This window comes from Cibotium barometz, chromosome 56 (genome assembly GCF_041138505.1).
Source record: "Cibotium barometz isolate CiBa-2024 chromosome 56, ASM4113850v1, whole genome shotgun sequence".
Taxonomy (NCBI): domain Eukaryota; kingdom Viridiplantae; phylum Streptophyta; class Polypodiopsida; order Cyatheales; family Cibotiaceae; genus Cibotium; species Cibotium barometz.
The window spans coordinates 35087808-35231986 of NC_141101.1; positions in this window are offsets into that span (position 1 = coordinate 35087808).

Here is a 144179-nt window from a genome sequence, read left to right on the forward strand (position 1 = left end):
TGATGAGATGGAAAATGATGTGATTGGATGAGAATGAGTACACATATGAATGGAATGTGGAATAAGTAATGTGGACTGATGAGGGATAATGTGGAAAGATGAGAGTTCAATATAGAAACTGTATTTGTGACCTGTTTGTAAATGACTGTTTTATGTCAAGAATGCTGGGGAAGCATTTTGACCGTCTTGTGATTAAGGTCGTGGAGACCTAACTGATAAAGTTACAACTGCTCGGACGGAGAGTCAATGGAGGAGGTCTCGCGTAGCAAGGTCGGCCGAGGTCTTGACCAGCCTCGGTTCGATTTAAATGGTGAGCTTCCAGTATGGTGGATGAGGGACCAAGGAAGTAGCCTATGAGTGAAGTGCTAGGTGACCTACGAAAGATCCTAGAGGGTGCTGACCATACGGTGCTCGGGCTCTAGGTCGCCCAAGATACCCACACGTGCATCATGGAAGATATTGGAACAAAGAGTAAGAGTTGTTTTCTAAAACCGAGTATGGATCTGGTTGATTGACCTTGTTGGTCCTCAACTGATGAGTCCATAGCTCTCTTATATGGATCTGTTGGTTGATCTTGCTGATCTTCAACGAGGATTCCATCTTGATTTTTATAAGTGATTATCTGTCGGGTACTATGAGCTAGGAACTATAGAAAAGGCCCCTGAGTGAACAGGTGGTGAGCGTTCTGGTTGCAAATGATGCCATAGATACTCCGATGAAGGAATGATTGGAAATTAAGATTCAACCAGATACTTGGAAGTTTATGATCAGTAACACTATGATTTCATTAAATGATTGAATTAAATACATTTGAATCTAGGAAAAAGGCAATTTCATATTGGGTGTGTAAGTGGTGTGACTGGAGTTAAATTTGCTTGAAAATCCGGCTAGGGGGCCTGGGAACTCTTTTCCCTAGTACCCGAGACAAAACCTAACCAAATTCCTAATTGGATCCCATCACTACAGTGGTTGGGCGGTTGGCTAACCCATGGGACTAGATGGGGTTAGGCTGGACTGATGGATTCGTAAATCGAGACTCAATTTCGGACAAAAATTGTTCTATGGAAAAGAATCAACGGCTGTGCCTCTCAATGAGGAAAAAAGCGTTGGTCTCTATGATCCAAGTACAATCTTTTTCCCTAATCTGACTATGGGACTTACGGGTTCGGTCAGATGAGCTTAGTTAGTTAAGGCTTTTGACTACATTAGGGAAAAGTTATCCTGGTGGAATTGCCCGTGCTTTCCGAGCAAAGGAAGTTTTTCCAGGTTCGGTTTTGGAAAAATCGATGGATTAGTCTCTTGTCCGGATATCCATGGGCGAGGTCCCGAGTGTGGGACCCTGGCCCGCGCAAGAAGTGCTACTTCGGCTGCTAGCACCCCTGAAATTGTTGCACAGTGGGGACAAGGATCTTACAATATACAATCACAGAGGTAGATAGATACAAAGAGAGACAGAGAGAGGAAATAGAAGTTGAGACACAATAAAAAAGTGCGAGAGAACAAAATAAGAGAGAAGTATTAAATTTGAGAAAATGGAAATTTCATACATGTAGGCAAAAGAGAGAGCCAATTCTGCAAGTCGCAATACAATTTGTTCCTTGAGAAAGAACATCATTACTCTCACCAAAAACCTAGGCAGCTACCGGGGCTTCTAACATACGACTCGTCTTTTTCATAATAGCATTGAGTCGATTATAGATATTTTAAGACTCAATACCTCCAAGCCTAAAGTACGTACTTGATCTTTTAGAGAATCCACTTGTTCTTTGCATTGTCCATTACATCCGCCTTGAGGTTCCCCAATTTCAACATGCATATTCTCCATGAAAGAAATCATGTCTAGTTGGTTAGCCTCCACCATTACTGTCAAGGATGCGGTGAAGATGATGAGACAACTCGCCTCTTAGCATATCTCCCCTTTGGCTGCCACTTCCACGGATCTCATCCCAAAGGGCTTCTAAGTACTCTTTGCAAGCAACCTGATTTTTCTCAGACCGCTCGTATATGTCCATAATATTTTGTAGACATTTAGAGTTTGGTTGTCCAGATGGAGACCTTGACCTAGCAAGGTGTTTTGCAGCTCAAACATTCATCAACTCCGGTGGAGTAGACAAAGCTACTTCTTCATTAGAAGAATCCTTCACAGCCAGTACATCTCTTGAGTGGTTGTTATCATTATGAATCTCCATTTACTGAAATTCAAAATCAATATCTTAAGGCTCAACAAATCTCTCTTCATATCTTTGCCAATATATAACCAACCCTAGAAACCTACCTATACAAATGTAGATTCCTCCTAGTAAACTATCATAAAGATACATATAAGTGTCTCTCTATATTCTATGTATAGGCAACATCATAAAATTTTTAAATTTTTTTAATAACGTTCTGAAGTTAAAACAACTATTCGCTAGAACTCTCTCTACAATCTCAAAGGCAATAGTCTAATAAATGGAATGTTTATAGCTTATGTAACTAAGCACAACAATATTGTAAATTATTTAAACGTGGTAACACACTCAATGAGATTAAAAGAGAAATTTTAGAGAATGTTTTAATGTGCTCTCTCTCTCTCTCTCTCTCTCTATATATATATATATATATTGGTAAAGATAATGTAATAAGCTTTTAGATTAGTGATGGATGTCTCTTTCTCACTCTCTATCTCTCTCCCTCTCTATTTGTTTGTCTTTCTCTCTCTTTGTCCCATACAATCATGTAATACACAAATAGTTATTGTTACATTTTATTGTGTATTTGGATTAGAAAAATAGAGACATCATAAGTTTATTATTTTTTTGGTTTTTACATATGATTGTTTAGAAGGAAGCATAAGGACGATAGCATCAAAGCTGGTGATTCGAATCCAATTCTCTGTTCAACTTGAGGTTGGTTTCTTTGTTGTGGCATTTTATCTTTATCTATTTGTGTGTCTATTGTATGGTTGGCTAGATAGAGAGCGAGAGCTATCTATCTATCTATCTATCTATCTATATATCCTAATGGAATGCCTTTCAAAATTTCACTAAAAATGAAATGTTTTTCCTCGGAGCTCCTACATCTACTACCCACAATGTAAAAGCCATCTAGTAATCCCAATGCCTCTTTGATTAAGAGGAGCTTGAGATTGTCATCTAGCCTATAAGGGTCCAAGACTATATAAATATACCGAGGATTAACATTATGCCACCCCCATCAAATCCAAGGACTTCCAATTTTGGGCTAGACTGGGTTCCAAAAAAGCCCAATTGTGGCATCTTCTCAAAGAAGACAGTATCTGACAATTTATTATTGTAATTTGTCATAAGTCAACTTTAAGATATTTAATGACTTGTCTCTACATAAAACATATTCAAACTATACATTAATAACAATCATGAACTTTTTTATATTGTAAATTATTGTTTCTCACAATTAGTGTACTCAACTTCATTATAAATGCATTAGAAATGATCCTAAGTGGCTAGGGGGAATTGCTAGAACAGTGCAAATTTTTAGCCTACATCATCGTTGCAAAGGCCAAATTTACACTGTTTTGGTACAGCTTCCTCAGTCCTCCCAGGAGCATTTCTGATGCCTTGGGTGACAAACTGGCACATGATAGACACTCCATGTTAAATAAACATGATGACACCGAGACATTGTAAGAGAAACTTAAAATTTAAATTATCAGAAGGTTACAAATGAAAGCCAGATAGGCTTGTTATACAAAGGGGGGTTTGAAACAAAAGAGTTGCTTCAAAAAGCAGGTTAACATCTAAGATCTCTAGATCGTGTCTTGCTCGCCTCGAATACGCCGAGCTAGTTGCATGTCCTTGGCAGAAATGGTAATTCGCTTTGCATGTATTGCAAGGAGGTTGGTGTCTTCAAAAAGCCCAACAAGGTAAGCCTCGACGGCTTCTTGTAATGCTTCAAGGGAAATCCCTTGCACATGGAACTTTGTTCTATATCATTGGAGAATCTCCTTCACTGTGCGAGCAAAAGGGGCTCTTCTTATCAGCAACTCAGTATTTCTCTGATAAAACTTGATTTCTTGTAGAACTCTATACCCTTGGCGCATCCTTCTCCTTGGAGCTCTATGTGTTGTGTTGGTGCATTGGCGAGGTTGGGACTTCCTTGGCTTGAAGAGCTTGACCTTTCTACGCTTGAGCGCACACTTGCAAGAACCTCCCCTTGGTCTTTCTCATAGTCTGAATCCTCCTCCTCCTGCTGCTATGGTACCTGTGTAGTATCAAGTTCCTCTTAGGTAGGTAGGGGACCCTATCGTCCTGGTAGTAGGGTCTTACCACCTGTGGTGCTGCGCAATGTAGGAATGTTTTCACCAACCCAATCGAACTACTCATCATCGGCCTCTCTGTCTTGATCTCTGGAGAGAGGCTGCATTGTGGGGTCTTCTTCACACACTTTCTCCCACTAGAAGGGCATGCATGTGTGTGCGTTGGTGTTGTTGTGGGAGGGGGGTTGGACTTTGGTGATCCCATTGGGCGTGTCCTAGAATCCAAGGGGTCACTCTCTTCTGTGGTGTCGCCAGTATGTGGTCATTGGGTGCCTTCTTGCACTATGTTTTGTGAAGGCATGGTAACACGTGCGGTGTTCTTGGTGCGTGCCATATCCATATACAACTATGCCTATTGTGCTAATGTGGTGATGTGCTGGTGTCCTTACATGGGTGCCTACGTAGATCTTGAGCTCAAGCTCTCTAAAAAAGTGAAATGAAAATGAAGTGAGAGAAAGAACTATTAATATTTTTTTAAGGGCAAAAAAAACCTAACTAAACTTATTTTCTTAGCCTTATTACATCTAGATTTGTGCTGGTGCATGCACAACCCAACACCTCCCTTGTCTCCTCATTTGTGCATGCCAAGCACCATGCCTATGGTCTCTGCAACCATTCAAGTCGAGCATTGGTCTACAACCATTCAAGCCGAGCATTGGTCTGCAACCATTCAAGCCGAGCATGACTTTGGGGGAGCATTGGTCTGCAACCATTCAAGCTGAGCATGACCTTTTGCAGCCTTGCGTGCCTCTTGTGCAAGCTTTGATTGTTGGACCCTTCCAAAGGTTGTGCGATAAAACCAATTGAACATCTCTTGTAGATAGTTTGTACGTGTTCCTCGTGTAGAAGCTCCACCTCCATGTCTTGTATTTTTTAAATAAACCCCTCTTGCTTTATAATGTGATTTCTCCATCCCTTGGGTACTCCATATGTCAATCGATCCATACTTGTGAAATATGCACCATGTGCATAAACTATGTGATGTACACATGATAAGAGAATTTAATTAGAAAAAGTCTAAGTTAAAACACTAGTTTATTTTTTTATTGTACAACTTACCATATAGTGTGTTACTTTACTCTCTCCCCCAGCACCTAGCGGTGAACTCTACGATATGTTATTGGAATGATGCTCGTTCTTGGGCAGTTGTGCTACTTTGATTCATAATGCGCACCATGTTATTGAAATTTATCCAAAGCTATTTGCGCATATTTACAAGAGCTGGCATTGGACAATCTACATTTGTGGTGATTGCACACAGGTCTCTCCAAAGTCCCCAAGTCTTCTTTGAATTCTCTATGTTTGCTGGCTTCTCCAAAAATCTCCTTGCCTTTGCTTCAGTCATGGAGACCTTTTGAGCAACCTCGTATGACATACTAGAGACTTGCTTATTCACTTCCATTCTCACATTTCTGCCATGGCAACCCAGAGAATTCAAAAGATGCTCTAATTTGCCAAGGACTACAACTTTCCTCTCTTGTGTAGGCATTGTGAATGCATAATCGATATGGCACTTAAGTAATCGATCCAAGATTCTCATGAATGCATGAAGTGTGCAAAAGTGAATATTCTTTAGTGAAAATTTAATGATGGGACTACAATTTGAATTCCTGTTTGGTTCTCCTATCATATCAGGAGACATGACACCTTCCACCCATCTTGCATTTGGTTGTTCCTCATCTTCATCATCAGTTGACTCGGTTGGATCTACTGCATCTTCATGTTGCTTCTTCCCTTTCTTGAGACCTTTCAAGGCATCCTTCCCAACAGAACCAACCTTCTGCATACCTTTTCCATTTGTCTTTTTCTGCCTAGAAATATCAATCTGAGCATTGCAGTATGGACAAGGCCATCTTGATGTCGTGCCTTGAGCACAACCCATGCATTTAATTGTCTTCAAATCTCCCCCAAGATGCCAACCCACCTTGAACTTTCCTATGTTTTCAACATTTAAAAGTTGACCATCAATTTGCTTTTTGATTACATCTATTATCCAGGGAGTCCTTTCAAACACCCATGTCAATACCTCATGTGTCTCCTTCCGTACCTCGAATGCACCAAGCCACTAAACCTCTTTCTCAGATTGCACACTAAAACTTGGTTTGGTAGTCTTTTCCCATGCACATATCATGGCCTCATTCATGAGCGTAATGCTCATACGTTCCAGCTTCCGACCTTTCACAATTTGGCACTTATCTAGCTTGAGCACAAATGAAAGTGTAAATAAACGGTAATTTATAATATTCAAAACAAAATAATCATCTTTATTTTCTATTGAAAAACATGAATAGTAGCAATTGCAAGTTCTCACCTTCTGGTGAAAGACCATAGAACTTCACTAATAGCTTGTTGTAGTCTATCAATATATGAACAAAGATGTTATTGTAAACATCATAGTGAAATTCTGTACTTGTTGTCTTGATTTTCTTTCTGCTCAACCCTGTGTCTAATGTTAGTGTGTCCTCAACGTGATAAAACTCTCCTTGTAAGATCCCTCTGCCCCCTCGGCGCACCGTACTCCCGGTAGTTGACAGCGAAAGCAGCCCCCTCATGCGCGGGGTAGGGTTTCTCACTCGGGGCCTCGCCCTCGAATATCCGAGCACGAGACTAGGCTGGTGGTCACTCCGAAAACCGAAAACCGAGAAAAATTCCCATGCCCGAAAAGCGGGGACGATTTCATCTTTTTTTTTTGAATTTTTCTTAACGAGTTTTCTAACGAGATCAAAATCTAAACTAACCCTCATCTGATAAAACCAGATAGAAGGGAAACTATCACTGATATAATTTGATCATTTTAGTAAAATCAACGCTTTTTTCTTGATTAAGATCAGGCACAGCCGTTGATCCACTTATTTGAAAAATTTATCAAGGAATTGTCTAACTACTCGAATCTTAGCGTAATCCTAAGATTTTTCAGTTTGATTATTAAAACTCCACTGATTCCAGCCTAACCCCATCCGGCCCATGGGTTAGCTACCACTAGAATCGGTGGAACCAAACAAGTACTCACCCACCCATAATTGAATTGCCTTTCTTAACTTTAGCTTTAGAAAACAAATACGCACACACTCCTCTTTATTAAAACTTTAATAAAAACAATCCTTGATAAACAATTTACGGTTTATACATGTCATACTTCAAAATTTCCATTGAGTCTTTGTTTCTCAACAAAACAGTATCACTCTGGACTCTCTGTTGAGACCAGCGAGTCAACAACGAGATCCAGTGATAGATTACAAAAACATAGGTCCATCATATAATATCTTCCTCGACATACGCATGGATGTCCTCGGCACCGTGAGCCCGTGCATCGCCTGGTCTCAGAACCCTCCAGGATCCTCCTTAGGTGTCCTGGCACTTCACTCAGGGACCGCTTCGTCGGCCCTCGTCCATCATACCGGAAGCGCACCATTTTAACCATACCGAGGCTGGTCAAGACCTCGGCAGGCTTTGCCGCGTGAGCTATCCCTCGAACACTCCCCGCCAGCAGCTGTTGCAACCGAACTACCCTTAGATAAACATATATACCAAATGCTCCCTCCCGCATTCTGGCGTAAGACAGTCTTTTAAGAAGGCTGGGTTTCTATGCAAGTTTACAATTTTGATTTTGTTTGAATACCATGAGTATATCTTAAATCCGTATCTCATTACTTCTAGATCCAGTTTTCAATTCCAAACAGAATTCCTCGAATTCTGTTAACTTGATCCTCAGATAGAAATCACAAGTCTTAACTTAGTTTCAGATTCGGTGGGTGATTTGAGTACATTTTCCCTGAACTGGGCACATCGTCATTGATTGAAACTGACGAAGGAATTAGGTCTTGGTCAATAGTCTGAGTCAGAGTTTAGGTCTGGAAAGGTTCTTCCTAAAATTATCTTTCTCGAAAGGTACTATTTCAATTTCTCTTTTTCTAAAATTTCTTTCGCCGAATATTTGTTTACAGATTTCAAAAACATGGATTTCTTGAGGATTATTCATTTACCTCAATCTCTGATAAAAAAAATTATCTTTTATGCATATTTCTATGCATTAAAATCAAATATGACAAAAGTAACACTTTTATAATAAAAATTTATCTTTTATGCATACTTCTATGCATAAAATCAAATATGATAAAAGTAACACTTTTATAATAAAAAATTATCTTTTATGCATACTTCTATGCATTAAAATCAAATATGATAAAAGTAACACTTTTATTATAAAAATTTATCTTTAATGCATACTTCTATGCATTAAAATCAAATATGATAAAAGTAACACTTTTATAATAAAAATCTATCTTTTATGCATACTTCTATGCATTAAAATCAAATATAATAAAAGTAACACTTTTATAAATAAAAATTATCTTTTATGCATACTTCTATGCATTAAAATCAAATATGATAAAAGTAACACTTTTATATTAAAAATTTATCTTTTATGCATACTTCTTTGCATTAAAATCAAATATAATAAAAGTAACACTTTTATAATAAAAATTTATCTTTTATGCATACTTCTATGCATTAAAATCAATTATGATAAAAGTAACACTTTTATAATAAAAATTTATCTTTTATGCATAATTCTATGCATTAAAATCAAATATGATAAAAGTAACACTTTTATAATAAAAATTTATCTTTTATGCATACTTCTATGCATTAAAATCAATTATAAAAGTAACACTTTTATAATAAAAATTTATCTTTAAAATCAAATATGATAAACGTAACACTTTTATAATAAAAAATTATCTTTTATGCATACTTCTATGCATTAAAATCAAATATGATAAAAGTAACACTTTTATAATAAAAATTTATCTTTTATGCATACTTCTATGTATTAAAATTAAATATAATAAAAGTAACACTTTTATAAATAAAAATTATCTTTTATGCATTAAAATGAAATATGATAAAAGTAACACTTTTATAATAAAAATTTATCTTTTATGCATGCTTCTATGCATTAACATCAAATATGATAAAAGTAACACTTTTATAATAAAAATTTATCTTTTATGCATATAATCAAAATGCATCTTCTATGCATGAGAATGATACTTTAGAATATAGAAACCATAAGGATTACTCTTTTAGAATAATAAAAGATGAATTTTATTTCACTAATTTCTAAAAATTTCGCCATAACCTCCTTTGTATGGCTGACCATTTTTTAAATTTTTAAGTCTTTAAAAACTAATTAAAATGCACCAAAACACATAAGGAAAATATTTTTCCACTTAATTGAGACAAAACATTATAAAAACTTGACATTATTCAATTAACCATTCACCTAGGATAGAGAAAGGTTGGTTTTGCTAGAGACGAGAGGGGAATGCCTTTTTGTAATGAGGCATAACATTTTTAGAGAAGACATAAAGCATAAAAACCATTTTAAAACCATAAAATAAGTGAAAAAAAGAAGAATCACCAGCTTACTAATGACTTTGATAGCTTTCCTTTGGCTTGATGGTTTGAGGGTTCAACTCTTGTTTGAACAAGAGTGGCCACCAATCTTTGGAAGAGGGAAATGTCAAAAACTAGTGAATTATTAATGAATTCACAGTTCTTGGCTTGGGTGGAGTAGAGTAACAGTGCATAAAACACTATTGAGTTTCAACAAAGGGGAAGGCTTCTATTTATAGGAAAAAGTGAGCTCCTAACCAAACAAACTGATTCTAGAATTTTCCAATTCAGTTTGGTCAAATTTTGACCATTTTTAGGTCAGTTGAGCTAACTTTTTGGAACTAGACTTGAATTAGGAGAGAGGAGAGATAAAATATCTCAAATTTTGAAGATTTAAAACTCAATTGCACATGTGAAGTAGGTGCCTCATTCATGAGGGGGAAATCCCCATGCAGAGGTGTCAAAAATGCATCATTACTTCTAAATATCTCCCTTTTTTAACTATTAGCCTTGTCCTTATTCAACTCTTCTTCTTATGTGAGTATTTACTTCTAAATATCTCCCCTTTTTAACTATTAGCCTTGTCCTTATTCAACTCTTCATCTTATGTGAGTATTTACTTCTAAATATCTCCCCTTTTTAACTATTAGCCTTGTCCTTATTCAACTCTTCATCTTATGTGAGCATTTACTCATTTTTGGGTAATTTCTTTTACAAATTGGATTTATCTCCTCCCCACATATGGATTGATCCTATTGGCCCATAGGAACCTTAATTGGACCATAATCTATTTTTTTTTTAAATCTAGACCCTTAGGCTAAGGTCCTTTATACCCAATTCCAATTAATTCCAATTGCACATTGGAAAGTTCTTTTTGAATTTCTGTTTTAGGGGAATTAATTTTAATAATATGAGAAATTTTTCTATCTAAAAATATTCAAAATCTGAATTTTCTCTCTCTAGAATATTTTCTCTCTCTAGGCTAAAACAGTTAGAAACAAGATCTTTTATATTTTTGAAGAGGGATTTGATTACACGGGAAGATGCTGGACATCTTGAGAGGCTGAGGAGGAATCTTACATTCTCTCCCACTTGAAAAACGCGAGATGTCCTCATCTGGCAAACTGGGGATAATCCCGCAAAACAGATCGGCTTCATTCTCCCAGGTGGCATCTTCAAAAGGATAGAACTTCCATTTTACTAATAATTCTCTGAGAATTTTGTTCTTGAGAATCTTTTCTCGAACATTGAGAATTTCTTCAGGTTGGAGTTCCATCTGTCCTTGGGTTGAAGAGGTTAGGATTTCATCATCAAGCATATGATTTGGGCTTGGCACATATTTCTTTAGAAGGCTTACATGAAATACATTATGAACCTTGAGATAAGGAGGCAGAAGAAGCTCATAGGCTAAGGCACCTACTTTCTTTGTAATCAGATATGGCCCACAATATCTGGGTGATAACTTCTTGTACTTCCCAAGAGATAAGGAACTTCTTTTGGGCCATACTCGAATGAAGACCATATCTGCCTCTTTGAATTCTCTATCTGTCCTCTTCTTATCTGCATATTGCTTCTGTCTATCCTGGGTAGATTTTATATCTTTACGAATTGACTGCATCTGCTGCTCCATGTCGTCAAGCATTTGTCTAGACATCTCGACCCTAATCAATGGGTCAGACCAAGTTAATGGAGTTAAGCAATCTTGTCTATATAGAGCTTTAAAAGGGCTCATCCCGAAACTTCGATGATAAGAAGCATTGTAGGCGAACTCGACTAGGTGTAGATAGCTTAGCCACTTCTTGGGTTCCCTACCACACAGCATGACCGAAGTATATCTTCAATTACTTGGTTTACTCTTTTAGCTTGACCATCGGTCTCAGGGTGATAAGCTGTGCTGAGATCCAAGAAAGTTTCCACTGCTTCGAAAAATGCAGTCCAAAACCTTGAAGTAAATTTGGGATCTCGGTCACTTACTATTCTCCTGGGTAGGCCATGCAATCTGAAGATTTCTTTGAGGAACACTCTGGCCACATCCACTGCAGTGTAGGTTTCTTTTACTAGAATCAGATGGGTAACTTTGGTTAGTCTGTCAACTACCACGAAGATGGAGTTGTAACCTAATTGCACTGAAGGTAATCCAGTAATGAAGTCCATACTGATACATTCCCACTGGGGGATGTCCAAAGAATATAACTTCCCAGGCATTTTTACTCTCTCAGCTTTGACTTTCTGGCATGTCAAACATTGACGTACATGATTTAGCACATCCTTTTTCAAACCAGGCCAAAAGAAGCTTTCCTTTACAGACATGTAGGTTTTGATGAAACCTGGATGTCCTGCTATAATGCTGTCATGGGCTTCATTCAGAATTTGGTCCTTGGTTCCCTCATCATTGGGAATGCATTGCCTGCGATTATAATACATAATGCCATCATCCAAGCTGTACCCTTGAACTCTGTTCAACTCCTGCAGAGTTTTGCTTTCCTGCATAAGTAAGGTAGCAATAGGGCCAAAGAATCTATCCTGCATGATCTTCTCTCTTGCTTCAATAATCAAGGGATTTGATATTACAGTAATTGCAAGCAAGGAGGCTTTCCTGTTGAGGGCATTTGCTACCACATTTTCTTTGCCTGGGTGGTACTTGATTTCAAAATCAAATTCTTGCAGTGTCTGCATCCACCTTCTTTGGCGCATGTTGAGGTCCTTCTGAGTAAAGATCCACTTTAAGCTCTGATGATCTGTCATCAAGGTGAATCTTTTTCCCAATAGGTAATGTCTCCACAACTTTAAGGCATAGACTATTGAAAGCAATTCCAGGTCGTGGACAACATAATTCCTCTCATGCGTTTTGAGCTTTCGGGATTCATAGGCCACTGCATGACCTTCCTGCATGAGTGCACCTCCCAGGGCAAAACCACTTGCATCAGTTACTACCTCAAAGGGTAGAGAGAAATCTGGCAGCTTCAGAACGGGACTGGTTACCAAGCCGGTCTTCAACTTATCAAAAGCACTTTGGCACTTGGCAAACCATTGAAATGGGGTATTCTTTTTGAGAAGGTTAGTCAGGGGGGAAGCTATGAGAGCATACTTTGGTATAAAAATTCTATACCAACCAGTCAATCCCAAGAATCCTCTGACTTCTTTCACTGTCTTTGGTTCGGGCCAATCTATGACAGCTTGAATTTTGCGGAATCTGGAGAAATTCCATCTTTGGATACCAGAAAGCCCAAGTATTCAACGTGGTTGGCAGAGAAAGTGCATTTGCTCTTTTTGGCAAAGAGTTGATGCTTCCTTAGAATCTCAAGAACTTTTTGGACATGAGTCTCATGGTCAACTGCATTCCTTGAGTAAATCAGAATGTCATTAAAGAAAACTAGAACAAAGTCATCTAAGTATTCTCTGAGGATGTCCTGCATTAGGCGATTGAATGTAGCTGGGGCATTAGTTAATCCGAACGGCATGACAGTAAATTCATAATGCCCATAGCGAGTATTGATGGCTGTTTTTGGTATATCTGGATCATTGATCCTGATCTGGTAATACTCGGATTTGAGATCTATTTTTGTGAAGATCTGGGCTCCATTTAGCCTGTCCAAAAGCTCATCAATTCTTGGGATAGGATACTTATTCTTAACTGTCAGCTGATTTAGACCTCTGTAGTCCACACAGAGTCTAAGCGTTCCATCTTTCTTTTTCTGAAAGAGAACTGGCGCACCCCAAGGTGAAACACTGGGTCTTACAAACCCTTGTTCTAACAGTTGCCTAAGCTGTTCCTTGAGTTCGATGGCTTCAGGAACTAGCATTTTGTACAAGCGTAGGGCTACCTCCGGGGGTCAATTCAATCACATGATCTACTTCCCGAATTGGAGGCATTTCAGTTAGCTCTGCTGGGAATAGATCATCAAATTCACTTAACCATTTTGGTTCTTTAGCTTTAAGCTTTGAGTCTACTGGGTTCATTTTGACAACATAAATTTGTTGCTTCTTCCTAAGTCCCTTCAATAACCTGGAAGCTTTTACTAACTGAAGGTCTGGGGATCCGAAAACTCCAGTTCCATGGACTTTGTCCCCGTGAAGGTCATGGAAGGAAATGGTTCCATTGTGACAGTGTATGTCAGTTTGATTTTTATGGAGCCAATCCATTCCAAGGATCCCGTCAAAAACCCCTAGAGGTAAGACTTTGAACTGACAGTCGGTTACATTACCATCTAGATTGAACTGGATAAGATCTGTCTCATGGTGAGTGAAAAGAGTCTTCCCACTAGCCAATTCAACTTGCATAGGTTTCCTTGATTTCTGTTCTAAGACTAGCTTATGCAAGCATCCAGGGGAAATGAATGAATGAGAACTGCCTGAATCAATCAAAAGCTTAAAAGGCTTACCCTGATACTCTACTGGAGTATGGATGACGGAGAACTGCTGGTAAGGCCCTTGATTTTCAATTGCATCATAGATCTGCCCTTTTTCCTCTTCTACTACATCTGAAATTGTGACTGCTCTGGCTGCTGCAGTCTGAGGTAGAACTCTTTCTCTTTTGTTGCCCCAGTTCTGGGAAGGAGTTCTGAGATTACTCTGGATAGAGGCAGATGGCTGAGCTGGAGTTCTTTTGGGGTTTCCTTGGCTTGGGCGAGACAGACCTTGATTAGACTGGAATGAAGGGGTTGGTTTCTGAATTCGAGGTCCTTGACTTCCCTGTCCCCTTGACATGGCAGGAGTCGGGCACTCTTTTAACTGGTGACCAAAACCCTGGCATCCAAAACATTGGTTTTCAGTTTTGAGCTCATCCTTCTGATTTCTTGAAAGAGGTGGGGTTCTTGAGAAAGTACTCTGGGGGAAGGGTCTTCCTTCACTTCTGAATCTCCCTGCATCCTGATTCTAATTCGGGCCTTGCTGCCTCTTTGGGGGTGGAAAGTTTGAAGTACTTCCCTGGGCTTGGAATCTTTTAAAGTTAGAGGGTGCAGGTTTTGGTGGGACCTTTACTACAAAGGCTTCGGCAAATCTTTTGCCATTCTTACTGCTTCAGCCATGGACACTGGCTTGGCATTTTTGACCAGTGTGTCTAAGGGTTCGTTCATTCCCCGAATGAACCTGGCCATGAGTTGCTCTTCATCAAGAGGTGGTGAATATTTGAGTAGAAGAGCAAAGGCCTGGTGATATTCCTCGATGGTTTTGCTCTCCTGCTTTAGTTCTAAGAATTCGTTCATTTTGGTTTCCAAAAATCCAGGAGGACAAAATCTCTTTCTTAGATAGGTTTTTAGATCATTCCAGGATTGAGTATTTTTGTCCAGACGGTTGGTGTCACAATGGTTCCTCCATGCTACCCTGGCTGTTTCCACTATTTTCAACCGGGCAAGAGCCATTTTGCTCCGCACATTGTAGCCTGTGACGTCAAAATACTCTTCCATGGCTTCCACCCATTTCTCCATAGCCTCGCCTAGGTTCTCCCCTTCTTCATAGGACTCAGCCAGGACCCTTCTCCTTTGAAGGGTCTTGGCTGAGTCCTATGAAGAGCCTTGCGAACATCAAGGTCAAGCTCGTCATCTTCAGAGACAGGGTCTGGCTGACGACCACAGTTTCCTCGTCTCATGATTCTGCCAAAATTTATATATTATTAAATATTTATTTTGATATTATTCACGAGATCCTAAGACTTAAGAGTTCGAAAAACAATTTCTTAAACAAGACAAAGATCTTATTGGAAATCTATGACATATGTCTGATAACAGATTTTCTTTATCAGATCATCCGCCGTAAACAATCATTTATACAACAGAAAATTTTTCTCCGAAAAACATTTTTTTATTCATATAAAAGTTACAGTATGTACATAGAGCAGCTCAGCTCCAGAATTCAAAATCTCCTTGGGAAACGCATATGACGATGGTATTGGGCCATAGCCATGCCCTGATACAAACATCCACTTACTGACAAGGGAGCTATTATCTTCCATTTAGGAATAAAACAACTAAGGAGTCTATACACTTGGCATGCAAGCCTGAAATTTTGAGGCGTCGAATGATATAAAATGACGCCACGTACCATTTTCAGCTTTAACAGGATCATACTCAATGAGAGGTTCTCCCACAGCATTGCACAGTGGTTGCGCAAGAGGCGTGGACATATTGCCCTGCAAACCACTTATGCTGAAATCTCTCCGCTGGGTTAGGAAAATATAAATCCTCGAAATGGCGTGCGAGTCTTGCTCGGCTTGTTCGAGTTGAAGCGGAAGAGATGAGATGCTCGAAGGCAAACGCAATCATATCTTGAGACTGGGTGAGGTCGGAAATACCAAATAAATAGGGAACTTCCATCTATAAAAACAATTTCTTTGATTAAAATTTCTTCATTAAAGAAGCTTACGGAATGAAAATACATTATGAAAATGCTTTTTCTAAGTTCTTATATTATCAATTTTAGATAAGAATTTATTTAACCTTATTAGCTTTCAACTTTGCTCTGATACCAACTGTGAGATCCCTGTGTCCCCTCTGCGCACCGAACTCCCGGTAGTTGACAACGGAAGCAGCCCCCTCATGCGCGGGGTAGGATTTCTCACTCGGGGCCTCGCCCTCAAATATCCGGGCACGAGACTAGGCTGGTGGTCACTCCGAAAACCAAAAACCGAGAAAAATTCCCATGCCCGGAAAGCGGGGACAATTCCACCTTTTTTTTTTGAATTTTTCTTAACGAGTTTTCTAACGAGATCAAAATCTAAACTAACCTTCATCTGATAAAACCAGGATAGAAGGGAAACTATCACTGATATAATTTGATCATTTTAGTAAAATCAATGCTTTTTTCTTGATTAAGATAACGCAAAGCCGTTAATCCACTTATTTGAAAAATTTATCACGGAATTGTCTAACTACTCGAATCTTAGCATAATCCTAAGATTTTTCAGTTTGATTATTAAAACTCCACTGATTCTAGCCTAACCCCATCCGGCCCATGGGTTAGCCACCACCCTACCACTGGAATCGGTGGAACCAAACAAGTACTCACCCACCCATAATTGAATTACCTTTCTTATCTTTAGCTTTAGAAAACAGATACGCACACACTCCTCTTTATTAAAACTTTAATAAAAACAATCCTTGATAAACAATTTACGGTTTATACATGTCATACTTCAAAATTTTCATTGAGTCTTTGTTTCTCAACAAAACAGTATCACTCTGGACTCTCCGTTGTGAGACCAGCGAGTCAACAACGAGATCCAGTGATAGATTACAAAAACATAGGTCCATCATATAATATCTTCCTCGACATACGCCTGGATGTCCTCGGCACCGCGAGCCCGTGCATCGCCTGGTCAGAACCCTCCAGGATCCTCCTTAGGTGTCCTGGCACTTCACTCAGGGACCGCTTCGTCGGCCCTCGTCCATCATACCGGAAGCGCACCATTTTAACCATACCGAGGCTGGTCAAAACCTCGGCAGGCTTTGCCGCGTGAGCTGTCCCTCGAACACTCCCCGCCAGCTGTTGCAACCGAACTACCCTTAGATAAACATATATGCCAAATGCTCCCTCCAGCATTCTGGCGTAAGACAGTCTTTTAAGAAGGCAGGGTTTCTATGCAAGTTTACAGTTTTGATTTTATTTGAATACCATGAGTATATCTTAAATCCGTATCTCATTACTTCTAGATCCAGTTTTCAATTCCAAACAGAATTCCTCGAATTCTGTTAACTTGATCCTCAGATCAAAATCACAAGTCTTAACTTAGTTTCAGATTCGGTGGGTGATTTCAGTACATTTTCCCTGAACTGGGCACATCGTCATTGATTGAAACTGACAAACGAATTAGGTCTTGGTCAATAGTCTGAGTCAGAGTTTAGGTCTGGAAAGGTTCTTCCTAAAATTATCTTTCTCGAAAGGTACTATTTCAATTTCTCTTTTTCTAAAATTTCTTTCGACGAATATTTGTTTACAGATTTCAAAAACATGGATTTCTTGAGGAATATTCATTTACCTCAATCTCTGATAAAAAAATTATCTTTTATGCATATTTCTATGCATTAAAATCAAATATGATAAAAGTAACACTTTTATAATAAAAATTTATCTTTTATGCATACTTCTATGCATTAAAATCAAATATGATAAAAGTAACACTTTTATAATAAAAATTTATCTTTTATGCATACTTCTATGCATTAAAATCAAATATGATAAAAGTAACACTTTTATAATAAAAATTTATCTTTTATGCATACTTCTATGCATTAAAAACAAATATGATAAAAGTAACACTTTTATAATAAAAATTTATCTTTTATGCATACTTCTATGCATTAAAATCAAATATGATAAAAGTAACATTTTTATAATGAAAATTTATCTTTTATGCATACTTCTATGCATCAAAATCAAATATAATAAAAGTAACACTTTTATGCATAAAAATTATCTTTTATGCATACTTCTATGCATTAAAATCAAATATGATAAAAGTAACACTTTTATAATAAAAATTTATCTTTTATGCATACTTCTATGCATTAAAATCAAATATAATAAAAGTAACACTTTTATAATAAAAATTTATCTTTTATGCATACTTCTATGCATTAAAATCAATTATGATAAAAGTAACACTTTAAATTTATCTTTTATGCATACTTCTATGCATTAAAATCAAATATGATAAAAGTAACACTTTTATAATAAAAATTTATCTTTTATGGATATTTCTATGCATTAAAATCAATTATGATAAAAGTAACAATTTTATAATAAAAATTTATCTTTTATGCATACTTCTATGCATTAAAATCAAATATGATAAAAGTAACACTTTTATAATAAAAAATTATCTTTTATGCATACTTCTATGCATTAAAATCAAATATGATAAAAGTAACACTTTTATAATAAAAATTTATCGTTTATGCATACTTCTATGCATTAAAATCAAATATAATAAAAGTAACACTTTTATAAATAAAAATTATCTTTTATGCATACTTCTATGCATTAAAATCAAATATGATAAAAGTAACACTTTTATAATAAAAATTTATCTTTTATGCATGCTTCTATGCATTAACATCAAATATGATAAAAGTAACACTTTTATAATAAAAATTTATCTTTTATGCATATAATCAAAATGCATCTTCTATGCATGAGAATGATACTTTAGAATATAGAAACCATAAGGATTACTCTTTTGGAATAATAAAAGATGAATTTTATTTTACTAATTTCTAAAATTTTTGCCATAACCTCCTTTGTATGGTTGACAATTTTTCAAATTTTTAAGTCTTTAAAAACTAATTAAAGTGCACCAAAACACATAATCAAAATGCATCTTCTATGCATGAAAATGATACTTTAGAATATAGAAACCATAAGGATTACTCTTTTAGAATAAATAAAGGATGAATTTTATTTCACTAATTTCTAAAAATTTTGCCATAACCTCCTTTGTATAGCTGACCATTTTTCAAATTTTTACGTCTTTAAAACTAATTGAAAGTGCACCAAAAGTATTGAAATTATCCTAAGGAAAATATTTTTCCACTTAATTGAGACAAAACATTATAAAAACTTGACATTAATCAATTAACCATTCACCTAGGATAGAGAAAGGTTGGTTTTGCTAGAGACGAGAGGGGAATGCCTTTTTGTAATGAGGCATAACATTTTTAGAGAAGACATAAAGCATAAAAACCATTTTAAAACCATAAAACAAGTGAAAAAAAGAAGAATCACCAGCTTACTAATGACTTTGATAGCTTTCCTTTGGCTTGATGGTTTGAGGGTTCAACTCTTGTTTGAACAAGAGTGGCCACCAATCTTTGGAAGAGGGAAATGTCAAAAACTAGTGAATTATTAATGAATTCACAGTTCTTGGCTTGGGTGGAGTAGAGTAACAGTGCATAAAACACTATTGAGTTTCAACAAAGGGGAAGGCTTCTATTTATAGGAAAAAGTGAGCTCCTAACCAAACAAACTGATTCTAGAATTTTCCAATTCAGTTTGGTCAATTTTTGACCATTTTTAGGTCAGTTGAGCTAACTTTTTGGAACTAGACTTGAATTAGGAGAGAGGAGAGATAAAATATCTCAAATTTTGAAGATTTAAAACTCAATTGCACATGTGAAGTAGGTGCCTCATTCATGAGGGGGAAATCCCCATGCAGAGGTGTCAAAAATGCATCATTACTTCTAAATATCTCCCTTTTTTAACTATTAGCCTTGTCCTTATTCAACTCTTCTTCTTATGTGAGTATTTACTTCTAAATATCTCCCCTTTTTAACTATTAGCCTTGTCCTTATTCAACTCTTCATCTTATGTGAGTATTTACTTCTAAATATCTCCCCTTTTTAACTATTAGCCTTGTCCTTATTCAACTCTTCATCTTATGTGAGCATTTACTCATTTTTGGGTAATTTCTTTTACAAATTGGATTTATCTCCTCCCCACACATGGATTGATCCTATTGGCCCATAGGAACCTTAATTGGACCATAATCCAAAAATTTCTGAAAATCTAGACCCTTAGGCTAAGGTCCTTTATACCCATTCCAATTAATTCCAATTGCACATTGGAAAGTTCTTTTTGAATTTCTGTTTTAGGGAAATTAATTTTAATAATTTGAGAAATTTTTCCATCTAAAAATATTCAAAATCTGAATATTCTCTCTCTAGAATATTTTCTCTCTCTAGGCTAAAACAGAGTTAGAAACAAGATCTTTTATATTTCTGAAGAGGGATTTGATTACACGGAAAGATGCTGGACATCTTGAGAGGCTGAGGAGGAATCTTACAGTTCTATAGCTTGCTGCACATCATCATTATTTATTGATATGCTTGACATTGTGAATCACCTTTATTGTAAGAAATAAAGTACCAGTGATTCCTAGTCTTAGAAATGCATCTTTTACAACCTGACGAATTGCTTGGTACCCTTTCATGCTGATTCCAGCCACATCACAAGCATGTTGAATTAATGAAGAATCGATGGAGGTGATAATCTCGCTCACCATATTGCTGACAACAGCTTGGCGTATTTTAGGACGATGTGGGCCAGTAATAATTGAGAGAATATCCTTGATCTTCAGAATAGCTTTGACCAAATCCTTCCATCCCTCTTTGTTAGAACCACACACCTCTTGTTGCAGAAAATTCCTGGCAGAACACAAATCATGACTATTTTGTTTAAATCACTGAGTGCATAATGAAAGTTTATGTTACTTACTTTGTTGTACGAATCCTTTTCTTTCGTGCTCCACCTTTAAACGCAAGAGATTCTATACCAACCAATGTCTTTTTGTGTTCATGAGCACCATTTGGCGTTGCTTTGAGTCGTTTGATAAGTTCCTCTAGCCATTGAATCTTTGCATCCTTCTCCACATTCTCTGTGAGAGATCTCTTTCATTTTATGTGATGATGTTTTAAGTCCTTCTTGACATTGTAAAAGGGTGAATTGTGATGCTTGCAATTGAGATTGGAGAATATGGGTTTGCCAAGCTCCACTTGTAGTCAATCTTTTGCAGTATCCTAACAAGCCAAGCTCTCCTTCACCAACAAATTGCATAAAAGATCATAAATCCCGAAAAGGAGGGTTTGCTCTTAATGGAGGGTCAATTGGATAGAGACTCCCATCAACCCAAAGATCTACATTTTTCTCCTTAGCTATCCTATGAGCTTGGACAGATTGTGCATCAGTAGGATGTGTTTTTTTAAAGCTGCCATACTCTTCAGGAATACGAATGTGTAAATCGACCTTCTGTTTTCTAGCTTCACAACAAGGAGCTGCACACACAACTTGCAAAGACTCCATAGCTAAGCAGAGGAAGAAGCTAAAGTAGAGAGATCCTAAGAGAGAGAGAGAGAGAGAGAGAGAGAGAGAGAGAGAGAGAGAGAGAGAGTGTGTGTGTTAAAACTTTGCTGTTGGAGGTTTGTTGTTGGAGGTGTAACACAAATCCGTTTTTCTAAGTAAAAAAATGATATTTTTTATATACAAATATACTAACATGGAGTTTCAATAAATTACATTTATGAGAAAAATTAAAAAATAATAATTTTTAGGGTCCCACAATTTCAGGATCTCATGGATGTAGTGGTGGTTCCTAACAGTTAGTTATGTTTATGGGGTTGTGGGGACCTCACAGTTAGTTATGGATGTACTATGGTGGGAGTTAATGAGGAAGGAGATTTCAAACTAACAAGAAAGATTCAATTTGTAGAGAGTGAAGATAAAAATTCAAAAAGTAAGAGAGAAAGTATGAGAAAAGTCAAAAAGTAAGAGAGAGAGAGTATGAGAATATTCCCTTTAAAAAGTGAAACTAGGGGGGTATGGCCGATGTGGCAAGGTAAAAAATAGGGGTCATCATAGCCTTTGTCTCCCTTAAGCCTAGCTTTTTAAGCTCTAATACCTTAAAATTAGGAATCCTTATTAGGAGGCCCTTTTGGGTCCAAAAAATTCCTAATGCAAAGTTCTATGTGCCATTCTGGCCAAGACGGTTGAGGCCAGCTACAACGATTGAAAACAAAAGTTACCGGTAGCACTCTAGGCCTATGGAACATCCTACGAGAGGCGGCTACCAATGCGACACCCTTCAGTTTGACCTATGGTACTAAAGCGGTTATGCCAATGGAGTTCTTGGTCTTGAGTTTATGAATTGTTGTGTACAAGAAAAACTCACGGGGAATGTCCTAGGTTGTCGCATGTTCAAGCTTGAAAAGCTTAACGAAACATGCCTCCTAGCTATATAGAGCATGATTGTAGAAAAATTGAGGCGTAAATAATGGTTCGATGACCAGTTGAAGGACAAGAAAATGAATGAGGGCGACATGGTCCTCCTCTTTAGCACAAAAACCCCATAAAAAGAAACTCAAGTGCAAAGGCTTAGGACCTTTCCTAGTCACTGAGATAAATAACCCCGCAAGGTGGAGTGCACATAGAGACACTCGACGACATCAAGATGGCGAGAATTTCAATGGTAGCAAATTAAAACGCTACTATGGCCCACTAACCAAAACCATCCTTAGGGCCATTCACAACAAAATACAAAGAAAAAGTGACCGAGAAGAAATAAAACAAGTACACCAACAAGAGGCTAAAGAGAGGCAAACCAAATAGTCCTAATGACGGACGAAGAACCTGTTGTGCTGCTTGCTGCTCCCTCATGCCAAGATGATACTCCTCCCCTCACCACCATCATTCCACCCTCCAATCCACACAGATCCATACCGCTCAAAAAGAGGCCACTTCCTACTCTAGACACACCACTGCCTCGCGTATCCTCTCAACTCCCCTACTTGGCCAGCTGCTGTAAGGTCCCTCCCAAACCATGTATGTATGTGTCTCTTTTAATATCAGATACCCAATGGTAAATTTGAATGTATGTGCTCTCTTTAGAGATCTATATCAGATACCCAATGGTAAATTTGAACCATCAATTGCACCAAAATATAGTGATTAAAGCTAATTAATCATTGATTAGTGAAATAATCCCCTGTTTTGTGTGTAAAAATAGAGTGTACGGGGGGAGGCCAGATCTAGTGCCTTAGAGTTCAAATGAGCTCAGATCCTTTCAAGGGCATCAATAGCAAGTTCTATTTATAGGAGAGGGAGGCTCTAACCAAGACCAACTAATTTCTAGAATTTTCCAGATTCAGTTTGGTTGAATTTGGACTAGATTTGGACCTAGTTTGGTTCCTTTTTTATTCGGTTTCGATTCGGTTTGATCCAAGAGAGAGGAGAGATAAAAATATCACATTATTTTTGAGTTTAAAACTCATTTAAGCATGTGAAGTAGGCGCCTCCTTGAAGGGACTCCCCTTCCTTACACATGTGTCAAAATGGAATCATTATACCCAAAATATCTCATTTTTTTAGTAATACTCATAGTTTTTTACTAATAAACCTTGTACATAGTCAACTCTTCATCTTATGTGAGCATTTACTCATTTTTGGGTATTTTTATTTTATAAATTGGATTTAACTCCTCCCCACACATGGATTGTCAATATCTTATTGGCCCATAGGAACCTTGATTTAAAATTTTAAAAAAATCTTGACCCTCAAGATATGGCCTCTTGAAAAGATTATACTTGATTTCTAATGCACCTTCTAGAAATCTTTTTGAACTTCTATTTCAGGGAAACTTATTTTAATAAGATGAGAATTTTTTCTATCCAAAAATATTCAAAATCTGAATAACCTCTCTCTAGAATATTTTCTCTCTCTAGGCCAAAACAGGCAAAAACAAGATCTTTTATATTTTTGAAGAGGGATTTGACTATAGGGGAAGATACTGGACATCCTGAGAGGCTGGGGAGGAATCTTACAGATCCCATACCAACTCCTTGAGTTCCATTATCAAACCGTCTGCCTTAATCTACTCAAACAATATATATTCCTCAATGAACCCCTCTCCCGCACCACCTACTCATATATCCTCACCAAGCTACCACTACATAGCATCACCCTCTTGGCATCCTTCTTCTTTTAGGGCTAGATTTCATTCACCCACCCCACCATCTTCTTTGACTTCCCTACCCATCCCCTGCCTGCAAAAGCTAACCTCCTATACTGGTCCCATCTCCTCCGCTTTGGGCAGCCCACTGACCAAAATGACACCATCGACCTCTCCGTCTTGGATGGGCTATGCGCTTACCCCTACCCACCCCAGTGAACAGCCGACGCCCTCTACTACCTCCACCGCATAGGCTGGGAGATTATACATGTTGCCTACAGATCCCTTCGACATGATGAGCTCTTGTTGTACTCCACAACAGGCCTCCTCATATTTTACCGATGATGCAAACTCCAGATAGAGGTCATACATGCCATAGGCATCATGCAATTTGATGACTCACATGTGGCATTCCCCATGGAGTTCACCCATGAAGAACTGTGGAGGCCAAAGCATTCTTCTACTCCCACGGCCCTAACTACTCAGATGAGGAAGACCACGACGACGACAACGATAATGACAACAACAATGACAACAACAACACCAACGACAATGGCGGAGGAGGTGCACCAGGTTCCCAACCCCCCCAACAACCACCACCCTCATCTCCCCCACATCAACCTCTTCCTCTCGCAGCTCCTCTCACCCCAACACTAGCACCCAACCACCCCCACCCAGCACCACAACACTAACTCTCTTCCCCTCACAATCCTCTACACCCACCCATCTCCACACTCCACCTCCCTCACCAACTCCTCCCTCACCTCCCACCTTAACCCTCAACTTACGCCTACCCAACGCCCTCACCAAGTTACCCTCAACATCGGCTAAGCCTCTCCCATTATTTACAGCAAACCTTGCCACCATCGCCTCAACATCAACCACTCCTCCACCCTCATCACCACCGCCACCCAAAATGCCCTCCCCCCACCCTTGGAAGAAGGAGAAATCCCACCGCCCCACCACCATGAGAGCAGGAGGAGATCGACCCTCTGCTAAACCCCCTCAACTGGCACAATCCACTCAATCCCATAAAGTTCAAGCAAGCCACCCAAATTCTGCTCGGTCAACAAATCCAGGTGGTGCCCATCACCAAAGTCACGAATCGCATGGACCTCCACGTCCTGGCAACCCTACCTCAATGCCAAGTATCACGGGCTAGAAACGTAAGCACCCACCTCGACAATGCGGCGGTGGCTACCATAGGCCACCCGCCACTACTCGTCCCATCTCGTTTGATCTCATGGGTGACCCTTCCATGGTTTCTTTCTCTTCTTCTTTCCCTCTCTTATGCAAGGTAGTATGTTTAGGTTAACAGTCATTCTATAGCACATTGTGCTTATAAGAATGGCCCTGACGTCATTCTACTATTCAAAATATTGATGTTATGCATGCACATGTAGAGATTTGCCCTAAGACCATTCTAAAATTCACCAACGGTTGACAGAAGAGACTAGAGAATGGCCCTAGGGCCATTCTTGGAAGCACAATGTGCTTTAGAATGGCCCTAAGGCCACTCTGCCATGCACAATGTGCTTGAAAGAATAGACCTAGGGCCATTCTATGGCCTTAGGGCCAATCTTTTAAGCACATTGTGTATGGTAGAATGGCCCTAGAACCATTCTAAAGTACATTGTTCTTGCAAGAATGGCCCTACGATCATTCTAAAATTCACCAATTGGTTGGCACAAGAGGGTAGAGAATGGCCCTAGGGCCATTCTAAAACACATTGTGCTTGTTGCAAGAATGGACTTAGGGCCAATATCCACTCTCTCATACCAAATGTTGGTGTATAATAGAATGGTTTAGGGCCATTCTCTACATGTGCATGTATAAAATATCAAGATTGAATGGAAATAGAGCCATTCTTGCAAGTATAATGTGGTAAGAATGGCCCTAGCGTCATTCTTTCAAGCACATTGTGCAGGTAGAATGGCCCTAGGGTCATTCTTTAGCACATTGTGCTTATAGAAATGATTCTAACGCCATTCCACCATTCACAATGTTGATGTTTTATTAACGCACATGTAGAGATTGGCCCTAAGACTATTCTAAAATTCACTAACAGTTGACATAAGAGACTAGAGAATTCACTAACAGTTGACATAAGAGACTAAAGAATTCCCAAGAGCCATTCTAGGGAGCACAACGTGCTTGAAAGAATGGACATTGTGCATGGTAGAGTGGCCTTAGGGCCATTCTAAAGAACATCATGGATGGTAGAATGGCCCTAGGTCCATTTTAAAGCACATTGTGTATGGTAGAAAAGCATATTGTGTATGGTAGAATGGCCCTAGGTCCATTTTAAAGCACATTGTTCTAATAAGAATGATCGTAGACCCATTCTCAAATTCACCAGTTGTTAGCACAAGAGGGTAGAGAATGGCCCTAGATCCATTCTACAATCCTATTATGTGTATGTGTGTATATATATGTGTGTGTATGGGTGTGTATATATATATGTGTGTGTATGGGTGTGTGTGTGTGTATAATATATGTATGTGTGTGTGTGTGTGTGTGTGTGTGTGTGTGTGTGTGTGTGTGTGTATATATATGTGTATGTGTGTGTATGTATGTATGTAAATAGATAGATGTGTGTGTGTCCCAAGGGATTTTTACTTCCTTAAAAAATTGATGATTGTGTGTTTTATATTAAAAGTGTGAATCATAAATAATTTTATGCATAAATTAGATGCATAAAAGAAATTCTTTTATATTAAAAGAGTGATTTTCATCATAAATGATTTGTATGCATAAAAGATAATTTTTTATATTAAAAGTGTGATTTTCATCATAAATGATTTTATGCATAAATTAGATGCATAAAAGAAATTCTTTTATATTAAAAGAGTGAATTTCATCATAAATGATTTGTATGCATAAACATATGCATAAAAGATAATTTTTTATATTAAAAGTGTGATTTTCATCACAAATAATTTTATGCATAAAAGAAATTCTTTTATATTAAAAGAGTGATTTTCATCATAAATGATTTGTATGCATAAACATATGCATAAAAGATATTTTTTAATATTAAAAGTGTGATTTTCATCATAAATTAGTTTTATGCATAAATGAATGCATAAAAGAAATTCTTTTATATTAAAAGAGTGATTTTCATCATAAATGATTTGTATGCATAAACATATGCATAAAAGATATTTTTTTATATTAAAAGTGTGATTTTCATCCTAAATGATTTTTATGCATAAAAGAAATTCTTTTATATTAAAAGAGTGATTTTCATCATAAATGATTTGTATGCATAAACATATGCATAAAGGATTTTTTTTATATTAAAAGTGTGATTTTCATCATAAATGGATTTTATGCATAAATTAGATGCATAAGAGAAATTCTTTTATTCTAAAAGTGTAGTTCTTCCTATTAAATTGGATTTATGCATGGATTGATACATAAAGAAAACTATTTTTATTTCAAAAGAGTTATTTTCATCGATTTTGTTTTTATGCATAGGAAGATGCATAAAAGATTGATTTTTAATTCAAAAGTGTCGTTCTCATTTAAAATGAATTTATGCATAGGAAGATGCATAAAAGATTGATTTTTAATTCGAAAGTGTTATTCTCCTTAAAATGGAATTTATGCATAAATAGATGCATAAAGAAATCTTATATCAAAAATAAGAATTCTCTTGTATTCTATAAATAGATAGGAGGATGTGAAATGAATCAGATAGATGAAAATGAACGAAGAATAGATGGAGATGTATGTATATGAAAGAATGGATGTAGATATATGTATGTGAAAGAATGGATGTAGATGTATGTATGTGATAGGATGTGATAAGAGGTGTATGAGATGTGATAGGATGTGATAAGATGCGTATGAGATGTGATAGAATGTGATAAGATGTGTATGAGATGTGATAGGATGTGATAAGATGTGTACGAGATGTGATAGGATGTGATAAGAGGTGTATGAGATGTGATAGGATGTGATAAGATGCATATGAGATGTGTATGAGATGTGATAGGATGTGATAAGATGCATATGAGATGTGATAGGATGTGATAAGATGTGTATGAGATGTGATAGGATGTGATAAGATGTGTATGAGATGTGATAAGATGTGTATGAGGTGTGATAGGTTGTGATAAGAGGTGTATGAGATGTGATAAGATGCGATAAGATGCGTATGAGATGTGCTAGGATGTGATAAGATGTGTATGAGAAGTGATAGTATGTGATAAGATGCATATGGGAAGTGATAGGATGTGATAAGATGTGTATGAGAAGTGATAGCATGTGATAAGATGCATATGAAAAGTGATAAGATGTGATAAGATGTGTACGAGATGTGATAGGATGTGATAAGATGTGTATGAGATGTGATAAGATGTGATAAGAGGTGTACGAGATGTGATAGGATGTGATAAGATGCGTATGGGATGAGCTAGGATGTGATAAGATGAGTTAGGATGTGATAAGAGGTGTATGGGATGAGGTAAGAAGTGTATCTGATGGGATAAGGTGTATATGGGTTGTGATAGGGTGAGAATGGATGTGATGTAAAAGAATAGATGTGAAGGCATATGTAAATATATGAATGGGAATGAAGAAATGGATGTATGGATATGGATGTGGATATAGATGTATGAATGTAAATGTGGATCTGGATGTGCGAATGAGGATGTGGATGTGGATGTATGAATATGAATGTGGATATGGATGTGTATGTATGGAAGTGGATGTATGAATGCAGATGTGGATGTGTATGTATGGATGTGGATGTGGATGTGGATGTGGAAGTGGATGTATGAATGTAGATGCGGATGTGTATGTATGGATGTGGATGTGGATGTGGAAGTATGGATGTAGATGTGAATGTGGATGTGGATGTGAAGATGGATGTATGAATGTGGATGTGGATGTGGATGTATGGATGTAGATGTGAATGTGGATGTATGGATGTAGATATGAATGTGGATGTGGATGTATGAAGGTGGATGTGGATGTATGGACGTAGATGTGAATGTGGATGTATGGATGTAGATATGGATGTGGATGTGGATGTATGGATGTATGAATGTGGATGTGGATGTACGAATGTGGATATGAAAATGGAAGTATGGATGTAGATATGGATGTGGATGTATGGATGTGGATGTGGATATGGATGTATGAATGCGAATATGTATGTGAATGAATGTGAAGTCGATATGAGCGAATGGATGAGATGAGATGTCATGTGAATCAGAATGTGAATGAATAATATAAGATGTGAACGAATGAGATGTAATGAGAAATGGATGTGATGAGACGTAATGTAAATTAAGAAAGATAGGAATGGATGTTATGTGAAGTGAATGAATCTGATGTGATGGGATGGAAAATGATGTATCTGGTCAAGAATGGATATACATATGATTTGGATTTGGGTTAAGTAATGTGGATTGATGTGGAACAATCTGGAAAGATATGAGTTCATTATAGAAACTGTATTTGTGAACTGTTTGTAAATGACTGTTTTATGTCAAGAATGCTGGGGAAGCATTTTGACTGTCTTGAGAATGTGGTCGTGGAGTCCTACCTGATAAAGTTGCAACAGCTGACGGAGAGTCAACAGAGGACGTCTCACGTAGCAAGGTCGGTCGAGGTCTTGACCAGTCTCGGTTTTTAAATGGTGAGCTTCCGGTACGGTGGATGAGGGACCAAGGAAGCGGCCTATGAGTGAAGCGCTAGGTGACCTGCGAAGGATCCTAGAGGGTGCTGACCATACGGTGCTCGGGCTTTGGGTCGCCGAAGATACCCACACGTGCGTCGTGGAAGATATTGGAACAAGGAGTAAGAGTTGTTTTCTGAAATCGGGCATGGATCTGGTTGATTGACCTTGTTGGTCCTCAAACGGATGAGTCCATGGCTCTTTTATATGGATCTGTTGGTTGATCTTGCTGATCTTCAACGGAGATTCCATCTTGATTTTTATAAGTGATTATATTGCCAGGTACTATGGGCTAGGAACTATTGAAAAGGGCCCTGAGTGGACAGGTGGTGAGCGTTTTGGTTGCCAATGATGCCATAGATACTCCAATGAAGGAATGATTGGAAATAAGGATTCAACCAGAGATTTTGAGGATTGTGATCAGTGACACAATGGTTTCATTAAACGATTGTTTTAAAGATAGCTGATGCTGAGAAAAAGGCAATTTCATATTGGGTGAGTAAGTGGTGTGACTAGTTTTATGTTTGCATGAACATCTGGCTAGGGGGCCTGGGAACTCTTTTCCCTGGTACCCGGGACAACACCTAACCAAATTCCTAATTGGATCCCATCACTAAGTGGTTGGGTGGTTGGCTAACCCATGGGACCGGATGCGGTTAGGCTGGACTGATGGATCCGTAAATCGATACTCAATTTCTGTTTAGTTCGATAGATGAAGTAAATCCCGGATAAAAATTGTTCTATGGAAAAAGAATCAACGGATGTGCCTCTCGATGAGGAAAAAAGGGTTGGTCTCTATGATCCAAGTGCAATTTGTCCCTTGATCTGACTATGGAACTTACGAGTTTGGTCAAATCAGTTGAGTTAGTTAAGGCTTTTGACTACGTTAGGGAAAAGTTATCCTGGTGGAATCGCCCGTGTTTTTCGGGCGAAGGAAGTTTTTTCGAGTTCAGTTTTGGAATAACCGATGGATTAGTCTCTTTTCCGGATATCTGTGGGCGAGGCCCCGAGTGTGGGACTCTGCCCCGTGCAAGAAGTGCTACTTCTGCTGCTAGCACCCCAGAATGCGTTGCGCAGTGGGGTCAGGGATCTTACAGGATCTAGGGAGGTATGGCGAGGAGAGGGAGCTCTGTGGGCGGTGTCCATCAGTGCATTGTCAACCTTTTTCTCAATCGTGATGGAGACAGGGCTAGATGGTGTGGGTGGTGGTTGGGCGGCGGCTCGTGCTTCGACAACTTCCAACTACATTGCTTTGCAATGAAGAGCCTCCTCTGCAACCTTGTGGTAGCGTTGGAAGTCAAGGGTGGTTTGGTTGAGGGCCTCTTCAATTGTTGCCACTCTTTGTCCGCATTTTGCATCTCTTGTGCCTTTGCGAGCAACATCTGTTGTTTTGCAGCTATAGCTATCTTCTGTTGCTGCCTAAAGATCATCATCTGAGTGATGAGCTCACGGGCCATGTGTGAGAACCCTTGGGCGAAGTCTATCACTTCCCCATGTGATGCGCGTACTCTCTCAAAGTAGGCTTCCCGTTATCTCTGAAACTTTTAATGCGTGCCCAATGAAGGGTTTCCCAGTATTTCTGTGTGAAGAGGCAGGAGATGAGGGGCCAGCTTCTGAGTGATGAGGAGGGTATGGAGAGGATCCCGCAAGTGGTGGGGTTTCATAGAGGTTTTGATCATAAAATGTTTGGCATTGTGTCTCCTCTCAGCGCGGCCTTGCATTGGGCTTCTATAGCTTCTAGCTCCTCTGTGGTTGGGCGCTGGCTAGATTTGGGTGGAAGTTGCTCTTGCTGGTTGGGTTCTAGGTGATGGCACTTGCGCGATGGAGAGGTGGGAGAGGATTGGGGGGGAGGGAGAGATATAGGCACTACATCGGCCCATGTTAGCTCCTCCCATCCAGCCGTGTGGTAGAGTACCTTAGAGAGGAGGGATGCTAATGTAAGCTTTCCTTGGGGATTGGCAAATACTGAGTGCAACTCCTTATGTGGGTACTCAGCCCAGTTGATGGGCATGCCCTGGTGGCCCTGGCCAATGTTGAGAGGTTGCACCTGTTAAAGCAATCTGTCCACCTAGTTGTGAGTAAAAATGAGAGGGCCTTGTGGCCGACATCACAAGCTCCTCTTGGATCATGTCGGCCCACTCTACTCATCCTTGGTGGTGCTACCCTGCAAGGTGTTGTGAGTTAGATGTCGAGTGTTGGTGAGGTGCACATAAGGTTGGTCCATTCTGGTGAGCTGGAGGGCTTCCCAAACCATGCCGACACTCAGATGGACGGTGTGGACCTAGTCATCTAATTATCCAACACTTGACTTGTGGCATTATTAGCATCATATGTTTCTGTAAAGTAGAGGCAGTTGTAGAGGTCTAGGCCCCAAGGTTCTAAGGTTGGTAGCCCACCAAGCCCAAGCTACTCCAGGCGATGGGCTGCAATGGCTGGATCCGCAGTGATACCTTGGTAGCAAGGTCCGATGTAATATAAGAGCTTATGCTCCACCTTATGATTATTCTTAATATTAGGTAGTTGACCGTGTGGTCGTAGACCTGCTTCATGAGGGGCTCTCCAAGATGTGACAACTAGGTGGGATGGCAGCCATACTCCTCAAAAGTGTCCCCCCTGCTGGGCGCTTCTTTCTCAAGGTGGGGTGCCTGTGAACCTCCAGGGAGAAGTCGGAAGTCTCGGCCCTGGATGAGGGACATGAAGTGAAAGCTCAAAAATTTTTTTTTGTAGGAGTTTGGGTAGACTAAAAGTAGAAAGTGAGGAAATGGGAGTGGTGAGCCCATATTTATAGCTTTCAAAAGGACACGGCCGTGGTGGCAATTGTTAGTATGGGTGTCACGTTTCCAGGGTACAAGCGTACGCTTCTGGTTGGTACGGGCATATAAGTTAAATGGTACGGGCGTGTCATTAGTGGTAGAGGTTGGAATGGTCGTTACTTCCTTTAGTACGAGCATGTCCTTTATTTGGTATGGTCGTGGCATTTGGAGTTGAGGTTGGTAGAGCCGTGGCATTTGGAGTTGAGGTTGGTACGGTCGTGGCATTTAGAGTTGACATTGGTACAATTGTGGCATTTGGAGTTGAGGTTGGTATAGCCATGGAATTTGAAGTTGAGGCTGGTACGGTCGTGGAAATTCCAGGGTATGGGCGTACGCTTTAATTGGTACAATCCTGGCAACATTGGAGGAGAATGGTATGATTGTGGATTCTTTTGGTATGGCCAGATTTGTTTTTTTTGTGGGCATCCTGCAACCAGGTTTTGTACCCCTAGGCTATGTATCCAGCAACCAGATTTTTTTTTTGTGGGCATCCTGCAACCAAGTTTTGTACCCCTAGGCTATGTATCCAGCACCCCATTGTGGGTTTTGTACTAACTCCATGCCCAGTTTGTCAGTTTGAGGAGACAGTTCTAATTGGGTGATGGCAAAGTTGGTATCTCCTTGGGGAGTTTAGAGACTTGTAGATGAGGGAGTGGATGAGAAAGGAGATGTTAAGGGCTGAGTGGGAGTACTCCCAGCAGGTAGCTTGATAATGACGGGTGGGGGAGTGGCCGATGTCGAGGGTATATCATTGTTATGGACTGTGGGCTTCTGTTGGGGGGCAAGGGGTCGCGTGAAGTTTTTGCTTCCCTTTCTCCTGTGCAGTATTAGTGGCTGAGGTTGCTTTGGACTTCCATTAGAGGGTTGGTAACTACGGAGTGACAAGAGTAGGGAGTTTGTACCTTGGAGATTTGGGGACCCAAATTTGGCCATTTCCCTCATAGTAAAGTTGAGCCTGAAGCAGAGGTTTTGGGATCCACCGGGAATTTGTTGTTGGGTAAGGCTTAATGTGTGAGCGAGGATAGTTTGTCTTAGGTGAGCATTGGGCCAGCAATCGTACTATAGCCTTTGGGCTTGGGGTTGTCGAATTGGTCAGTTGCAAGAGGGACAAGGAGCTTGTGTTGTCGGTATATGAGTATGGGAAGTGGATCATTGGGGGATCCATAGAGTGGAAGTACCTTCATAATACCCTTGCACTCTGAGAAGCCATAGAGTGGAGGTACCTTCATAATACCCTTGCACTGTGAGAAGCCTTTTAGGTACCCATTGTCGAGAGTGCTTGCCCTATGTGTGGAGGTTAGAGTTGTTAGGAGGGTTAGTGTTATTAGTTTTGTGGGGGGGGGGATTAGTAGCGGTGGTGACTTTTGAGAGTTCAGTTTGGGCTACGCGAGGCAGTGGTGTGTCTAGAGTAGGGAGCGGCCTCTTTTTGAGCGGTATGGATCTATGTGGATTGGAGGGTGGAATGATGGTAGTGAGGGGAGGAGTTTCATCTTGGCATGAGGGAGCAGCAAGCACAACAGGTTCTTCGTCCGTCTTTAGGACTATTTGGTTTGCCTCTCTTTAGCCTCTTGTTGGCCTACTTGTTTTATTTCTTCTCGGTCATTTTTTCTTTGTATTTTGTTGTGAATGGCCCTAAGGGTGGTTTTGTTGTGAGTGGGCCTAAGGGTGGTTTTGGTTAGTGGGCCATAGTACCCTTTTTATTTGCTACCATTGAAATTCCCACCATCTCAATGTCGTCGAGTGTCTCTATGTGCACTGTGCCTTGTGGGGTTATCTCAGTGACTAGGAAAGGTCCTAAGCCTCTGCACTTGAGTTTCTTTTTATGGGTTTTTGTGCTAAAGAGGAGGACCATGTCGCCCTCATTCATTTTCTTGTCCTTCAACTAGTCATCGAACCATTATTTACACCTTAGTTTTTCTACAATCATGCTCTATATAGCTAGGAGGCGTGTTTCAAGCTTGAACAGGCAACAACCTAGGACATTCCCCATGAGTTTTTCTTGTACACAACAATTCATAAACTCGGGACCAAGAACTCCATTGGCATAACCGCTTTAGTACCATAGGTCAAACTGAAGGGTGTCGCATTGGTAGCTGCCTCGTAGGATGTTCCACAGGCCCAGAGTGCTACTGGTAACTTTTGTTTCCAATCGTTGCAACTGGCCTCAACCGTCTTGGCCAGAATGGCACATAGAACTTTGCATTAGGAAATTTTTGGACCCAAAAGGGCCTCCTAATAAGGATTCCTAATTTTAAGAGATTAGAGCTTAAAAAGCTGGGCTTAAGGGAGACAAAGGCTATGATGACCCCTATTTTTTACCTTGCCACATCAACCATACCCCCCTAGTTTCACTTTTTAAAGGGAATATTCTCATCCTCTCTCGCTTAGTTTTTTTTTACTTTTCTTATACTTTTTGAATTTTTATCTTCACTCTCTACAAATTGAATCTTTCTTGTCAGTTTGAAATCTCCTTCCTCATTAACTCCCACCATATCTCCCTTCCACATCAGCAAAACATAGGTGGGTCCCAAAAAGTGAAAATTTTTAATTTTTAATTTTTTTACATTTTGAGGTGGAAAAAACACCACCCAACCAATATATATGATGAAAATACTTTTTTCCCTCAAAAAAGCTTGTAATTCAAGGGTCACGTCAGAAGCCTGTCAAGAGCCAGTACATCCATAACTAACTGTCAGGTCCCCACAACCCCATAAACATAACTAACTGTCAGGTCCCCACAACCCCATAAACATAACTAACTGTTAGGAACCACTACATAACTAAGTGTCAGGTTGCCACAACCCCATAAACATAACTAACTGTTAGGAACCACTATATCCATGAGATCCCGAAATTGTGGGACCCCCAAAATTATTATTTTTTAGTTTTTCTCATAAATGTAATTTATTGATGAAAAACTCCATGTTATTATATTTGTATATCAAAAATATCATTTTCTACTTAGAAAAACGGATTTGTGTTATACCTCCAACAGCAAAGTTTTAACAGTCTCTCTCTCTCTCTCTCTCTCTCTCTCTCTGAGGATCTCTCTACTTTAGCTTCTTCCTTTGCTTAGCTATGGAGCCTTTGCAAGCTGTGTGTCTAGCCCCTTGTGAAGCTAGAAAACAGAAGGTTGATTTACACATTTGTATTCCTGAAGAGTATGGCAGCTCTAAAAAAACCCATCCTACTGATGCACAATCTATCCATGCTCATAGGATAGCTAAGGAGAAAAATGTAGATCTTTGGGTTGATGGACGTCTCTATCCAATTGACCCTCCATTAAGAGCAAAACCTCCTTTTCGGGATTTATTATCTTTTATACAATTTGTTGGTGAAGGAGAGCTTGGCTTGTTAGGATACTACAGAAGATTGACTACAAGTGGAGCTTGGCAAACCCATATTCTCCAATCTCAATTGCAAGCATCACAATTCACCCTTTTACAATGTCAAGAAGGACTTAAAACATCATTAGATAAAATGAAAGAGATCCTCGCAGAGAATGTGGAGAAGGATGCAAAGATTCAATGGCTAGAGGAACGTATCAAACGACTCAAAGCAACGCCAAACGGTGCTCGTGAACACAAGAAGACATTGGCTGGTATAGAATCTCTTGCGTTTAAAGATGGAGCACGGAAGAAAAGGATTCGTACAACAAAGTAAGTAACATAAACTTTCATTATGCACTCAATGATTTAAACAAAATAGTCATGATTTGTGTTGTGCCAGGAATTTTTTGCAAGAGGTGTGTGGTTCTAACAAAGAGGTGTGTGGTTCTGCAAGAGGTGTGTGGTTCTGACGAAGAAGGATGGAAGGATTTGGTCAAAGACATTTTGAATACCAAGGATATTCTCTCAATTATTACTGACCCTCATCGTCCTAAAATACGCCAAGTTGTTGTCAGCAATGTGGTGCGCGAGATTACCACCTCCATCGATTCTTCATTAATTCAACATGCTTGTGATGCGGCTGGAATCAGCATGAAAGGGTACTAAGCAATCCGTCAGGTTGTAAAAGATGCATTTCTAAGACTAGGAATCATTGGCACTTTATTTCCTACAAAGGTGATTCACAATGTCAAGCATATCAATAAAATAATGATGTGCAGCGAGCTATAGGACAGTTTTATCATGTTGAGGACACACTAACATTAGAAACAGGGTTGAGCTGAAAGAAAATCAAGATAAAAAGTATAGAATTTCACTATGATGTTTACAATAACATCTTTGTTTATATATTGAGAGACTACAACAAGCTATAGTGAAGTTCTATGGTCTTTCACCAGAAGGTGAGAACTTGCAATTGCTACTATTCATGTTTTTCAGTAGAAAATGAAGATGATTATTTTGTTTTGAATATTATAAATTACCGTTTATTTACAATTTTGGGGAGCACACTTTCATTTGTGCTCAAGCTAGATGAGTGCCATATTGTGAAAGGTCAAAAGCTGGAACGTATGAGCATTACGCTCATGAATGAGGCCATGATATGTGCAAGGGAAAAGACTACCAAACCAAGTTTTAGTGTGCAATCTGAGAAAGAGGTCTAGTGGCTTGGTGCATTTGAGGTACCGAAGGAGACACATGAGGTATTAACATGGATGTTTGAAAGGACTCCCTGGATAACAGATGTAATCAAAAAGCAAATTGATGGTCAACTTTTAGATGTAGAAAACATAGGAAAGTTCAAGGTGGGTTGGCATCTTGGGGGAGATTTAAAGACAATTAAATGCACGATGGGTTGTGCTCAAGGCGCGACATCAAGATGGCTTTGTCCATACCGCAATGCTCAGATTGATATTTCTAGGCAGAAAAAGACAAATGGAAAAGGTATGCAGAAGGTTGGTTCTGTTGGGAAGGATGCCTCGAAAGGTCTCACGAAAGGGAAGATGCAACATGAAGATGCAGTAGATCCAACCGAGTCAACTGATGATGATGAAGATGAGGAACAACCAAATGCAAGATGGGTGGAAGGTGTCATGTCTCCTGATATGACAGGAGAACCAAACAGGAATTCAAATTGGAGCCCCATCATTAATGTTTTACTAAAGAATATTCACTTTTGCACACTTCATGCATTCATGAGAATCTTCGATCAATTACTTAAGTGGCATATCGATTATGCATTCACAATGCCTACACAAGAGAGGAAAGTTGCAGTCCTTGGTAAATTAGAGCATCTTTTGAATTCTCTGGGCTGCCATGGTAGACTATATGGTAAGTTGTACAATAAAAAAATAAACTAGTGTTTTAACTTGGAACTTTTCTAATTAAATTCTATTGTCATGTGTACAGCACATAGTTTATGTGCATGGTGCATATTTCATGAAAAAGTATGGATCGCTTGACATGTGGAGTACCCAAGGGATGGAGAAATCACATTATAAAGCAAGAGGGGTTTATTTCAAAAATACAAGACATGGAGGTGGAGCTTCTGCACGAGGAACACGTACAGACTATCTACAAGAGATGTTCAATTGGTTTTATCACACAACCTTTGGAAGGGTCCAACAATCAAAGCTTGCGCAAGAGGCATGCAAGGCTGCAAAAAGTCATGCTTGGCTTGAATGGTTGTAGACCAATGCTCCCCATAGGCATGGTGCTTGGCATGCAGCACGAATGAGGAGACAAGGGAGGTGTTGGGTTGTGCATGCACCAGCACAAATCTAGATGTAATAAGGCTAAGAAAATAAGTTTAGTTAGGTTTTTCTTTTGCCCTTTAAAAAAACTATTAATAGTTCCTTCTCTCACTTCATTGTCATTTCACTTTTGTAGAGAGCTTGAGCTCAAGATTTACGTAGGCACCCACGTAAGGAAACCAACGCATCACCACGTTAGCACAATAGGCATAGTAATACATGGATATGGCATGCACCAAGAACACCGCAAGTGTTACCATGTCTTCACAAAACACAGTGCAAGAAGGCACCCAATGACCACATATTGGAGACACCACAGAAGAGAGTGACCCTTGGATTCTAGGACACGCCCAATGGGTTCACCAGGTCCAACCCTCCTCCCACAAATAGAAACACCAACGCACACACATGCATGCCCTTCTAGTGGGAGGAAGTGCGTGAAGAAGACCCCACAATGCAGCCTCTCCAGAGATCAAGACAGAGAGGCCGATGATGAGTAGTTCGATTGGGTTGGTGAAAACATTCCTACATTGCACAGCACCACAGGTGGTAAGACCCTACTACCAGGACAGGGTCCCCTACCTACCCGAGAGGAACTTGATACACAGGTACCACATCAGGAGGAGGAGGAGGATTCAGACTATGAGAAAGACCAAGGGGAGGTTCTTGCAAGTGTGTGCTCAAGCATTGAAAGGTCAAGCTCTTCAAGCCAAGGAAGTCCCAACCTCGCCAATGCACCAACACAACACATAGAGCTCCAAGGAGAAGGATGCACCAAGAGTATAGGGTTCTACAAGAAATCAAGTTTTATCAGAGTTGCTGATAAGAAGAGCCCCTTTCGCTTGCACAGTGAAGGAGATTCTCCAACGATATAGAACAGAGTTCCATGTGTAAGGGATTGCCCTTGAAGCATTGCAAGAAGCCGTCGAGGCTTACCTTGTTAGGCTTTTTGAAGACACCAACCTCCTTGTAATACATGCAAAGAGGATTACCATTTCTGCCAAGGACATGCAACTAGCTTGGCGTATTCAAGGCGAGCAAGACACGATCAGATGTTAACCTGGTTTTTGAAGCAACTCTTTTGTTTCAAACCCCCCTTCGTAACAAGCCTATCTGGCTTTCATTTGTAACCTTCTGATAATTTAAATTTTAAGTTTCTCTTATAATGTCTCGGTATCATCATGTTTGTTTAACATGGAGTGTCTATCATGTGCCAGTTTGTCATCCAAGGCATCAGAAATGCTCCTCAGAGGACTCAGGAAGCTGTACCAAAACAGTGCAAATTTGGCCTCTGCAAAACGGCGATGTAGGCTAAAAATTTGCAATGTTCTAGCAATTCTCCCCTAGCCACTTAGGATCATTTCTGATGCATTTATAATGAAGTTGAGTACACTAATTGTGAGAAACAGTAGTTTACAATATAAAAAAGTTCATGATTGTTTTTAATGTATAGTTTGATTATGTTTTATGCAGAGACATGTCATTAAATATCTTAAAGTTGACTTATGACAATAATAAATTGTCAGATACTGTCTTCTTTGAGGAGATGCCACAATTGGGCTTTTTTGGATCCCAGTCTAGCCCAAAATTAGAAGTCCTTGGATTTGATGGGTGGGATAATGTTGATCCTCGGTATATTTATATAGTCTTGGACCCTTATAGGCTAGATGATAATCTCAAGCTCCTCTTAATCAAAGAGGCATTGGGTTTACTAGATGGCTTTTACATTGTGGGTAGTAGATGTAGGAGCTCTGAGAAAAAGCATTTCATTTTTAGTGAAATTCTGAAGTGCATTCCATTAAGGAAGTTGTTGGTAAAGATAATGTAATAAGCTTTTAGATTATTGATGGATGTCTCTTTCTCACTCTCTATCTCTCTCCCTCTCTATTTGTTTGTCTTTCTCTCTCTTTTTCCCATACAATCATGTAATACACAAATAGTTATTGTTACATTTTATTGTGTATTTGGATTAGAAAAATAGAGACATCATAAGTTTATTACTTTTTGGTTTTTCCGTATGATTGTGTAGAAAGAAGCATAAGGATGATAGCATCAAAGCTGGTGATTGGAATCCAATTCTCTGTTCAACTTGAGGTTGGTTTCTTTGTTGGCATTTTGTCTTTATCTATTTGTGTGTCTATTGTATGGTTGGCTAGATAGAGAGTGAGAGCTATATATATATATATATATATATAAAGAGAGAGAGAGAGAGAGCACATTAAAACATTCTCTAAAATTTCTCTTTTAATCTCATTGAATGTGTTACCACGTTTAAATAATTTACAATATTGGTGTGTTTAGTTACATAAGATATAAACATTCCATTTATTAGACTATTGGCTTTGAGATTGTAGAGAGAGTTCTAGCGAATAGTTGTTTTAACTTCAGAATGTTATTAAAAAATTTTAAAATTTTTATGATGTTGCCTATATAAAGAATATAGAGAGACACTTATATGTATCTCTATGATAGTTTACTAGGTGGAATCTACATTTGTATAGGTAGGTTTCTAGGGTTGGTTATATATTGGCAAAGATATGAAGAGAGGTTTGTTAAGCCTTAAGATATTAATTTTGAATTTCAGTAAATGGAGATTTGTTAAGCCTTAAGATATTAATTTTGAATTTCAGTAAATGGAGATTCAAAATGATAACAACCACTCAAGAGATGTACTGGCTGTGAAGGATTCTTCCAATGAAGAAGTAACTTTGTCTACTCCACCGGAGTTGATGAATGTTTGAGCTACAAAACACCTTGCTAGGTCAAGGTCTCCATACGGATAACCAAACTCTAAATGTCTATAAAATATTATGGACATATACGAGCGGTCTGAGAAAAATCAGGTTGCTTGCAAAGAGTACTTAGAAGCCCTTTGGGATGAGATCCGTGGAAGTGGTAGCCAAAGGGGAGATATGCTAAGAGGCGAGTTGTCTCATCATCTTCACCACATCCTTGACAGTAATGGTCAGATGGAGGCTAACCAACTAGACTTGATTTCTTTCATGGAGAATATGCATGTTGAAATTGGGGAACGTCAAGGCGGATGTAATGGACAGTGTAAAGAACAAGTGGATTCTCTAAAAGATCAAGTACGTACTTTAGTCTTAGAGGCATTGAGTCTTAAAATATCTATTAATTGACTCAACGCTATTATGAAAAAGACGAGTCGTATGTTAGAAGCCCGGGTAGTTGCCCAAGGTTTTGGTGAGAGTAAAGATGTTCTTTCTCAAGGCACAAATTGTATTGCGACTTGTAGAATTGGCTCTCTCTTTTGGCTACATGTATGAATTTTCCATTTTCTCAAATTTAATACTTCTCTCTTATTTTGTTCTCTCGCACTTTTTTTATTGTGTCTCAACTTCTATTTCCTCTCTCTGTATCTATCTACCTCTGTGATTGTATATGTTATTACCCTTTATCTTGTAAGAGATAGATTGTATATGTTATGCTCACTTATTCATCTAGAAATTGTTTGTATACGTTATACTCGTATGTATTAAAAACTTCTCTAAGAATTACATTCTTATTGAATCGAGTCTATTTGGAGCAGTGTCACATGTGTGATAATGGCTATTGAAGTACAATATTCTGTTGGTGTTTGAAGTTAATAATGTTTTAAAAGGAAGGTAGTATTCCCTATTTTGTGTTTTGAAGGAGATTTGAAGATGGTTAGAAGCTGTTTATACTTGAGTTTAAACCAAGTTCGTCGGCTTCGAGTTCTGGATACAACTGGTGTGTCTCGCCTAACCATTCAAGGACAAGGGCTTGCATTCAAAAACAAAATGTTGCTAATTTAATGAATTACGTTAATGAAAATGAAGTTGGAACATTTGGAAGGGTTGAAAATAGAGAGGAACATAGAGGAATCCACTTACTCACAAGAAACAGAGCAATTGCCAATGCTATGGTACTTCAAGAGGTTGTGCAATTGCAAATCCATGGTCGAAATGCGCAGCCACTGAGAGATATAGAGCAAGGCTCTTTTTCATTTGATTTAAATGAGCCGCCTATGGATGATAATTTCCATTCTATTTGTTGTGTCGTTTTGCTGATGTGAAAGATATAAAATCTGAATGTCACTCTATAAGGCATGCATTTTTATTTCCTCGGAATGTTAAGCACTCAGCAACTATGGTGGTGTATTCTAGAGATTTCACTCTTCACTCATTAAGACCCTTACTTTATAAGTGCCATTTTTGTAATGCCCTAATTTGGAAATGTGAGGCTTCAAGAAAGCTAAGACAATATGTTGGCAAACATTGCTGTGGAAGTGGGAATGTCTCTTGGCTGAGTTGCTGCTTGGTAATGATAATACAAGTAAGAAATATAGAAAGAATATCCACTCTTACAATAATGCCTTGGCATTTGTTTCACTTGGTGCTCACTTGGATAATCAGTTCACTAGGGGGGAGGAGTATTTAATTTTCGAATCCATCGTACTACCTATCATTGTGTTGGTTTTGTAGTACCTGATGAAACACGAGATGCGGCTCCTCGATTTACCCAACTATATGTGTCTGATACAGAGCATGAATTAGAGAATAGACTTCATGGGATGCCTTCTTTAAATCATAATGTACTTGAGAGGTTGCAAACAATGATGTATGGATATAATCCATATGCCTGTGCTCTTTGTACAATGAGAGAAATGTTGTAGTCAAGTCCACATGCAGATCTGAGAATGGTAATCACTGAATCGCGAGGCAATACTTAGTTTCTATAGGAAGTGAGGTAGTAGCTATCATGCCAGCTCAAAAGGATGATTTTTAGATCATTCCTCCATTGGGCCCAATATCTAAAATCGTTCCTCCGTCTCGGGCTCAATATCTAAAATCATTCCTCCATCAAGCTCAATATCCATAGAAATCTTGATACTTTTTGTTCTCAAAATCATTCCTCATCATGTGATCCTTTCTGTAAGATTCCTCCCCAGCTTTTCAAGATGTCCAGCATCTTCCCCTGTAATCAAATCCCTCTTCAGAATTATAAAAGATCTTGTTTCTACCAGTTTTGGCCTAGAGAGAGAAAATCTTCTAGAGAGTGGTAATTCAATTTTTAAATATTTTTGGATAGAAAAATATCTCATCTTATTAAAATAAGTTCCCTTGAAACAGAAGTTCAAAAAGATTTTCAGAAGATGCATTAGAAATTAAGTATAATCTGTTCAAGAGACATTATCCTAGGGGTCAAGATTTTTTCAAAATTTTAAATTAAGGTTCCTATGGACCAATAAGATTCATCCAAATTTAGGGAGGAGATAAATGGAGAAAGAAAAGGAAAATCCCTGAAAAATGAGTAAATACCCACAAGATGGAGAGTTGACTAAGGACAAGATTAATAGTTAAAAAAGAGAGATATTTAGATGAAATGATGCATTTTTGACACCTCAGTATGGGGGAATTCCCCTCATGAAGGAGGTGCCTATTTCACATGTGTGGGAGAGTTTTAAACTCCCAAATAATGAGATATTTTTATCTCTCCTCTCTCCTATTTCAACTAGATCCAAAAAGTGGACTAAACTAACCAAAAAATGGTCAAAAATTGACCAAACTGATTTGGAAAATTCTAGAATCAATTTGCTTGGTTAGAAGCTCACTTTTTTCTATAAATAGAATCCTTCCCCTTTGTTGAAGCTTAATAGTGTTTTTGCACTATTACCCTACTTCTCCCAAGAGCCAGAAAACTGTGAATTTACTCTTAATTCATTAGTTTTTTTGACCTTCCCTCTTCTAAAGATTGGTGGCCACTCTTGTTTTAAACAAGAGTAGAGCCCTCAAACCATCAAGCCAAAGGAAAGCTCCCAAATTCCTTCGTAACTTGGAGATTCTTCTCTTTTCTATTCATTTTATGGTTTTTTTTATGATTTTTGTCTTCTCTAAATTGAATATGATGTTATGCCTCATTGAAAAAAGGCATTCCCCTCTCTTCTTTAGTAAATCCAACCATTATTATCCTAGATGAATGATTAATGGATAAAATCAAGTTTTTTATAATGTTTCTCTTTGTTAAAGTAGAAAATGTTTACGTTAGAATGATTTAAATACTCTTGGTGAACTTCTAATTAATTTTAGAGAGTTAAAAATTGAAAAATGGTCAGCCATACAAAGGAGGTTATGGCAAAATTTTTCTAAAATTGTGAAAAATAAGTTTTTACTTTTTTCTTCAAAAAGAGTAATTCCCATCATATATGTATTCATAAAGTGTTATTTTTCATCCTAGGTATAGAAAAATGCATACTAAAAATATTTCATTAAAAAAATGTTACTCTCTTTAGAAGTAAATTCTATGTATAGAAGGAAGCATATTGAAATTTCTATTTTGATTATAAAAGAGTGATTTTTATCATTAATGATTTGTATGCATAAACATATGCATAAAAGATAATTTTTTATATTAAAAGTGTGATTTTCATCATAAATGATTTTTATGTATAAATGGATGCATAAAAGAAATTCTTTTAAAAGAGTGATTTTTATCATAAATGATTTGTATGCATAAAAGATATTTTTTTATATTAAAAGTGTAATTTTCATCATAAATAATTTTTATGCATAAATGGATGCATAAAAGAAATTCTTTTATATTAAAAGAGTGATTTTTATCATAATATTTTGTATGCATAAAAGATATTTTTTTATATTAAAAGTGTGATTTTCATCATAAATGATTTTTATGCATAAATGGATGCATAAAAGAAATTCTTTTATATTAAAAGACTGATGTTTATCAGAAATGATTTGTATGCATAAACATATGCATAAAAGATATTTTTTTAATATTAAAAGTGTGATTTTCATCATAAATGATTTTTATGCATAAATGGATGCATAAAAGAAATTCTTTTATATTAAAAGAGTTATTTTTATCATAAATGTCTTGTATGCATAAACATATGCATAAAAGATATTTTTTAATATTAAAAGTGTGATTTTCATCATAAATGATTTTTATGCATAAATGGATGCATAAAAGAAATTCTTTTATATTAAACGAGTGATTTTTATCATAAATGATTTGTATGCATAAACATATGCATAAAAGATATTTTTTATATATACTAAAAGTGTGATTTTCATCATAAATGATTTTTATGCATAAATGGATGCATAAAAGAAATTCTTTTATATTAAAAGAGTGATTTTTATCATAAATGATTTGTATCCGTAAACATATGCGTAAAAGATATTTTTTTATATTAAAAGTGTGATTTCATCATAAATGATTTTTATGCATAAATAGATGCATAAAAGAAATTCTTTTATATTAAAAGAGTGATTTTTATTATAAATGTTTTGTATGCATAAACATATGCATAAAAGATATTTTTTATATTAAAAGTGTGATTTTCATCAAAAATGATTTTTATGCATAAATGGATGCATAAAAGAAATTCTTTTATATTAAAAGAGTGATTTTTATCATAAATTATTTGTATGCATAAACATATGCATAAAAGATATTTTTTATATATATTAAAAGTGTGATTTTTATCATAAATGATTTTTATGCATAAATGGATGCATAAAAGAAATTCTTTTATATTAAAAGAGTGATTTTTATCATAAATGATTTGTATGCGTAAACATATGCATAAAAGATATTTTTTTTATTAAAAGAGTGATTTTCATCATAAATGATTTTTATGATGATAAAAGTGTGACTTTCATCAAAATTAGATTTTATGCATAAATAGATGCGTATAGAATGATTATATTTAAATAAGGGTTCTCTTAATCCTCTGTTTAATTTCTGCAAAAATTGGAAAAATGAATAAGTAGATAATCTGTGAGAAGAAATGCTACCGTTTCATATTCACTAAGATGGTAATGAGAAAATTCAATTAAACTATCGAAGTCGGAGATTGAGATAAATGATTATTTTATTCCTCATAAGAAATTCATGTTTTAGAAATCTGTAAGTAAATATTCGTCGAACGAAATTTAGAAGAAGAGAAATTGAAATAGTACCTTTCAAGAAAGATAGTTTAGGAAGAACCTTTTCGGACCCAAACTCTGATTCAGATTATTGACCAAGACCTAATTCCATCGTCAGTTTCAATCAATGACGATGTGCCCAGTTCAGGAAAAATGCACTCAAATCCCCCACCGAATCTGAAACTAAGTTAAGAATTTCAATTTTGATCTGAGGATCAAGTTAACAGAATTCGAGGAATTCTATTTGGAATTCAGACCTGGATCTAGAAGTATTGGGATACAAATTTAAGATTTATTCATGGTATTCAAACAAAAATCAAAACTAAAAAACTTGCATAGAAACCCTGTTTTCTTAAAGGACTGTCTTACGCCAGAATGCTAGAGGGAGCATTTGGCATATATGTTTATCTTTAGGTTGCAACACTTGGCGGGGAGTGTTCAAGGGACAGCTCACGCGGTAAAAACCTGTGGAGGTCTTGACCAGCCTGGGTATGGTGAAAATTGGTGTGCTTCCGGTACGATGGGTGAGGGCCGACGAAGCGGTCCCTGAGTGAAGTACCAGGACACCTAAGGATGATCCTAGAGGGTTCTGACCAGGCGATGCACGGGCTTGCGGTGCTTAGGACACCCATACGTATGTCGAGGAAGATACATATATGTATGTTGACGAAATGATTATTGTAATCTGTTTACTGGATCTCGTTGCTGACCAGCTGGTCCCAACAGAGAGTCCAGAGTGGTACTGTTTTTGTGAAACAAGGGATTGAATGGAAATTTTGATTTATGAAATCTGTGATCATATCTCTTTTGTCAATGGATTATTTTTATATTAAAGTTTTAAAGAGGAGTGTGTGCGTATCTATTTTCTAAAGCTAAAGTTAAGAAAGGCATTTCAATTATAGGTGGGTGAGTACTTGTTTAGTTCTCCCGATTCCAGTGGGGGGCAGGGTGGTGGCTAACCCATGGGCTGGATGGGGTTAGGCTAGAATCAGTGGAGTTTTAATAATCAAATTGAAAAATCTTAGCATTACGCTATGATTCGAGTAGCTAGTTAATTCCCTCATAAATTTCTCAATTGAGTGGATCAATGGCTGTGCCTGATCTTGATTAGGAAAAAAGCGTTGAAATTACTCAGATGATCAAATTATATCACTGATAGTTTCCTTCTATCTGGTTTATTTAGGTGAAGGATAGTTTAGAATTGATCTCGTTAGAAAAATTCGTTAAGAAAATTCAAAAAGGTGGAATCATCCCTGCTTTCTGGGCATGGGAAATTTTCTCGGTTTCAGTTTTCCGAGTGACCACTAGCCTAGTCTCATGCCCGGACATTCGTGGGCGAGGCCCCAAGTGAGAAACCCTGCCCCGCGCGCATGAAGGGGCTGCTTCCACTGTTAGCTACCGGGAGTCCGCCGGTGCGAGGAGGGGGCAGAGGGATCTCACAGTTGGTATCAGAGCAGAAATTGCCTAAATTTTTAATAGAAATCTGGGAAAGAAATGTTTTTTCACTTGTTAATACTATGTGAATGAACTTCAAAAATTGAAAACTTATAAATTGAATTGGAAATTTATAGATGGATACCCCGAACCTATCTGGAATTCTTGGACTCTCTCAGAGTCAAGATATGATAGCTTTTGCATTTGATCACCTCATCAACTCTGCTACAACCCGAATGAGCAAAGTGAGACTCGCTCGCCATTTTGAGAGTCTTTACTTTCCTGATCCTCTTGAGCGACGTCGGTATATGTGGTTCTATGGAGGATGGTGTATTAACATCAGTACCAGTCAGCATTAGAGGCTCAGGCAAAATATTTCCTTGGCCATGATTCTGATAAGACTAGGGCTTGTTCAGCACGTTCTACTCTGTGATCATTCACCTAGGAACTTCAGAACTTCATGCCGATTTTTTAGACTTCTTAGCCGCTTTATCCCGAGAAATAGAATTACAGCACCTCTTTGTGTAATGAATCGTGTGTACCATGGGTATGTCTTCTTCACAGTTTTGCTTCTTTATACAATTACGTCTGAGACAGTGATTCTGAAGCGAAGCTGCTCTATGTACATATTGCAACTTTTATATAAATATAGAAATGTTTTCTGGAGAAAAATTTCCTGTTGTATAAGTGATTGTTTACGGATAATCTGATAAAGAAAAATCTGTTATTTATCGGACATATGTCATAGATCTCCAATAAGATCGTTGTCTTGTTTAAGAAATTGTTTTCCGAACCTCTTAAGTCTTAGGATCTCGTGGATGATATCAAAATAAAATTTTAATAATATATAAATTTTTGACAGAATCATGAAACGAGGAAACCGTGGCCGTTAGCAGCCAGACCCTCTCTCTGAAGGTGACGAGCTTGACCCTGATGTCTGCAAGGCTCTTCATAAGACTCAACCAGGACCCTTCAAAGGAGAACGGGAGAACCTAGGCGAGGCTGTGGAGAAATGGGTGGAAGCCATGGAAGAATATTTTGACGTCACAGGCTACAATGAGCGGAGCAAAATGGCTCTTGCCCGACTGAAAATAGTGGAAACAGCCAGGGTAGCATGGAGGAACCACTGTGACACCAACCGTCTAGATAGAAATACTCAGTCTTGGAACGACCTAAAAACCTATATAAGAAAGAGATTTTGTCCCCCTGGATTTTTGGAAATCAAAATGAACGAATACTTAGAGCTAAAGCAGGGGAGCAAAACCATCGAGGAATATCACCAGGCCTTTTCTCTTCTACTCAAATATTCACCACCTCTAGATGAAGAACAACTCATGGCCAGGTTCATTTGGGGAATGAACGAACCCTTGGACATACTGGTCCAAAATGCCAAGCCAGTGTCCATGGTTGAAGCAGTAAGAATGGCAAAGGATTTTGCCAAAGCCTTTGTAGTAAAGGTCCCGCCAAAACCCGCACCCTTTAACGTTAAAAGATTCCAAGCTCAGGGAAGTACTTCAAACTTTCCACCCCCGAAGAGGCAGCAAGGCCCGAATCACAATCAAGATGTAGGAAGATTTCGAAGTGAAGAAAGACCCTTCTCCCAGAATACTTTCTCAGGAGCCCCACCTCTTTCAAGAAATCAGAAGGATGAGCTCAAAAGTGAAACCAATGTTTTGGATGCCAAGATTTTGGTCACCAACTGAAAGACTGCGCGACTTCTGCCATGTCAAGGGGACAGGGAAGTCAAGGACCCCGAATTCAGAGACCAACCCCTTCATACCAATCTAATCAAGGTCCATCTTGCCCAAGCTAGGGAAACCCCAGAAGAACTCCAGTTCAGCCATTTGCCTCTGTTCAGAGTAACCTTAGAACTCCTTCCCCTAAGAACTGGGGTAACCAAAGAGAAAGAGTTCTGCCTCAGGCTGCAGCAGCCAGAGCAATCACAATTTCAGATGTAGTAGAAGAGGAAAGAGGGCAAATCTATGCTGCAATTGAAAACCAAGTACCTAACCATCAGTTCTTAGTCATCCATACTCCAGCAGAGTATCAGGGTAAGCCTTTTAAGCTTTTGATTGATTCAGGTAGTTCTCATTCATTCATTTCCCCTGGATGCTTGCGTAAGCTAGTCCTAGAACAGAAATCAGGGAAACCTATGCAAGTTGACTTGGCCAGTGGGAAGATTCTTTTCATTCACCATGAGACAGATCTTATCCAGTTCAATCTAGATGGTAATGTGACCGACTGTCAGTTCAAAGTCTTACCTCTGGGAGTTTTTGACGGGATCCTTGGAATGTATTGGCCCCACAAAAATCAAGCTAACATACACTGTCACAATGGAACCATTTCCTTCCATGACCTTCACAAGAACAAAGTTCAAGGAACTGGAGTTTCTGGATCCCCAGACCTTCAGTTAGTAAAAGCTTCCAGGTTGCTGAAAGGACTTAGGAAGAAGCAGCAAATTTATGTTGTCAAAATGAACCCAGTAGACTCAAAGCTTAAGGCTAAAGAACCAGAATGGTTAAGTGAATTTGATGATCTATTCCCAGCAAAACTAACTAAAATGCCTCCAATTCGGGAAGTAGATCATGTGAATGAATTAACCCGCAGAGCTCAGCCAGTAGCCCTGCGCACGTACAAAATGCCAGTTCCTGAAGCCATCAAACTCAAGGAACAGCTTAGGCAGCTATTAGAACAAGGTTTGTAAGACCCAGTGTTTCACCTTGGGGAGCGCCAGTTCTCTTTCAGAAAAAGAAAGATGGAATGCTTAGACTCTGTGTGGACTATAGAGGTCTAAATCAGCTGCTGACAGTTAAGAATAAGTATCCTATCCCAAGAATTGATGAGCTTCTGGACAGGCTAAATGGATTTCTGAAGCTGCTAGATTTCTCTCTATCCTTTGAGGTAGTAAACTGATGCAAGTGGTTTTGCCCTGGGAGTTGCACTCATGCAAGAAGGTCATGCAGTGGCCTCTGAATCCCGAAAGCTCAGAACGCATGAGAGGAATTATGTTGTTCACGACCTGGAATTACTTTCAGTAGTCTATGCCTTAAAGTTGTGGAGACATTACCTACTACTGGGAAAAAGATTCACTTTGATTTGACAGACCATCAGAGTTTAAAGTGGATCTTCACTCAGAAGGACCTCAACATGCGCCAAAGAAGGTGGATGCAAACCTTACAGGAGTTTGATTTTGAAATCAAGTACCACCCAGGAAAAGAAAATGTGGTAGCAGATGCCCTCAGCAGAAAAGCCTCCTTGCTTACTGTAATATCAAATCCTTTGATTATTGAAGTAAGAGAGAAGATTATGCAGGATAGATTCTTTGGCCCTATTGCTACCCTACTTATGCAGGAAACAAAACTCCACAGGAGTTGAATAGAGTTCAAGGGTATAGCATGGATGATGGCATTATGTATTATAATCGTAGGCTATGCATTCCCAATGATGAGGTGACCAAGGATCAAATTCTGAATGAAGCCCATGACAGCCTTATAGCAGGACATCCAGGTTTCATCAAAACCTACATGCTTGTAAAGAAAAGCTTCTTTTGGCCTGGTCTGAAAAAGGATGTACTGAATTATGTACGTCAATGTCTGACATGCCAGAAGGTCAAAGCTGAAAGCGTAAAAATGCCTGGGAAGTTACATCCATTGGACATCCCCCAGATGAAGTGGGAATGTATCAGTATGGACTTTATTACTGGATTACCTTCAGTGCAATCAGGTTACAACTCCATTTTTGTGGTAGTTGATAGACTAACCAAAGTTGCCCATCTGATCCTAGTAAAAGAAACCTACACTGTTGAAAAATAGGTAGAGGGAGAGGAGACACACACACAGGAGCAAACCCTAATGTATATTACAAACCCTAACCATAGAGGGAAGCCATCTCCCTTCTCACACAATGCATAAAGCCATAATCCATGATACACACAACACACTATGAGTTGTGTCCACACACATCTAACCCTAGCTAATGTCCACACACTATGACCAGCTGGACGCGGTCATTTATGTCTCACACATGTTCCTACCTAACATGCCAGCACATAGCATAGCTGGCTCACACTGACATCGAGCTTGAATCTCAACAGCCCCTCTCAAGCTCATGATGTACTGCCATAGATGAAGATGTAGATGAGCTTGGGATATCAAGGCTCTCAACACTCCCCCTCAAGCTCACCCCATGTACTCCCAACATAGTACGGAAGTACTCAAACTTCTCCCTGCTAAGTGGCTTTGTAAAGATGTCTACCACCTGCTCATCAGTCTTCACATATTGTTTGTAGATCAACTGTACCATCCAGCACCTTCTCTCTGACAAAGTGATAATGGACCTCTATGTGTTTTCCTATTGTTAAGGCTAGAGGGAGAGAGAGCTCCTCCACCAGTTGGGGGTGTAGAGGATAGTTGAAAAGAGCTTTAAAAAATGGATTAACTCTTAATTATGATTAGTAGAGTAGTTAGCAAGGTAATTAGGCTCAAAAATTAGATGAATCCTAAGCTTGGCTCTGATACCATGTTGAATTTGCAGCGATGTGATGAGCTATGGTGGATCAAATGCAAGAATCAACATAATTAATAAGTGATTTAGATGATGATTAAGATGAGATGAGCAATTAATCTAATAGGATAATGTAGGCATGGATACTCAAAAACCAGCAAATTCTCATTAGGCCAATGCCTCAATTTATAGGTTTTACATCCACAAGATACTAAGCATCTAATCCCACTGATTTCTCCTTGATTTGTGCCTTCTCCCCCACATTTGGGGGCCCCGTTTCCTAGAATCTTTCCACACCCCTATATTCACTCATGCTACCCTTGATTCTCTCATCAGTAGATTCCTCTCACCTTTTCACTACTACCCATTCAATTAGATGTTGAAAAAATAGGTAGAGAGAGAGGAGACACACACACAGGAGCAAACCCTAATGTATATTGAAAACCCTAACCATAGAGGGAAGCCATCTCCCTTCTCACACAATGCATAAAGCCATAATCCATAATACACACAACACACTATGAGTTGTGTCCACTCACATCTAACCCTAGCTAATGTCCACACACTATGACCAGCTGGACGCGGTCATTTATGTCTCACACATGCTGCTACCTAACATGCCAGCACATAGCATAGCTGGCACACACTGACATCGAGCTTGAATCTCAACAGCCCCTCTCAAGCTCATGATGTACTGCCATAGATGAAGATGTAGATGAGCTTGGGCTATCAAAGCTCTCAACACTCCCCCTCAAGCTCATCCCACGTACTCCCAACATAGTACGGAAGTACTCAAACTTCACCCTCTGCTAAGTGGCTTTGTAAAGATGTCTACCACCTGCTCGTCAGACTTCACATATTGTAGATCCACTATACCATCTAGCACCTTCTCTTTGACAAAGTGATAATGGACCTCTATGTGTTTGGTCCGCGCATGAAATACTGGATTCTTGGCCAACTGTATACTGCTCATGTTGTCACAATGAATGACAACTTTGCCATCAATAGGCTCACTCAAATCTGCCAAGAGATTCTTTAACCATATTCCTTCACAAGTAGCAATGACTGCACCCCTGTATTCAGCCTCTATACTGGATAAAGCAACTGTAGGTTGCTTCTTGCTACTCCAACTCACCACGGCACTTCCAAGCGTAAAGGCATAACCACTAGTAGACCTCCTGTCATATGAGCTACCTGTCCAATCAGCTGTTACCATATTATAGTAGTGATGTGTGTGAACACACTTAGGACCGCCGGGGCACTTTTTCCCTCACTAGGAGGTTTTTTCCCCCGTGCATTGTATATACGCCCATTATCTTCTAGGGCTGGTTATCTTTCATTTTTGGCACTCATAATACACTACTGTGTTCTGCTCAAGCTTCCTTATCTTCTTGAAGTTGTGTGTGCATTCCTGCAACCCTAATTCCAACAATTGGTATCAGAGCAGGCTTCCTTCTCCCGGGCAGCATCACCGGCACCTGCCGCTTCATCTCCTCCGATTGCAACGAGGTTTCACGAGCGTCTGCAGGTTAGTATATGCCGTGGGAAAGCCCGTAGGGCTTGGTCGTTTCAGAATTTTGATCTGAAGTCATTTCGCCCTCCGTTTTTGCATTCCAAGTACTGCGCAGGCAAAATCGTCCTACTGTGCAGATTTTCTGTCAAGATTAAAATCTGCAGGACAGGTGCCCATTCGTCTGTTTTGGGCTGTGCTGCATAGCACAGGTCGATTTTATACAGGTTTACCTCTTACAGACAGCATTTACATCTAGTAGTACAGTCATTGGCCATGGCTGACAACAATGATGTATTCCGCATGTTGGCTGCTGAGGATAAGTTGGATGGCACCAACTATCCATTGTGGGCATATATGATGCGACATGTATTGGTAGCAAAGGGGTTATGGAACATTGTGTAGGGTATTGATGCACGTCCTATTGTGGCTGGGAATGCTGCAAACACATCAGAAACAGGTACTGTAGATGATGGTGCAGGCACAAGTGCTGTAGCAGCTGTTCGAGAACCACCACTTTCAGCAGAGCAGATTCGTTAGGATGGTAGAGATGCGCAGGCTCATGCCTTGATTGCGCTGTCTGTCAAACGTACCATTATCCCACATATTCGCTCCTGCAGGACTTCTAAGGATGCTTGGGATGTACTTGCCACATTGTATCAGGCAAGAAATGAGGCTCGTGTTGCTTACCTCCGAAAACAGTTGGAGAATGAGCATATGAACGAAGGTGATTCTATGGATAGCTTTTTGACAAAGATCAAGGATTTCAAAGAGCAGCTCATTTCTGCAGATGAAATCCTGTCAGACAGTTCACTTGTGCAGACTGTTTTGAATGGTCTACCAGATTCTTATCAGGGTTTTGCTTCCACTCTTCGCTTGATGATGAAAGGCAATCCCAATGCCTTATCATTTGAGGAGTTAGTTTCTGTTTTGCTGCAAGAAGACCAGTCAAGGCAAAACAGGAATAATATGCGTGTCGCAGATCAAGCTTTCGTTGCTAGTCAGAGAAGCGGGAAAGGTAAAGCTGGCTTTTCTTCTAGTAAGCAGAAATCTGCAAATGCTGCGCAACCAAAGAAGGAAGACAAAGATGAGAAGAAGGGTGACAAACAGAAGACATTTTGCAAGTACTGTAAGGGAAATGATCATGTCATCAACGCGTGTCCTAAGCTGGCTGCGAAAGAGGCTGGTATGGCTGTTGCAGATGCCTCTCCTTCTAACAATGAATCTGCTAATGTTGTGCTAGATACAGAATGGGCATTCAATGCGCAGTGCAGTTATGACCCATCTTTGCATGACACATGTATGTCTGCAGTAGATTCAGATGTATGGTACTTTGACAGTGGTGCCACTAAGCATATCACCTCGCAGCGCAGTTTATTCACTTTCCTTGAGTCTGCTCCCACAGGGAATACTGTCACTTGTGCCAATAACTCCTCTTATCCCGTTGAAGGAGTTGGACAGATTGTGCTGAATGTTGCAAATGGCAACACCTTTACACTTTTTGATGCATTGTATGTGCCAGGGATCAAAAAGAATCTGCTGTCAGTCTCCGCATTTGCCAAAACAGGTTTGGTTGTAAAATTTGTGGATGACAGATGTACTGTTCATGATCTCTCTTGTGGTGACATCATTGTAGCATCTGGTTCACTATGTCGAGGGCTGTATAAGCTCAATATGGATGGCAAATGTGTAGAGGATTCAGCATGTGCTATTATGGATACGCAGGCTATTTCAAATGCAAAACTGTGGCATGCACGTTTTGGTCATCTGAATTTTGCAAGTTTGCTGCGCCTGCAGAAATCTGAAATGGTGTCTTCTTTGCCTAAGCTTGAGGCACCTGTCAAGCATGTTTGTGAGGGCTGCATATTGGGTAAAATGCAGCGTGCTTCCTTTCCCAAAGATGGATCAGTGAGAGCTGAACGCAGATTGCAGCTTGTTCACAGTGATGTTTGTGGACCCATGCAAACTCCATCATTTGGAAACTACCTTTACTTCGTGACTTTCATTGATGATTTTACCAGGCATGCATGGGTATATCCTTTGAAGGCAAAGTCCGAAGTGTTTTTGTGCTTCAAACAGTTTTTGGTTATGGCTGAAAATGTGTCAGAAAGTAAGATGGGCACCCTCCGTTCAGATCGAGGGGGGGAGTATATGTCTTCAGAATTTAATGCATTTCTGGCTGAGCGTGGGATAAAACACCAATGTACAGTGCCGTATACACCACAGCAAAATGGTGTGGCTGAGAGAAAAAACAGGTCTCTCATGGAAATGGCAAGATGTATGGTTAAGAGTCAAAGTCTACCACATGGTTTTTGGCTTGAGGCTGTCATGTGTGCCACTTATGTACTAAACAGGTGTCCCACCAAAGCATTACAGGTTGTCACTCCATATGAGGCTTGGCATGGCCGCAAGCCATCTGTTGGCCATTTACGTGTTTTTGGTTGCCTGGCATATGCATTAGTGCCTGTGCAACATCGCAGAAAATTGGATGACAAAGCTGTCAAATGTATTTTTGTTGGATATAGTGCTGAGAGCAAAGGCTATCGTTTGTATCATCCACAGACAAAGCGCATTTTGGTTAGCCGTGATGTTGTATTTGTGGAAGATGCAGTTCAGCCCTTGGTTTCATGTACTAAGGAGACAGATATCAGCTCACGTGATGTCTATGATACATTGTTGCCTCTTTTCAGTGGTGCACAGTCAAGTGCAATACCTCATGAGGCAGTTTTTCAGCCTATGCAGGTTTTAAATGATGGCACAGATCAGCCTATATCTGATGCAGATGTGCATGATGCACTTGAGGATGAGAGACAAGAGATTGAGGGCTCTAGGAATATGCCTAGATGGCTGGTGCAGACTTTGCGTGACAGCAAGTTGGATGCCCCTTTGTCTAGTCGCACTCGTTCTAGCTCTCATGGTGCCTCTTATGCGTCAGATTGTTATGCATTGGCTGTTTCTAGTATGTGCGATGAAAGTGAGCCTGTTTCATTTGATGAGGCACAAAGTTCAGAAAATTGGATGGCTGCTATGCAAACAGAATACGATGCTATTATGAAGAATGGTACATGGTCTTTATGTGACTTGCCCCCTGGCAAGAAGGCCATTGGCACTAAGTGGGTATACAAATTGAAGCGTAAGCCTGATGGCACAGTGGATCGCCATAAGGCTAGGCTTGTTGCAAAAGGTTATGCTCAAGAGAAGGGCATTGATTTTGATGAGACTTTTGCTCCCACATGTCGTATGACCACTGTTCGTAGCATCTGTGCATTAGCAGCTCATAATGGTTGGAATGTACATCAGCTGGACATAAAGACTGCGTTCTTAAATGGAGATTTGCATGAGGAGGTGTATGTATCACAGCCTCGTGGTTTTGTTCAAAGAGGGCAGGAAAACAAAGTGTGCAGGTTAAAAAAGGCTTTATATGGTTTAAAGCAAGCTCCACGAGCTTGGTATGAAAAAATACATGCATATTTGACTGCACATGGGTTTCAGAATAGTCCAACAGAAAGCACTTTGTATGTTAAACGTGTGGATGGTGTACATCTAATCATTGCTCTCTATGTCGATGACATGCTGCTCACAGGACCAAATGAGAGTCATATTGCTGATTTTAAGGCTGATTTGAATGCCTCTTTTGAGATGTCAGATTTGGGGCATTTGCATCATTATTTGGGGATACAATTTAAGCAGTGTGATGGAGGTATTGCTTTGTGTCAGACAAAGTATATTGAAACATTGTTGCGGAGATTTGGCCTTGAAGACTGCAAGCCTATTGCTACTCCAATGGAGACAGGTTTGAAGCACTACTGTGTTCTGCTCAAGCTTCCTTATCTTCTTGAAGTTGTGTGTGCATTCCTGCAACCCTAATTCCAACATCAGCATCTGTGTAGCCATGTATATCCAAGCCTTTACCACTCTCATAAAGTAGACCATAATGTGCGGTGGGCTTTACATATCGCATAATGCGTCTCACTGCATCCAAATGAGGTTTTTTGGGGCTCTGGATAAATTGGCTTACTAGCCCCACAGCATAACTCAAATCTGGGCGTGTGATAGTCATGTAAATGAGACTACCAACCATCTTTCTGTACATAGATGGATCATCCAACTCCTCACCAAAATCAGCCCGCAACTTCACATTTTGCTCCAAAGGTGTACTCATAGGCTTACACCCTGTCATGCCATATTTTGCCAACATATCCAATGCATATTGGCGTTGCACTAACCATGTACCTGCATGGTCTTTGATCACTTCAATTCCAAGAAAGTATCTCAACTCACCCAAGTCTTTCATGTCAAATTGCCCACTCAATGCTTTCTTGACATGCATCACATCTGTACCATGATCACCTGTGATAATCAAGTCATCCACATAGATGACAAGTAAAACAATCCTATGATCTGTTTTCTTCGCATAGAGTGAAGAATCTACTGTAGAAACCTAAAATCCAAGGGAGATAAGATATCTGCTCATCTTATCACTCCAAGCACGAGGTGCTTGCTTCAAACCATATAATGCCTTTTTCAATCTGCATACATGAGTGGGATATCTTGGGTGTACATAACCTTCTGGCTGTGCCATATATACTTCTTCTTGTAGATCACCATTTAGAAATGCATTTTTCACATCCATTTGATGCATTTCCCAATCATTAGTTGCAGCCATAGCAATGACTGCTCTCACTGTTCCCATCTTTGCCACTGGACTAAATGTTTTATCATAGTCCAAACCTTGGGTTTGTGCATAACCCTTAGCTACCAATCTCGCTTTATGGCGCTCAATGGAACCATCAGACTTGCATTTCACTTTGTAAACCCATTTACAACCAATGACATTTTTGTCCTGTGGTAATGCAACCAAATCCCATGTATCATTATGAACCAATGCATCCATCTCAACATCCATTGCTTTCTCCCATACATGCTTTCCAATAGCTTTTGTATAGCATGTAGGCTCCACATGCTTCACCAAAGAAGTCATATATGCGTAATGCATAGCAAAATCACGATATGTCAACCTGTCAACTGGATATCTGACCCTTTGGGATCTCCGCAATGCCTGTGGATCACTCTGAACACCTATTACTCTAGCATGTGGTGGCACATATCTATCCTGCCTTGCACCAGGTGTGCGTAAAACAGGTATGCCAAGCTCCTCATCCAAACTCTCTAAACTTGATGACTCATAACTTGTAATTCCAATTCCTTCAACCTTCTTCTTTCCTTTATCCACAGCACTACTCCCACCAGTGCTCACACTCTCATGCCTCAAACGTCCTGACCATGGACGTACAGTACTACTCTCAGCCTCTGCTGGCCCAAACATAGAAGTAGAACTAGAACTTGCTTGTGTTGGCAAGTTCACAGGCACATCAGCTTCAAGTGACTCAATGACACCCTCATCCTTTGCTTTGTACCAACTAGCAAGCTCATCAAACACCACATCTCGTGAGATAACAACTTGCCTAGTTTGTGGATTGTAACATTTGTATGCCTTACGATCCTGTGCATATCCAACAAACACACACTTTTCTGCCTTAGGATCCAACTTCCTCCTTCTTTCGTCAGGCACATGTACATAAGCTATGCAACCAAATACTTTGAGGTGTCCAATGTCTGGCCTAAAACCTGTAAGCCGCATCTCTGGCGTACTTCCATGTATGGCTGCTGTAGGTGTTTTATTAAGTATATACACTGCGGTAGCACAAGCTTCTGCCCAATAATAATCTGGCATGCTCTTTTCATTGAGCATTGCCCTGGCCACTTCACAAATGACTCTATTCTTTCTCTCAGCCACACCATTTTGCTGAGGTGTATACCTGCAAGTCAATTGTCTTCTTATACCATGCTTTCTCAAGAAATGCTCAAAAGCATTTGAGGTGTATTCACCACCTCCATCTGTCCTCAAACATTTAATCCAAGAACCATATTACTTCTCTGCAAAAGCTTTGAAATTCATAAACTTTTCCAACACTTCACTTTTCTCTGTGAGAAAGTATATCCATGTCATTCTGCTGAAATCATCAATGAATGTCACATAGTATAAACTGACTTTGATAGATGGGTTTTGTGCAGGACCCCATACATCGCTATGTACTATCTCAAGTGGCCTGCTACTCATGTTGCCTTCTCTAGGAAACCGCAACCTTGCCTGCTTTCCAAACTGACAGGCTTCACAAACATGCATATTCCCATCATACTTGAATCTAGGCAGCCCACTAACAATGCCTCTTGCCTGCATGTTCTTTAACCTTTGTATATTGACATGTCCAATCCTCTTATGCCACATATCAATGTCCTGTACCGCATTTCTGCTTTTAGAGAACATGCCTGATTTTAACTCAGGAATTCGAGCATCCAGCTTAAACAACCTGCCTTCTTTCTTGCCTTTAGCAATGACTCTACATCCATGTTTGAAATCCTCAATGAAGCAACCATGCTCGTTGAAACGAACCTGTAATCCCTGTTCCACCATTTGACCAACTGAGGCCAAGCTTTTTGTGATAGAAGGCACATACAATACATATGAGATAGATTTTGTTTGACCATTGTGCATAACCAATGGTACACTTCCAACATGTGTAATGGCATGCTAAGTATCATCTCCTGTCTCCACATAGCCTTTCACATCCATAGGCTTCATATGCTCAAACCATTCACCATGACAAGTCATATGGTTTGATGCTCCAGAGTCCATATACCAAGTATCATCATTCTCAGCATTTGTCATCATAGATCCCACAACATGTTTCATGGCAAACAAAGGATTTGCGCTGCCATCATTACTGCTTGATGCATAATTTCCACCATGTTGTGCATAATGTCCACCATAATGTCCACCACGTTGTGCTCTACCCCCTCTCAAATCATTCTGTTTGCGAAAACAATCATGTGCCATATGACCGAATTTCCCACAGTAATGGCATTCCACATCTTGCATAGATGTTTGTTGGCCTTGCCAACATCCTCTACTACGAGGATTACCTCTGCCTCTCTAAGGTGTATATCCATGACCACCTCTGGCACCATATGAAGGCTGAAATTTCTATTGTGATGACCTGTCCTGCCATCCACGACCATTACTACGGCCACGTGATGCAAATCTCCCCCTGCCTCTAAAGCCTCTTTGCGAATAGAAAGCCTGATTTCTGCCATTATCATCATGGCTAGTAGATGCATCCTGAAAGGAATCACTGAGTTTGATTTCCTCAACAAGCAAGAGTGAAACCAACTCATCAAAGTTTGGTAAACCTGTACTCCGAACTGAGATGGATGTATCAAAAGTTTTATACTCCTTGCCAAGACCACACAAGGTAATGTCTACCAAATCATCATCAACATGGGGGCATTTATTGTTGCCAATGCATCTGCAAACTTCTTTATCTCTTGTACATAATCATGGATGCTCCTTCTATTCTGCTTCACATTATGTATCTGTTGTCGCAACTGAGACTTGCGAGCACTAGTGTCTGTATCAAACAACTTTACCAATGTATCCCATGCATCCCTGGGATTCTCAGCATCATGTATGTGTATGAGCATAGCATCCGAAATACATATAGACAGATAATGCAACACTTTGAATGCTCTTTCTGACCATTGCTTATGAGCTATAACCTGCTCTGCTGTGTAGGTTGTCGGGGTAGTTCCGGCTCTGGCTCAGCACTTGTAATGAGATTCCAAAAACCTTTTCCCTTCAGAAAACTTTTGATCCTGTACTTCCATGCCTAGAAGTTCTTCCTATCTAGCTTTTCACCTACAATCTGTACTAGATTATCTGACATATTGCTGAATGCAAATACACCTTTCGCACACGTCCAAATCTGTAAACAAGCCTTCCTTAGCTTAACCACACTCCAATGAGTGTTCGAGATACTCCAAAGTAGTCAACAAACTTCAATTTGATGTAGAAAATCAACCTGTATGCATCCAAAATGAACTGACTCACACAGTCCAAGATACCCTACTTTGATGCACTTTCCAAGGCTCCAAATTGTAATGTAGTGGTTCAATTAAGTATGGAAAACTTGCACTGACACCCAAACAACCTCAATGTTGAATATCAACACTATCCGACATGTATACATATCAATTTTGTCAAACCCCCTTCTTTGTTTTGAGAAAAACCAGAAAAACCAGTAGTAATTTTGCTTTAATTTCTTCAATCCTTGTCCAAATTGAGCATCCAGGAATTCATTAGCTTAGCAATGATGTCCACTAACTCCATATAAAAGGAATTAGTCCAATTGTTTAAGACCAATGAGTAATTGTTCAATTAAACTCACTCTATTTCTCTGTAACCAGTGGACAGCCTGTTTAATCAGCTCATTTCCAGCTCAATTGATGATAATTGATCAATCCAATCATGTAGCCTCCTTCTCAAGTGTATGTAGCAACTAATTGCTAAGTCAATTTTGAAATATGTCAAGCACAAGAGTTGAATTTGAGTCTCCACTTTACAAAATAGTGTGAAAGATGCTCTGTTTCTCTGTCCAGCCTACGTCGCCTGCTCTTGAGGGATTTGGGAGTGTTTATAATGTTAATTGATGATATAATTGAGTGCCCAACACACTAGGCAAGTGTGAAATCCATCAATACTTTGATTTTTACCAAAAAAATTGCTCCAAATTGCTCCAAATGCATCAAAATTTGGCTTCCTTTTCTCTGTTTTGTGAGAGCTCAAAAACCACTAAATTTCACACATTCAAATGCATGTAAAATGCTCCAAAATCAGTGTAGAGCTTGCATATGAGTTGCCAATACATTCCTCCTTGTCAGATACATATTTCTTTGCCAGATTTGCATGTATTTCACCATACATCACTGCTTCCAAGCTTCAATGGAAAGCTTCCAAAAAACCAAAATTTTTCTTTGCTTTGGGTTGCTATAATTTGCTTTGTTTTTGCCTGAATCACCTGCAATCCGCTCAAGGATGTTTAGTAGACCTTACCCGGTAGCCAAGCTCTCAGATCTGATAGTAATCGGTGTGCTCCAAGCTTCACAGCATCAATGGCAAGCTTCACAGTTTTTCTTCACAGCTTCTTCTCCCTCTTCTCTCACTCACTAATAAAACCCTAACAAAGAGCACCAGGCTCTGATACCATGTTGAGAAAATAGGTAGAGGGAGAGGAGACACACACACAGGAGCAAACCCTAATGTATATTACAAACCCTAACCATAGAGGGAAGCCATCTCCCTTCTCACACAATGCATAAAGCCATAATCCATAATACACACAACACACTATGAGTTGTGTCCACTCACATCTAACCCTAGCTAATGTCCACACACTATGACCAGCTGGACGCGGTCATTTATGTCTCACGCATGCTGCTACCTAACATGCCAGCACATAGCATAGCTAGCATACACTGACATCGAGCTTGAATCTCAACATTAGAGACTCCCTTTTATAGTCTCTTGCTATTAAGGGCTTGTTCCCGCACACACCCATTCACTTGCATATTTCAACAAAATGTACATGCACACATGCATTTCACCCACACTCACAATATATGTACACACACACACACACGTATGCATGTACTTATGCACATGCATATTAAGTGCATTAGTCTATTCAGACATGTATTTTTAACTGTGTGAGTGTGTGTGTGTGTGTGTGTGTGTAAACACATGGTTAAATGTAGGTGTGAGTGTGCATTCACATGCACCATTTCACACACAACAACAATATACATAGATGTACCCCTATATGACACACACATGCACACACACACACACCCACATCTACACATGTCTACATATATATAGGAATATATGATGCAAGCATTCATTCTAACACACACACACCACATATTCACATACAATTGTATGTGCATACATCTATAGGAACGTTGATGCATACATACATACTAACACACATGTGTATGCGAGAGTACGATCATATTTATATACATGTGTTCATATGTGTGTGTGTGTGTGTGTGTATACACTTGCATGAAGTGAGTGTGCATTTTCAAAAGCGCACACTCACAATGATGTATGCACATGTATCCCTTCATAACAAACAAAAATGCCTTTTCCACATATTGAATTTATTATAATATGAATGCATTATGCTCTTGGATAATAAATATATATTTATTATCCAAGTACATGTTTATTATATCAATATATATCTGAACCCCAAGAAAGAGTTCATGGAAGACCAGACTCCTTAAAGAGTGCACTACTGAGTCTCTTCTAGTGGTTGGCAATTGCTTGTTGTGGTCGTATTGGGAATATCCTGGAATTACAACATTTAAGACATGATGTTGGATCCATTTTAAACAGATCAATGCTTACTCATAAGGATTCGTGACTTTGGTGATGGGCACCACCTGGATTTGTTGACCGAGTAGAATTCGGGCGGCTTGCTTGAACTTCGTGGGATTGAGTGGATCGCGCCAATTGAGGGCGTTTAGCAGAGGGTCAATCTCCTCCTGCTCTCATGGTGGTGGCAGTGGGATTTCTCCTTCTTCCAAGGGTGGGCAGCAGGGAATTTTGGGTGGCGGTGGTGATGAGGGTGGAGGAGTGGCTGATGTGTTGAGGGTGGAGGAGTGGTTGATGTGTTGAGGGGATGGTGGCGAGGCTTGCTGTAAATAATGGGAGAGGCTTAGCCGATGTTGAGGGTAATTTGGTGAGGGCGTTGGGTAGGTGTAAGTTGAGGGTTAAGGTGGGAGGTGAGGGAGGAGTTGGTGAGGGAGGTGGAGTGTCGAGATGGGTGGATGTAGAGGATTGTGAGGGAAAGAGAGTTAGTGTTGTGGTGCTGGTGGGTGGGGGTGGTTGGGTGCTAGTGTTGGGGTGAGAGGAGCTGGGAGGAAGAGGTTGATGTGGGGGAGATGAGTGTGGTGGTTGTTGGGGGGCTGGGAACCTGGTGCACCTCCTCCGCCATTGTTGTTGGTGTTGTCGTTGTCATTGTCATTGTCATTATCGTTGCCATTATGGTTGTCATTATCGTTGTCATCGTCGTGGTCTTCCTCATCTGAGTAGTCAGGGCCGTTGGAGCAAAAGAATGCTTTGGCCTCTGTAGTTCTTCATGGGTGAACTCCATGGGGAATGCCACATGTGAGTCATCAAATTGCATGATGCCTGTGGCCTTCATGACCTCTATCTAGAGTTTGGATCATCACGGTAAAATATGAGGAGGCCTGTTGTGGAGTATGGAAAGAGCTCATCGTGTCGAAGGGATCTGTAGGCAACATGTATAATCTCCCACAGCCTATGCGGTGGAGGTAGCAGAGGGCATCGGTGGGGTGGGTAGGGGTAAGGGCATAGCCCATCCAAGACAGAGAGGTTGATGGTGTCATTTTGGTCAGTGGGCTGCCCAAAGCGGAGGAGATGGGACCAGTTTAAGTGGTTAGCTTTTGCAAGCAGGGGATGGGTAGGGAAGTCAAAGAAGATGGTGGGGTGGGTGAATGAAATCTAGCCCTAAAAGAAGAAGGATGCCAAGAGGGTGATGCTATGTAGTGGTAGCTTGGTGAGGATATATGAGTAGGTGGTGCGGGAGAGGGGTTCATCGAGGAATATATATTGTTCGAGTAGATTAAGGTAGACAGTTTGATAATGGAACTCAAGGAGTCGATATGGGATCTAGGGAGGTATAGCGAGGAGAGGGAGCTCTGTGGGGGCAGTGTCCATCTGCGCGTCGTCAACCTTTTTCTAAATCGTGATGGAGACAGGGCGAGATGGTGTGGGTGGTGGTTGGGCGGCTCGTGCTTTGGCAACTTCCAACTACGTTGCTTTGCAAAATGAAGAGCCTCCTCTGCAACCTTGTGGTAGCGCTGGAAGTCGAGGGTGGTTTGGTTGAGGGCCTCTTCAATTGTTGCGACTCTTTGTCTGCATTTTGCATCTCTTGTGCCTTTGCGAGCAACATCTTGCTATGCAGCTATAGCTATCTCCTGCTGCTGCTGCCTAAAGATGCAGCTCGTCATTTGAGTGATGAGCTCACAGGCCATGTGTGAGAACAAACCCTTGGGCAAAGTCTATCACTTCCCCATGTGATGCGCGTACTCTCTCAAAGTAGGCTTCCCGTTATCTCGGAAACTTCCAACGAAGGGTTTCCCAGTATTTCTATGTGAAGAGGCAGGAGATGAGGGACCAACTTCTGAGTGACGAGGAGGGTATGGAGACGATCCCACAAGTGGTGGGGTTTCATAGAGGTCCTGATCATAAAATGTTTGGCATTGTGCCTCCTCTCAGCGGCCTTGCATTGGGCTTTAGCAGCTTCTAGCTCCTCTGTGGTTGGGCGCTGGCTAGATTTGGGTGGAAGCTGCTCCTGTTGCTTGGGTTCTAGGTGATGGCACTTGCGCGGTGGAGAGGTGGGAGAGGATTGGGGGGGAGGGAGAGATATGGGCACTACAATCGCCCATGTTAGCTCCTCCCATCCAGCTACGTGGTAGAGTACTTTGGAGAGGAGGGATGCTGTTGTGAGATATAGGCACTACATCCGCCCATGTTAGCTCCTCCCATCCAGCCACGTGGTAGAGTACCTTGGAGAGGAGGGATGCTGCTCCTGTGAGCTTTCCTTGGGGATTGGCACGTACTGAGTGCAACTCCTTATGTAGGTACTCAGCCCAGTTGATGGGCATGCCCTTGTGGACCCTAGACAATGTTGAGAGGCTACACCTGTTAAAGTAATCTGTCCACCTAGTTGTGAGTAAAAATGAGAGGGCCTTGGCCGACATCACAAGCTCCTCTTGGATCATATCGGCCCACTCTACTCATCCTTGGTGGTGCTACCCTGCAAGGTGTTGTGAGTTAAATGTGAAGTGTTGGTGAGGTGCATGTAAGGTTGGTCCATTTTGGTGAGCTGGAGGGCTTCCCAAACCATGCCGACACTCAGATGGACGGTGTGGACCTAGTCGTCTCATTATCCAACACTTGACTTGTGGCCTCATTAGCATCATATGTTTCTGTAAAGCAGAGGCAGTTGTAGAGGTCTAGGCCCCAAGGTTCCAAGGTCGGTAGCCCGCCGAGCCCAAGCTACTCCAGGCGGGCTGCAATGGCTAGATCGGTAGCGACAGCTTGGTAGCAGGGTCCAGTGTAGTATAAGAGCTTATGCTCCACCTTATGATTATTCTTAATATAAGGGAGTGGACCATGTGGTCGTAGACCTGCTTCATGAGGGGCTCTCCAAGATGTGACAACTAGGTGGGATGGCAACCATACTCCTCAAAAGTGTCCCCCTACTGGGCGCTTCTTTCTTAGGGTGGGGTGCCTGTGAACCTCCAGGGAGCAGTCGAAAGTCTCGGCCCTGGAGGATGAGGGACATGAAGTGAAAGCTCAAGAATTTTTTTTGCAGGAGTTTGGGTAGACTGAAAGTAGAACTGAAAGCAGAAAGTGAGGAAATGGGAGTGGTGAGCCCATATTTATAGCTTTCAAAAGGACACGGCCGTGGTGGCAGTTGTTAATATGGGTGTCATGTTTCTAGGGTACAGGCGTAAGGTTCTGGTTGGTACGGGCATATAAGTTAAATGGTACGGGCGTGTCATTAGTGGTAGAGGTTGGAATGGTCGTTACTTCCTTGAGTACGAGCATGTCTTTTATTTGGTATGGTTGTGGCATTTGGAGTTGAGGTTGGTACAGCCGTGGCATTTGGAGTTGAGGTTGGTACGGCCGTGGCATTTAGAGTTGACGTTGGTATAGTTGTGGCATTTGGAGTTGAGGCTGGTACGGTCGTGGAAATTCTAGGGTATGGGCGTACGCTTTAATTGGTACGATCCTGGCAACATTGGAGGAGAATGGTACGATTGTGGATTCTTTTGGTATGGCCATAGAAAATAGATTTTTTTTTTGTGGGCATCCTACAACCAGGTTTTGTACCCCTAGGCTATGTATCTAGCACCCCATTGTGGGTTTTGTACTAGCTCCATGCCCAGTTTGTCAGTTTGAGGAGACAGTTCTAATTGGGTGATGGCGAGGTTGGTATCTCCTTGGGGAGTTTAGAGACTTGTAGACGAGGGAGTTTAGAGACTTGTAGACGAGGGAGTGGCTGAGAATGGAGATGTTAAGGGCTGAGTGGGAGTACTTCGAAGTAGCCTGATAATGACGGGTGGGAGAGTAGCTGATGTCGAGGGTATATCATTGTTATGGACCGTGGGCTTCTGCTGGGGGGGCAAGGGGTCGCATGAAGTTTTTGCTTCCCTTTCTCTTGTGCAGTATTAGTGGCCGAGGTTGCTTTGGTAGAGGGTTGGTAACTACGGAGTGACAAGAGTAGGGAGTTTGTACCTTGGAGATTTGGGGACCCAAATTTGGCCATTTCCCTCATAGTAAAGTTGGGCCTGAAGCAGAGGTTTTGGGATCCACCGGGAATTTGTTGTTGGGTAAGGCCTAATATGTGAGTGAGGATAGTTTGTCTTGGGTGAGCGTTGGGCCGGCGATCGTACTATAGCCTTTGGGCTTGGGGTTGTTGAATTGGTTAGCTGCTACTGTCTGCAAGAGGGACAAGGAGCTTGTGTTGTCAGGATATGAGTATGGGAAGTGGATCGTTTGGAGATCCACAGAGTGGAAGTACCTTCATAATACCCTTGCACTGTGAGAAGCCTTTTAGGTACCCATTATCGAGAGTGCTTGCCCTGTGTGTAGAGGTTAGCATTGTTAGGAGGGTTAGTGTTATTAGTTTTGTGGGTGGGGGGGAGGGGGGGTCAGTAGCGGTGGTGACTTTTGAGAGTTCAGTTTGGGCTGGCCAAGTGGGGGAGTTGAGAGGATACGCGAGGCAGTGGTGTGCCTAGAGTAGGGAGCGGCCTCTTTTTGAGTGGTATGGATCTGTGTGGATTGGAGGGTGGAATGATGGTGGTGAGGGGAGGAGTATCATCTTGGCATGAGGGAGCAGCAAGCACAATAGGTTCTTCATCCCCCGTCATTAGGACTATTTGGTTTGCCTCTCTTTAGCCTCTTGTTGGCCTACTTGTTTTATTTCTTCTCGGTCACTTTTTCTTTGTATTTTGTTGTGAATGGCTGGCCCTAAGGGTGGTTTTGGTTAGTGGGCCATAGTAGCGTTTTAATTTTCTACCATTGAAATTCTCGCCACGTAGAGTGTCTATGTGCACTGCGCCTTGCGGGTTATCTCAGTGACTAGGAAAGGTCCTAAGCCTCTGCACTTGAGTTTCTTTTTATGGGTTTTTGTGCTAAAGAGGAGGACCATGTCACCCTCATTCATTTTCTTGTCCTTCAATTGGTCATCGAACCATTATTTACGACTCAGTCTTTCTACAATCATGCTATATATAGATAGGAGGCGTGTTTCATTAAGCTTTTCAAGCTTGAACATGCGACAACCTAGGACATTCCCCATGAGTTTTTCTTGTACACAATAATTCATAAACTCGGGACCAAGAACTCCATTGGCATAACCGCTTTAGTACCATAGGTCAAACTGAAGGGTGTCGCATTGGTAGCCGCCTCATAGGATGTTCCATAGGCCCAGAGTGCTACCGGTAACTTTTGTTTCTAATCGTGCAGCTAGCCTCAACCGTCTTGGCGAGAATGGCACATAGAACTTTGCATTAAGAATTTTTTGGACCCAAAAGGGCCTCCTAAGGATTCCTAATTTTAAGGGATTAGAGCTTAAAAAGCTAGGCTTAAAGGAGACAAAGGCTATGATGACCCCTATTTTTTTACCTTGCCACATCAGCCATACCCCCCTAGTTTCACTTTTTAAAGGGAATATTCTCATACTCTCTCTCTTACTTTTTGACTTTTCTCATACTTTCTCTCTTACTTTTTGACTTTTCTCATACTTTCTCTCTTACTTTTTGAATTTTTATCTTCACTCTCTCTACAAATTGAATCTTTCCAGTTTGAAATCTCCTTCCTCATTAACTCTCACCATATCTCCCTTCCACATCAGCAAAACATAGGTGGGTCCCAAAAAGTGAAAATTTTTAATTTTTAAATTTCTTACATTTTGAGGTGGAAAAAACACCACCCAACCAATATGTATGATGAAAATACTTTTTTTCCTCCAAAAAGCTTGTAATTCAAGGGTCACGTCAGAAGCCTATCAAGAGCCAGTACATCCATAACTAACTGTCAGGTCCCCACACAACCCCATAAACATAACTAACTATCAGGAATCACTACATCCATGAGATCCCAAAATTGTGGGACCCCAAAAATTATTATTTTTTAAATTTTCTCATAAATGTAATTTATTGATGAAAACTCCATGTTAGTATATTTGTATATCAAAAATATCATTTTCTACTTAGAAAAACGGATTTGTGTTATACCTCCAACAGCAAAGTTTTAACACTCTCTCTCTCTCTCTCTCTCTCTCTCTCAAGATCTCTCTACTTCAGCTTCTTCCTCTGCTTATTAGCTAATGGAGTCTTTGCAAGCTGTGTGTGTAGCCCCTTGTGAAGCTAGAAAACAAAAGGTTGATTTACACATTCGTATTCTTGAAGAGTATGGTAGCTCTAAAAAAACCCATCCTACTGATGCACAATCTGTCCAAGCTCATAGGATAGCTAAGGAGAAAAATGTAGATCTTTGGGTTGATGGGCGTCTCTATCCAATTGACCCTCCATTAAGAGCAAACCCTCCTTTTTGGGATTTATGATCTTTTATGCAATTTGTTGGGGTAAAGGAGAGCTTGGCTTGTTAGGATACTGCAGAGAAGATTGACTACAAGTAGAGCTTGGCAAACCCATATTCTCCAATCTCAATTATAAGCATCACAATTCACCCTTTTACAATGTCAAGAAGGACTTAAAACATCATCAGATAAAATGAAAGAGATCCTCGCAGAGAATGTGGAGAAGGATGCAAAGATTCAATGGCTAGAGGAACTTATCAAACGACTCAAAGCAATGCCAAACGGTGCTCGTGTGAACACAAAAAGACATTGGCTAGTATAGAATCTCTTGCGTTTAAAGGTGGAGCATGCAATAAAAGGATTCGTACAACAAAGTAAGTAACATAAACTTTCATGATGCACTCAGTGATTTAAACAAAATAGTCATGATTTGTGTTCTGCCAAGAATTTTCTCCAAGAGGTGTGTGGTTCTAACAAAGAGGGATGGAAGGATTTGGTCAAAGCCATTCTGAATACCAAGGATATTCTAACAAAGAGGGATGGAAGGATTTGGTCAAAGCCATTCTGAATACCAAGGATATTCTCTCAATTATTACTGACGCTCATCGTTCTAAAATACGCCAAGCTGTTGTCAGTAATGTGGTGAGCAAGATTACCACCTCCATCGATTCTTCATTAATTCAACATGCTTGTGATGCGGCTGGAATCAGCATGAAAGGGTACCAAGCAATCCGTCAGGTTGTAAAAGATGCATTTCTAAGACTAGGAATCACTGGCACTTTATTTCCTACACTAAAGGTGATTCACAATGTCAAGCATATCAATAATGATGTGTGCAGCGAGCTATAGGACAGTTTTATCATGTTGAGGACACACTAACATTAGACACAGGGTTGAGCAGAAAGAAAATCAAGACAACAAGTACAGAATTTCACTATGATGTTTACAATAACATCTTTGTTCATATATTGAGAGACTACAACAAGCTATAGTGAAGTTCTATGGTCTTTCACCAGAAGGTGAGTACTTGCAATTCCTACTATTCATGTTTTTCAGTAGAAAATGAAGATGATTATTTTGTTTTGAATATTATAAATTCCTGCTTATTTACAATTTTGGGGAGCACACTTTCATTTGTGCTCAAGCTAGATGAGTGCCAAATTATGAAAGGTCGGAAGTTGGAACGTATGAGCATTATACTCATGAATGAGGCCATGATATGTGAATGGAAAAAAACTATCAAACCAAGTTTTAGTGTGCAATCTGAGAAAGAGGTCTAGTGGCTTGGTGCATTCGAGGTACCGAAGGAGACACATGAGTTATTGACATGGATGTTTGAAAGGACTCCCTAGACAACAGATGTAATCAAAAAGCAAATTGATGGTCAACTTTTAGATGTAGAAAACATAGAAAAGTTCAAGGTGGGTTGGCATCTTGGGGGAGATTTGAAGATAATTAAATGTATGATGGGTTGTGCTCAAGGCGCGACATCAAGATGGCCTTCTCCATACTGCAATGCTCAGATTGATATTCCTAGGAAGAAAAAGACAAATGGAAAAGGTATGCAAAAGGTTGGTTCTGTTGGGAAGGATGCCTCAAAAGGTCTCAAGAAAGGGAAGAAGCAACATGAGGATGCAGTAGATCCAACCGAGTCAACTGATGAAGATGAGGAACAACCAAATGCAAGATGGGTGGAAGGTGTCATGTCTCCTGATATGATAGGAGAACCAAACAGGAATTCAAATTGGAGCCCCATCATTAATTTTTCACTAAAAAATATTCACTTTTGCACACTTCATGCATTCATGAGAATCTTCGATCGATTGCTTAAGTGCCATATCGATTATACATTCACAATGCCTACACAAGAGAGGAAAGTTGCAGTCCATTTCACTTTTTTAGAGAGCTTGAGCTCAAGATCTACATAGGCACCCACGTAAGGACACCAGCACATCACCACGTTAGCACAAGAAGCATAGTCGTACATGGATATGGCATGCACCAAGAACACCGCACGTGTTACCATGCCTTCACAAAACGCAGTGCAAGAACGCACCCAATGACCACATATTGGGGACACCACACAGAGAAGAGAGTGACCCCTTGGATTCTAGGACACGCCCAATGAGATCACCAGAGTCCAACCCTCCTCCCATAGCAACACCAATGCACACATATGCATGCCCTTCTAGTGGGAGGAAGTGCATGAAAAAGACCCCACAATGCAGCCTCTCCAGAGATCAAGACAGAGAGGCTGATGATGAGCAGTTCGATTGGATTGGTGAAAACATTCCTACATTGCGCAACACCACAGGTGGTAAGACCCTACTACCAAGACAGGGTCCCCTACCTACCTGAGAGGAACTTGATACACAGGTACCACAGCAGCAGGAGGAGGAGGACTCAGACTATAAGAAAGACCAAGGGGAGGTCCTTACAAGTGTGCGCTCAAGCGTAGAAAGGTCAAGCTCTTTAAGCCAAGGAAGTCCCAACCTCGCCAACGCGCTAACACAACACATAGAGCTCCAAGGAGAAGGATGCGCCAAGGGTATAGGGTTCTACAAGAAATCAAGTTTTATCAGAGGAACACTGAGTTGCTGATAAGAAGAGCCCCTTTCGCTTGCACAGTGAAGGAGATTCTCCAACGATATAGAACAGAGTTCCATGTGCAAGGGATTGCACACGGAAGGAGATTCTCCAACGATATAGAATAGAGTTCCATGTGCAAGGGATTGCACACGGAAGGAGATTCTCCAACGATATAGAACAGAGTTCCGTGTGCAAGGGATTGCCCTTGAAGCATTGCAAGAAGCCGTCGAGGCTTACCTTGTTGTACTTTTTGAAGACACCAACCTCCTTCCAATACATGCAAAGAGGATTACCATTTCTGCCAAGGACATGCAACTAGCTCGGTGATTTTGAGAGGCAAGCAAGACACGATCTAGAGATCTTAGATGTTAACCTGCTTTTTGAAGCAATCTTTTGTTTCAAACCCCCCTTTGTAAACAAGCCTATCTGGCTTTCATTTGTAACCTTCTGATAATTGAAATTTTAAGTTTCTCTTACAATGTCTTGGTGTCATCATGTTTGTTTAACATGGAGTGTCTATCATATGCCAGCTTGTCACCCAAGGCATCAGAAATGCTCCTGGGAAGGATTGAGGAAGCTGTACCAAAACAGTGCAAATTTGGCCTCTCTGCTGTAAGATTCCTCCCTAGCCTCTCAAGATGTCCAGCATCTTCCCCTGTAATCAAATCCCTCTTCAAAAATATAGAAGATCTTGTTTCTACCAGTTTTGGCCTAGAGAGAGAAAATATTCTAGAGAGTGGTAATTCAATTTTTAAATATTTTTGGATGGAAAAATATCTCATCTTATTAAAATAATTTCCCTTGAAGCAGAAGTTCAAAAAGATTTTCAGAAGGTGCATTAGAAATTAAGTGTAATTTGTTCAAGAGGCATTATCCTAGGAGTCTAGATTTTCAAAAAAAAATAAATTAAGGTTCCTATGGACCAATAAGATTCATCCAAATGTAGGAAGGAGATAAATAGAAGAATAAAAGGAAAATCCCCCAAAAATGAGTAAATACTCACATAAGATGAAGAGTTGACTAAGGACAAGGTTAATAGTTAAAAAAGAGAGATATTTAGATGAAATGATGCATTTTTGACACCTCAGTATGGGGGAACTCCCCTTATGAAGAAGGCACATATTTCACATGTGTGGGAGAGTTTTAAACTCCCAAATAATGTGATATTTTTATCTCTCCTCTCTCCTGTTCAACTAGATCCAAAAAGTGGACTAAACTGACCCAAAAATGGTCAAAAATTGACCAAACTGATCTGGAAAATTCTAGAATCAGTTGGCTTGGTTAGAAGCTCACTTTTTCTTATAAATAGAAGCCTTCCCCTTTGTTGAAGCTTAATAGTGTTTTTGCACTGTTACTCTACTTCTCCCAAGAGCTAGAAAACTGTGAATTTACTTATAATTCATTAGTTTTTTGACCTTCCCTCTTCTAAAGATTGGTGGCCACTCTTGTTTCAACAAGAGTAAAACCCTCAAACCATCAAGCCAAAGGAAAGCTCTCAAATTCCTTCGTAAGTTGGAGATTCTTCTCTTTTCTATTCAATTTATGGTTTTTTATGATTCTTGTCTTCTCTAAATTGAATGTGATGTTATGCCTCATTGAAAAAAGGCATTCCCCTCTCTTCTTTAGTAAATCCAACCATTCTTATCCTAGATGAATGATTAATGGATAAAATTAAGTTTTTCATAATGTTTCTCTTTGATAAAGTAGAAAATGTTTACATTAGAATGATTTAAATACTCTTGGTGAACTTCTAATTAATTGTAAAGAGTTAAAAATTAAAAAATGGTCAGCCATACAAAGGAGGTTATGGCAAAATTTTTCTAAAATTGTGAAAAAAAAGTTTTACTTTTTTATTCAAAAAGAGTAATTCCCATCGTATATGTATTCTTAAAGTGTTATTTTTCATCCTAGGTATAGAAAAATGCATACTAAAAATATTTTATAAAAAGAAAGTGTTACTTTCTTTAGAATTAAATTCTATGTATAGAAGGAAGCTTATTGAAATTTTATTTTGATCATAAAAGAATGATTTTGATCATAAATGATTTTTATGCATAAACATATGCATAAAAGATATTTTTTTATATTAAAAGTATGATTTTTATCATAAATAATTTTTATGCATAAACATATGCATAAAAGATATTTTTTATATTAAAAGTGTGATTTTCACCATAAATGATTTTTATTCATAAACATATGCATAAAAGATATTTCTTTTATATTAAAAGTGTGATTTTCATCATAAATGATTTTTTTGTATAAACATATGCATAAAAGATATTTTTTATATTAAAAGTGTGATTTTCATCATAAATGATTTTTATGCATAAACATATGCATAAAAGATATTTTTTTACATTAAAAGATTGATTTTTATCATAAATGATTTTTATGTATAAACATATGCATAAAAGATATTTTTTTATATTAAAAGTGTGATTTTCAAATGATTTTTATGCATAAACATATGCATAAAAGATATTTTTTAAATTAAAAGTGTGATCTTCATCATAAATGATTTTTATACATAAACATATGCATAAAAGATATATTTTTTAAATTAAAAGTGTGATCTTCATCATAAATGATTTTTATGTATAAACATATGCATAAAAGATATATTTTTTATATTAAAAGTGTAATTTTCATCATAAATGATTTTTATGCATAAAAGATATTTTTTAAAATTAAAAGTGTGATCTTCATCATAAATGATTTTTTTGCATAAACATATGCATAAAAGATATTTTTTTATATTAAAAGTGTGATTTTCATCATAAATGATTTTTATGCCTAAATGGATGCATAAAAGAAATTCTTTCATATTAAAAGAGTGATTTTCATCATAAATGATTTTTATGATGATAAAAGTGTGACTTTCATCAGAATTAGATTTTATGCATAAATAGATGCATATAGAATGATTATATTTAAATAAGGGTTCTCTTAATCCTCTGTTTAATTTCCACAAAAATTGAAAAAATGAATAAGTAGATAATCTGTGAGAAGAAATGCTACCGTTTCTTATTCACTAAGATGGTAATGAGAAAATTCAATTAAACTATCAAAGTCGGAGATCGAGATAAATGATTATTTTATTCCTCATAAGAAATTCATGTTTTTAGAAATCTGTAAGCAAATATTCGTCGAACAAAATTTAGAAAAAGAGAAATTGAAATAGTACCTTTCGAGAAAGATAGTTTAGGAAGAACCTTTCCAGACCCAAACTCTGATTTAGACATTGACCAAGACCTAATTCCTTCATTAATTTCAATCAATGACGATGTGCCCAGTTTAGGAAAAATGTACTCAAATCCCCCCACCGAATCTGAAACTAAGTTAAGACTTTTGATTTTGATCTTAGGTGAAGTTAACAGAATTCGAGGAATTCTGTTTGGAATTCAGACCTGGATCTAGAAGTATTGAGATACGGATTTAAGATTATTCATGGTTTTCAAACAAAATCAAAATTGAAAACTTTCATAGAAACCCTGTTTTCTTAAAGGACTGTCTTACGCCAGAATGCTGGAGGGAGCATTTGGCATATGTGTTTAACTAAGGGAAGTTTGGTTGCAATAGCTGGCGGGGAGTGTTTGAGGGACAGCTCACGTGGTAAAAACCTGGCCAGGTCTTGACCAGCCTGGGTATTGTGAAAAATGGTGTGCTTCTGGTTCGATGGACAAGGGCCGACGAAGCGGTCCCTAAGTGAAGTGCCAGGACACCTAAGGAGGATCCTGGAGGGTTCTGACCAGGCGATGCACAGGCTCGCGGTGCTTAGGACACCCATACGTATGTCAAGGAATATATATGTATGTATGTTGACAAAATGATTATTGTAATCTGTTTACTGGATCTCGTTTGCTGACCAGATGGTCCCAACGGAGAGTCCAGATTGGTACTCTTTTTGTGAAACAAGGGATTGAATGGAAATTTTGAATTATGAAATCTATGATCATATATGTTTTGTCAATGGATTATTTTTTTATATTAAAGTTTTAAAGAGGAGTGTGTGCGTATCTGTTTTCTAAAGCTAAAGTCAAGAAAGGCATTTCAATTATGGGTGGGTGAGTACTTGTTTGGTTCTACCAATTCCAGTGGTAGGGTGGTGGCTAACCCATGGGCCGGATGGGGTTAGGCTAGAATCAGTGTAGTTTTAATAATCAAAAACTGAAAAATCTTAGGATTACGCTAGGATTCGAGTAGTTAGTTAATTCCCTGATAAATTTCTCAATTCAGTGGATCAACGACTGTGCCTGATCTTGATTAGGAAAAAAGCGTTGAAATTGCTTAGATGATCAAACTATCTCAGTGATAGTTTCCTTCTATCTAGTTTATTCAGGTGAAGGATAGTTTAGATTTGGTCTCGTTAGAAAAATTCGTTAAGAAAATTCAAAAAGGTGGAATCGTCCCCACTTTCCGGGCATGGAAAATTTTCCCGGTTTCGGTTTTCGGAGTGACCACCAGCCTAGTCTTATGCCCGGACATTCATGGGCGAGGCCTTGAGTGAGAAACCCTGCACAGTTGGTATCAGAGCTTTGTTGAAAGCTAATAAAGATAAATAAAATCTTATCAAAAATTGATAGTAAAAATTTAGAAAAAGCATTTTCATAATGTATTTTTATTCTGTAAGCTTCTTTAATGAAGAATTTTTAATAAAAGAAATTGTTTTTATAGATGGAAGTTTCCTATTTATCTGGTATTTCCGACCTCACCCGGTCTCAAGATATGACTGGATCGCCTTCGAGCATCTCATTTCTTCCGCTTCAACTCGAACAAGGCGAGCTAGACTCGCACGCCATTTTGAGGATTTATATTTTCTTAACCCAATGGAGAAACTACAACATAAGTGGTTTGCAGGGGCAGTATGTCCACGCCTCTTACGATCGCCATGCAATGCTGGCAGAACCTCTATGATTCTGTTAAAACTGAAAATGGTGTGTGGCGTCATTCTATATCATTCGATGCCTCTGAATTTCAGACTTTCATGCCAAGTCTACAGACTCCTTAGTTGTTTTATTCCTAAGGAGAAAATAAAAGCTCCCTTGTCAGTAATTGAACGTTTGTATCGCGTTATAAATATAGTGATTTGGGTTAAATTGTTTGACCCTTTCCCTTTGATACTGGATTTTGGCTCGTCAGCCTCTTCCCCTTTCCCTTTGATTGGCGGGGCTTCCGCCAGAACTAATTACACCTTCTAACGGTAAGATGCGTTGCCGTCATCTTATGCGACTCCCGAGGAGATTTTGAATTTTGGAGCCGAGCTGCTCTATGTACATATTGCAACTTTTATATAAATATAGAAATGTTTTCTGAAGAAAAATTTCCTATTGTATAAGTGATTTGTTTACGGACGATCTGATAAAGAAAAATCTGTTATCGGATATATGTCATAGATCTTCAATAAGATCATTGTCTTGTTTAAGAAATTGTTTTCCAAACCTCTTAAGTCTTAGGATCTCGTGGATGATATCAAAATACAAATTTAATAATATATAAATTTTTGACAGAATCATGAGACGAGGAAACCGTGGCTATCAGCAAGACCCTCTCTCTGAAGATGACGAGCTTGACCCTGATGTTCGCAAGGCTCTTCATAGGACTCAGCCAAGACCCTTCAAAGGAGAAGGGGAGAACCTAGGCGAGACTGTGGAGAAATGGGTGGAAGCCATGGAAGAATATTTTGACATCACAGGCTACAATGAGCGGAGCAAAATGGCTCTTGCCCGGTTGAAAATAGTGGAAACAGCCAGGGTAGCATGGAGGAACCACTGTGACACCAACCGTCTGGACAGAAATACTCAGTCCTGGAACGACCTAAAAACCTATCTAAGAAAGAGATTTTGTCCTCTTGGATTTTTGGAAATCAAAATGAACGAATTCTTAGAGCTAAAGCAAGAGAGAAAAACCATCGAGGAATATCACCAGGCCTTTGCTCGTCTACTCAAATATTCATCACCTCTAGATGAAGAACAACTCATGGCCAGGTTTATTCGGGGAATGAACGAACCCTTGGAAACACTGGTCAAAATATCCAAGCCAGTGTCCATGGCTAAAGCGGTAAGAATGGCAAAGGATTTTGTCAAAGCCTTTGTAGTAAAGGTCCCACCAAAGCCTGCACCCTCTAACTTTAAAAGATTCCAAGCCCAGGGAAGTACTTCAAACTTTCCACCCCCGAAGAGGCAGCAAGGCCCGAATCAGAATTAGGATGCAGGAAGATTCTAAAGTGAAAGAAGACCCTCCCCCCAGAATACTTTCTCAGGAGTCCCACCTCTTTCAAGAAATCAGAAGGATGAACTCAAAAGTGAAAACCGATGTTTTGGATGCCAAGGTTTTGGTCACCAACTGAAAGACTGCCCGACTCCTGCCATGTCAAGGGGACAGGGAAGTCAAGGACCCCGAATTCAGAGACCAACCTCTTCATACCAGTCCAATCAAGGTCCGTCTTGCCCAAGCCAGGGTAACCCTAGAAGAACTCTAGCTCAGCCATCTGCCTCTGTCCAGAGTAACCTTAGAACTCCTTCCTGGAACTGAGGCAACCAAAGAGAAAGAGTTCCACCTCAGACTGCGGCGGCAGCCAGAGCAGTCACAATTTCAGATGTAGTAGAAGAGGAAAGAGGGCAGATCTTTGCTACAATTGAAAACCAAGGACCTAACTCTCAGTTCTCAGTCATCCATACTCCAGCAGAATATCAGGGTAAGCCTTTTAAGCTTTTGATTGATTCAGGCAGTTCTCATTCATTCATTTCCCCTGGATGCTTGCGTAAGCTAGTCTTAGAACAGAAATCAGGGAAACCTATGCAAGTTGAATTGGCCAGTGGGAAGACTCTATTCACTCACCATGAGACAGATCTTATCTAGTTCAATCTAGATGGTAATGTAACCGACTATCAGTTCAAAGTCTTACCTCTGGGAGTTTTTGACAGGATCCTTGGAATGGATTAGCTCCACAAAAATCAAGCTGGCATACACTGTCACAATGGAACCATTTCCTTCCATGACCTTCACAGGAACAAAGTTCAAGGAACTGGAGTTTCCGGATCCCCAGACCTTCAGTTAGTAAAAGCTTCCAGGTTACTCAAAGGACTTAGAAAGAAGCAGCAAATTTATGTTGTCAAAATGAACTCAGTAGACTCAAAGCTTAAGGCTAAAGAACCAGAATGGTTAAATGAATTTGATGATCTATTCCCAGCAGAGCTAACGGAAATGCCTTCCCTCTTCTAAAGATTGGTGGCCACTCTTATGAATAAACATATGATTTTTATGGATAAACATATGCATAAAAGATATTTTTTAATATTAAAAATGTGATTTTCATCATAAATGATTTTTACGCATAAACATATGCATAAAAGATATTTCTTTTATTAAAAGTGTGATCTTCATCATAAATGATTTTTATGCATAAACATATTCATAAAAGATATTTTTTTAAATTAAAACTGTGATTTTCATCATAAATGATTTTTATGTATAAACATATGCATAAAAGATATTTTTATATTAAAAGTGTGATTTTCATCATAAATGATTTTTATGCATAAATATATGCATAAAAGATATTTTTTAATTAAAAGTGTGATCTTCATCATAAATGATTTTTATGCATAAAAGATATTTTTTTATATTAAAAGTGTTATTTTCATCATAAATAATTTTTATGCCTAAATGGATGCATAAAAGAAATTCTTTCATATTAAAAGAGTGATTTTCATCATAAATGATTTTTATGATGATAAAAGTGTGACTTTCATCATAATTAGATTTTATGCATAAATAGATGCATATAGAATGATTATATTTAAATAAGGGTTCTCTTAATCCTCTGTTTAATTTCCACAAAAATTAGAAAAATGAATAAGTAGATAATCTGTGAGAAGAAATGCTACCGTTTCTTATTCACTAAGATGGTAATGAGAAATTTCAATTAAACTATCGAAGTCGGAGATCGATATAAATTATTATTTTATTCCTCATAAGAAATTCATGTTTTCAAAAATCTGTAAGCAAATATTCGTCGAACAAAATTTAGAAAAAGAGAAATTGAAATAGTACCTTTCGAGAAAGATAGTTTAGGAAGAACCTTTCCAAACCCGAACTCTGATTCAGACATTGACCAAGACCTAATTCCTTCATCAATTTCAATCAATGACGATGTGCCCAGTTCAAGAAAAATGTACTCAAATCTCCCACTGAATCTAAGACTAAGTTAAGACTTTTGATTTTGATCTGAGGATCAAGTTAACAGAATTCGAGGAATTTTGTTTGGAATTCAGACCTGGATCTAGAAGTATTGAGATACGGATTTAAGATTATTCATGGTTTTCAAACAAAATCAAAATTGAAAACTTGCATAGAAACCCTGTTTTCTTAAAGGACTGTCTTACGCCAGAATACTGGAGGGAGCATTTGGCATATGTGTTTAACTAAGGGAAGTTCGGTTGCAACAGTTGGCGGGGAGTGTTCGAGGGATAGCTCACGCGGCAAAAACCTGCCCCAGGTCTTGACCAGCCAGGGTATGGTGAAAAATGGTGTGCTTCCGGTACAATGGGCAAGGGCCGACGAAGCGGTCCCTGAGTGAAGTGCCAGGACACCTAAGGAGGATCCTCGAGAGGGTTCTGACCAGGCGATACACGGGCTTGCGGTGCTTAGGACACCCATACGTATGTCAAGGAAGATATATATATGTATGTTGACGAAATGATTATTGTAATCTATTTTACTGGATCTCGTTTGCTGCTGACCAGTTGGTCCCAACGGAGAGTCCAGATTGGTACTGTTTTTGTGAAACAAGGGATTGAATGGAAATTTTGAATTATGAAATCTGTGATCATATCTGTTTTGTCAATGGATTATTTTTTCATATTAAAGTTTTAAAGAGGAGTGTGTGCGTATCTGTTTTCTAAAGCTAAAGTTAAGAAAGGCAGTTCAATTATGGGTGGGTGAGTACTTGTTTGGTTCTACCGATTCCAGTGGTAGGGTGGTTGGGTAACCGATGGGGTTAGGCTGGAATCAGTGGAGTTTTAATAATCAAAAACTAAAAAATCTTAGGATTACGCTAGGATTCAAGTAGTTAGTTAATTCCCTCATAAATTTCTCAACTGAGTGGATCAACGGCTGTGCCTGATCTTGATTAGGAAAAAAGCATTGAAATGGCTTAGATGATCAAATTATATCAGTGATAGTTTCCTTCTATCTGGTTTGTTCAAGTGAAGTATAGTTTAGATTTGGTCTCGTTAGAAAAATTCGTTAAGAAAATTCAAAAAGGTGGAATCATCCCTGCTTTTTTCGGGCATGGGAAATTTTCCCGGTTTCGATTTTTGGAGTGACCACCAGCCTAGTCTCATGCCCGGACATTCGTGGGCGAGGCCCCGAGTGAGAAACCCTGCCCGGTGCATAAGGGGGCTGCTTCCGCTGTCAGCTATTGGGAGTCCAGTGCGCGGAGGGGGCAGAGGGATCTCACAGTTGGTATCAGAGCTTTGTTAAAAGCTAATAAAGATAAATAAATTCTTGTCAAAAATTGATATAATTAAAATTCAGAAAAAGCATTTTCATAATGTATTTTCATTTTATAAAAAGAAAGTGTTACTTTCTTTAGAATTAAATTCTATGTATAGAAGGAAGCTTATTGAAATTTTATTTTGATCATAAAAGAATGATTTTCATCATATATGATTTTTATGCATAAACATATGCATAAAAGATATTTTTTATATTAAAAGTATGATTTTCATCATAAAATATGCATGAAAATCAATTATGATAAAAGTAACACTTTTATAATAAAAAAATAATCTTTTATGTATACTTTTATGCATAGAATTCAATAATGATATAGTAACACTTTTATTATAAAAAAATATTCTTTTATGCACAAAAATCCATTTTGATGAAAGTAACACTTTCATAATAAAAGAAAATTATTCCTTTATGCATAAAAATCTATTTTGATGAAAGTAACACTTTTTGTAATAAAAAGATTATTCTTTTATACATGAAAATCAATAATAATAATCAATATGCATCTTCTATGCATGAAAATGACACTTTTAGAGTATAGAATTGATAGGAATTACTCTTTTAGCATAATAAAAAAATAATACCTATTTCCAAAAAATTTGCCATAACCTCCTTTGTATGGCTGACCATTTTTCAAAATTTTCTACTTAATTTTGTCTTAAAATTTAACTCTAATTGATAATAATCAATATGCATCTTCTATGCATGAAAATGACACTTTTAGAGTATAGAATACTCTTTTAGCATAATAAAAAAATAATACCTATTTCCAAAACTTTTGCCATAACCTCCTTTGTATGGCTGACCATTTTTCAAATTTTTCTACTTAATTTTGTCTTAAAAATTCACTCTAATTGATTTAAAGTAATCTAGACTAATCAAAATTCACTTATAAAAGAGAAAACATTATAAAAAGTTTAATTCCAATAATTATCACTTTAACTAGGATAAAGAAGGGTTGATTCTAAGAAGAGAGAGGGGAAAAGCCTTTTGATCAAGGCATAGCTTCCATTTATCACTTCAAATAATCATAAACATTAGAAAAACATAAAATCAATAAAGAAAATTACAAGAATCTCTACTTACATAATTTCTTGGAGCTTTCCTTTGGCTTGATGGTTTGGGGGTTCAACTCTTGCTTGTAACAAGAGTGGCCACCGATCTTTAGTGAATTATTAATAAATTCACAGTTCTTGGCTTGGGAGGAGTAGAGTAACAGTGCATAAATACTATTATTTTTCAACAAAGGGGGAGGCTTCTATTTATAGGAAAAATTGAGCTCCTAACCAAACAAACTCATTCTAGAATTTTCCAAATCAGTTTGGTCAATTTTTGACCATTTTTAGATCAGTTGAGCTAACTTTTTGGAACTAGACTTGAATTAGGAGAGAGGAGAGATGAAATATCTCAATTTTTGAAGATTTAAAATCAATTGTACATGTGAAGTAGGCACCTCATTCATGAGGGGGGAATCCCCATTGTGAGGTATCAAAATCCATTTTTTTTTAGCTTTTCCTTTGGTCCTTAGTCCACTCTTCATCTTATGTGAGTATTTACTCATTTTTGGGGGTGATTTTCTTTATTTCTTCTATTTATCTTCTTCATACATTTGGATGAATTTGATTGGCCCTTCAAAACCTTAATTTGAAATTTTTTGAAAGTCTGGACCCCTAGGATAAGGCCTCTTAAATAAATTATACTTAATTTCTAATGCACCTTCTGAAAATCTTTTTGAACTTCTGTTTTGGGGGAACTTATTTTAATAAGGAGAGATATTTTTCCATCCAAAAATATTCAAAATCTGAATATTTTCTCTCTCTAGGCTAAAACAGGTAGAAACAAGATCTTTTATATTTCTGAAGAGGGAATTGATTACAGGGGAAGATGCTAGACATCTTGAGAGGTTGGGGAGGAATCTTACATTTTCTCCCACTTGAAAAACGCGAGATGCCCTCATCTCGTAAACTGGGAGTAATCTCGCAACAGATCAGCTTCTTTCTCCTAGGTGGCATCTTCAAAAGGATAGAACTTTCATTTGACCAATAATTCTCTCAGAATTCTGTTTCTGAGAATCTTTTCTCGAACATGAAGGATTTCTTCAGGTTGGAGTTCCATCTGCCCCCCCTTGGGTTGAAGAAGTTAAGATTTCATCATCAAGCACATGATTCAGGCTTGGTATATACATTTTAAGAAGGCTGACATGAAATACATTATGTACTTTGAGATGAGGAGGTAGAAGAAGCTCGTAGGCTAAGTCACCTACTTTCTTTGTAATCAGATATAACCCACAATATCTGGGGGATAACTTCTTGTACTTCCCAAGAGATAGAGAACTTCTTTTGGGGCGTACTCGAATGAAGACCATATCTGCTTCTTTGAATTCTCTGTCTGTCCTCTTCTTATCTGCATACTGCTTCTATCTATCTTGGGCAGCTTTTTTATCTTTACGAATTGCCTGCATCTGCTGCTCCATGTCATCAAGCATCTGTCTGGACATCTCGACCCTAATCAATGGGTCGGACCAAGTTAATGGAGTTAAGCAATCTTGTCCATACAAAGCTTTGAAAGGGCTCATCCCAATACTTCTATGATAAGAAGCATTGTAGGCGAACTCAACTAGGTGCAGATAGTTTAGCCACTTCTTGGGTTCCCTACCACAGGTATCAAAAAATGCAATCCAGAATCTTGATGTGAATTTGGGGTCTCGATCACTTACTATTCTTCTGGGTAGGCCATGCAATCTGAAGATTTCCTTGAGAAACACTCTGGCCACATCCACTGCAGTAGTGTAGGTTTCATGCGTTCTGAGTTTTTGGGATTCATAGGCCACTGCATGACCTTCTTGCATGAGTGTAGGAAGGTCACTGCATGACCTTCCTACATGAGTGCACCTCCCAGGGCAAAACCACTGGCATCAGTTACTACTTCAAAGGGTAGAGAGAAATCTGACAGCTTCATAACGAGATTGGTTACCAAGGCAGTCTTTAGCTTATCAACAGCACTCTGGCACCTTGCAGACCATTGAAACGGAATATTCTTCTTGAGAAGATTAGTCAAGGGGGAAGCTATGAGAGCATACTTTGGTATAAAAATTCTATACCAACCAGTCAATCCCAAGAATCCCCTGAGTTCTTTCACTGTCTTTGGTTCAGGCCAATCTATGACTGCTTGGACTTTTGCGGAATCTGGAGAAATTCCATCTTTTGATACCAGAAAGCCCAAGTATTCAACATGGTCGGCAGAGAAAGTGCATTTGCTCTTTTTGGCAAAGGGTTGGTGCTTCCTTAGAATCTCAAGAACTTTTCTGACATGAGCTTCATGGTCAGCTGCATTCTTTGAGTAAATCTGAATATCATCAAAGAAAACAAGAACAAGATCATCCAAGTATTCTCTGAGAATTTTTTGCATTAAGCGATTAAATGTAGCTGGGGCATTTGTCAATCCAAACGGCATGACAGTAAATTCATAATACCCATACCGAGTATTGAAAGCTGTCTTCGGAATATCTTGCTCATTAATCCTGATTTGATAATACCCTGATTTGAGATATATCTTTGTGAAGATCTAGGCTCCACTTAGCCTGTCCAGAAGCTCATCAATTCTGGGGATAAGATACTTATTCTTAACTATCACTTGATTTAGACCTCTGTAGTCCACACAGAGTCTTAGCGTTCCATCTTTCTTTTTCTGAAAGAGAACTGGCGCACCCCAAGGTGAAACACTGGGTCTTACAAACCCTTGTTCCAATAGCTGTCTAAGCTATTCCTTGAGTTTGATGGCTTCAGGAACTGGCATTTTGTACGTGCGCAGGGCTACTGGCTGAGCTCCTGGGGTCAATTCTATCACATGATCTACTTCCCGTATTGGAGGCATCTCTATTAGCTCTGTTGGGAATAAATCATCATATTCACTTAACCATTCAGGTTCTTTAGCTTTTAACTTTGAGTCTATCGGAGACTGGTGCCCAAGACCTTGACATCCAAAGCATCTGTTCTTGCTTCGAAGGTCTTCTCTTTGCATTTTGGAGAGAGTCGGAGTTTCGGAGAATGTACTTCGGGGGGAAAGGTCTTCCTTCATTTCTAAAGCTTCCCGTCTCCACATTTTGATTTAGGACCTTGGAATCTCTTTGGAGGCGGAAAGTTGGAAGAACTTCCTAGTGTCTGAAATCTCTTGAAGGATGAGGGAGCTGGCTTTGGCGAAACTTTTACGATGAAGGCTTTGGCAAAGTCCTTCGCCATTCTGATAGCTTCATCCATGGACAGTGGCTTGGCATTTTTGACCAATGTGTCCAAGGGTTCGTTCATTCCCTGAATGAACCTGGCCATGAGTTGCTCTTCATCTAGAGGTGGTGAATATTTGAGTAGAAGAGCGAAGGCCTAGTGATATTCGATGGTTTTGCTCCCCTGTTTTATCTCTAAGAATTCATTCATTTTGGTTTCCAAAAATCCAGGGGAACAAAATCTCTTTCTCAAATAAGTTTTTAGGTCGGTCTAGGTCTGAGTATTTCTATCCAGATGGTTGGTGTCACAATGGTTCCTCCATGCTACCCGACTGTTTCCACTATTTTCAGCCTGGTAAGAGCCATTTTGCTCCGCTCATTGTAGCCTGTGACATCAAAATATTCTTCCATGGCTTCCACCCATTTCTCCACAGCCTCGCCTAGGTTCTCCCCTTCTCCTTTGAAGGGTCCTGGCTGAGTCCTATGAAGAGCCTTACGAACATCAGGGTCAAGCTCATCATCTTCAAAGAGAGGGTCTGGCTGACGGCCACGGTTTCCTCGTCTCATGATTCTGCCAAAAATTATATGTTATTAAATTTTTTTTATTGATATCGTCATGAGATCCTAAGACTTAAGAGGTTCGGAAAATAATTTCTTAAACAAGACAATGATCTTATTGGAGATCTATGACATATGTCCAATAACAGATTTTTCTTTATCAAATTGTCCTCCATAAACAATCACTTATACAATAGGGCATTTTTCTCCAGAAAACATTTCTTTATTTATATATAAGTTGCAATATGTACATAGAGCAGCTCGGCTCTAGAATTCAAAATCTCCTCGGGAGACGCATATGACGACGGTACTGGGCCATAGCCATGCCCTGATACAAATGTCCACTTATACTAACAAGGGAGCTATTATCTTCCACTTAGGAATAAAGCAACTAAAGAGTCTGTAGACTTGACATGAAAGTCTGAAATTTTGAGGCGTCGAATGATATAGAATGACACCACGCACCATTTTCAGCTTTAACAGAATCATTGCCAATGAGAGGTTCTGCCTTAACATTGCACGCCGGTCATAAGAGGCGTGGACATACTGCCCTGCAAACCACTTATGCTATCGTCTCTCCGCTGGGTCACGAAAATATAATTCCTCGAAATGGCTTGCGAGACTTGCTCAGCTTGTTCGAGTTGAAGCGGAAGAGATGAGATGCTCGAAGGCGAACGCAGTCATATCTTGAGAATGGGTGAGGTCGAGAATACAGAAAAAGTATGGAACTTCTATCTATAATTTCCAATTTAATTTATAAGTTTTAATTTTTTTGAAGTTTATTTAACATAATATTAACAAGTGAAAATCCTTTTTTCTCAAAATTTTTATCAATTTCTGTTACTCTTGCGTAAATTTTACAACAGTGCTATGATACCAACTGTGAGGTCCTGCTGCCCCCTCTGCGCACCGCGGATTCCTGTATGGTAGCAACGGAAGTAAATCTCTCTTGCGCGGGGTAGGGTTTCTCACTCGGGGCCTCGCTCTCGAATGTCCGAGCACGAGACTAGGCTGGTGGTCACTCCGAAAACCGAAAACCCGAAAAATTTCCCATGCCTGAAAAGCGGGGACGATTCCACCTTTTTGAATTTTCTTAACGAATTTTTCTAACGTGATCAATTCTAAGCTATCCTTCACTTGAATAAACCAGATAGAAGGAAACTATCACTGATATAATTTAATCATTTGAGTAAATTCAATGCCTTTTTCTTGATCAAGATCAGGCACAGCCGTTGATCCACTCATTTGAAAAATTTATCAGGAATTGACTAGCTACTCGAATCCTAGCGTAATCCTAAGATTTTTCAGTTTGATTATTAAAACTCCACTGATTCCAGCCTAACCCCATCTGGCCCATGGGTTAGCCACCACCCAACCACTAGAATAACGGAACCATTCAAGTACTCACCCACCCATAATTGAATGCCTTTCTTAACTTTTGCTTTAGAAAACAGATGCGCACACACTCCTCTTTAAACTTTAACTTATAAAACAATCCATTGACAACAATTACAGGTTACACATGTCATAACTCAAAATTTCCATTGAGTCTTTGTTTCTCACAAAACATTATCACTCTAGACTCTCCCATTGAGACCTGCAGGTAAACAAAACGAGGTCTAGTAATAACAGATTACCATAAACATTGGTCCATCATATAATATCTTCCTCGACATACGCATGGATGTCCTCGGCACCGCGAGCCCATGCATCTCTTGGTCAGAACCCTCCACGATCCTCCTTAGGTGTCTTGGCACTTCACTCAGGGACTGCTTCGTCGACCCTCGTCCATTCATACCGGAAGCTCACCATTTTAACCATACCGAGGCTGGTCAAGACCTGGGCAAGCTTTGCCGCGTGAGGTGTCCCTCGAACACTCTCTGCCAGCTGTTACAACCGAACTTCCCTTAGAAAAACACATATACCAAATGCTCCCTCCAGCATTCTGGCGTAAGACAGTCTTTTAAGAAAACAAGGTTTCTATGCAAGTTTTCAGTTTAGATTTTGTTTGAAAACCATGAATAATCTTAAATCCGTATCCCAATACTTCTAGATCTAGGTCTGAATTCTAAACAAAATTCCTCAAATTTTGTTAACTTGATCCTCAGATCAAAATCAAAAGTCTTAACTTAGTTTCAGATTCGGTGGGGGATTTGAGTACATTTTTCCTGAACTGGGCACATCGTTCATTGATTGAAATTGACGAAGGAATTAGGTCTTGGTCAATAGTCTGAATCAGAGTTTGGGTTTGGAAAGGTTCCTCCTACACTATCTTTCTCGAAAGGTACTATTTCAATTTCTCTTTTTCTAAATTTCGTTCCACGAATAGTTACTTCTACAGATTTCTAAAACATGAATTTCTTATGAGGAATAAAATAATCATTTATCTCAATCTCCGACTTTGATAGTTTAATTGAACTTTCTCATTACCATCTTAGTGAATATGAAACGGTAGCATTTCTTCTCACAGATTATCTACTTATTAATTTTTCCAATTTTTGAGGAAATTAAACAGAGGATTAAGGAGAACCCTTATTTTATTATAAGATTCTATATGCATCTATTTATGCATAAAATCTATTTCTGATGAAAGTCACACTTTTATCATCATAAAAATCATTTATGTTGAAAATCGCTCTTTTATCATGAAAGAGTTTCTTTTATGCATATGTTTATACATATAAATCATTTATGATGAAAATCACTCTTTTAATATAAAAGAATTTCTTTTATGCATATGTTTATGCATAAAAATCATTTATAATAAAATTCACACTTTTGATACATAAAAAAATATCTTTTATGCATAAAAATCATTTATGATGAAAATCACACTTTTGATATAAACAAATATCTTTTATGCATATGTTTATGCATAAAAATCATTTATGATCAAAATCACACTTTTGATGTAAAAAATATCTTTTATGCATATGTTTATGCATAAAAATCATTTATGATGAAAATCACACTTTTAATATAAAACAATTATTCTTTTATGCATACTTTTATGCATAGAAATCAATAATAATAAAAGTAACACTTTTATAATAAAAAAATAATCTTTTATACATACTTTTATGCATGAAAATCAATTATAATAAAAGTAACACTTTTATAATTAAAAAAATCTTTTATGTATACTTTTATGCATAGAATTCAATAATGATAAAGTTACACTTTTATAATAAAAAAATATTCTTTTATGCACAAAAATCTATTTTGATGAAAGTAACACTTTCATAATAAAAGAAAATTATTCCTTTATGCATAAAAATCTATTTTGATGAAAGTAACACTTTCATAATAAAAAGATTATTCTTTTATGCATGAAAATCAATAATAATAATAATCAATATGCATCTTCTATGCATGAAAATAATAATAATAATAATAAATATGCATCTTCTATGCATGAAAATGACACTTGTAGAGTATAGAATTGATAGGAATTACTCTTTTAGCATAATTAAAAAATAATACCTATTTCCAAAAATTTTACCATAACCTCCTTTGTATGATTGACCATTTTTCAAATTTTCCTACCTAATTTTGTCTTAAAAATTAACTCTAATTGATAATAATCAATATGCATCTTCTATGCATGAAAATGACACTTTTAAAGTATAGAATTGATAGGAATTACTCTTTTAGCATAATAAAAAAATAATACCTATTTCCAAAAAATTTGCCATAACCTCCTTTGTATGGCTGACCATTTTTCAACTTTTTCTACTTAATTTTGTCTTAAAAATTAACTCTAATTGATTTACAGTAATCTAGACTAATCAAAATTCACTTATAACCAATAATTATCACTTTAACTAGGATAAAGAAGGGTTGAGAGAGGGGAAAAGCCTTTTGATCAAGGCATAGCTTCCATTTATCACTTCAAACAATCATAAACATTCTCTTGTTTGTAATAAGAGTGGCTACCAATCTTTAGTGAATTATTAATAAATTCACAGTTCTTGGCTTGGGAGGAGTAGAGTAACAGTGCATAAACAATTGAGCTGGTGCCCAAGACCTTGACATCCAAAGCATCTGTTCTCGCTTCGAAGGTCTTCTCTTTGCATTTTGGAGAGAGTCGGAGTTCTGGAGAATGTACTTCGGGGGAAAGGTCTTCCTTCATTTCTAAAGCTTCCCGTCTCCACATTTTGATTAGGACCTTGGAATCTACAGATTTCTAAAACATGAATTTCTTATGAGGAATAAAATAATCATTTATCTCAATCTCCGACTTTGATAGTTTAATTGAACTTTCTCATTACCATCTTAGTGAATATGAAACGGTAGCATTTCTTCTCACAGATTATCTACTTATTCATTTTTCTAATTTTTGAGGAAATTAAATAGAGGATTAACGAGAACCCTTATTTTATTATAAGATTCTATATGCATCTATTTATGCATAAAATCTATTTCTGATGAAAGTCACACTTTTATCATCATAAAAATCCTTTATGTTGAAAATCGCTCTTTTATCCATGAAAGAGTTTCTTTTATGCATATGTTTATACATATAAATCATTTATGATGAAAATCACTCTTTTACTATAAAAGAATTTCTTTTATGCATATGTTTATGCATAAAAATCATTTATAATGAAATTCACACTTTTGATATAAAAAAAATATCTTTTATGCATAAAAATCATTTATGATGAAAATCACACTTTTGATATAAAAAAATATCTTTTATGCATATGTTTATGCATAAAAATTATTTATGATGAAAATCACACTTTTGATATAAAAAAATATCTTTTATGCATATGTTTATGCATAAAAATCATTTATGATGAAAATCATACTTTTAATCTAAAAAGATGTATTCTTTTATGCATACTTTTATGCATAGAAATCAATAATGATAAAAGTAACACTTTTAATAAAAAATAATCTTTTATACATACTTTTATGCATGAAAATCAATTATGATAAAAGTAACACATTTATAATAAAAAAATAATCTTTTATGTATACTTTTATGCATAGAATTCAATAATAATAAAGTAATACTTTTATAATTAAAAAAATATTCTTTTATGCACAAAAATCCATTTTTATGAAAGTAACACTTTCATAATAAAAGAAAATATTTCTTTATGCATAAAAATCTATTTTGATGAAAGTAACACTTTCATAATAAAAAGATTATTCTTTTATGCACAAAAATCAATAATAATAATCAATATGCATCTTCTATGCATGAAAATGACACTTTTAGAGTATAGAATTGATAGAAATTACTCTTTTAGCATAATAAAAAATAATACCTATTTCCAAAAAATTTGCCATAACCTCCTTTGTATGGCTGACCATTTTTTAATTTTTCCTACTTAATTTTGTCTTAAAAATTAACTCTAATTGATAATAATCAATATGCATCTTCTATGCATGAAAATGACACTTTTAGAGTATAGAATTGATAGGAATTACTCTTTTAGCATAATAAAAAAATAATACCTATTTCCAAAAAATTTGCCATAACCTCTTTTGTATGGCTGACCATTTTTCAAATTTTCCTACTTAATTTTATCTTAAAAATTCACTCTAATTGATTTAAAGTAATCTAGACTAATCAAAATTCACTTATAAAAGAGAAAACATTATAAAAAGTTTAATTCCAATAATTATCACTTTAACTAAGATAAAGAAGGGTTGATTCTAAGAAGAGAGAGAGAAAAATAGAGAGAAACATAGAGAAATCCATGGTGGAATCCACTTACTCACAAGAAACAGAGCAATTGCCAATGCTATGGTACTTCAAGTTGTTGTGCAATTGCCAATCCATGGTCGAAATGTGCAGTCACAGAGAGATATAGAGCAAGGCTCTTTTTCATTTGATTTAAATGAGCCGCTTGTGGATGATAATTTCCATTCTATTTGTTGTGTCATTGCTGATGTGAAAGATATTAAATCCGAATGTCACTCTATAAGGCATGCGTTTTTATTTCCTCGGAATGTTAAGCACCTAGCAACTATGGTGGTGTATTTCGGAGATTTCACTCTTCACTCATTAAGACCCTTACTTTATAAGTGCCATTTTTGTAATGCCCTAATTTGGAAATGTGAGGCATCAAGAAAGCTAAGACAATATGTTGGCAAACATTGCTGTGGAAGTGGGAATGTCTCTTTGCTACCTTTGAAAAACCCACCTCCTACATTGGCTGAGTTGCTGCTTTGGTAATGATAATACAAGTAAGAAATATAGAAAGAATATCCGCTCTTACAATAATGCCTTGGCATTTGTTTCACTTGGTGCTCACTTGGATAATCAGTTCACTAGGGGGGGAGGAGTATTTAATTTTCGAATCCATGGTACTACCTATCATTGTGTTGGTTCTGTAGTACCAGATGAAACACGAGATGCGGCTCCTCGATTTGCCCAACTATATATGTCTGATATAGAGCATGAATAAGAGAATAGACTTCATGGGATGCCTTCTTTAAATCATAATGTACTTGAGAGGTTGCAAACAATGATGTATGGATATAATCCGTATGCCTGTGCTCTTTGTACAATGAAAGAAATGTTGCAGTCAAGTCATGTAGATCTGAGAATGGTCATCACTGAATCGCGATCAACTTCAAGGCAATACTTAGTTTCTACAGGAAGTGAGGTAGTAGCTATCATGTCGGCTCAAAGGGATGATTTTTAAATCATTCCTCCATTGGGCTCAATATCTAAAATCGTTCCTCCATCGCACTCAATATCTAAAATCATTCCTCCATCAAGCTCAATATCCATAGAAATCCTGATACTTTTTGTTCTCAAAATCATTCCTCATCATGTGATCCTTTCTATTCTCAAAATCATTCCTCCATCAAGCTCAATATGCATAGAATTCCTGATCCCTCAAGTTTCATCTACACTTGCATGCGCATCTCTAAATTACATTTTTGTGTTGCTGTGATGCACATGAAGCTCGAGGTTATCATCTATAGACCCCTTCTCTTATAAGTACCTCATAAGGACATCCCATTCTCTTGCCTTTGCAATGGCACCACCCTCTTGCACCACCTCACACAAATGAGTATCCCTGTTATTAGAAGAAGATGATGATCTAGACCCATGTGAAGATGTAGCTTCATGGAGAATCTCATGAATCCTAGGCCTTCCTGACCCATGAAATCTTTGCTTACTTGGTCTCCCATGATACACTGCCAATGGGAGATGGCATGCAATCATTTGGCAAAGTGTTTACTAATTTGTCATTGCCCTTATTATCCAAATGGATAGAGTGAAGACAAATGCTATTATGCAAGCCACAACAACACCCCACCAAGCCAACTGCAGTTGTTCTCATTATGCAACAACGACAACTCCAACGGTAACCATGAGGATGCCCAAGAACCATTCTTGAGGAACGTGCTTGTAGTGCCTCATTTTTTTTATAAAAGTATGAACATCTGCTTTACTTAGATATACCTTTGCCATGGAAGAGTAACACATGAACAAGGGGTGTGCTGAGAAGAGCATACAAACTTGCAATCTAGGACGGTGTGATTGAGAAGGATGGTGAGATCACCCTTAGCCTCTAGAAACTTGCTGTGCTTATTCAACACAAAGTGGCCACCAAGTGGACACTCTCGTTGCGCTTATGGCTATGTTTGTTTGTGTACAGTCGACATGACTATCTGTAGATGTTGTGTTGGCTACTATGTCTTGACACCTAGCTGTCTTTCAATTAATTGCACAATTACCACCTAATCCCTTTTGAGCCTTGCAAAATATTCATATTGAGACTCCGAATCTGGTTCCTACATGAGACTCTGAATCTCGTCCGTAGGAAACATATGCAGTTCCTGCAATCAGAGATCGAGTAAGGATAACTTTGAGGGCGCTCCCCACTACAAGCGATGCTATTGAGAAGCATGGGATGCTCCCCTTACTTCCCGCCTCTCCTCCTCCCTCTACCATCCACGTTACCCCCTTCCTTCCCACCTCTCTTCCTCCCTCCACCGAGATTGTTGGAATTCGTAATCATCATGTCCACTTGGTGTGATCAATGGCCAACACAAGAGTGACATGCATGAATGGGCACAATCTCACTTTATATATGCAACCCCTTGATAATTAAAATGCAATGAACATGTACTGTACTGCTCCGCCTCCTCTGTGCAGCCACGGTGACCTCACCCATAAGCTGAGTGACGTATCGATTATCAATTGATAAGTGTATGTTAAATTGTGTTAATTTCTTGATGATAATATACTATTAATTATGATTAAGCCATTATAATTAGTGTTTGTTTTATCTCCCCTATTAATTTCCACATGGTAGAAGAGGAAGGCAGTGCTGGAACTTTCGCGCAAGACAAAAGAAAGAAAACCATTTATATTTGATAAAACATAGAGCAAGGTGGTGCTGGAACTTTCACATTGGGGGAGGGGGCACATGCACACACATGCTCAAAGACTCATCATTGTATAGAGAGAGAGAGAGAGAGAGAGAGAGAGAGAGAGAGAGAGAGAGAGAGAGAGAACAATACTTGGAACAGAATTAGCTTCCAATATAGGAGCGTACTTGGAGTAGCATTGCCTTGCAATCGGCTTGCAGAAACAAACAAAAAAACAATGAGAACAGTAAGAGAGATTAAGCAGAGAGAGAGAGAGAGAGAGAGAGAGAGAGAGAGAGAGAGAGAGAGAGAGAGAGGGTTCACCTAGCATAAGCAAAATGCGACTCCCCTTGCAATGTAAGGGAGAGATGGAGAGAGAGGGCTCACCTAGCATATGTGCACAAAATCTCAAAGAACCTGCACAAGCACAAACAATATCAGAACAGCAAGCGAGAGAGAGGGGGAGGAAGAGAGAAAGAGAGGGGGGAGGGAGGGAGGGGGAGAGGCACACCCATAGACAACCTGCACCAAACAGTAGCCGCAACAACACCAAAATGAAAAAAAAGAAGGGAGGACGAGACGTGAAGAAGGAGCTTGCTACAATGAAATTTGAATTTACATGCAGGGAGAGCGGCTTTGCATCTGCAAGTGTGCATGGAGATGGTGGTGCTTAGGCTCTACGTAGGTTTAGAGTTAAGGTGGCATTGCAGGTGAGGGCCCAAGGGATGCCAAAAAACTCAGCACGTGGTATAAGCAGAATCTTCTCCTTTTATATATAGTACTAGAGTGGCATTGCAGGTGAGGGCCCAAGGGATGCCAAAAAACTCAGCACGTGGTATGAGCAGAATCTTCTCCTTTTATATATAGTACTAGAGTGCTCACCTGTCTCTGACGGGTAAAAGATGTGCACACTTTTGTTTATGCGGGTTATAGGGGGTTAGACTTGGGTGTCTCTTTTGCTCTCGTATATTGGGGATGTTTGGAGGTAATTTCTCTCTTTCTCTCTCTCTCTCTCTCTCTCTCTCTCTCTCTCTCTCTCTCTCTCTCTCTCTCTCTTTTGCCGAAAGAAAATAACCCAGCTCTTGACCGATGCACACACCCAATGCAACCTTGAAGTTGCCACACTATTACATGGCACCCATCGTCATCCCATCATTCCACACATCAAACATTGTCCTTGTGCATATCCCATGCATCTTCAGCTCGTTGTATCCTTGCAATGTGGTGAATGATTTCATCATTTAAGCTAAGTGCAATGAGTTCTAATGCTTTCTCATTCCTACTCTTCCACTCATCCTTCCCACGATCCTCTAGACATTCATCTCTTCCCACAACTAGCCTCCACAGATTCTTCCTCATGAGCAAATACATGGTCTTTATTCATGTATGGAATTGCTCCCCGTTAAATTTAGGTATTTCTTGTGTAGTAGTCATGATGATGTGAAGGGGGTCTTATCTCTTGATCCAATTCAAGATTCAAGGGTATTTTCTACCCTTTTACAACTCCAATATGATGTTTAATGATGATTACAACAAGTTTATCAGCATAAATTCACCAAAACTTACATAAAGCCAAGGGTAATTGATTTGTACAGAATGGTTGGGATATCAAACCATCTCCGAATTTCAATCTAAAGTGATAGAGATCTGTATCAGATACCCAATGGTAAATTTGAACCATCAATTGCACCAAAATATAGTGATTAAAGCTAATTAATCATTGATTAGTGAAATAATCCCCTGTTTTGAGATGCAAAAATAGAGTGTACGGGGGGAGGCCAGATCTAGTGCCTTAGAGTTCAAATGAGCTCAAATCCTTTCAAGGGCATCAATAACAGTTAGTCTAGTAGAGGATCAAGCCAAGAAATAAAAGATTTAACTAAACAATGAATTCTTAATCTCTATTTTACCAAAGTCACTTGTAGATTTGATGCAAAGCTTGATGCCACTTCTCCTTGAGGAATTTCTCAAATCTGAGATCACCAACATGTTCAAAGCATCCAAAAACCCTAGGGCTAAGAGGAATTATATTGATTCACCTTGTGGGATTGTAGATCTATGTTTTTCTTCCATAAAAAGGCACCTGCAAATCGGTGATTCCCGGCTACTCCTGGCGGCAATTTTACGAATTGATGCACTAGTCTAAAGCATAGGGGTTGTAGAGCTAGATGAGGCTAAGATCTTTTAGCCCAATGTTTAAGGCTAGAGGGAGAGAGAGCTCCCTCCACCAGTTGGGGGTGTAGAGGATAGTTGAAAAGAGCTTTAAAAAATGGATTAACTCCTAATTATGATTATTAGAGTAGTTAGCAAGGTAATTAGGCTCAAAAATCAGATGAATCCTAAGCTTGGCTATGATACCATGTTGAATTTGCAACAATGTGATGAGCTATGGTGGATCAAATGCAAGAATCAACATAATTAATAAGTGCTTAGATGATGATTAAGATGAGATTAGTGAGCAATTAATCTAATAGGATAATGTAGGCATGGATACTCAAAAACCAGCAAAATCTCATTAGGCCAATGCCTCAATTTATAGGTTTTACATCCACAAGATACTAAGCATCTAATCCTACTGATTTCTCCTTGATTTATGCCTCCTTTCATACACTTGGGGGCTCCGTTTCCTAGAATCTTTCCACACCCCTATATTCACTCATGCTACCCTTGATTCTCTCATCAATAGATTCCTCTCACCTTTTCACTGCTACCCATTCAATTACAGACTCCCTTTTACAGTCTCTTGCTAAGGGCTTGTTCTCGCACACACCCATTCACTTGCATATTTCAACAAAATGCACATTCACACATGCATTTCACCCACACTCACAATATATGTACACACACACACATATGCATGTACTTATGCACATGCATATTAAGTGCATTAGTCTGTTTAGACATGTATTTTTAAGTGTGTGTGTGTGTGTGTGTGTGTGTAAACACATGGTTAAATGTAGGTGTGAGTGTGCATTCACATGCACCAGCTCACACACAACAACAATATACATAGATGTACCCCTATATGACACACACATGCACACACACACCCACATCTACACATGTCTACACATTAGGCACAACCATTGATCTATTCATTTGAGAAGTCTTCAGGATTTTAAATAACTACTCGAGTTCTAAGCGTAATCCTATTAATCGATTTTATTATTAAATTTCTACTGATTCCAGCCTAACCCCATCGGGCCCATGGATTAGCCACCACCCAACCACTGGAATAGTAGAACCAGACAAGTACTCACCCACCCATAATTGAAAGTCTTTATTGTAAGATTCCTCTCCAGCCTCTCAAGATGTCCAGCATCTTTTCGTGTAATTAAATCCCTCTTCAAAAATATAAAAGATCTTGTTTCTAACTGTTTTAACCTAGAGAGAGAAAATATTCTAGAGAGAGAATATTCAGATTTTTAATATTTTTGGATAAAAAAATATCTCATCTTATTAAAATAAGATCCCCTGAAATAGAAGTTCAAAAAGATTTTCTGAAGGTGCATTAGAAATTAAGTATAATCGGTTCAAGAGACATTATCCTAGGGGTGAAGATTTTTTTTGAAATTTCAAATTAAGGTTCCTATGGGCCAATAAGATCAATCCATGTGTGGGGAGGAGATAACTCCAATTTGTAAAAGAAAATATCGAAAAATGAGTAAATGAAGAGTTGACTATGTACAAGGTTTATTAGTAAGAGACTATGAGTAATATAAAAAATATGAGATATTTTGGATATAATGATTCCATTTTGACACATATGTAAGGAAGGGGAGTCCCTTCAATGAGGCGCCTACTTCACATGTGCAATTGAGTTTTAAATCTTTAAAAATTGTGATATTTTTTATCTCTCCTCTCTCTTGAACCAAACCAAATCAAAATGGAACCAAACCGAATAAAAAAGGAACCAAACTAGGTCCAAATCTAGTCCAAATTCAACCAAACTGAAATCTCAAAAATTCTAGAAATCAATTAACTTTGGTTAGAGCCTCTCTCTCCTATAAATAGAACATGAATCCTTTGGTTAGAGCCTCCCTCTCCTATAAATAGAACATGAATCCTTTGAAAAAAATAGGAGAATTTTACTATACTAGAATTATGCTGAAATAATGCTAATTTTTACTATTCTCTAAAATTCTCTCCAAATTGAAGAAATTGGAGCTTCCCTCTTTCTTCAATCCTCATTGGTGGCTCCATCAACATACTAAACCAATTGATTGGTTGGGGGCCTCTACCGTGAACAAAGAATCAACCAAATTGTAAGGTAAATGGTGAATTTTTTATCTTTTCTATAATTTCTCAATGTTTCTCTTTTCTCAACCCCTCTCAAGCTTAAGAAGCTTAATTGGAATGGTTTTTGAATGCTATTGAAGTTAATTGATGAATGGTAGTAAAGAATTACATAAATTGATGAATGCTATTGAAGTTAATTGATGGATGATAGTAAAGAATTACATAAATTTTTATTTATGCTTAATTCTAATGGTTTTTATGTAATTTCTCTCTCTCACTCAAGAAATGGTCATACTCATGACCTATTCTCAATCCAAATGAAGCTTTTCATAAAGCTTTTCCTTAATCCAAGATTAATCTATGCTTGAGGTCAAATTAATGGCTTTTTTCTATGCTTTTAGTTTATGTATTTCATGAATACTAATGATTCAATCCATTATGGGTTAATGATCCAATTAGGGATCATTCTAGTCATTCCCTTTAAGATAAGCTTTATCTTTTAAAATAATTGAGATTTATCAGTCATAGTAGCGGAGCTATGGTAAAATTTTTGTAAAAATTACACATAAAATAATTTCATTCAAAGCATGAATAAGAGGACTTCCTACCATATTCTAGGAATTATCATCCTAGATTAATTGAAAGAATTTCATTGTAATCATAGAGAAACTGATTTTTATATTAGCATAATTGATTTTCATGCATAGAGGTATGCATAAAAGATTATTATTTTATTGTAAAAGTGTTACTTTTATCCTATTTGATTTTCGTGCATAGAGGTATGCATAAAAGATTATTATTTTATTGTAAAAGTGTTACTTTTATCATAATTGATTTTCATGCATAGAGGTAGGCCTATGAGTGAAGCGCTAGGTCACCTGCGAAGGATCCTAGAGGGTGCTGACCATACGGTGCTCGGGCTCTGGGTCGCCGAAGATACCCACACGTGCGTCGTGGAAGATATTGGAACAAGGAGTAAGAGTTGTTTTCTGAAACCGGGCATGGATCTGGTTGATTGACCTTGCTGGTCCTCAAACGGATGAGTCCCTAGCTCACTTATATGGATTTGTTGATTGATCTTGCTGATCTTCAACAAGGATTCCATCTTGATTTTTATATGTGAAAATATTACCGGGTACTATGAGCTAGGAACTATTAAACAGGCCCCTGAGTGAACAGGTGGTGAGCGTTCTGGTTGCCAATGATGCCATAAGTACACCGATGAATGAATGATTGGAAATATGGATTCAACTAGAGATTTCGAGGATTGTCATCACTGACATAATGGTTTCATTAAAGGATTGTTTTAAAGTTATTTGATGCTGAGAAGAAGGCAATTTCATAATATAATAACCTGAGTGAAACCACAATGAGGATGAATGGGACGAGTCCCTGTGATGATATTCATAACTAGAATGATGATAATGATTTCAGCAAATCACTATGAGATTAGTGGATTGTGCTGTCAAATTGCTACTGTTAACACTTGACACAGTAGATCAAGTTAAGGGATGACAAATTGAGAACTTGCTTGACTGAAATTTCCGTGGAGGAATGTTCAGAAAGAAATTTTTCGGTCTAATGGACCATTATCGTGTTAAAGATATGAATGATATGATCTGAATGAATTGTTATTTTATGATGAGTTCTATATAAGGGATATTTATCCCAGTATTCTTTTGGGTTGACCAGAATATAAGGAACCCTAGAATAAACTGGATCTTAAGAAAAAGAGTTGTCCTCTACTTGCGAGATGAGGACATCTCGCATTTTTTTAAAGTGAGGTAGAATGTAAGATTCCTCCCCCAGCCTTCGAGGTATACAGGAGTAAGAACCTCCCTTTCTGATCTTATAATTATTCCCTCTCTAAAATAAAAGAAAGATTCTGTTTAAAAAGGAAGACCCTTTTCCCAAAATACTTTCTCAGGAGCCCTACCTGTTTTAAGGATTCAGAACGATGAGTTCAGAAGTGAGAACCGGTGTTTTGGATGCTAAGGTTTTGGTCATCAGTTAAAAGACTGCCCGACTCCTGCCATGTCAAATCTGATTTCAAAGAAAGTAGGTGACTTAGCCTACGAGCTTTTTCTACCTCCTCATCTCAAAGTTCATAATGTATTTCATGTAAGCCTTCTAAAGAAATATGTGCCAAGCCCAAATCATGGAAAGACGGTAAAACTTCAGTGGTAAGATACACCGTCGGCTTCTAGGTTACGCTAGTTCCTTCTTTTATATAAGTCGTAACTCTTACTTGTCGCTCGCAGTAATCTTACTTCCATCGGTCTCCTTTCTTTCTTAATCTCCTTTATGGCTTGGTAGCAGGACTTGGTTTTATCCATGATGATTTCTCACCTTCAAGACGCAACCGAGTCTGTGAAGAAGGATTTTATAGAACTGTATAAGTGCTTACTTTTCCCTCACTTAGGAACTTCTGTAGCTCAGACCAAATGGCGGACCTATCGAGACATAACTAGGGTAACACCATGGGGTCAGCATCACTTTCGTAGCAATGTCCGCTTGGCTATGGTTATTGAAGCTTTGGGTTTGGGTCCCCGATACTATTGCGTGATGAGATCAAGACATGGTGGGTTTTCTGAACGGGTCTTCTTACTTGCGTGTTTTCTTCCTCACCAGAAGATATGCCTTTATCCCATTTTTGGCTTGCCTCTTAGAGGTCCTTTTATTAGGTCACCTCATACCAATGAGGTAGGTGCTGCAATAACCGACCGAATTATTCCCATAGATGAGTTACCTTCTTATACGTGTGCTGCTTGTGAGTGCTGCTTTTGTGACCATATGATGGACGGGCTTATGGAATTGTAAAAAGTTCTTCTATCTTTGTTGTATATGTTCCAAGAGTGTATAAAGTTGAAATCTTGGTTCTTGTCTTGAGTCTTGCTTTCTTTGAGACTTTTCTTGGTGGTTACTCTTAATTAAATTTTCTCTTAGTCTCATATTCTGGCATCTTGTGAGATTACCCCCAGTTTGCAAGATGAGGATATCTCGCGTTTTTCAAGTGGGAGAGAATGTAAGATTCCTCCCCAGCCTCTCAAGATGTCCAGCATCTTCCCGTGTAATTAAATCCCTCTTTAGAAATATAAAAGATCTTGTTTCTAACTGTTTTAACCTAGAGAGAGAAAATATTCTAGAGAGAGAATATTCAAATTTTTAATATTTTTGGATAGAAAAATATCTCATCTTATTAAAATAAGATCCCCTGAAATAGAAAAATATTTTTGGATAGAAAAATATCTCATCTTATTAAAATAAAATCCCCTGAAATAGAAGTTCAAAAAGATTTTCTGAAGGTGCATTAGAAATTAAGTATAATCGGTTCAAGAAGATTTTTTTCGAAATTTCAAATTAAGGTTCCTATGGGCCAATAAGATCAATCCATGTGTGGGGAGGAGATAAATCCAATTTATAAAAGAAAATATCCAAAAATGAGTAAATGCTCACATAAGATGAAGAGTTGACTATGTACAAGGTTTATTAGTAAGAAACTATGAGTAATATAAAAAATATGAGATATTTTGGGTATAATGATTCCATTTTGACACATATGTTAGGAAGGGGAGTCCCTTCAATGAGGCGCCTACTTCACATGTGCAATTGAGTTTTAAATCTTCAAAAATTGTGATATTTTTATCTCTCCTCTCTCTTGAACCAAACCAAATCAAAATGGAACCAAACCGAATAAAAAAGGAACCAAACTAGGTCCAAATCTAGTCCAAATTCAACCAAACTGAAATCTAGAAAATTCTAGAAATCAGTTAGCTTTGGTTATGTGAGATCCCTCTGCCCCCTCCGCACACCGGACTCCTGGTAGTTGACAGCGGAAGCAGCCCCCTCATGCGCGGGGCAGGGTTTCTCACTCGGGGCCTCAACCTCGAATGTCCGGGCATGAGTCTAGGCTGGTGGTCACTCCAAAAACCGAAACCGGGAAAAATTTCCATGCCCGAAAAGCGGGGACGATTCCACCTTTTTGAATTTTCTTAACGAATTTTTCTAACGTGATCAATTCTAAGCTATCCTTCAACTGAATAAACCAAATAGAAGGAAACTATCACTGATATAATTTGATCATTTTAGTAAATTCAACGCTTTTTTCCTGATCAAGATCAGGCACAGCCATTGATCCACTTATTTGAAAAATTTATCAGGGAATTGACTAACTACTCGAATCTTAGCGTAATCCTAAGATTTTTCAGTTTGATTATTAAAACTCCACTGATTCTAGCCTAACCCCATTCGGCCCATGGGTTAGCCACCACCCTACCACTGGAATCGGTGGAACCAAACAAGTACTCACCCACCCATAATTGAAATGCCTTTCTTAACTTTAGCTTTAGAAAACAAATACGCACACACTCCTCTTTAAAACTTAAAAAAAATCCATTGATAAACAATTTACTGGTTACACATGACTTAACTTCAAAATTTCCATTGAGTCTTTGTTTCTCACAAAACAGTATCACTCTGGACTCTGCGTCGAGACCAACGAGTCAACAATGAGATCCAATGATAGATTACAATAAACATAGGTCCATCATATAATATCTTCCTCGACATACGCATGGATGTCCTTGGCACCGCGAGCCCGTGCTCGCCTGGTCAGAACCCTCCAGGATCCTCCTTAGGTGTCCTGGTACTTCACTCAGGGACCGCTTTGTCGGCCCTCGTCCATCATACTAGAAGCGCACCATTTTAACCATACCGAGGCTGGTCAAGACCTCGGCACACTTTGCCGCGTGAGCTATCCCTCGAACACTCCCCGCCACCTATTGCAACCGACTTCCCTTAGATAAACATATATGCCAAATGCTCCCTCCAGCATTCTGGCGTAAGACAGTCTTTTAAGAAGGCAGGGTTTCTATGCAAGTTTACAGTTTTTATTTTGTTTGGATACCATGAGTATATCTTAGATCCGTATCTCAATACTTCTAGATCCAGTCTTCAATTCCAAATAGAATTCCTTGACTTCTGTTAACTTGATCCTCATATCAAAATCAAAAGTCTTAACTAAGTTTCAGATTCGGTGGGTGATTTGGGTACATTTTCCCTGAACTGGGTACATCGTCATTGATTGAAACTGACGAAGGGATTAGGTCTTGGTCAATAGTCTGAAACAGAGTTTAGGTCTGGAAAGGTTCTTCCTAAAATTATCTTTCTCGAAAGGTACTATCTCAATTTCTCTTTTTCTAAATTTCTTTCGATGAATATTTGTTAACAGATTTCAAAAACATGGATTTCTTGAGGAATATTCATTTATGTCGATCTCCGATTAAAAATTATCTTTTATGCATACTTCTATGCATGAAAATCAATTATGATAAAGTAACACTTTTATAATAAAAATTTATCTTTTATGCATACTTCTATGCATTAAAATCAAATATGATAAAAGTAACACTTTTATAATAAAAATTTATCTGTCATGCATACTTCTATGCATTAAAATCAATTATGATAAAAGTAACACTTTTATAATAAAAATTTATCTTTCATGCATACTTCTATGCATTAAAATCAAATATGATAAAAGTAACACTTTTATAATAAAAAGTTATCTTTCATGCATACTTCTATGCATTAAAATCAAATATGATAAAAGTAACACTTTTATAATAAAAATTTATCTTTCATGCATACTTCTATGCATTAAAATCAAATATGATAAAAGTAACACTTTTATAATAAAAATTTATCTTTTATGTATACTTCTATGTATGAAAATCAAAAATGATAAAAGTAACACTTTTGATATAAAAAATTTTATTGCGAGATGTCCTCATCTCGCAAACTAGAGATAATCCCGCAACAGATCGGCTTCATTCTCCCAGGTGGCATCTTCAAAAGGATAGAACTTCCATTTTACTAATAATTCTCTGAGAATTTCGTTCCTAAGAATCTTTTCTTGAACATCAAGAATTTCTTCAGGTTGGAGTTCCATCTGTCCTTGGGTTGAAGAGGTTAGGATTTCATCATCGAGTATATGATTTGGGCTTGGCACATATTTCTTTAGAAGACTTACATGAAATACATTATGAACTTTGAGATGAGGAGGCAGAAGAAGCTCGTAGGCTAAGTCACCTACTTTCTTTGTAATCAGATATGGTCCACAATATCTGGGGGATAACTTCTTGTACTTCCCAAGAGATAAGGAACTTCTTTTGGGCCGTACTCGAATGAAGACCATATCTGCTTCTTTGAATTCTCTATCTCTCCTCTTCTTATCTGCATATTGCTTCTCTCTATCCTGGGCAGCTTTAATATCTTTACGAATTGACTGCATCTGCTGCTTCATGTCGTCAAGCATCTGTCTGGACATCTCGACCCTAATCAATGGGTCAGACCAAGTTAATGGAGTTAAGCAATCTTGTCCATACAGAACTTTAAAAGGGCTCATCCCGATACTTCAGTGATAAGAAGCATTGTAGGCGAACTCTACTAGGTGCAGATAGCTTAGCCACTTCTTGGGTTCCCTGCCCCACAGCATGACCGAAGTATATCTTCAATTACTTGGTTTACTCATTCAGTTTGACCATCGGTCTCAGGGTGATAAGCTGTGCTGAGATCCAAGAAAGTTCCCACTGCTGTGAAAAATGCAGTCCAAAACCTTGAAGTAAATTTGGGATCTTGGTCACTTACTATTCTCCTAGGTAGGCCATGCAATCTGAAGATTTCTTTGAGGAACACTCTGGCCACATCCAGTACAGTGTAGGTTTCTTTTACTGAAATCTGATGGGCAACTTTGGTTAGTCTGTCGACTACCACGAAGATGGAGTTGTAACCTGATTGCACTGAAGGTAATCCAGGCATTTTTACTCTCTCAGCTTTGACTTTCTGGCATGTCAGACATTGACGTACATGATTCAGTACATCCTTTTTCAGACCAGGCCAAAAGAAGCTTTTCTTTACAGACATGTAGGTTTTGATGAAACCTGGATGTCCTACTATAATGATGTCATGGGCTTCATTCAGAATTTGGTCCTTGGTTCCCTCATCATTGGGAATGCATAGCCTGCGATTATAATACATAATGCCATCATCCAAGCTGTACCCTTGAACTCTGTTCAACTCCTGTGGAGTTTTGCTTTACTGCATAAGTAGGGTAGCAATAGGGCCAAAGAATCTATCCTGCATGATCTCTCTTGCTTCAATAATCAAGGGATTTGATATTATAGTAATTGTAAGCAAGGAGGCTTTTCTGCTGAGGGCATCTGCTACCACATTCTCTTTGCCTGGGCGGTACTTGATTTCAAAATCAAATTCCTGCAAGGTCTGCATCCACCTTCTTTGGCGCATGTTGAGGTCCTTCTGAGTGAAGATCCACTTTAAGCTCTAATGATCTGTCTCATCAAAGTGAATCTTTTTCCCAGTAGGTAATGTCTCCACAACTTTAAGGCATACACTACTGAAAGCAATTCCAAGTCATGGGACAGCATAATTCCTCTCATGCGTTCTGAGCTTTCGGGATTCATAGGCCACTGCATGACCTTCTTGCATGAGAGCACCTCCCAGGGCAAAACCACTTGCATCAGTTACTACCTCAAAGGGTAGAGAAAAATCTGGCAGCTTCAGAACGGGACTAGTTACCAAGGCGGTCTTCAGCTTATCAAAAGCACTTTGGCACTTGGCAGACCATTGAAATGGGGTATTCTTTTTGAGAAGGTTAGTTAGGGGGGAAGCTATAAGAGCATACTTTGGTATAAAAATTCAATACCAACCAGTCAATCCCAAGAATCCTCTGACTTCTTTCACTGTCTTTGGTTTGGGCCAATCTATGACAGCTTGATTTTTGCGGAATCTGGAGAAACTCCATCTTTGGATACCAGAAAGCCCAAGTATTCAACGTGGTCGACAGAGAAAGTGCATTTGCTCTTTTTGGCAAAGAGTTGATGCTTCCTTAGAATCTCAAGAACTTTTCGGACATGAGTCTCATGGTCAGCTGCATTCCTTGAGTAAATCAGAATGTCATCAAAGAAAACTAGAACAAAATCATCCAAGTATTCTCTGAGGATGTCCTGCATTAGGCGATTGAATGTAGCTGGGGCATTAGTTGATCCGAACGGCATGACAGTAAATTCATAATGCCCATAGCGAGTATTGATGGCTGTTTTTGGTATATCTGGATCACTGAACCTGATCTGATAGTACCCGAATTTGAGATCTATTTTTGTGAAGATCTGGGCTCCATTTAGCCTGTCCAAAAGCTCATCAATTCTTGGGATAGGATACTTATTCTTAACTGTCAGCTGATTTAGACCTCTGTAGTCCACACAGAGTCTAAGCGTTCCATCTTTCTTTTTCTGAAAGAGAACTGGCGCACCCCAAGGTGAAACACTAGGTCTTACAAACCCTTGTTCTAACAGCTGCCTAAGCTGTTCCTTAATTTTGATGGCTTCAAGAACTAGCATTTTGTATGAGCGTAGGGCTACTGGTTGAGCTCCGGGGGTCAATTCAATCACATGATCTACTTCTCGAATTGGAGGCATTTCAGTTAGCTCTGCTGGGAATAGATCATCAAATTCACTTAACCATTCTGGTTCTTTAGGTTTAAGCTTTGAGTCTACTGGGTTCATTTTGACAACATAAATTTGTTGCTTCTTCCTAAGTCCTTTCAGTAACCTGTAACTGAAGGTCTGGGGATCTGAAAAATCCAGTTCCATGGACTTTGTTCCCGTGAAGGTCATGGAAGGAAATGGTTCCATTGTGATAGTGTATGTCAGCTTGATTTTTGTGGAGCCAATCCATTCCAAGGATCCCGTCAAAAACCCCTAGAGGTGATATTCCTCGATGGTTTTGCTCTCCTGCTTTAGCTCTAAGAATTCGTTCATTTTGTTTTCCAAAAAATCCAGGAGGACAAAATCTCTTTCTTAGATAGGTTTTTAGATCATTCCAAGATTGAGTATTTTTGTCCAGACGGTTGGTATCACAGTGGTTCCTCCATGCTACCCTGGCTGTTTCCACTATTTTCAGCCGGGCAAGAACCATTTTGCTCCGCACATTGTAGCCTGTGACGTCAAAATACTCTTCTATGGCTTCCACCCATTTCTCCACAGCCTCGCCCAGGTTCTCTCCTTCTCCTTTGAAGGGTCTTGGCTGAGTCCTATGAAGAGCCTTGCGAACATCAAGGTCAAGCTCGTCATCTTCAGAGACAGGGTCTGGCTGACGACCACGGTTTCCTCGTCTCATGATTCTGCCAAAAATTTATATATTATTAAATTTTTATTTTGATATTATCCACGAGATCCTTAGACTTAAGAGTTTCGGAAAACAATTTCTTAAACAAGACAATGATCTTATTGGAGATCTATGACATATGTCCGATAACAGATTTTTCTTTATCAGATCGTCTGTAAACAATCATTTATACAACAGGAATTTTTTCTCTGAAAAACATTTCTTTATTTATATAAAAGTTGCAATATGTACATAGAGCAGCTCGGCTCCAGAATTCAAAATCTCCTCCGGAGACGCATATGACGACGGTATTGGGCCATAGCCATGCCCTGATACAAACGTCCACTTACTGACAAGGGAGTTATTATCTTCCATTTAGGAATAAAACAACTAAGGAGTCTGTAGACTTGGCATGAAAGCTTGAAATTTCGAGGCGTCGAATGATATAAAATGACGCCACGCACCATTTTCAGCTTTAACAGGATCATAGCTAATGAGAGGTTCTCCCATAGCATTGCACGGCAGTCGCAAGAGGCGTGGACATATTGCCCTGCAAACCACTTATGCTGAAATCTCTCCGCTAGGTTAGGAAAATATAAATCCTCGAAATGGCGTGCGAGTCTTGCTCGGCTTGTTTGAGTTGAAGCGGAAGAGATGAGATGCTCGAAGGTAAACGCAATCATATCTTGAGACTGGGTGAGGTCGGGAATACCAGATAAATAGGAAACTTCCATCTATAAAAACAATTTCTTTGATTAAAATTTCTTCATTAAAGAAGCTTACGGAATGAAAATACATTATGAAAATGCTTTTTCTAAGTTCTTATTATCAATTTTAGATAAGAGATTATTTATCCTTATTAGCTTTCAACTTGGCTCTGATACCAACTGTGAGATCCCTCTGTCCCCTCCGCGCACCGGGGACTCCCGGTAGTTGATAGCGGAAGCAGTCCCCTCATGCGCGGGCAGGGTTTCTCACTCGGGGCCTCGCCCTCGAATGTCTAGGCACAAGTCTAGGCTGGTGGTGGTCACTTCGAAAACCGAAACCGAGAAAAATTTCCATGCCCGGAAAGCGGGGATGATTCCACCTTTTTGAATTTTCTTAACGAATTTTTCTAACGTGATCAATTCTAAGCTATTCTTCAACTGAATAAACCAAATAGAAGAAAACTATCACTGATATAATTTGATCATTTTAGTAAATTCAACGCTTTTTTCCTGATCAAGATCAGGCACAGCCGTTGATCCACTTATTTGAAAAATTTATCAAGGAATTGACTAACTACTCGAATCTTAGCGTAATCCTAAGATTTTTCAGTTTGATTATTAAAACTCCACTGATTCCAGCCTAACCCCATTCGGCCCATGGGTTAGCCACCACCCTACCACTGGAATCGGTGGAACCAAACAAGTACTCACCCACCCATAATTGAAATGCCTTTCTTAACTTTAGCTTTAGAAAACAAATACGCATACACTCCTCTTTAAAACTTAAAAAAAATCCATTGATAAACAATTTACTGGTTACACATGACTTAACTTCAAAATTTCCATTGAGTCTTTGTTTCTCACAAAACATTATCACTCTGGACTCTTCGTTGAGACCAACGAGTCAACAACGAGATCCAGTAATACATTACAATAAACATAGGTCCATCATATAATATCTTCCTCGACATATGCATGGATGTCCTCGGCACCGCGAGCCCATGCATCGCCTGGTCAGAACCCTCCAAGATCCTCCTTAGGTAACCTGGCACTTCACTCAGGGGGACCGCTTCGTCGGCCCTCGTCCATCATACCAGAAGCGCACCATTTTAACCATACCGAGGCTGGTCAAGACCTCGGCAGGCTTTGCCGCGTGAGCTGTCCCTCAAACACTCCCCGCTCGCCAACTGTTGCAACCGACTTCCCTTAGATAAACATATATGCCAAATGCTCCCTCCAGCATTCTAGCGTAAGACAGTCTTTTAAGAAGGCAGGGTTTCTATGCAAGTTTACAGTTTTGATTTTGTTTGGATACCATGAGTATATCTTAAATCCGTATCTCAATACTTCTAGATCCAGTCTTCAATTCCAAATAGAATTCCTCGAATTGTGTTAACTTGATCCTCAGATCAAAATCAAAAGTCTTAACTTAGTTTCAGATTCGGTGGGTGATTTGGGTACATTTTCCCTGAACTGGGTACATCGTCATTGATTGAAACTGACGAAGGAATTAGGTCTTGGTCAATAGTCTAAAACAGAGTTTAGGTCTGGAAAGGTTCTTCCTAAAATTATCTTTCTCGAAAGGTACTATCTCAATTTCTCATTTTCTAAATTTCTTTCGACGAATATTTGTTTACAGATTTCAAAAACATGGATTTCTTGAGGAATATTCAAAGTTATCTTTTATGCATACTTCTATGCATGAAAATCAATTATGATAAAGTAACACTTTTATAATAAAAATTTATCTTTTATGCATACTTCTATGTATTAAAATCAAATATGATAAAAGTAAAACTTTTATAATAAGAATTTATCTTTTATGCATTTTCTATGCATTAAAATCAATTATGATAAAAGTAACACTTTTATAATAAAAATTTATCTTTCATGCATACTTCTATGCATTAAAATCAAATATGATAAAAGTAACACTTTTATAATAAAAATTTATCTTTCATGCATACTTCTATGCATTAAAATCAAATATGATAAAAGTAACACTTTTATAATAAAAATTTATCTTTTATGCATACTTCTATGTATGAAAATAAAAAATGATAAAAGTAACACTTTTGATATAAAAAAATTTATCCTTTATACATACTGCTATGCATGAAAATAAAAAATGATAAAAGTAACACTTTTGATATAAAAAAAAATTATCCTTTATGCATACTTCTATCCATGAAAATCAAAAATGATAAAAGTAACACTTTTGATATAAAAAATTTATCCTTTATGCATACTTCTATGTATGAAAATCAAAAATGATAAAAGTAACACTTTTGATATAAAAAAATTTATTCTTTATGCATACTTCTATGCATGAAAATAAAAAATGATAAAAGTAACACTTTTGATATAAAAAAAATTATCGTTTATGCATACTTCTATGCATGAAAATCAAAAATGATAAAAGTAACACTTTTGATATAAAAAAATTATCCTTTATGCATACTTCTATGCATGAAAATGATACTTTAGAATATAGAAACCATAAGGATTACTCTTTTAGAATAATAAAAGATGAATTTTATTTCACTAATTTCTAAAATTTTTGCCATAACCTCCTTTGTATGGCTGACCATTTTTCAAATTTTTAAGTCTTTGAGACTAATTAAAATTGCACCAAGAGTATTGAAATTATCCTAAAGTAAACATTTTTTCACTTAATTAAGACAAACATTATAAAAACTTGACTTTAATCATTAACCATTCACCTAGGATAGAGAATGGTTGGTTTTGCTAGAGAAGAGAGGGGAATGCCTTTTTGTAATGAGGCATATTATAGAGAAGACATAAAGCATAAAAACCATTTAAAACCATAAAATAAGTGGAAAAAAAGAAGAATCACCAACTTACTAATGACTTTGATAGCTTTCCTTTGGCTTGATGGTTTGAGGGTTCAACTCTTGCTTGAACAAGAGTGGCCAACCAATCTTTGGAAGAGGAAAATGTCAAAAACTAGTGAATTATTAATAAATTCACAGTTCTTGGCTTGGGAGGAGTAGAGTAACAGTGCATAAAACACTATTGAGTTTCAACAAAGGGGAAGGCTTCTATTTATAGGAAAAAGTGAGCTCCTAACCAAACAATCCAATTCTAGAATTTTCCAATTCAGTTTGGTCAATTTTTGACCATTTTTAGATCAGTTGAGCTAACTTTTTGGAACTAGACTTGAATTAGGAGAGAGGAGAGATGAAATATCTCAATTTTTGAAGATTTAAAACTCAATTGCACATGTGAAGTAGGCGCCTCATTTATGAGGGGGAAATCCCCATGTAGAGGTGTCAAAAATGCATCATTACTTCTAAATATCTTCCCTTTTTAACTATTAGCCTTGTCCTTAGTCAACTCTTCATCTTATGTGAGTATTTACTTCTAAATATCTTCCCTTTTTAACTATTAGCCTTGTCCTTATTCAACTCTTCATCTTATGTGAGTATTTACTTCTAAATATCTCTCCTTTTTAACTATTAGCCTTGTCCTTAGTCAACTCTTCATCTTATGTGAGTATTTACTCATTTTTGGGGGATTTTTCTTTTATTTCTTCATTTATCTTCTCCTTACATTTGGATGAATCTTATTGGTCCATAGGAACCTTAATTTAAATTTTTAAACAAATCTTCACCCCTAGGATAATGCCTCTTGAACAGATCTTGAACAAATTATACTCAATTTCTAATGCACCTTCTGAAAATCTTTTTGAACTTCTATTTTAGGGAAACTTATTTTAATAAGATGAGATATTTTTCTATCCAAAAATATTCAAAATCTGAATATTCTCTCTCTAGTTTTCCCTCTTTAGGAGGTTTTTTCCCCCGGCTTGTATATACGCCCATCTTTCTAGGGCTAACTTATCTTTTATACATTGACACAATCTAATACATTGTGTGTTGTGTGCATTCTTGCTTCTTCTTCTCCAAGCTTTGTGTGCTTTCCTGCAACCCTAATTCCAATAATTGGTATCAGAGCAGGCATCGGCTCCCAGGGCTACGCTGCCAGCACCCTCTGACTCACGTTCTCTGATTGAGGTGAGCTTTCACGAGCACTTATAGGTCCCTATACTCTGCAAATCGCATCTGAGGTCGTTTCGGGCTCCGTTTTTGCATTTCAATTTCTGCACAGGTGTTTTCGTCATTTTATGCAGAAATTTTGACAGTGCAGTTTTTTGCAAAACAGGCCTACGTATTCTATTTGTGGACCGTGCTACATAGCACGAGTTGTTCTTTGTTTAGTCTTTGCTTCATTACAGGTAGCTTTTGCATCAGTTTCAGTCAGTGGCCATGGCTGATAACAGCAATGATGTATTTCGCATGTTGTCTGCTGAAGACAAACTGACAAACTGGATGGAGACAGCAACTACCCACTTTGGGCATACATGATGCAGCATGTTTTGGTTGCAAAAGGAGTGTGGAACATTGTGCAGGGTATGGATGTACGTCCAGGTTCTTTGGATGTAGGATCTATTGAGGATGTTGCAGGTTCTAGCAGCTCTACTATTGCTACTGTTTTACCCACTGCTGAACAAGCTCGTTGGGATGGTAAAGATGCGCAAGCTCATGCCTTGATTGCACTTTCTGTCAAACGTAACATCACCCCACATATTCGTTCAGCTAAAATAGCAAAATAGGCTTGGGATATTCTAGCTGGTTTGTATGCAGGTCGTAACGAGGCAAAAATCTCTTACCTGCGTCAAGAGCTAGAATTGAAGATTATGCAGGAAGATAATGACATGAATGTTTTTCTTGCTGAGATTAAAGATCTCAAGAAATAGTTGATTTTTGCAGGTGAGATTATTCCTAATCATTCTCTTGTGCAGACTGTTCTTGATGCTTTACCTGAGACATATCAGACTTTTGCTTCCACATGGAGACTTCTTGCTGAGGACAGACTTGATGCTGTCAAGTATGATACTTTAGTCAACAAGCTCTTGCAAGAAGCGCAGTCCATGCAAAACAGGGCCAGGCAGCGTGCAGTTGATCAAGCATTTATTACTACCCAGCAGCAGAGAAGAAGTGGTAAGGTAGCCCCTTCCACTGTTTCTTCTCCTATTAGTAGGTCTGCAACTTCTTCTCCTTCCACAGGTAGCAACAATAAGTCTAAGAAGGCTCTTGATAAAGGCAAGAAAAAGACCAGGTGCAACTATTGTAAGGCAAATGATCATGTCATTAAGAATTGCCCTAAGCTAAAGAGGCAAAGAAGAAAGAGTCAAATGCAGCCACAATAGCGGATGCAGCCACAATAGCGGATGCTTCTACAAATGCAGATTCTACAAATGTTGTGCACGATACAGAATGGGCATTTAGCGTGTATTGCCAGTATGACCTATCTGTACATGATGCATGTTTGGCAGTTTCTCTTGACTCTCATGTATGGTATTTTGACAGTGGTGCTACAAAGCACATTACCTCGCATCGTGATATGTTCACTTCTCTTGAGGCTGTCCCTAATGGGAATACTGTCACATGTGCCAATAATGCTTCTTACCCAGTGAAGGGCATTGGTAAAATTATGCTTACTGCTGCAAATGGCAGTGCTTTCACACTTTCAGATGCTTTATATGTGCCAGGGATAAAGAAGAATCTATTGTCTGTCTCTGCGCTTGCTAGACGTGGACTTGTGGTCAAATTTGTGGATGACAGATGTACTGTTCATGATTTGACTTCTGGTGATACGATTATTGTATCTGGCACCTTGTTTCGTGGGCTGTATAGGCTCAATTCTTATGACAAGTGTGTGGAAGATTCAGCAAATGCAGTTTCTGATGAAAAGGCAGTTTCAGATGCAAAACTATGGCATGCTCGTTTTGGTCATCTAAACTTTGCTAGTTTGCTGCGTTTACAAAAATTTGATATGGTTGCTTCATTGCCCCCTCTTGAGGCACCATTGAAACATGTTTGTGAAGGCTGTATTTTGGGCAAAATGCAGCGTTCTGCGTTTCCAAAGGATGGTTCTGTGCGGGCCACTCGCAAATTGCAGCTTGTACATAGTGATGTATGTGGGCCTATGCAAACTCCGCCATTTGGTAAACACTTGTACTTCGTGACTTTCATTGATGATTACTCAAGGCATGCATGGGTATATCCACTGAAGGCAAAGTCCAAAGTGTTTTTGTGCTTCAAACAATTTTTGCTTATGGTTGAAAATGTATCCAATTGTAATGTGGGCACCCTCCGTTCTGATCGAGGGGGGGAGTACATGTCTAAAGAGTTTGATGCATTTCTGGCTAGTCGTGGGATAAAACACCAATGTACATTGCCGTATACCCCTCAGCAAAATGGTGTTGCTGAGAGAAAAAACAGGTCACTTATGGAGTTGGCACGATGTATGGTCAAGAGCCAAGCTTTGCCACATGCATTTTGGCTTGAGGTTGTCATGTGTGCTGCATATGTACTCAACAGGTGTCCCACTAAGGCCTTGCAGTCTATTACTCCATACGAAGCTTGGCATGGTAGGAAGCCTTCTATTGGTCACTTGCGTGTCTTTGGTTGCTTGGCCTATGCTTTAATGCCTGTGCAACAATGCAGAAAATTGGATGATAAGGCTGTCAAATGCATTTTTGTTGGTTATAGTGCTGAGAGCAAGGGTTACAGATTGTATCATCCGTAGTCAAAGCGTATCTTGATTAGTCGAGATGTTATTTTTGTGGAAGATGCTGTGCAGCCTTTGTTATCATGTACCAAAGAGACAAGTGTGAGCTCACGGGATGTATTTGATACATTGTTGCCTCTATTTACAGGTGGGAATTCAAATGTAAGTCCTAATGAGGCAAATACTCAGCCCATACAAATTTCAAACGACATCATAGATCAGCCTATTTCTGATGCAGATTTACAGGATGTAATCTATGAGGATAGGGCTGAAAATGAGCAGGCTAGAGGTATGCCTAAATGGCTGGTGCAAACCTTGTGTGATAGTAAAATTGATGCACCTATGTCTAGTCGTACTCGTTCAGGTTTTCAGCATGCCTCTTATGCATCAGATTGTTATGCTTTGGCTGTGTCTAGTATGTGTGAAGAGGAAGAACCTCTTTCATTTAATGAGGCACAAAAATCAAAAAATTGGTTGGCTGCAATGCAAAGTGAATATGATGCTATAATGAAGAATGGTACATGGTCTTTGTGTGATTTGCCTATTGGTAAAAAGGCCATTGGATGTAAGTGGGTTTTTAAGTTGAAACGAAAGCCAGATGGCAGTGTTGATCACTATAAAGCTAGACTTGTTGCAAAGGGTTATGCTCAAGAAAAGGGCATTGATTTTGATGAGACCTTTGCTCCCACTTGTCGCATGACTACCATTCATAGCATTTGTGCATTGGCAGCTCATAATGGTTGGAATGTACATCAGTTGGACATAAAGACTGCGTTCTTGAATGGAGATTTGCATGAGGAGGTGTATGTATCGCAGCCTCGTGGTTTTGTTCAAAGAGGGCAGGAAAACAAAGTGTGCAGGTTGAAAAAAAATTTAAAGCAAGCTCCACGAGCTTGGTATGAAAAGATACATGCATATTTGACTGCACATGGTTTTCAGAATAGTCCAACAGAAAGCACTTTATATGTTAAATGTGTGGATGATGTACATCTAATCATTGCTCTCTATGTCGATGACATGCTGCTCACAGGACCAAATGAAAGTCATATTGCTGATTTTAAGGCTGATTTGAATGCCTCTTTTGAAATGTCAGATTTGGGGCATTTGCATCATTATTTGGGGATACAATTTAAGCAGTGTGATGGAGGTATTGCTTTATGTCAGACAAAATATATTGAGACATTGTTGCGGAGATTTGGCCTTGAAGACTGCAAGCCTATTGCTACTCCAATGGAGACAGGTTTGAAGTTGAGTCTTCATGATGCTGGAGATCACTTTGATGTCACACTCTATCAGACAGCTGTTGGTTGCCTCATTTATGTATGTATTACGAGGTCGGACATTCAGTTTGCAGTCTCACAGGTGAGCAGGTTTATTCATAGCCCACGGTCTCAGCATTGGAAGGCAGTTAAACGCATCTTTCGCTACTTGAGTGGCACCATACATCTTGGGTTGTTTTATCCCAAGGGGGGATCGTTGCCGCCAGATTTACATGCTTTTTCGGACTCAGATTGGACTGGTTGCTATGACACAAGAGTGTCCACAAGTGGTTTTTGTTTCATGCTCGGTAGCTCATGCATATCTTGGTTGAGCAAAAAGCAACCTACTGTGGCCACTTCTAGTTGTGAAGCTGAGTACAGGGCAGCTTTCACAGCTACGGTTGAGTGTGTGTGGCTCAGACGGCTTATGGTGGCTGACTTGGGTGTTGGACAGGAGTCGGCCACCTCTATCTTCACTGACAGTCAGAGCGCATTGGCAATTGCGAGAAACCCATTTTTTCATGCTCGCACAAAGCACATTGAGGTGCATTATCACTATGTCAGGGAGAGACTCTCAGCAGGAGAGATCAACTTGGCCTATGTGCCAACACAGGACAACCTCGCCGATCTTTTCACAAAGGCACTTCCTCGTGAGAAGTTCGAAGCTTTCCGCAAAGCTTTGGGCTTGCTCCCCTTTGTGGACTGATCTACTTTGGGCATGGCACTCCCCTATACATGAGTGCCAGCTCTCGTTCACACCATCACTCCCAGGGGGGATTTGTTGCCATATATATATAAGCAGTGATGTGTGTGAACACACTTAGGACCGCCGGGGCACTTTTTCCCTCTTTAGGAGGTTTTTCCCCCCGGCTTGTATATACGCCCATCTTTCTAGGGCTAACTTATCTCTTGTACATTGACACAATCTAATACATTGTGTGTTGTGTGCATTCTTGCTTCTTCTTCTCCAAGCTTTGTGTGCTTTCCTACAACCCTAATTCCAACATCTAGGCTAAAACAGTTAGAAATAAGATCTTTTATATTTCTGAAGAGGGATTTGATTACACGGAAAGATGCTAGACATCTTGAGAGGATGGGGAGGAATCTTTCATTCTCTCCCACTTGAAAAACGCGAGATGTCCTCATCTCGCAAACTGGAGATAATCTCGCAAACAAATCGGCTTCATTCTCTCGGTGGCATCTTCAAAAGGATAGAACTTCCATTTTACTAATAATTCTCTGAGAATTCTGTTCCTGCGAATCTTTTTCCGAACATCGAGAATTTCTTCAGGTTGGAGTTCCATCTATCCTTGGGTTGAAGAGGTTAGGATTTCATCATCAAGTATATGATTTGGGCTTGGCACATATTTCTTTAGAAGGCTTACATGAAATACATTATGAACTTTGAGATGAGGAGTTAGAAGAAGCTCGTAGGCTAAGTCACCTACTTTCTTTGTAATCAGATATGGTCCACAATATCTGGGGGATAACTTCTTGTACTTCCCAAGAGATAAGGAACTTCTTTTGGGCCGTACTCGAATGAAGACCATATCTGCTTCTTTGAATTCTCTATCTGTCCTCTTCTTATCTGCATATTGCTTCTGTCTATCCTGGGCAGCTTTAATATCTTTACGAATTGACTGCATCTGCTGCTCCATGTCGTCAAGCATCTGTCTGGACATCTCGACCCTAATCAATGGGTCAGACCAAGTTAATGGAGTTAAGCAATCTTGTCCATACAGAGCTTTAAAAGGGCTCATCCCGATACTTTAGTGATAAGAAGCATTGTAGGCGAACTCGACTAGGTGCAGATAGCTTAGCCACTTCTTGGGTTCCCTGCCCCACAGCATGACCGAAGTATATCTTCAATTACTTGGTTTACTCGTTCAGTTTGACCATCGGTCTCAGGGTGATAAGCTGTGCTGAGATCCAAGAAAGTTCCCACTGCTGTGAAAAATGCAGTCCAAAACCTTGAAGTAAATTTGGGATCTCGATCACTTACTATTCTCCTAGGTAGGCCATGCAATCTGAAGATTTCTTTGAGGAACACTCTGGCCACATCCACTACAGTGTAGGTTTCTTTTACTGGAATCTGATGGGCAACTTTGGTTAGTCTGTCGACTACCACGAAGATGGAGTTGTAACCTGATTGCACTAAAGGTAATCCAGTAATGAAGTCCATACTGATACATTTTCATTTCATCTGCTGGGGGATGTCCAATGGATGTAACTTCCCAGGCATTTTTACTCTCTCAGCTTTGACTTTCTGGCATGTCAGACATTGACGTACATGATTCAGTACATCCTTTTTCAGACTAGGCCAAAAGAAGCTTTTCTTTACAGACATGTAGGTTTGGATGAAACCTGGATGTCCTGCTATAATGCTATCATGGGCTTCATTCAGAATTTGGTCCTTGGTTCCCTCATCATTGGGAATGCATAGCCTGCGATTATAATACATAATGCCATCATCCAAGCTGTACCCTTGAACTCTGTTCAACTCCTGCGGAGTTTTGCTTTCCTGCATAAGTAGGGTAGCAATAGGGCCAAAGAATCTATCCTGTATGATCTTCTCTTGCTTCAATAATCAAGGGATTTGATATTATAGTAATTGCAAGCAAGGAGGTTTTTCTGTTGAGGGCATCTGCTACCACATTCTCTTTGCCTAGGCGGTACTTGATTTCAAAATCAAATTCCTGCAAGGTCTGTATCCACCTTCTTTGGTGCATGTTGAGGTCCTTCTGAGTGAAGATCCACTTTAAGCTCTGATGATCTGTCTCATCAAAGTGAATCTTTTTCCCGGTAGGTAATGTCTCCACAACTTTAAGGCATAGACTACTGAAAGCAATTCGAAGTCGTGGTGGACAGCATAATTCCTCTCATGCGTTCTGAGCTTTCGGGATTCATAGGCCACTGCATGACCTTCCTGCATGAGAGCACTTCCCAGGGCAAAACCACTTGCATCACTACCTCAAAGGGTAGAGAAAAATTCTGGCAACTTCAGAACGGGACTGGTTACCAAGGCGGCCTTCAGCTTATCAAAAGCACTTTGGCACTTGGCAGACCATTGAAATGGGGTATTTTTTTTTAGAAGGTTAGTCAGGGGGAAGCTATGAGAGCATACTTTGGTATAAAAATTCAATACCAACCAGTCAATCCCAAGAATCCTCTGACTTCTTTCACTGTCTTTGGTTCGGGCAAATCTATGACAGCTCGGATTTTTGCAAAATCTGGAGAAATTCCATCTTCGGATACCAGAAAGCCCAAGTATTCAACGTGGTTGGTAGAGAAAGTGCATTTGCTCTTTTTGGCAAAGAGTTGATGCTTCCTTAGAATCTCAAGAACTTTTCGGACATGAGTCTCATGGTCAGCTACATTCCTTGAGTAAATCAGAATGTCATCAAAGAAAACTAGAACAAAATCATCCAAGTATTCTCTGAGGATGTCCTGCATTAGGCGATTGAATGTAGTTGGGACATTAGTTAATCCGAGCGGCATGATAGTAAATTCATAATGCCCATAGTGAGTATTGATGTGGCTGTTTTTGGTATATCTGGATCATTGATCCTGATCTGATAGTACCTAGATTTGAGATCTATTTTTGTGAAGATCTGGGCTCCATTTAGCCTGTCCAAAAGCTCATCAATTCTTGGGATAGGATACTTATTCTTAACTGTCAGGTTGATTTAGACCTCTGTAGTCCACACAGAGTCTAAGCGTTCCATCTTTCTTTTTCTGAAAGAGAACTGGCGCACCCCAAGGTGAAACACTGGGTCTTACAAACCCTTGTTCTAATAGGTGCCTAAGCTGTTCCTTAAGTTCGATGGCTTCAGGAACTGGCATTTTGTATGAGCGTAGGGCTACTGGTTGAGCTCCGGGGGTCAATTCAATCACATGATGTACTTCCCAAATTGGAGGCATTTCAGTTAGCTCTGCTGGGAATAGATCATCAAATTCACTTAACCATTCTGGTTCTTTAGCTTTAAGCTTTGAGTCTACGGGGTTCATGTTGACAACATAAATTTGCTGCTTCTTCCTAAGTCCTTTCAGTAACCTGGAAGCTTTTACTAACTGAAGGTCTGGGGATCCGAAAACTCCAGTTCCATGGACTTTGTTCCCGTGAAGGTCATGGAAGGAAATGGTTCCATTGTGACAGTGTATGTCAGCTTGATATTTGTGGAGCCAATCCATTCCAAGGATCCCGTCAAAAACCCCTAGAGGTAAGACTTTGAACTGACAGTCGGTTACATTACCATCTAGATTGAACTGGATAGGATCTATCTCATGGTGCGTGAAAAGAGTCTTCCCACTGGCCAATTCAACTTACATAGGTTTTCCTGATTTCTGTTCTAAGACTAGCTTACGCAAGCATCCAGGGGAAATGAATGAATGAGAACTGCCTGAATCAATCAAAAGCTTAAAAGGCTTACCCTGATACTTTGTTGGAGTATGGATGACGGCTGCTGGTTAGGCCCTTGATTTTCAATTGCAGCATAGATCTACTCTTTTTCCTCTTCTACTACATCTGAAATTGTGACTGCTCTGGCTGCTGCAGTCAGAGGTAGAACTCTTTCTCTTTGGTTGCCCCAGTTCTGGGAAGGAGTTCTGAGATTACTCTGGATAGAGGCAGATGGCTGAGCTAGAGTTCTTCTGGGGTTTCCCTGGCTTGGGCGAGACGGACCCTGATTAGACTGGTATGAAGGGGTTGGTCTCTGAATTCGGGGTCCTTGACTTCCCTGTCCCCTTGACATGGCAGGAGTCGAGCAATCTTTTAACTGGTGACCAAAACCCTGGCATCCAAAACATCGATTTTCAGTTCTGAGCTCATCCTTCTGATTTCTTGAAAGAGGTGGGGTTCCTGAGAAAGTACTCTGGGGGAAGGGTCTTCCTTCACTTCTGAATCTTCCTGCATCCTGATTCTGATTTGGGCCTTGTTGCCTCTTTGGGGGTGGAAAGTTTGAAGTACTTCCCTGGGCTTGGAATCTTTTAAAGTTAGAGGATGCAGGTTTTGGCGGGACCTTTACTACAAAGGCTTTGGCAAAATCTTTTGCCATTCTTACTGCTTCAGCCACCATGGACACTGGCTTGGCATTTTTGACCAGTGTGTCTAAGGGTTCGTTCATTCCCCGAATGAATCTGGCCATGAGTTGCTCTTCATCTAGAGGTGGTGAATATTTGAGTAGAAGAGCAAAGGCTTGGTGATATTCCTCGATGGTTTTTCTCTCCTGCTTTAGCTCTAAGAATTCGTTCATTTTGGTTTCCAAAAATCCAGGAGGACAAAATCTCTTTCTTAGATAGGTTTTTAGATCATTCCAGGATTGAGTATTTCTATCCAGACGGTTGGTGTCACAGTGGTTCCTCCATGCTACCCTGGCTGTTTCCACTATTTTTAGTCAGGCAACCATTTTACTCCGCACATTGTAGCCTGTGACGTCAAAATACTCTTGCATGGCTTCCACCCATTTCTCCACAGCCTCGCCCAGGTTCTCTCCTTCTCCTTTGAAGGGTCCGGGCTGAGTCCTATGAAGAGCCTTGCGAACATCAAGGTCAAGCTCGTCATCTTCAGAGACAGGGTTTGGCTGACGACCACGGTTTCCTCGTCTCATGATTCTGCCAAAAATTTATATATTATTAAATTTTTGTTTTGATAATATCCACGAGATCCTAAGACTTAAGAGTTTCGGAAAACAATTTCTTAAACAAGACAATGATCTTATTGGAGATCTATGACATATGTTCGATAACAGATTTTTCTTTATCAGATCGTCCGTTGTAAATCATTTATACAACAGGAATTTTTTCTCCGGAAAACATTTCTTTATTTATATAAAAGTTGCAATATGTACATAGAGCAGCTCGGCTCCAGAATTCAAAATCTCCTCGGGAGACGCATATGACGACGATATTGGGCCATAGCCATGCCCTGATACAAACGTCCACTTACTGACAAGGGAGCTATTATCTTTCATTTAGGAATAAAACAACTAAGAAGTCTGTAGACTTGGCATGAAAGCCTGAAATTTCAAGGCATCGAATGATATAAAATGACGCCACGCACTATTTTCAGCTCTAACAGGATCATAGCCAATGAGAGGTTCTCCCACAGCATTGCACGGCGGTCGCAAGAGCCATGGACATATTGCCCTGCAAACCACTTATGCTGAAATCTCTTCGCTGGGTTAGGAAAATATAAATCCTTGAAATGGCGTGCGAGTCTTGCTTGGCTTGTTCAAGTTGAAGCAGAAGAGATGAGATGCTCGAAGGCAAACGCAATCATATCTTGAGACTGGGTGAGGTCGGGAATACCAGATAAATAGGGAACTTCCATCTATAAAAACAATTTCTTTGATTAAAATTTCTTCATTAAAGAAGCTTACGGAATGAAAATACATTATGAAAATGCTTTTTCTAAGTTCTTATTATCAATTTCAGATAAGAGATTATTTATCCTTATTAGCTTTCAACTTGGCTCTGATACCAACTGTGAGATCCCTCTGACCCCTCCACGCACGGGGGACTCCCGGTAGTTGACAACGGAAGCAGCCCCCTCATGCACGGGGCAAGGTTTCTCACTCGGGGCCTCGCCCTCGAATGTGCGGGCACGAGTCTAGGCTGGTGGTTACTCCGAAAACCGAAATCGAGAAAAATTCCCATGCCCAGAAAGCGGGGACGATTCCACCTTTTTGAATTTTCTTAACGTGATCAATTCTAAGCTATCCTTCAACTGAATAAACCAAATAGAAGGAAACTATCACTGATATAATTTGATCATTTTAGTAAATTCAACGCTTTTTTTCTGATCAAGATCAGGCACAGCCGTTGATCCACTTATTTGAAAAATTTATCAAGGAATTGACTAACTACTCGAATCTTAGCGTAATCCTAAGATTTTTCAATTTGATTATTAACTCCACTGATTCCAGCCTAACCCCATTCGGCCCATGGGTTAGCCACCACCCTACCACTGGAATCGGTGGAACCAAACAAGTACTCACCCACCCATAATTGAAATGCCTTTCTTAACTTTAGCTTTAGAAAACAAATACGCACACACTCCTCTTTAAAACTTAAAAAAAATCCATTGATAAACAATTTACTGGTTACACATGACTTAACTTCAAAATTTCCATTGAGTCTTTGTTTCTCACAAAACATTATCACTCTGGACTCTTCGTTGAGACCAACGAGTCAACAACGAGATCCAGTGATACATTACAATAAACATAGATCCATCATATAATATCTTCCTCGACATATGCATGGATTTCCTCGGCACCGCGAGCCCATGCATCGCCTGGTCAGAACCCTCCAGGATCCTCCTTAGGTGTCCTGGCACTTCACTCAGGGACCACTTCGTCGGCCCTCGTCCATCGTACCGGAAGTGCACCATTTTAACCATAACGAGGCTGGTCAAGACCTCGGCGGGCTTTGCCGCGTGAGCTATCCCTCAAACACTCCCCGCCAGCAGTTGCAATTGACTTCCCTTAGATAAACATATATGCCAAATGCTCCCTCCAGCATCCTGGCGTAAGACAGTCTTTTAAGAAGGCAGGGTTTCTATGCAAGTTTACAGTTTTGATTTTGTTTGGATACCATGAGTATATCTTAAATCCGTATCTCAATACTTCTAGATCCAGTCTTCAATTCCAAACAGAAGTCCTCAAATTCTGTTAACTTGATCCTCAGATCAAAATCAAAAGTCTTAACTTAGTTTCAGATTCGGTGGGTGATTTGGGTACATTTTCCCTGAACTGGGTACATCGTCAAATTGAAACTGACGAAGGATATAGGTCTTGGTCAATAGTCTGAAACAAAGTTTAGGTTTGGAAAGGTTCTTCCTAAAATTATCTTTCTCGAAAGGTACTATCTCAATTTCTCTTTTTCTAAATTTCTTTCGATGAATATTTGTTTACAGATTTCAAAAACATAGATTTCTTGAGGAATATTCATTTACGTCGATCTCCGATTAAAAGTTATCTTTTATGCATACTTCTATGCATGAAAATCAATTATGATAAAGTAACACTTTTATAATAAATATTTATCTTTTATGCAAATTTTTTTGCATTAAAATCAAATATGATAAAAGTAACACTTTTATAATAAAAATTTATCTTTTATGCATACTTCTATGCATTAAAATCAATTATGATAAAGGTAACACTTTTATAATAAAAATTTATCTTTTATGCATACTTCTATGCATTAAAATCAAATATGATAAAAGTAACACTTTTATAATAAAATTTTATCTTTTATGCATACTTCTATGCATTAAAATCAAATATGATAAAAGTAACACTTTTATAATAAAAATTTATCTTTCATGCATACTTCTATGCATTAAAATCAAATATGATAAAAGTAACACTTTTATAATAAAAATTTATCTTTTATGCATACTTCTATGTATGAAAATCAAAAATGATAAAAGTAACACTTTTATAATAAAAATTTATCTTTTATGCATAATTCTATGTATGAAAATCAAAAATGATAAAAGTAACACTTTTGATATAAAAAATTTATCCTTTATGCATACTTCTATGCATGAAAATCAAAAATGATAAAAGTAACACTTTTGATATAAAAAATTTATCCTTTATGCATACTTCTATGTATGAAAATCAAAAATGATAAAAGTAACACTTTTGATATAAAAAAATTTATCCTTACTTCTATGCATGAAAATAAAAAATGATAAAAGTAACACTTTTGATATAAAAAAAATTATCGTTTATGCATACTTCTATGCATGAAAATCAAAAATGATAAAAGTAACACTTTTGATATAAAAAAATTATCCTTTATGCATACTTCTATGCATGAAAATGATACTTTAGAATATAGAAACCATAAGGATTACTCTTTTAGAATAATAAAAGATGAATTTTATTTCACTAATTTCTAAAATTGTTGCCATAACCTCCTTTGTATGGCTGACCATTTTTCAAAATTTTAAGTCTTTGAGACTAATTAAAAGTGCACCAAGAGTATTGAAATTATCCTAAAGTAAACATTTTTTCACTTAATTAAGACAAACATTATAAAAACTTGACTTTAATCATTAACCATTCACCTAGGATAGAGAATGGTTGGTTTTGCTAGAGAAGAGAGGGGAATGCCTTTTTGTAATGAGGCATATTATAGAGAAGACATAAAGCATAAAAACCATTTAAAACCATAAAATAAGTGGAAAAAAAGAAGAATCACCAACTTACTAATGACTTTGATAGCTTTCCTTTGGCTTGATGGTTTGAGGGTTCAACTCTTGTTTGAACAAGAGTGGCCACCAATCTTTGGAAGAGGGAAATGTCAAAAACTAGTGAATTATTAATAAATTCACAGTTCTTGGCTTGGGAGGAGTAGAGTAACAGTGCATAAAACACTATTGAGTTTCAACAAAGGGGAAGGCTTCTATTTATAGGAAAAAGTGAGCTCCTAACCTGCATAAAAGATTATTATTTTATTGTAAAAGTGTTACTTTTATCATAATTAATTTTCATGGATAGAGGTATGCATAAAAGATTATTATTTTATTGTAAAAGTGTTACTTTTATCATAATTGATTTTCATGCATAGAGGTATGCATAAAAGATTATTATTTTATTATAAAAGTGTTACTTTTATCATAATTGATTTTCATGCATAGAGGTATGCATAAAAGATTATTATTTTATTGTAAAAGTGTTACTTTTATTCTATTTGATTTTCATGCATAGAGGTATGCATAAAAGATTATTATTTTATCATAAAAGTGTTACTTTTATCATAATTGATTTTCATGCATAGAGGTATGCATAAAAGATTATTATTTTATTGTAAAAGTGTTACTTTTATCATAATTGATTTTCATGCATAGAGGTATGCATAAAAGATTATTATTTTATTGTAAAAGTGTTACTTTTATCATAATTGATTTTCATGCATAGAGGTATGCATAAAAGATTATTATTTTATTATAAAAGTGTTACTTTTATCATATTTAGTTTTATGCATAAATAGGATGCATAAGAGAAATCCTTTTATTCTAAAAGTGTAATTCCTACTAAATTGGATTTATGCATGGATAGATGCATAAAGAATTTAAATTAATCCAAAAAGTGTCATTCTCATTTAAAATGAATTTATGCATAGGAAGATGCATAAAAGATTGATTTTTAATTCAAAAGTATCATTCTCATTTAAAATGAATTTATGCATAGGAAGATGCATAAAAGATTGATTTTTAATTCAAAAGTGTCATTCTCATTTAGAATGAATTTATGCATAGGAAGATGCATAAAAGATTGATTTTTAATTCAAAAGTGTCATTCTCATTTAGAATGAATTTATGCATAGGAAGATGCATAAAAGATTGATTTTTATTTTGAAAGTATTATTCTCCTTAAAATGAAATTTATGCATAAATAAATGCGTAAAGAAATCTTATATCAAATATAAGAATTCTCTTGTATTCTATAAATAGATATTAGGATGTGATAAGATGTGTATGAGATGTGATAGGATGTGATAAAATGTGTATAAGATGTGATAGGATGTGATAAGAGGTGTATGAGATGTGATAGGATGTGCTAACATGAGTTAGGATGTGATAAGATGTGTATGGGATGAGGTAAGAAGTGTATATGATGGGATAAGATGTATATGGGTGGTGATAGGGAAAGAATGGATGTGATGTGGATGTATGAATGTAGATGTGGATGTGGATGTGTATGTATGGATGTGAATGTGGATGTGGATGTGGATGTATGAATGTAGATGTGGATGTGGATGTATGAATGTGGATGTATGAATGTGGATGTGTATGTATGGATGGGAATGTGAATGTGGATGTGTATGTATGGATGTATGGATGTGGATGTGTATGTATGAATGTGAATGTGAATGTGGATGTGGATGTGGATGTATGAATGTAGATGTGGATGTAGATGTATGAATGTGGATGTGTATGTATGGATGGGAATGTGAATGTGGATGTGTATGTATGGATGTATGGATATGGATGTGTATGTATGAATGTGAATGTGAATGTGGACGTGGATGTGGATGTATGGATGTAGATACGATGTGGATGTATGTATGTGGATGTGGATGTATGAATGAGGATGTAAAAATGGATGTATGCATGTAGATGTGGATGTACGGATGTGAATGTGGATGTGGATGTGGATGTGGATGTAGATACAGATGTGGATGTATGAATGTGGATGTGGATGTATGGATGTGAATGTGGATGTGGATGTATGGATGTGAATGTGGATGTGGATGTGGATGTATGGATGTAGATACGGATGTGGATGTATGTATGTGGATGTGGATGTATGAATGAGGATGTGAAAATGGATGTACGCATGTGGATGTGGATATATGGATGTGGATATGGATGTGTATGTATGAAGGCGGATATGGAATTGGATGTATGATGTGGATGTACGAACATGGATGTGTATGTAGAATAATGAATGTGAATGTGTATGTGAAATAATGTGTCGTCGATATGAGTGAATGGATGAGAATGAGTACACATATGAATGGAATGTGGAATAAGTAATGTGGAGTGAGGAGGGATAATGTGGAAAGACGAGAGTTCGATATAGAAACTGTATTTTGTGACCTATTTGTAAATAACTATTTTATGTCAAGAATGTTGGGGAAGCATTTTGACCGTCTTGTGGATTAAGGTCATGGAGACCTAACTGATAAAGTTGCAACTGCTGACGGAGAGTCAATGGAGGATGTCTCGCGTAGCGAGGTCGACCGAGGTCTTGACCAGTCTCGGTTCGATTTAAATGGTGAGCTTCCGGTACGGTGGATGAGGGAACAAGGAAGCGGCCTATGAGTGAAGCGCTAGGTCACCTGCAAAGGATCCTAGAGGGTGCTGACCATACGGTGCTCGGGCTCTGGGTCGTCGAAGATACCCACACGTACGTCGTGGAAGAGATTGGAATAAGGATCTGGTTGATTGACCTTGCTGGTCCTCAACGGATGAGTCCATGGCTCTCTTATATGGATCTGTTGATTGATCTTGCTGATCTTTAACAAGGATTCCATCTTGATTTTTATGTGAAAATATTGCCAGGTACTATGAGCTAGGAACTATTGAAAAGGCCCCTGAGTGAACAGGTGGTGAGCGTTCTGGTTGCCAATGATGCCATAAGTACACTGATGAATGAATGATTGGGAATATGGATTCAACCAGAGATTTCGAGGATTGTCATCAGTGACATAATGGTTTCATTAAAGGATTGTTTTAAAGTTATTTGATGTTGAGAAAAAGGCAATTTCATATTGGGTGTGTAAGTGGTGTGACTAGTTTTAAGTTTGCATGAACTTCCGGCTAGGGGGCCTGGGAACTCTTTTCCCTGGTACCCGGGACAAAACCTAACCAAATTCCTAATTGGATCCTATCACTACAGTAGTTGGGTGGTTGGCTAACCCATGGGACTGGATGGGGTTAGGCTGGACTGATGGATCCGTAAATCGAGACTCAATTTTTATTATTACGATAGATAAAGTAAATCCCGGATAGTAATTATTCTATGGATAGGAATCAATGGTTGTGCCTCTTGATGGGAAAAAAAGCGTTGATCCTAATGATCCAAGTGCAAGTTTTTTCCTTGATCTGACCGAGTATCTTTATAAGTGCAGTCAGATCAGCTTGATCAGTAATGGTCTTGACTACGTTAGAGTAAAAAGTTATCCTGGTGGAATCACCCGTGCTTTCCGGATAAAGGAAGTTTTTTCGGGTTCGGTTTTGGAAAAACCGACGGATTAGTCTCTTGTCCGGATATCCGTGGACGAGGCCCCGAGTGTGGGACCCTGCCCCGTGCAAGAAGTGCTACTTCCGTTGCTAGCACCCCGAATCCATTGTGTGGTAGGGACAGGGATCTCACATTTCTTAACTTTTGCTTTAGAATACAGATACTCACACACTCCTCTTTATACTTTAATTTATAAAACAATCCATTGACAAACAATTATTGGGGGTACAGATGTCACAACTCAAAATTTTCATTCAATCCTTGTTTCTCACAAAACAGTATCACTCTGGACTCTCCGTTGAGACCAGCAGGTCAGCAAAACAACGAGATCCAATAACAGATTACAATAAATTTCTCGTCATCATACATATATATCTTCCACGACATATGCATGGGTGTCCTTGGCACCACGAGCCCGTGCATCTCCTGGTGGTCAGAACACTCCAGGATCCTCCTTAGGTGTCCTGACACTTCACTCAAGGACCGCCTCGTCGGCCCTCGTCTATCGTACCAGAAGCGCACCATTTTAACCATACCGAGGCTGGTCAAGGCTTTGTCGCGTGAGCTGTCCTTTGAACACTGCCCACTAGCTATCCTTTGAACACTCCCCACCAACTGTTGCAGCCGAACTTCCCTTAGAAAAACACATATACCAAATGCTTTCTCCAGTATTCTGGCGTAAGACAGTCCTTTAAGAAAACAGGGTTTCTATGCAAGTTTTCAGTTTTGATTTTCTTTTAAATACAATGAGTATATCTTAATTCCATATCCCAAGACTTCTGGATCACAAGTCTGGATTCCCAAGCAAAATTCCTCGAATTCTGAATTCTTGATTCTCAGATCAAAATCAAAGGTCTCAACTTAGTTTCAGATTTGGTGGGTGATTTGAGTGTAGATTACTGAACTGGTCACATTGTCTATTTTTGAAACTGACGAATGAGTTATGTCTTGGTCATAGTCTGATTCAGGAGATTGAGTCTAGGAAGGTTCTCCCTGAACTATCTTTATCGAAGGGTAATATTTCAATTACTACTTTACTGAATTTCATTCATTGAGTATTTGCTTAACTGAATTCAAAACTAATCACAAATTCTTTATGAGGAATAAATTAATCATTTATCTAAAATTCTGACTTCGATAACTTCACTAAATTTTCTCATTATCATCTTAGAGAATATGAAACGATAAAATTTTCTTTCACAGAGTATTTACATATTTTATTTACCCATATTCATGGGATTTAAACAAGGATTAAAGAGAACTCTTATTTTGATATGAAAATTCTGTGTGCATCTATTTATGCATAAAAATCCATTTTGATGAAAGTAACACTTTTATAATAAAAATATTCTTTTATGCATCTATTTATGCATAAAATCCATTTTGATGAAAGTAACACTTTTATAAGAAAATTATTCTTTTATGCATCTATTTATGCATAAAAATCAATAATGATGAAAGTAACACTTTTATAATAAAAAATATTCTTTTATGCATAAAAATCCATTTTGATGAAAGTAACACTTTTATAATAAAAATATTCTTTTATGAATCTATCTATGCATAAAAATCCATTTTAATGAAAGTAACACTTTTATAATTAAAAAAATATTCTTTTATGCATCTATCTATGCATAAAAATCCATTTTGATGAAAGTAACACTTTTATAATTAAAAAAAATCTTTTATGCATCTATTTATGCATAAAATCCATTTTGATAAAATTAACACTTTTGTAATAAAAAAATAATCAATATGCATCTTTCTATACATACAATTTAATTCTATAGAAAAGCACTCTTTTATAATAAAAATAATAATCAATATGCATCTTTCTATGCATAGAATTTAATTTTATTAAAAATCACTCTTTTATAATAAAACAAAATAATCAATATGCATCTTTCTATGCATAGAATTTAATTCTATTAAAAAAATAATCAATATGCATCTTTCTATGCATAGAATTTAATTCTATTGAAAATCACTCTTTTATAATAAAAAAATAATCAATATGCATCTTTCTATGCATAGAATTTAATTCTATTAAAAATCACTCTTTTATAATAAAAAAACAATCAATATGCATCTTTCTATGCATAGAATTTAATTCTATTAAAAATCACTCTTTTATAATAAAAAATAAACAATATGCATCTTTCTATGCATAGAATTTAATTCTATTGAAAATCAGTCTTTTATAATAAAAATAATCAATATGCATCTTTCTATGCATAGAATTTAATTCTATAAAAAATCACTCTTTTATAAAATAATCAATATGCATCTTTTTATGCATGAATGAAAATGACACTTTTAGAATACACAAACGATGGGGATTACTCTTTTTGATTAATAAAAGATAAAATTTATTTCACAAATTTTTTAAAAATGTCGCCATAACCTCCTTTGTATGGCTGACCATTTTTAAATTTTTCTAACCTTAATCTACTTAGGAATTGTCCCCGATTGGTTTAAAGCATTCTAAACTAATCAATTTTCACTTTTAAGAGAGAAACAATATGAAAAGTTTAATTCCAACAATTAGATCACTTAACTAGGATAAAGAAGGGCTCATTTTAAGAATGAGAGAGGGGGAAAGCCTTTCTACCATTTTTAGGTCAGTTTAGCTTACTTTTTGGAACTAGACTTGAATTAGGAGAGAGGAGAGATGAAATATCTCAATTTTTTATAATTTTAAACTCCACCACACATGTGAAGTAGGTGCCTCCTTCATGAGGGGGGAATTATCATTGTGAGGTGTCAAAAATCTATTTTTTTAGTAATTCCTTTGGTCCTTAGTCCACTCTTCATCTTCTGTGAGTATTTACTCATTTTTGGGGGGGATTTTTTTTTATTTTTTCTATTTATCTTCTCCACACATTTGGATGAATCTGATTGGCCCCTCAAAACCTTAATTTAAATTTTTTCAAAAATCTGGACCCTTAGGATAAGGCCTCTTGAACAGATTATACTTGATTTCTAATGCACCTTCTAAAAATATTTTTGAATTTTTGCTTCGGGGGAACTTATTTTAATAAGAAAAGATATTTTTCCATCCAAAAATATTCAAAATTTGAATAACCTCTCTCTAGAACATTTTCTCTCTCTAGGCCAAAACAGGTAGAAACAAGATCTTTTATATTTCTGAAGAGGGATTTGATCACAGGGGAAGATGCTGGGACATCTTGAGAGGCTGGGGAGGAATCTTACATTCTCTCACACTTGAAAAACGCGAGATGTCCTCATCTCGCAAACTGGGGGTAATCTCGCAACAATTCGGCTTCTTTCTCCCAGGTGGCATCTTCAAAAGGATAGAACTTCCATTTGACCAATAATTCTCTCAGAATTCTGTTCCTGAGAACCTTTTCTTGAACATCAAGGATTTCTTCAGGTTGGAGTTCCATCTGCCCTTGGGTTGAAGAAGTTAAGATTTCATCACATCAACTACATGATTCAGGCTTGGTACATACTTTTTAAGAAGGTTGACATGAAATACATTATGTACTTTGAGATGAGGAGGCAGAAGAAGCTCGTAGGCTAAGTCACCTACTTTCTTTGAAATCAGATATGGACCATAACATCTGGGGGATAACTTCTTGTACTTCCCAAGAGATAGAGAACTTCTTTTGGGGCGTACTCGAATGAAGACCATATCTCCTTCTTCGAATTCTCTATCTGTCCTCTTCTTATCTGCATAGGCAGCTTTTATATCTTTGCCAATTGACTGCATCTGCTGTTCCATGTCATCAAGCATCTGTCTGGACATCTTGACTCTAATTAATGGGTCGGGGACCAAGTTAATGGAGTTAAGCAATCTTGTCCATACAAAGCTTTGAAAGGGCTCATCCTAATACTTATGTGATAAGAAGCATTATAGGCAAACTCAACTAGGTGCAGATAGCTTAGCCACTTCTTGGGTTCCCTACCACAACATGACCGAAGTATATCTTCGATTACTTCATTTACCCTTTCTGTTTGACCATCAATCTCAGAGTGGTAAGCTGTGCTGAGATCCAAGAAAGTTCCTACTGCTTCAAAAAATGCAGTCAGTCCAGAATCTTGACGTGAATTTGGGATCTCGATCAGTTACTATTCTTCTGGGTAGGCCATACAATCGGAAGATTTCCTTGAGGAACACTCTGGCCACATCCACTGCAATGTAGGTTTCTTTTACTGGAATCATATGGGCAGTTTTGGTTAGTCTATCAACTACCACCAAGATGGAGTTGGAACCTGATTGCACTGAAGGTAATCTAGTAATAAAATCCATACTGATGCATTCCCACTTCATCTGGGGGATGTCTAATGGATGTAACTTCCCACGCATTTTTACTCTCTCGGCCTTGACTTTTTGATAGGTTAGACATTGACGTACATGATTAAGTATATCCTTTTTTAGACCAAGCCAAAAGAAGCTTTTCTTCACAGACATGTAGGTTTTGATGAAACTTGGATGTCCTGCAACAATAAGGCTATCATGGGCTTCATTCAGAATTTGACCCTTAGTTTCCTCATCATTGGGAATGCATAGCCTGCGATTATAATACATAATTCCATCATCTAGGCCGTACCCTTGAACTCGGTTCAACTCTTGTGGAGTTTTGCTTTCCTGCATAAGTAGGGTAGCAATAGGGCCAAAGAATCTATCCTGCATGATCTTCTCTCTTGCTTCAATAATCAAAGGATTTGACACTACAGTAATTATAAGCAAGGAGGCTTTTCTACTGAGGACATCTGCTACCATATTTTCTTTGCCTGGGCGGTACTTGATTTCAAAATCAAATTCCTGTAGGGTCTGCATCCACCTTCTCTGGCACATGTTGAGATCCTTCTGAGTGAAGATCCACTTTAAGCTCTGATGATCTGTCATCAAAGTGAATCTTTGACCCACTAGGTAATGTCTCCACAACTTCAGGACATATACTACTAAAAGTAGTTCCAGGTCATGGACAGCATAATTCCTCTCATGCGTTCTGAGTTTTCGGGATTCATAGGCCACTACATGACCTTCCTGCATGAGTGCACCTCCCAGGGCAATTCAGTTTACTACCTCAAAGGGTAGAGAGAAATCTGGCAGCTTTAGAACGGGATTGGTTACCAAGGCGGTCTTCAGGTTATCAAAAGCACTTTGGCACCTGGCAGACCATTGAAACGGGATATTCTTCTTGAGAAGATTAGTCAAGGGGGAAGCTATGAGAGCATACTTTGGTATAAAAATTCTATACCAACCAGTCAATCCCAAGAATCCTCTAACTTCTTTCATTGTCTTTGGTTAAGGCCAATCTATGATTGCTTGGACTTTCACGGAGTCTGGAGAAATTTCATCTTTGGATACCAGAAAGTCCAAGTATTCAACATGGTCGGCAGAGAAAGTGCATTTGCTCTTTTTTGCAAAGAGTTGGTGCTTCCTTAGAATCTCAAAAAATTTTCTGGCATGAGCTTCATGGTCAGCTACATTCTTTGAGTAAATCAGATTATCATCAAAGAAAAGAAGAACAAAATCATCCAAGTATTCTCTGAGAATGTCTTGCATTAATCGATTGAATGTAGCTGGGGCATTTGTTAATCCAAACGGCATGACAGTGAATTTATAATGTCCAACCAAGTATTGATGGTGGCTGTCTTCGGGATATCTTGCTCATTAATCCTGATCTGATAATACCATAATTTGAGATCTATCTTTGTGAAGATCTGGGCTCCACTTAGCCTGTCTAGAAGCTCATCAATTCTGGGGATAGGAAGCTCATCAATTTTGGGGATAGGATACTTATTCTTAACTGTCAGCTGATTGAGACCTCTGTAGTCCACACATAAAGTCTTAGCGTTCCATCTTTCTTTTTCTGAAAGAGAATTGGCGCACCCCAAGGTGAAACACTGGGTCTTACAAACCCTTGTTCTAACAGTTGTCTAGCTATTCCTTGAGTTTGATGGCTTCAAGAACTGGTATTTTTTACGTGTGCAAGGCTACTGGCTGAGCTCCGTGGGTAAATTCTATGACATGATCTACTTCCCGAATTGGGGGCATCTCTGTTAATTCTGCTGGGAATAAATCATCATATTCACTTAACCATTCAGGTTCTTTAGCTTTTAACTTTGAGTCTACTGGATTCATTTTGACAAGATAAATGCGCTGCTTCTTTCTAAGTCCTTTTAGTAACTTAGAAGCTTTTACTAATTGCAGACTTGGGGATCCTGAAATTCCAGTTCCTTGAACTTTGTTTTCGTGAAGGTCACGAAAGGAGATGGTTCCATTATGACAGTGAATGTCAGCTTGATTTTTGTGGAGCCAATCCATTCCAAGGATCCCGTCAAAAACTCCCAAAGGTATAACTCTGAACTGGCAGTCAGTTAAATTTCCATCTAAATTGAACTGAATACGATCTGTCTCAAGGTGAGTGAAAAGAATCTTCCCACTTGCCAATTCAACTTGCATAGGTTTCCCTGATTTCTAATCTAAGACTAGCTTACGCAAGCATCCAGGGGAAATGAAAGAATGAGTACTTCCTGAATCAATCAAAAGCTTAAAAGGCTTACCCTGATACTCAGCTCGAGTATGAATGATGGAGAATTGGAGATTTGGGCCTTGGTTTTCAATTCCAGCATAAATCTGTCCTCTTTCCTCTTTCACTACTTCTGCAATTGTGACTGCTCTGGTTGCTGCAGTAGTTTGAGGCGAGACTCTTTCTCTTTGGTTGCCCCAGTTTATGGGAAGGAGTTCTGAGACTACTCTGGACAAAGGTAGATGGCTGAGCTGGAGTTCTTCTGGGATTTCCTTGATTTGGGCGAGATTGACTGATAGGAAGGGGTTGGTCTTTGCACTCTCGGTCCTTGACTTCCCTGTCCCCTTGACATGGCAGGAGTTGGGCAGTCTTCCAGCTGGTGACAAAAACCCTGACATCCAAAACACCAGTTCTCACTTCTGAGCTCATCCCTCTGAATCCTTGAAATAGGTGGGGCTCCTGAGAAAGTGTTCTAGGGGAAGGGTCTTCCTTCACTTCTGAATATTCCCGCATCGTGGTTTTGAATTGGGCCTTCCTACCTCTTTGGGGGAGAAGTACTTCCCGGGGTTTGGAATCTTTTAAATTTAGAGGGTGCAAGCTTTGGCGGGACCTTAACAACAAAGGCTTTGGCAAAGTCCTTTGCCATTCTTACTACTTTGGCCATTGAGACAAGTTTGGCATTCTTTACTAACGTGTCCAATGGCTCGTTCATTCCCGAATGAACTTGGCCATCAACTGCTCTTCATCCAACTGAGGGGAATATTTGAGAAGAAGGGCAAAAGCTTGATGGTACTCTTCAATTGTCCGGCTATCCTGCTTTAATTCCAATAATTCATTCAGTGGTTTGCAGGGTAGTATGTCCACGCCTCTTGCGACCGGCGTGCAGCGCTGAGGCAAAACCTCTCATTGGCCATGATTCTGATAAAGTTGAAAGTGGTACATGGTGTCATTCTATATCATTCAATGCCTCGGAATTTCAGATTCTCATGCCAAATCTATAGACTCCTTAGTCGCTTTATTCCTAAGGAGAAGATAATAGCTCCCTTGGTAGCAAGTGAACATTTGTATCAAGGCATGGCTATGGCCCAGTATCGGCGTCTTATGCGTCTCCTCAGGAGATTTTGATTTTTGGAGCCAAGCTACTCTATGCACATATTGAAACTTTTATATAAATAAGGAACAATTAAGACAACTATTAGAGCAGGGATTCATCAGACCCAGTGTCTCACCTTAAGGTGCGCCCATTCTCTTTGAAAAGAAGAAAGATGGAACGTTAAGACTCTGTATTGACTACAGAGGATTGAATCAATCAACAATTAAGAATAAGTATCTTATTCCTAGGAATGGTGAACTTCTGGATCGGTTAAGTGGGACCCAAATGTTCACAAAGATAGATCTCAAATCTGGTTACTATACCAGATCAGAATCAAGGAGCAAGACATCCCAAAGACAGCATTCAACACTCACTATGGGCATTATGAGTTCACAGTCATGCCATTTGGATTGACTAATGCCTCGGTAACATTCAATCATCTTATGAAGGATATTCTTAGAGAATACTTGGATGATTTTGTTCTTGTCTTCTTTGACGATATCTTAGTATACTCAAAGAATGTTGCAGACCATGAAGATCATGTGCGCAAAGTCCTAGAAATCCTAAGGAAACACCAACTCTTTGCAAAGAAGAGCAAGTGTTCCTTCTCTGTTGACCACGTTGAATACTTGGGATTCATAGTGTCAAAGGATGGGATTTCTCCTGACCCCGCAAAGATCCAAGCAGTAGTTGAATGGCCAGAACCCAAGTTAGTAAAGGAAGTCAGAGGATTCCTAGGGTTAACCGGATGGTATAGGATCTTTATACCTAGGTATGCTCAGATAGCATCCCCTTTGACTAACCTTCTAAAGAAAAGTACACTTTTTCAGTGGACTGCAATGTGTCAGAGTGCCTTTGACAAGCTAAAGACAGCCTTAGTAACCAACCCTATTCTTAAATTGCCAGATTTTACCAAACCCTTTGAGGTAGTTACTGATGCCAGTGGATTTGCCTTAGGCAGTGCTCTAATGCAGGAAGGTCATGCAGTAGCCTATGAATCCAAAAAACTCAGAACACATGAGAGGAATTATGCCGTCCATGACTTGGAGTTACTCTCAATGTAGTGTATGCTCTGAAGTTGTGGAGACATTATCTTTTGGGACAAAGGTTCACCTTGATGACAGATCATAAAAGTTTGAAGTGGATCTTCACCCAAAGGGATCTCAATATGCATCAAAGGAGATAGATGCAGACCCTGCAAGAATTTGATTTTGAGATAAAGTATCGACCGGGGAAAGAAAATGTGGTTGCAGATGCGCTCAGCAGAAAAGCCTCCTTGCTTGCAATTACAGTAGTGTCAAATCCATTGATCACTCAATGAAGCAAAGGAGAAAATCATGCAGGAAAAATTCTTTGCCCGTATTACTAAACTTGTGTTGCTTGCAGGAAAGCAAGACTCCTCAGGAAATGAGTCAAGTTTTTGGGTACAAATTGGATGAAGGATGCATGTATTATAATAATCGGCTATGTATCCCCAATGATGAGGGAATAAAGAAAAGAATTCTGAGAGAAGCCCATGATAGCCTGATAGCTGGACTTTTAGGGTTTACAAAACCCTATATGTGTGTGAAGAAAAGCTTCTTCTGGCCAGGACTCAAAAAGGATGTAGTTGATCATGTGCGAAAATGCTTAATGTGCCAAAGAGTCAAGGCAGAGAGAGTCAAGATGCCAGGGAAACTGCAGCCTCTAGACGTTCCACAGATGAAGTGGGAATGCATCAGTATGGACTTTGTCACTAGATTACCTTCAGTGCAATCAGGTTACAACTCCATTTTTGTGGTAGTTGACAGGCTGACCAAAGTTGCCCATCTTATTCCAGTGAAAGAAACATACTCTGCAGTGGATGTTGCCAGAGTTTTCCTTAAGGAGATCTTCAGATTGCATGGTTTACTCAGGAGGATAGTAAGTGACCGAGATCCCAAATTCACATCAAAATTTTGGACTACATTCTTTGAAGCAATAGGAACTTTCTTGGATCTCAGCACAGCCTATCACCCCAAAACTGATGGCCAGATGAAAAAGGTGAATCAGGTAATAGAAGATATCGCGGCAGGGAACCCAAGAAGTGGTTAAGTCATCTGCATCTAGTCGAATATGCTTACAATGCTTCTTATCATCGAAGCATTGGGATGAGTCCTTTCAAAGCTTTGTATGGACAAGATTGCCTTACACCATTGACTTGGTCGTCTGATCCATTCATCAAAGTTGAAATGTCCAGACAAATGCATGACGACATGGATCAACAAATGCAATCAATCTGTAAAGATATAAAGACAGCCCAAGACAGACAAAAGCATTATGCAGATAAAAAGAGATCAAAGAGAGAGTTTGAAGAATTAGATATGGTCTTCATTCGAGTACGACCAAAAAGAAGTTCCTTATCCTTAGGGAAGTACAAGAAGCTCTCTCCCAGATATTGTGGGGGGGCGTATTATGCTGTCTTAAAGAAAGTGGGCAATCTAGCTTACAAACTGCGTCTGCCTCCCCATCTCAAGGTACATGATGTATTCCATGTTAGTTTGCTTAAGAAGTACGTACCTAGCCCGAGTCACATGCTTTTGATGATGAGCAATTGATCTCTCTGACTCAAGGCCAAATGGTACTTCAACCTGAGGAAAGACATTCGAGAGAAGATTCTCAGGAGCAGAGTCCTCAGAGAATTCTTAGTAAAGTAGAAGTTCTTCCCTTCTGAAGACGCCACTTGGGAGAAAGAAGAAGAGTTGGCAAAGGATTAACCCCACTTTGCAAGATGAGGACATCTCGCTCGCATTTTTCAAGTGGGAGAGGATGTAAGATTCCTCCTCGGGCTGAATATTGATTAAGCCTCTACTTTAATCCCTTGTAATCATTCTATGTTTCTGAATACAAGAAAATATTATTTTTCCTTATTTTTCCAAGTGCAATAAAAATTTCTAGAGAGTGGTAAATCAATATTGGGATATTTTTAGATAAATAAGTTCTACAAATATCAAAAAAATGTTTCCCTAAAACAAAAAATCAAAATAGATTTTCCAAGGTGCAATTGTAATTAATAAAAATTGATTTAAAAGACCTTATCCTAAGGGTCAAGATTTTTTAAAAATTTTGGATTAAGGTTTCTATGGACCAATAAGATTAATCTAAGTGTTGGGACAAGATAAATCCAAAGAATAAAAGAAAATACCGAAAAATAAGTAAATGCCCACATAAGATGAAGAGTTGACTAAGTACTAGGTTTATTAGTTAAAAAATTATGAAGTATTAATAAAAAAATGAGATATTTTGGAGTAATCATTCATTTTTGACACATGGGTAAGGAAAAGGGGGCCCTTCAAGGAGGCGCCTATTTCACATGTGTGGATGAGTTTTAAACTAAAAAATAATATGATATTTTTATCTCTCCTCTCTCCTAAATCAAACCAAATCAAAAAGAGAGCCAAACTGGTCCAAAACTTGTCCAAATTCAGCCAAACTGAAGTTGGAAAACTCTAGAACTCAGTTGGACTCAGTTAGTGGCCTCCCTCACCTATAAATAGACCCTCATTCCTTTGTATTCTCATATATGAACTAAACAATGCCGGTATTACTCTAAGTTAAGCTTATTTTCTATTATCCTCTAAAAACTCTCTACAAATTGAAGAGATTGGAGCTTCTCTCTCTCTCTCTTCAATCTTCCTTGGAGACTCCAACAACATACCAAACCAATTGATTGGTTGGGGGCCTCTACTGTGATCAAAGAATCAAGTAATTTAGGAAGTAAAGTGTGGATTATTGTCTTCTTTTTCTTAAATCTCCAAATGTTTCTCTTCTCAACCCCTCTCAAGCTTGAGAAGTATTAATTTGAATGGCTTTTGAATACTATTGAAGTTCTTTAATGTATTGTAAAAAATACATAAATTTCCATTTATGCTTAATTTATAATGGTTTTTATGTATTTCTCTCTCTCCCCCAAAGAATGGTCATTCCTATGACCTATTCTCAATTGGAATGAAGCTTCTCATGAAGCATTTCTCTAATCTAAAAGTAACTTCTATGCTTGTCTTATTGGAGGCCAAAATAATGGCTTTTTAATACTTTTATGCTATTAAATTTATAGTAAAATTAAGAATCAATCCATAATTGGATAATGATCCAATTAGTGGTTATTCTAATCACATGAATAATACTAAACTTTATTCTTTCAAATTTATTAAGAATTACCAGTAATAGCAGCAAAGCTATGGTAAAATTTTTGTAAAATTAACACATAAATCATTTTCATTATATTATGAAAAGAGGACTTCCTACCATATTCTAGGATTAATCTTCCTAGATTAATTGAATGATTCTCATTATAATCATGGAAAATTTGATTTTTATGTTTATACATAAATAGTTAAATAGGAAAAAGAGAAATTTCTAGTAATCCATTTTTATGTTAAAAGAGTAATACCTATGACAATGGAAATCCATGTACTCCAATGAAGTAAGATAAAAATTTTGATGCTAACATGATGCATATTTTATTTAAAAATTAAAGAAGGATTTTAGTTAAATTTATCTTTTTGCATAGATAAATTTTAAATGATGAAAGAGCAATTCCCACTATATTGGAATCCAAATATTTGAATGAGGAAAGTGTAATTTCTAGTGTAAAGAAATTAATGAAGATTTTTATTTAAACTTTTAAGAGAAAATTTAGTTAAATTTATCTTTTTGCATAGATAAAGTTTAAATGATAAAAGAGGAATTTCCACCATATTCGAATTCAAATGTTTAAATGAGAAAAGTGGAATTTTTAGCTTAATGGAATTAATGGATATTTTATGTAATTTTTAAGAAGAATTTTAAGTAGATTTAATTTATGGTAAAAGAGGAATTCCCACCATATTGGAATTCAAATGTTTAAATGAGAAAAGTGGAATTTTAGCTTAATGGAATTAATGGATATTTTATGTAATTTTTAAGAAGAAATTTAAGTAGATTGAATTTATGGTAAAAGAGGAATTCCCACAATAATTGGATTGCACTCATTGAAATGAGAAAAAGAAGGATTTCAAGTTTAAGGTATTGATATTTTAGTTAAAAGAAGAATTTTTATAATATTTAAGAAAAGATGGATTTGAATTAAATTTGTGTCAAAAGATGAATTTCCACCATAATTCTACCTAATGAATTAAGGCTGAGAAATTATGTGGCATAAAGAATATCTTTGGATAATTTAATCGATAAAATCACTAAATTGATAGTTATCCTAAATCTAGATGTTTAGTTGAAGGGAATCCTTGTAGAACTAAACTGAATGAATTTGGTTAGACTACGTGAGGGACAGAGAGTAAACCTAATTGTCCTTCTCTCGATCTGAATCAGACAAAAACTTTGTGACCAATTCCAGTTACTAAATCCAAAGAATAGACTACCGAAACTAATCTAGTTTTTCCTTGACCAAACTCACTAAGAATCTAGTTAGACAAATGGACAAAATGATAGGTAGATTACCCTCATGAGAGATCAAGGATCCTCATTATGAAACTGGGAATTATGGAAAAAGGGTTGTCGGAACCGATCTCAAACTGGAATTTTACTTGTATTGAAACCTCTGTTTTTTCATTGAAAGGATTGTTTTACGCCAGAATGCTAGAGGAAGCATTTGGCTTATGTTTCTCTAAGAGGAGGTTCGTTGGAACAGCTGGCGGGGAGTCGTCAAGGGACGTTGCTCGCAGCAAAGCCTGCGGAGGTCTTGACCAGCCTTGGTATGGTTAAAATGGTGCGCTTCTGGTTTGATGGGCGAGGACCGACGAAGCGGTCCGTGAGTGAAGTGCTAGGACACCTAAGGAGGATCCTAGAGGGTTCTGACCAGGCGATGCAGGGGCTCACAGTTGCTAGAACACCCATGCGTACGTCGAGGAAGATTTCGGATAGACAAAAAGGAAAGATTTTTTAGAACCAAATTTTGATATTGGATCTCATTGGTTGGCCAGCTGGTCTTCAACAACGGAGAGTTCAAAGGATACATTTTTGTAATACAATGGACTCAAAATTTTAGAAAATGATGATTAGAAATATTATGATTTCTATTGAAGGATTGTTTTTAAAGCCAATCGAATCTATTATAAATGGCAATTTTATATTGGGTGTGTACGTTGTATGCCTACCTTGATTTTTGCATGAATCGCTAGCTAGGGGGCTTGGGAACTCTTTTCCTCGGTACCCAGGCAAAAACCCAACCAAATCTTTATAAAGGAATCCCACCAATTCAATGGTTGGGTGGTTGGCTAACCCATGGGCCACAGGCTGGATCGGAGGATTCCTGAGAAACAACTAGATACGATTAGTTACGTTATTTAGTTTTAAATCCTGAGAAGACCTTGTTCTATGGGAGGGGATCATCGGCTGTGCCTCGTAAATGAGGAAAAATGCGGTGATTCCATGGACCAAGTGCAAGTCTCTTCTTGATCTGACCATGTGACTTCAGG